We start from the raw sequence: 124,333 nt of genomic DNA, 5'->3' as shown, positions 1-124,333 counted from the left end.
TAAACTATAATAATATAAGTAAATTTGACTTGCACAGTCACTCTAAATCAGTGGCCTTGGACAATGGGAAATTACAAATACTTGCTTTTCAGCCTATGTAGTCTTTTATTTTTTTAATTCTGGTATTGATGTTGTAAGAAATTACATGCAAAGGTGAGTTCCCACCTTTTATTATTTTAATAAAGGAGTCTTGCCATTATTAATCAATTTTAAAACACAAGTTTACACAAAACTAAGATTGGTTTTATCATCCATTTGTGGTTTTTTTCTCTTAATCTTAAAATATCCATTTTTAGAAAAGATACTGACACCAGTAGAGAATGGAGCTGGAAGAGTTACTGACCCCAAACAGTGCGCAGGAGTTGAATTAATATTAGCGGATACAGCTGTTAACCCCTGAGTACTTCAGCAATTTGTCATCTCAACTATTTTTTACGTTTTCTCTATGGTGCCAATGTCACTCTCCACTGGAACAAAATGTTTCAACAATGTCGAGAAACAATGAAATCAGAAAAGTACAGAAAGGTGTTAAAGAATAATAGTTTGTGTGAATTCTGAGGATTTTTTTTGTTAAACTGACACTGCTGGAGAATGCTTCATGTAAAGTTTAAAATGGAGCCGAAGTGATACGTTGGGTAACTATGGAAGGCCATTCATGATCACATGAAACTTCAGGTGCCCTGTCACTACAGTGTTAACAGGTAAGACAATGGCTGCGATTTCGCCGACCGATGTGTGTCCGGGGAGGTCGGTGTCGCGTTCCCAGCCCACTGCCTGCTCCAGCCCACACTCTCCAAGTGATTTTACATTAATAGTGCTTGTTAAGCCCGCCCAGTGAGGTTCCCGCCAATTAAAAGAAAGCGGGTCTGATGATGTCATTTGACGAGGCGTCATCAGCCGGTTTCCTTAAAGGGGCCATGTCCAAATTGATTTTGACAGTTCTGTTGACAGTGTTCTACAGCAATGAAGATGCTGCAAACACTGACAAACACAGCACAAAGCTGCACCCAGGCTCTCCCATATGGAGGGAGTCACAGCATGCAGGGAAGTTCTCTTCCCTTCCCATGGGCGGAAGAGACCTCCCCATGGGCGGAAGAGACCTCCCCAGGAGATCAACGCAGCCTGGTTGCACATTGCACAGGAGGGCACAAGCAGGGATGTCGTCGGGATGACCAGGCTACAGTGGTGCAAACCTTTCAATGATCTCAGATCAGGAAACTTTACTGCCAAGCCACACTCAACCTCATCCTGCTATGCCACTCATCACATCCATATCACTCTGCCTTCCCTACCCTACTCCTGCACATATTTGTTTACACCTACTTACCTTGCACCTCCACCTATCCCTCTCTATCTACATTATCACTTCCCCATTTCACTAGCCACCCCTCACACTCACCTTTATCCTAGTCCAATCATACCAACTAACACACAAGGGTAGGCACTTGGGTGGTTTATCCAATGTTCATGTGAAGTTTCTGGTAATGTGCTGTCAAACATTGAAACCTTTATTTTCAGCACTTTGCGTTCTTGGACAGATTTGTGTGCACCTTTGGAAGTGGCTTAGTGAGTTGTGAATGGTGAGACATAAGGGCACCCCCTGCAATGATGATGAGTGTGAAATTAATGGCTTGGGCATTGTAGGGATGCCTATGGTGTTAGTGTGGGATGGTGCCAACCTGGCGCATCATGTGGCAACCAGGGTGTACAGCGTGAAGTGAAGTAAATCTGGTCATGGTGAGGCCATCCCTGGCGTCCCGGGCAGTAATGTGGTTGGGTGCTGATGCCTTGTGTCCTGTGCAGCATCAGGTGATTGCGGAGAAGGCTGGTATTGTTGTTGTTGCTGCTGGTGATGCTGGTGTTGGGGCTGATCTTGGTGGGATTCTGAGGACCAAGGTGAGATATTTTCAAGGGCAACGATGCTGATGGAATAGATGATAGGTGAGGTTGAGATGACAGAAGCGATCTGTCAGTGGTGAGAGAGGTTATTCCAATGAGGTGACACTGGATAGAGAGTTGGCTCCAAACACTTGCAAGCTGCAGAAAGCTCAATATGTCTTTTAAATGCAGGAACCAACAGTTTCTGAGCTTTGAAAGTGAACAGCTGTAACATGGGATCTTTTGTACAACTTTGGCAGCCGTCAGGTCATGAGATAATTCAATGCTGAATACACTCACGACATGCTGAACTGACGTGTTCCCCAAGCAGCGATTGACCTGTAGGGAAGCACGTAAAATTGAAATGTAGGCATAAAATAACACTTAATGGATGTTAACAATTCATTTAATGATGTCAGTTGCCTCCCCCGTTGCTTGGTGTTGGGTCTGCTCAGCGCTGACAGACCCGACACCTGGGAGACTCGCGTGGAGGCGGGTTGACAGCAGGTTTCCTACCCGCTGTCAATCTTTTTTATTTTGACAGCGGGCCCGCCCTTTGAGCGCCGGCAAAATTCAGCCCAATATTATTAAACCTCTAAGTTCCATTTGAAATTTGGAAATTGTTAGCATAATCTGTCATATGACATCTGATTCATGTAAATTTCTTGTATTGAATATTAAGTCAAGTGAATATTTTAGTCTTTCCAATAAAGTTATTTTTATATGATTTTGAAATTGCTTCTTTGTCGCAATGTTGTGTTGAAAGATGGCAACTCAGCTGAAATAATTATTTATGGCTGACAGAAGGTGACTGATGTTATAAGGGTTTTCTTAAAAAAATGACATTTCCAAAGATTATAATCCGTATGTGTTTTAATAAAATTCCCCTTTGGAGCACTCTGTCTAGTTTACACATTTCATGCTCCTGTTACCCCCACCCCATTTGTACATTAAAAAAAAATCTCTCTCATTTCCTTGTTTGTGTTTATTGGTGAGCTTTCAGCACTGCGGGATAAAGCCAATAATCTGATTTGGGAGAGAAACTGAAAAACAGCCGTGACATTAAACAGACCTACTTTTCCCAAATTATACTGGAACTTATTTCCTTTTGGAATTCCCAGTTAACACGAATTCACTTATTGTGATGCCAAATCTGTGTGTATCCACAGGCATCACTTTACAACACAAGCCATGGCTGTACATAATTTCCTGTTCATGTCAATGATCTGAGTCAGAGAAAATTAAATTAATATACATACATATATAGTACTAACCTTGAAATTTAAATTTTAAGTGTTCTTTTGGAACCAAATCTCCCAAAACTACAGCAGTCATTATCATCATCATCATCATGAGTAGATTTATGACTGGCTGAAAATTGGGTGACATTGCTGGCGTCATAGTTATTTGTCCCCAAGCGATATGCTTTCTTTTCTGAGATATGTTTTTCTTTTTCTACCCTTATTCCTGCAGCCAAGCAGGCAGGCGGCCTAGCGTCACACCACTGTCGGCCTTGCTGTTAGCCAGCTGCCAGGCTGTGAGTAACTGGCCCAGTGAAGACTCTCCATTCACTCCATCCCTTAATAGCTTTTAAATATGTGTAGTGTAAAATTACACACTGCAGTTATGTGTTTTTGACTTGAGGTCAAACTTTTATGGCCGATGTAAAGGGAGCAGAAATCTGAATGCCTTGAAAATATTGAAAACTCAATAAACTTATTTTTTAAGAACGGATTGACAAATTTCCCTCAAAAAATGATCTTTTTGTAATATAGGTAAATTAAGAGGATCAGAACTAAATCCTCATTCTTTTATTCTTATTCTCTGGAAACAACTGGAACTTTAACTTGCAGTTTTTAAAAATTTATCTGAGTCTTTACATTTTGATTATGATCAACATAATTTCCGTGTGTAAAAACCGCATGTACATCTGTTTAACACACAGTAAGCTAATGCACCCATTTACTGGATATAAATCTGTGTGCAGGAATACATAGGCCCAACTTATTGGCCCAGAAATTCGGGTCGGGGGCTTCCCCCGGGTGCAAGCCCCCGACCTGCACTTACCTTGCGCGCCGGCCGTTGAGCTGTAGGGCCCCGTGGAATTCCGATCCGGGGCCTGGTCCAGCTGCCGGCGCGCAGTGCTTGCGTGTCCCAGGGGCGCAGTTAGTGTGATGCGTCCCCTGGGATCACGTGGGCCATGGACAGCCAATCGGAGGAGGGAAAAGCCCATTCATAAGTCTTATAAATACTACGGCCCCAAAATAGCAGTAATCCTTCAAAGAAATTTTTAAAAAATCACACTTTTTAAATAAACTATAAATTACATTAAATAACTATTTTAAACAATAATTTAAATTTTTGAAAAAATAATTTTATATTCTAATGGGGCTAAAAATAATCTTACCTTGCTTTAAAGTATTTAACAATAATAAACCTGTGGAAAAAATGTTTTAATTTTAATTAATTGACCACTTACTTTGTAAAAAGCAGGCCTTACGCCTGCTTTTTTACATTTCTAAATCCTGCAGGTTTACGATCCCGGGAAAACCAGCAAAAAAAAAACGAAGTTCAATGCGCACGCGCAGCCTCCCCTGCGCACGCGTTCGACCTCTGAACCTCTTCGTTCAGAGGATCGGAAGTGCCGGTTTCCCGCGCATGCGCAGTGCATGCAGAAAACCAGCACTTCCATTCGGCCTACGGGTGAGTACCCCGTGCGTACTCACCAGTGGAGACCTGAATTTCTGGGCCATTATTACAAACCCCGATTTCTAGCCAAGTTTACTTAAACCTTATTCAGTTAGGAGCAAATTGTGTGTGATTAGGTCACTCTACTCCCTTGGCACTTGTCATCAAGTATTGTGACATGAATCTTGTCATTCATGTGGAAATGACTTATGAAATAATACTGGGTGGCCTGCTGGTGGCGCTGTCAAGGGAGAGTATAAATACTCGGGCATGGGCCCAGCTTGCTCAGGACATTCTTTAACAGGAACTAGTGAAGGACACAACTAGATCTCCATGTTGAAAAACAGTTGAATAAAACTTTGTTTAACGCTTAGACCAAGTGCCTATTAGTTTTCTTACGTCATATTGTATATATTTTTTGTTCATTCACAGGATGTGGGCATCGATGGCAAGTCCAGCATTTATTGCCCATCCCTAATTACCCTTGAGAAGGTTGTGGTGAGCCGCCTTCTTGAACCGCTGCAGTCCTTGAGAAGGTACTCCCACAGTGCTGATAGGTAGGGAGTTCCAGGACCCAGCGACGATGAAGGAACAGCGATATATTTCCAAGTCAGGATGGTGTGAGACTTGGAGGGGAACTTGGAGTTGGTGGTGCTCCCATGCACCTGCTGCCCTTGTCCTTCTAGGTGGTAGAGGTCTCGGGTTTGAGGGGTGCTGTCGAAGAAGCCTTGGTAAGTTTCTGCAGTGCATCTTGTAGATGTTACACACTGCAGACACGGTGCGCTAATGGTGGAGGGAATGAATGTTTAAGGTGGTGGGTGGGATGCCAATCAAGCAGGCTGCTTTGTCCTGGATGGTGTCGAGCTTCTTGACTGTTGGAGTTGCACTCATCCAGGCAAGTGGAAAGTATTCCATCGCACTCCTGACTTTTGCTTTGTAGATGGTGGAACGGCTTTGGGAAGTCAGTAGATGAGTCACTTGCTGCAGAATACCGAGCCTCAGACCTGCTCTTATAGCCACAGTATTTATGTGGCAGGTGGAGTTAAGTTTCTGGTCAATGGTGACCCCCAGGATGTTGATGGTGGGGGATTCGGCGATGGTAATGCCGTTGAATGTCAAGGGGTGGTAGTTAGACACTCGCTTGTTGGAGATGCCTGGCACTTGTGTGGCGTGAATGTTACTTGCCACTTATCAGCCCAAGCCTGAATGTTGTCCAGGTCTTGCTACATGTGGGCATGGACTGCGTCATTATCTGAGGAGTTGCAAATGGAACTGAACACTATGCAGTCATCAGCGAACATCCTCATTTCTGACCTTATGATGGAGGGAAGGTCATTGATGAAGCAACTGAAGATGGTTGGGCCTAGGACACTGCTCTGAGGATCTCCTGCAGCGATGTCCTGGGGCTGAGAAGATTGACCTCCAACAACCACAACCATCTTCCTTTGTGCTAAATATGACTCTAGCCAGTGGAGAGCGTTCCCCCTGATTCCCATTGACTTCAATTTTACTAGGGTTCCTAGATGCCACACTTGGTCAAATGCTGCCTTGATGTCGCGGGCAGTCACTCTCCCCTCACCTCTGGAATTTATCTCTTTTGTCCATGTTTAGACCAAAGCTGTAATGATGTCTGGAGCTAAGTGTTACTGTACTTACAGAAAGCAGTATGTCCTCCTATCTGAAGCTTCCTTGCCCCACCCAAACTGCCACGGTGTGGCTCTTTTCATCAAATCAAACTGGTCTTTTCCCCTAACAGCCCCACTCAACTGCTGACCATCCAACTGACATACACAGATCTTTGAAGCTGGCAGGACAAGTTGAGAAGGCTGTTAAAAAGGCACATGGCTTCCTTTGGCTTTATAAATAGAGGCATAAGGCAGGATTTTCATTGGGCCGTGGAGGCAGGATTGGAGGCGTGTGGGGGGTTAAAATCCCGAAATCGGGAGGGGGGGGGGGGAGAACGAACCCATCCCGCCCCCATGCCAGTTTCAAAGGAGGCGGGTACCCGCCCCGCACTGGGACCCGCCTCCCCGAGGCGGGAAGGGGATTAGTGCCAATTAACTGCCTGTTAACAGGTAGTTAACAGGCAGTTTTTAACCTAATCCCTATTTTTATTGCTGAAGTGTGGGATTTCCGACCGCTCCAAACCACACCAAGTTAGCGAGGCGGACCATCGGGTTGGAGGGTTCGAGATGTCTGATGTTCAGGTGAGTGATGGGTGCATGAATGCAGAGGTAAGTGTGTTTGGTGTGTGTAAAGTGTTTAAAGAAGTTTTACTTACCTTTACAGCCTTCCTTCCTTCAGGTCTCGGGAGTCCCTCATCTCACCGGCACAGAAAGCAGAATGGCCGCGAGCTGTCAAAAGTTGCAGCATTCAGCTTTCTGTTCTGGAGAGATCTCTAAATCAGCCCGAGAGGAAGGAATTAACTTGGAGTACAGATTGTCAGTGTTTGACAGCTTCAAACAGCTGTCAAATGCTGATATTTCATCTGTCAAAAGCTTTTGACAAATGAAATGTCAATCTGTGACGTCACCTGTTGCCAGGTGGCCCTTAATTGGCCTGCTGAGCCCGCTGGGCGGGCTCAACAAGGTCAATCAAGTGAAAATCGCGTGGGTTGGCCACAACTCGATGGAGGCGGGACTACAACCCCGAAAGTTGTAGTCCCGCCTCCTCAATAAAAATCCAGCCCATAGAGTACTAAAGCAAGGAAGTTATGGTAAACCTTTAGCAAACACTGGTTAGGCCCTCGCTTGAGTATTGTGGCCAATTCTGGGCACCACACTTTAGGAAGGCTGTCAAGGCCTTCAAGAGGGTGTGGAGGAGATTTACTAGAATGGTACCAGCGATGACGAACTTCAGTTACGTGGAAAGGCTAGAGAGACTGGGGTTGTTCTCCATAGAGCAGAGAAGGTTAAGAGGAAATTTGATAGATGTGTTCAAAATCATGAAGGGTTTTGATAAGAGTAAATAAGGAGAAACTGTTTCCACTGGTAAAAGGGTTGGTAAACAGAGGATGAAGATTTAAGGTAATTGGCAAAAGGCGACATGAGGAAACATTTTTTTACATACGAGTTATGATCAGGAATGCATTGCCTGAAAGGGTGGTGGAAGCAAATTCAATAATAACTTTCAAAAGGAATTAAATAAATACTTGAAGGGGAAAGAATTGCAGGGCTATGGGGAAAGAGCAAGGGAGTGGGACTATTTCGATAGCCCTTCCTGGCCCCCATGCTTGATGTCATTGTAAATCGTTCCCTCACTTCAGGGACTGTTCCCCCTCCTTTTCAAAACTACCGTCATCACCCACCTCCTCAAAAGCCCGCTCTCGACCTCTCTGTCCTTACAAAGGACGGCCCAATCCCCAACCTCCCTTTCCTCTCCAAAGTCCTTGAACTTGATGGCACCTCCCATATCCATCCCACCTTTCGCACAACTCGATTTTAGAATCACTGTAATTATTGCCCGTATTTTCTGATCGGAGGCTTCCTGCATGCGGAGGCCTCCGATCTGGAAAAAATCTACGGACTTACTTGAGGGCTCCTGAGGTCCGGACACTTCCGTTCCTGGGCCTCTTGAACTTGAAATGCGCAGGGCCCACGTATCCCAGGGGTGCAGGCAGTTCACAAGCGTCCCTGGGATCACGTGGGCCTTGGGGAGCCAATAGGAGAAGGGAATCTCCCTTCATACACTTGACAGATAGACCTGTCAAATATATGAATGGAGATCACCCCAAAAACACTAAAACATTAAATACATTAAAAAAAAATCACATTTTTTAAATGAGTTTAAATTACAATAAATTAAATATTTTAAACAAAAATTTAATTTTTTGAAAAAAGTAATTAAAGCTTTTTACGGGGCTAAAAATAAAGTTAACTTTTTTAAAGTTTTTAAATGATAAATGAGTGAAATTAAAAAAAAAAAAAACTTTTTTCAACTCTTATGCTGGTAAAAGCAGGCCTTACACCTGCTTTTACCAGGCGTAATATTTCTAAGGGTTTTCTGCTTGGCATGCCTGAAACCAGCATTCCTGATGTCCCTACGGGTGTGTACACAGCGCGTTCACACCCGTAGGGATCGGAATATACGGCCCAATGTTTCTGCTCCTGCCACAGCACTGAAATGGCCATAATCAAAGTCACAAATGACAACCTTGTGACAGTTGTGACTTTGCAGTCTTTGACACGGTCAACCACACCATCCTCATTCAAAGCCTCTCCTCTGTTGTCCAGCTCAGTGGGACAGCCCTTGCTTAGTTCCCCTCTTACCTATCCAATCGTAGGTACAGCATCTGCAGAAATGGTTTCTCTTTCCACCCTCACATGAGTCACCCAAGGATCTATCCTTGGTCCCTTCCTCTTGCTGATCTACATGTTGTCCTTGGCAACATCATCTGAAAATTGGGACAGGTTCCACATGAACACTGACGACACCACCTCTCCCGACCTGTACACTGCCTCTGTGTTGTCAGACTGCTTGTCAGTTGTCCAGTTCTGGATGAGCCTAAATTTCCTCCTGTTAAACATCGGGAAAATTGAAACCATTGTCTTCAAACCCAGCCACAAACTCTGTACCCTCTCCACTGATTCCATCAGGGAGGCTGTGGCCACTGTCTTGGGTTTAACTATAACGTTCACAGCCCTGGCTTCCTATTTCACCCCAGTTTCCAACCCCATATCCTCTCCATCACAAAGACAGCCTACTTCCACCTCCATAACATCGCCTGTCTCCTCCACTGCCCAAACCCTCACCCATGCCTTTGTCTAGTCGCCTATTCCAATGTTTAGCTGACCTACCTCTCCACCATCCATAATCTTCAGCTCATCCAAAACTCTTGTTCGTATCCTATCCCACACCAAGTCCCACTTGCCCATCACCCCTGTGCTTGTTAACCTACATTAGCTCTAGAATTCCCTCCCTAAGCCTTTCCACCTCTCATCCTTTAAGACCCTCCTTTGAATAGGCTTTAAGTCACCCCTCCTAATATCTCATTCTTTAGTTCAGTGTCAATTTTTGTCTGATTAGGCTTCTGCGAAGCGCCTCAGGATGTGCTTCTACGCTAAAGATGCTATATAAATGCACGTTGTTGCTGTTAATCCTCTTTGGCATTTTGTACCATTATATCTGCAAATATATTTAAGCTGGGAACTGATATTCAGGTGTAAAATCTGCTGGAGGCGGGATGGGGGAATGAAGGTTTATTTAACATAATATTTTCACCTCTACCAATTTTAACAAAAAGTAGATGTGAGTAAACAGTGGTGCTACTCATCTGTTACCCGCTGCTTTGAGGACTTCTCCAAAAATACATTGAGGAACATTTGTGGCAACTGGGCATAAAGTCCATTTTATAATTCTTAAAGGTCACAGGCAAATGGAAAAGTAAGATGGTCAGCCTCCTGACTGGAAGGTTCTTGGCCAGTGACTACACTTCAAAAGTACTTAATTGGTTATAAATTGCTTTGGGACATCCTGAGGTTGTGAAAGATTCGGAGGGTTTACACCACCCGTTATCGTCAGAAAATGGCTCTTTCACCAGCTGGTGGCGGGTCCCGCGGCATCCTCCATTTTTGTTGTCCCGGTAGCATTGCCGGTAAGTGTTAGCGCCGTGCAAAGAAAAACGGTGGATCGGTGACACCACGGCCAACTTCGACCCGAACACAGAGTTCAGCGCTGGGACACAACCGCGCCAGGGAAACCCAGCGTGCAAAGAGACTGACAGAGGCGCTGCCAGCACCTCTTAAAGGGACACACACATCTTTCAGGTGAAATAGTGGCTTTCTGCAATAGATGTTACTTTTTTTTTAAAGTGTAATGGGAGTGCTGCTGGAAGCTTGCAAGGCCTCAAATGGTAAAGGAAGGCCTTTGAGAAAGCAGAAACTGCTGCAAATACTTAACCGGCCAGGCAACATCTGTGGAGAGAGAAATAGAGTTAACGTCTCTGATCGAGATGCTGCCTGACCTGCTGAGTATTTCCAGCATTTTACGCTGTCATTTCAGAGTTACAGCATCCGCTCGCAGAGGGAAGAGGAAGACACACAAGAGGAGGAAGCAGACGGAAGGATGCATCCCAGACAGTCCCTTTGTGGTTGGGATATCCAGGATCAAATCATCTGCCTGCAGTCCCAGTGACCACAACCCCAATTCCCCTTTCAACATTAGTCCCACACCTTACCTTCCCTCTGCTACTGACCATCACAGTGTCCTCTTGGCCACGATGCTGAAATAAAAGCCACCACAAAGCAAACTTTCTATTCCAACTTTATACATCTATCCATCCAATATGACATCAAGAAATCAACTCATCATCCTTATGCATTCTCTTAGTGACTGTCTTGTGTGTGCCTTTGCCTATCCTACTGATGTGATGCAGTGCTTCCCCAGTGGCTGCAGCATAGCTGGTGGAAGGCTGCCGACTTTCAGTGGTGGACACAGCAAATGGCCTTGCTGGTTGACCTTGAGGAACTGGTGGCTGGGAGTGCCAAATCAATTGACGTCGTCTTCTTATTCACTCTCCTCTCCCTCTTCTTGGTTAACCACTGGCTGGGCAGGCTGCATTTCTTGGGTGTGTGAAATGAGGAAGGCACAAGGGTGGAGTTGTGGTGAGGGGAGGGCAGGAAAGCAAGAGGTGCGTGCGAGAAGGAGGATAACATGAGGATACCAGCATCTTGTATCCTTTCAGCCCCGCCACTGGCCAAGGGTCCAGCCGTGCCCCTGCACTGTCTCTTCCAAGGGGGTGAGGTGAGGCTAGGAATGGGAGATGTGCCTCGTGATTGGTACAGATTGTTGGTAGGTGAGTGATTGGTGGAGGGGGCGGGTGAGAGGGAATCGTGCATTGAGAAGTGTGTGAGGCTAGTGATGCAGTTGGTAGGAGATGGCTTTTGAAGATGCATGAAGATCCAGTGGTCTGAGAGCCAGGTGGTGGGGGACGACACTGCTGGCAGTGATGGCCTCAGTGATGTGGTCCCACATCATTCTTTCTGGAGGGTCTCTCTTGCAGTGTTGATCCCCTGCACAAAGCTGGAGTGCTACATGCAAGACCCTGGGTGCCCCTTCCCTGGCTTGCTGAGGCACTTTTCCCATTTTTTGAGGTTTGGAAGAGATTTCACCTTTAAGTGCTGAAAAATCCCATTTGGGGCTTCTTTTTAATGGTAAATTTTTTATTGAAAGGCAGCAAGGGTTGAAAGCTGCATTTTTTCACTGCATTGTCATTTTTATTAGTTCTGAATGCAATGCCCCTTTATTTCATAGCCCCTTTAATTGCCCACAATGCCTTGCGAACTCCACAGCCTCGCTCCCACATGCTGTAAGAAGCTGCAAAGCCGACTGTGGACGGGAACTTCAGGTCGGAGGCCTCCATTAATGCCACCAGGAGGTAAGTTAGCGCTGCATTACACATCGCCAACCCCCATCGCGAATTTTTCGACGGTCGCACTGTGGTCATTTTCAGCGGCCGTTAACTCGAGTTGCAGGTGACACACATTTCTCCCCCTATATAAATACAAGTCTTTCTGAATCTGAAACAAATCTCCACTCCTGACAGTCTGGAGAGAAAAAGTTACAGGATTCCTGCCTGAACCCTTCCTTGGGATAAATCTGGTGTAAAGTTACAGGGATTGTGTTAAATAAACTGGGAGGCATAACGGTCACTCCAGGATCACCTTCGTGCTTTCCCACAAGTAGTAATGTTTTTAATGTATTGCAAGACATTGAAAATCAACCCCATTTTATATTAGGCCAAACATCTGTCAGTGCTATGTATTTCTAAGTGAGTATTTTTATTAGTCTTAAATCCCCGATACATGGCTCAGATTTCCCCATGGGTCTCCTCTATAAGAGATTGGCGTCTCTTACTATTTTGCATTTGAACAAACTGCTGCAATTTAATATAAAACAGTTTGTATCTCAATAAAATCAATTGTGCAACTGACTAAAACTTTTTAAGCGGTTGTTTAACTTTGTATTGGTGAACAGAACATAATTTGCCTGTTCTCGGCTACGGCCAGTTGCTCCTTTTGGTCACTCAGCCATTTTCCCGACTGCTGCTCGCTGTCCCGCTTTGTGGCTTGTTGTTTGACAGTAGTGTTATCGGCCCTGCTTCTCGGACTAGTCAGCAGTGTTCCTTCCCCGCTTCCCACCCCACCTCCGGGTGTTGGCCTGGTTAGCTGCTTCTTAGGCCAATCGGCAGTGTTGCTGCCCCACTTGTGAAACCTGTATCCCTCAGTAAAATCCACAAAATGTAGCCACGTTTTTTTTAAAATGGGTCCAATGGAAGGCAATTCTGTGTTAGCTTTATGGTGAGCATCAATGTGTGAATGGAAGTAATGCAACTCGAGCTTCAGACAGATCTCAATTGTGTGCAGTGCAGTGACTCACATTAAAGTCCTATGCTACCTTATTCCATTCTTGCTCATCAGTCACTGGCTGAAGATGTGACTTTTAAAAGTAGCTGAAACGTTTATTTTTTTAATGGTTTGCCAAATATCCTCAGATGGTTAGTAAATTATCCCGAGGGTTTCGCTGTAACTTTATGTAAGGATTCAGGCTGATATGTGGAGGCAGTTGTCTGAAGTTTTTTTGTCTCTGGAGTGGTTTGCAGCCAGCAATATTACTCAACTGTTGTGTCGTCAGTGAGAAGTCTCTGTTGGCTCAAGAGTCCGAGCACACCAATGTGTCTGAGTAGAGCAGGCAATAGCAGAAACTTGAAATGAGTTGAGCAACAACTTTTACCTCATACAGCAATAGGCAGCACTTTAAAAGATTTTCTTTGGCTTTAGCTGGTGCTGAGAGAGGGAAAAACTCATCAGCTCTTTTTTAAAAATAAAAAGACACTTGAAAGTACCTTGGAATCATGCAATCCAGCTGCTTGCTGTTAAACTACCTTTCAAAAGTTTTGCATTGCCAGCTGATCTTAGGGGAAGAAAAGGCAAAAATAATTGTCAACTTTATAGCGAAGACATTTCACAAAATTCAAGAAGTGTATCAAAGATTGACAGATGCAAGTACCCAGTTGCACCTTGTTAAAAAAATGTCTGGCATAACTGTCGGGCATTTATCACCTAGAATCATAGAATGGTTACAGCACAGACGGAGGCCATTCGGCCCGTCGAGCCCGTGCCGGCTCTCTGCAAGAGCACTTCAGCTAGTCCCACTCCCTGCCCTTTCCCTGTAGCCCTGCAATTTTTTTTTCCTTCAGGTACTTATCCAATTCCCTTTTGAAAGCCACGATTGAGTCTGCCTCCACCATCCTTTCAGTCAGTGCATTCCAGATCCTAACCACTCGCTGCGTAAAAAAGTTTTTCCTCATGTCAACTTTGGTTCTTTTGACAATCACCTTGAATCTGTGTCCACTGGTTCTTGACCCTTCCGCCGACGGGAAGAGTCGAGAACCAGTGGACACAGATTTAAGGTGAGCTTACATTAGTCATTGAGTAGTGCAGATGAATGTAATTGCTGGATTGGAACATTGAAGAGAGTGCTTTGGGCTGGGATTTGGAAGCTACTATGTGATTATGTGTTGGAAATGCAAGCACATTGAAGCCCCTGCACTGACCAACCTTCAGATTAGAAACAGTGGCGCGAAGTGAGTTGATCTGAAGGAGCACCTAGTAAAGAAAAATAGGCAAAATGCATACTTCATGAATGGTGATAAAATAGCTAAGGCTGAAGGTAGACTCAGTGCTCAACATAGGAGCAGGAGCAGGCCATTCAACCCCTCGAGCCTATTCCGGCGTTTAATTAGATCATGGCTGATCTGTACCTCAACTCCATTTATCCGCAATAATATTTTTATTATTGAAGAATCTCGGGGGAATTTTGCCAGCCCTGAGGAGGCGGGACTGCTGGGAAAATGGCAGAAACTGGGACCGGGTACCGACCCTGCTCCCAACCTGCCTCTGTGCCATTATAGGTGGGTCCCCAAGTCACGCAGGGACCCGTCTCCTTGAGGGGGAAGGGGGTTAGAGCCAATTAACTGCCTGTTAACAGGTAATTTTGAGGCTTTTCCCCATTTTACATCTGCAATTGCGGGCTTCCCGACAGCTGCGAACCTCGCCAGGGTCAGCGAGGCGAGCAGTGGGTCTGCGGGGGTGAGAGGGGTCGAAATGTCAGCCTTAGAGGTGAGTGATGGGTGCAAGTGTGGACAGGTAAGTCTGAGAGGTGAGTGTAAAGTGTTGGAAAAAGTTAACTTACCTTTGCTTCTTTCTGCAGGCTTCAACCGTTGAGGATCCAGAGGTGCCTCATCTCAACGGCAGAGATGACAGAATGGCTGCCGGAAATGTTAGATGCAGCTGCCATCTGCTTTCTGCTGAGGGGAGAGGTCTTGGTGAGCCTTTTTGCAAGGGCTCACCTTAGAACAGAGATTGTCGGTGTTTGACAGCTTCTCAAAGCTGTCAAACGCTGACAATTCATCTGTCAAATTTTCGACAGCTGAAGTGTCATACGCTGACGTCATCTGTCACCGGCTTTCCCTTAATTGGCCGGCCCGCCCGGCGGGCTTAACGAGGCCAATCAAGGGAAAATAGCGTGGGTTTGTCAGACGTCGCTGGGGGCAGGACTAGAACCCAGAAGGCAGCAGTCCCGCCCCCAACTCATCTCAGCTGGCAAAATCCAGCCCTCAGAGTCTGTCTGCCTACCCCTGTCTTTAATATTACTGCTAATACAGCTCTCAGATTCCACCATTGTGTATTGGAAGCCCAATTCAGCAAGCTTTCACTTTCAAGTTGCTTAGAATTTTTTCTTTCTCTTGTAGTGCTTTGATCTTCTGAGAAAGTTGGGATTGCCATTTGTAGGTTGTTAGAGTTTTTTTCACTCGATTGCACTGTGGACATTGACTGATCGTTTGTAGGTTTGGATTTCAGTGTAACCCCGGCACACACTGCAAAAGTACTTAAGAACTGTGGGAATCCCAGCCCATAGCGATTTTGTTTAACCTTTTTGTAAGAAATGTGGATTTTCCCAGTACAAGATTGCAACCTTCATAAGGTATTCTTGCTTTAAACTTGCATGATCTTATTAGGTATATGACTATGTGGGATGGCTCCCTCTGTGTGACCCTGAGATTTAAGAACCATATATAACTTATATATACATTTTAAGTTCCCGATCAAGTGCTTCTGAAGTAGGGCAGGTTTATTTTTTAACTGCGCTATACTGCTTTTAGAAATCTAAAATGTAAATTTTCTGGCAATCTGGCAAACAGTTTTTTTAAAGTGTTTATGAAATTTAACTTTTATTCCCTTCACCTTTACTCTTTCTACCTTTATCTTTCCCTTCTTCTTCCCTCACCTTTCTTCCTCCCCTTCTCCCTCAATCTCTCTATCTCTCTCCCCCTCCTCCCCATGCCTTCCCCCTCTCCCCTCCCACTCTTCTCCCTCTCCATCTTCTTTTCTCTGCCCCCCTCCACCTCCATATCCCCCTCATGTTTTCCTCCTCCCCTCGTTATTCTGGCCAGGCCACTGGTTGCAGCAGTGTGGCTGCTTCCTGTGGGCTCCAGCTCCACTCTGCAGTCTTAATAAGAACATAAGAAATAGGAGCAGGAGTAGGCCATTTGGCCCTTCGAGCCTGCTCCGCCATTCAATAAGATCATGGCTGATCTTCTACCTCATCTCCACTTTCCTGCACTATCCCCATATCCCTTGATTCCCTTAATATTCAAAAATATATCAATCTCTGTCTTGAATATACTCAACGACTGAGCCTCCACAGCCCTCTGGGGTAGAGAATTCCAAAGATTCACCACCCTCTGAGTGAAGAAATTTCTCCTCATCTCAGTCCTAAATGGCCAACCCCTTATTCTGAGACTGTGGCAAATGATCTTCACCGCAGACTTCCACTCTTCGCTGCCCTCTTACTGTGCTCTACCTTTGTGGCCTGTAAGCTGCTCTTCCTTCCCCTTCCTCCTTGGCCTATAACCATGTTCTACCTCTCCCTTCCCTCTGCCCTCTGAAATTTTGCTTCAATTGTACAGAGCCTTGGTCAGGCCCCCACTGCAGCACTGCGTTCAGTTTTGGGCCCCGCACTTCAGGAAGGATCTATTAGCCCTGGAGTGGGTACAGTGCAGATTCACCAGAATGGGCTTAATGGGTTAAATTATGAGCTCCTTGCGCAGGGGATTACTCGTAAGGGCCTTTTGGCAGTAAAGGAATTCAAACCTGTTAAAAGCTGATCATTTAACCATTGGACCACACATAGCCCAAAAATCTTACCACATACACCAGTACTATATTTAAAAGTCGCTCTGCCCCACAGTCACAACCTCGGTCAGGTTTTTTTTTGCAATGCCTTATATTTATATATTTTTTAAGCAAAAGAGTACAAGGCCCCTCAGAGCAAGAGAGAACCCATTATTTAATGATCCTCATCTACACTTTGATAATGGTTCCTTGTGTTTGTGAGTCACTTTGAGTTCCAGCATTGTCACCATAGGCTCAGTCCACTCATCTCGTGAAACAAACATTGTCTGGCAGTAAGTTTTTTAAATTTGGACTTTATCCATCAAATCTGGTCTTTCTCCCTAAATTCAATAGCGCCTCAAATGCATCTGGATGATTGCCAAGTAATACTACTAGCTTGGGAGATTTTTACCATGCTATTTTTTTTTAAGTTCTAAAAGCAAACAACTTGCGTGTTGACTGAACTGGGCTTTTTCAGATGACGGTCCTGAAAGGAAGTCAATATCAGGTGTGGGTACGGGCCCCAAACCAGAATTTGAGCTCCTAATCTCGCCTGACAGTCCGGTGCAGTACTGAGGAAGTGCTGTATTGTCAGAGGTGCCATCTTTCAGATAAGATAAACATGTTCTGGTGGTTCAGGTGGATGTTAAAGATCCCATGGCACTATGCAAGGAAGAACAGGATGCTCTCCCTGTGTCCTGGTCATCATCAATCAGTACCTTCAAAAGAAAAGATAACTGGTCATATGTCTCATGGCTGTTTGTGGGACAGAATAATAAAAAATAAGACTTGTATTTTTATTGCTGTTTGCCTACTTAATTTTTTTTAATTGTGTGAAGTATTTTGAGATGGTTTGACTTGATAAAGTAGAATAAAAAATGCATATATTTTATACAGACTTAAAGAGAAATGGTCTGAGCAACTGGTCAACCAATTTTCGGGTTATGCTTAGAAAATAATTTAGTACTCAGAGCTGAACTACCTTCTCTGAATTTCTGTCACGAACCGCACCCTGTCTCTGGGCTACACTGTGTCTGGGCCACACTATCAAGGTCCAGCAACTCCAGTTTTGACATTGGTCGGGAGCTTGGATTTTGGGTACTTCTAATGGACGTCTTGTTTTAGGTAATGGATGTGCTCTACATTTAGCATTTCCAGGCCTTCGCACATATTAGTACACGTGGTAGTGGCAGCAAATACACATCCCACCTTCCGGGCTGGTCCTCTGACCTCTTGCCATGCTCACTCACCAACTAAGCTCCTGTAGAGGTAGGGGTACAGCTGCCATATTGCTCCAGTAGACCCTGTCCTCATGGAATGGCCGGATACATGCCTTCTTCTGCACTTCTCACAAGCAATTTGTGTACCTTTAGCCACTTGATGGAATTCCCAATGCCCTAACCTGCATGTAACCACCCCCCCCCCCCCACCCCGTCCCTCTGGTTTCTTTTTTAAAAAAGGGTTGTCTTCCTTTTCTTTTTCTTGAGATTATTACCCTCTTTTTTCATTGTCTCCCTTCTCCTTGAAGTCCCTTCCACCTTTCTAATTTCCCTCTCTTATCTTCATCCTCTCCTTCCTGCATGTGTGCTTTTATATTTTATGTTTACTTGTTCCCTCGCTTCTTGCACCATTTCCAATTGCTTCCACTTCCTAAAGTTGTAGCTCATGGAATTGAGGGGAAATGATTAACCTGGTTCGGAGATTGGCTGAGCGGCAGGAGACGGAGAGTAGGGATAATGGGTAGGTACACTAATTGGCAAGATGTGACTAGTGGCATCCCACAGGGATTGTGTTGGGGCCTCAACTTTTCACTATTTATTAATGACTTAGATGATGGGATAGAGAGCCACATAGCCAAGTTTGCCGATGACACAAAGATAGGTGGCATTGTAAACAGTAGATGGCAGCATAAAATTAAAAAGAGATATTAATAGATTAAGTGAATAGGCAAAACTGTGGCAAATGGATTTCAATGTAGGCAAATGTGAGGTCGTCCACTTTGGACCTAAAAAGGACAGAACAGAGTACTTTCTAAATGGTGAAAAGCTAAAAACAATGAAGGGGAAAAATTCAGTTGTTTGCACCTCCCGTTAGCACCTTAAGAGGGCGCTAATGAGGCACAAAGCAACTAGCACCCGGGTGCGGCGATGTTTGCGCCACTCGTGAAATTAACTAGACCTTTTGCGGCGGCGCTAAACACTACCGCCGTGATCTCCTGTGCTGGCAGATTGTGACGTCAGTTGAGTGCGCAACACCCCGGTAGCGCCCCGGACCGGATATTGAGTGGCGCCCCCTGCATTACCGCCTGCTGCTAGCAACGACCAGTTGAGGGGAGCGTTTTGCAGTCAGAAAGGGACTGGGGGAGCGCTATTTAAAGGTGACCGCTTCCTGCCTTTTTTTGTTGGTGACATTTTTGCACCACGCATTCTGAGAGAGAGAGAGAGAGAGAGAGAGACTTCTGGAGAGATTCAACGCTGTGTGAAGGAGTTTTGGTTACTGAGCAGCACTTTGCAGGTTCATTTTGATTTGCCCTTCCTTGTTTCGCCAGCACTCTGAGGTAGCGCTTCACTCCTTGGCCTTTGCGCCTTAAGACAGGTGTGAAGCGCCTGATTTAGCGCTCCAATCACCTCCAGGGGCGATAAAAGCCAAGTTTGCCATCGGAGGCGATAATTAGCGCTAGGCGCTAAACTTCGCGCACGGCCGATAATGGCGCCCCAAAAGGGGCGATACTGAATTTTTCCCCCTGAATGTCCAAAGAGACTTAAGGGTCCATGTACATAGATCATTAAACTGTCATGGACAGGTACAAAAAAGAATCAAAAAGACTAATGGAATGCTGGCCTTTATATTTAGAAGATTAGAATACAAAGGGTTAGAAGTCATGCTACAGCTATACAAAGTCCTGATTAGACCACACCTGGAGCACTGTGTTCAGTTCTGGGCACCACACTTAGGAAGAATATATTGGCCTTGGAGGGAGTGCAGCGTAGATTTACTAGAATGATACCCGGACTCCAAGGATTAAATTACAAGACAAAATTAAACAAACTAGGGGTTTATTCCCTGGAATTTAGAAATTAAGGGGTGATTTGATAAAAGTTTTCAAGATATTAAGGGGTAATTAATATATTATTAAGATATTAATGGCTGAAGGGTCGATCACGAGCGGGCACAGATTTAAGGTGATTGGCAAAAGAACCAGAGGCGACATGAGGAAAAACTTTTTTGCGCACTGAGTGGTTAGGATTTGGAATGCATTGCCTGATAGGGTGGTGGATACAGTTTCGATAATAGCCTTAAAAAGGGAATTGGATAAATACTTGAAGGAGAAAAAATTGCAGGGAAAATATGGGGAAAGAGCGGGGTAGTGGGACTAACTGGATTGCTCTTCGAAAGAGCCGGCACAGACTCGATGGGCTGAAAGGCCTCCTTTTGTGGTGTATGATTCTGTGATTCTATAACTGATAGGGCAGATAGAGAGAAACTATTTCTGCTGGTTGGGGAATTTAGGACTAGGGGACATAGCCTAAAAATTAGAACCAGCCCTTTCAGGAGTGAAGTTAGGAAACACTTCTACACGCAAAGGGTGGGAGAATTTTGAACTCTCTTCCGCAAATGGCAGTTGATGCTGGTACAATTGTTCATTTTAAATCTGAAATTGATAGATTTCTGTTATGCAAAGTTATTAAAAGATGTGTGGCAAAGGCGGGTATATGGAATTAGGTCACAGATCAGCCATGATCTCACTGAATGGCGGAACAGGCTCGAGGGGCTGAATGGCCCACTGTTCCTATGCTCCCCCTGAACATGGTCTTATTCTTCATGGCCTCTTCCCACTCTCCCCATACACTGCTCTGTGTCCCAGCTGCCTCTTTTAGGCCACTTTCCTGACTTGTGCGGATAGTGGAGTGGTAGGCCACGGGGCATGATGGCAATGAACAGATACTGAATCTTGAATGATGCGATACGTCTTTCTAAGTGCACTATTAGCAGAAAATCATAAGAGAGGGTACGTATGTCCAGTGATGGAAGATCTGGTAGCTATGGTCCCGTGGACCAATCAGATCTCACAAACTGAACAGAGAATGTTTTTTCATATACTAATTGATTTCCCCTAGTGTTACACAATGGACATCGTGACCAACTAAAGACTTCAATGAAACGATAGCAAAATACTGCGGATGCTGGAAATCCGAAATAACAACAGAAAATGCTGGAAAAACTCAGCAGGCCAGGGCAGCATTTGTGGAGAGAGAAACAGAGTTAACGTTTCAGGTCGATGACCTTTCGTCAGAACTGGAAAAAAGCAGGAAATGGAAAGCAGGTTTAGGGTCTGGGAAAAGGGGGAGGGGATGAAAGAACAAAAGGGAAGGTCAGTGATAAGATAGAAAGCAGGAGAGATTAAGAGACATTGAGAGACATTAAGAGATATTCAAGGCGAGAGGAGGTGGTAATGGGACAGGTTAAGAAACAAAGGATGGTTTGAGATGGGGTGTGAATTGCGCTGGCAGAATGAAGGACAGCTGCCATGTGGGAGGGAAGAAAAAAAAATTGACTTCAATGAAGCAGGGTTAGAGGGCAGGGGATTATTGGACCACTCCACACAGACATAATTCGATCCCCATTTTAAAGTCACGCATTACATTCTGTCTTCCACAGGCGGGCAGATGTAATTGGCAATTTCCATTATAAATGTGGAAATGAGAATTTGTAATGGAAACCGTTGCCAGATAATGGGTTGGATTTTTGCTGTAGAAATGACGGTGAGACTAACATCGCTCACCATTAATTACGTGGAATCGGACAGCAACTTCCGGCGACTGCACATGCGCAGTGGAAATCTGGAAGTTGCTGTCCAAGATGCGACGTTCCTCCATAAGCATCCCACCATCTGACTCACCATTCAAATACATTGAATGCCGTGAAGTTGCTTCATAGATACGGACTAAACTCACCAGAAAAAGTTAGGGCTTGTCCATTTCAGTATAGTACCTTTTTAACGGCGTGGTAAGTCTTAACTACTGCCAAACAATCTCTCTGGCACTCAAAATTAACATTTACAAGTGCGGAGTCTCATTCCTTCAGATTTTAATTATTGTTGATTTTTTTTTTAATTGCTATGCTCACTCACCAGCTAAGCTTCTGTAAGGGTAGGGATACAGCTGCCAAGTTTTTTTTTTAAACTTTTTCTTTCTGCCTCTTTTATCTCTCTCTTAATCCAAGCTTTTTTTCCCTCTCTTACTTAGCTTTCTGTACCTGATTTGACATTGAATTAAATATCCGAACTGGCACTTCCTGGTTCAGATTGTGTTGCTCATTAATGATTCTTCAATCTGATTGGTTAAGGGGATACACAACTTGCCCTGTTCACACAGGTTCCAGATGCTCTGTAGAGGGCGCTGCGCTGTTTGGTTGATGGGAACTTCCAGTTTCTATGGCAAAAGCCCATAGAATGTCTATGGGCAAGTCTAACGAACGGCTAGCCGCTCAGCAAAATCCAGCCCAATATGTGTGGTTGTAAGATTTGTTATGTATTATAGATAGATATTAATAATCTAGTTCTGCAGAATGAACACATTTAAGTGTTGCTTTTTTTTTCCAAGAACAAAAGTGTGCATTTAATATTTATATATCTTTTAAATGTTCTGAGTTGATTTGCTAAATTCCTGAGTTAAACAACTTGTGTGCATTGACATTAGTAAGACAGAAGTTTGCCAGCTGCATTTAAGCTTAATCTCTGTAATAAGTAATAAAACTAACCTGATCAGTATGTTTTAGTAGTGTCATTTAAACAGATGGTGCAAAAATGTGTCCCCTTTTGGTGTCATTTCCATTTAATTGGTGGACCTTACGTGTCATTTTAAGGTTTTTTTTATTGTTCTGTTCAAAATGTGAATAAACCCTCACCATTGACTTTTGAGTGACAATTGTAATAAATACATCTGTATTTTAAAGAGACAGCACATGTGCAACATGTTTTTTTAGGTTTGGTCTACTGGAGACATCAATGTGAAACTGTTCTGGTAAGGGGTTAGCAAGGGAGTAGTCTGTAGTTATGCACTGATCATTTAGCACCGCATTTTCTGCAAGTGTTTCCCATATTTGTGTCCATACAAGACCAGTTAATTTGATTTATGGTTTAGAAACAATTTAGCTTGGCAAAGACCACTTGGTGCTCACTGAGTTTTGCAGAATCAGCAGTTTGTTGTATAAAAGTTTTTAGTTACAACATTGAGTAATGCATGGGCCAGATTTACAACTTGTGCAAACTGCGGAGCAATAAAGGACCTTGTTGTTTGACAATTGCAATCATTTAATACATAGTATTATTCCTTCATGAATCTGAAACAAGACCTTACAATGCAGACAAGAAGTAATTTTCTGTTTGGCATTGATAGTGTCCATTATATATAAGTCAATAAGATAATAGATATTAGTGGGGAAAAGCATATTTTCAATAATGCAAGTAAGAAGGTAATGCAACATTCTGTGAATGGTTCCATGTGCCCACATTTTGGTTATTGCACAAGTGATAACGTTTTGTGTATTTGTCTTCTTAGGACATACTGATTTAGATTTTAAATTCCAGAGACAAAGAAACGCATCAGCAACTCAAGGCAACGGAATAAGAATTTTGAGCTTTGGAACATGTTATTTATGGTTCACCAGTACAGCTGCAAACATGGCCTAGTGTGGTACCTGGAAATGTAACAAAAGTTCTTGTTTAGTTACTTTGTAACAAATGTGCCCTCTATCTACATGAGTAGATTCCTTGTCACCTCCCGTTTGTTATTATGACAGATGTTCCTATGTAATGTGGAAGGACAGGCTCTTGGTGCATTTCTGGTGAAGAGTTCAATGCTGGACTTGGGTTTCTGTAGCCAAAAGAATTCTTCTCATCAGCAGCATATCCTCGATTTTCCATGATGTAGCCTGTAACCGCGCAGGGTGATCTTTGGAAGGTATGCTTAGCAAAGAACTGACCATAGCTTAAAGATCCGAGCTGGGTTTGTCCTGATGTCCCCATACCCAATGGTTCCTGCTGTTCGTGTACCCTCCCTTCATTCAGTTTTGTAGTGTCTCTAACATTAGTCATGTTGTCCAGGTTGGGTTTGTGGTGGTTGCCATGTTCGTACTGGAGCTGTTTCATACAAATCCTCCTAGTTTGTTCATATGGTGTTTGAGTTGGTAAAAGTTGTTGGCTTATCCTCGCCATTGGCTTGGCTGCGTCGCAGTCTGACTTAGCTAACAAAGAATTATTCAAAGAGGTTGAAAAACATTTTTCATCATTGCATAATTTCTCCTGAGAATTATGTTTGAACAGTACCTTACACTCTTCCTTGATAGCATGCTGCGTGGGCTGTAATATTTCTAATTTGTTTTGCTTTACAGGGTTAATGTAAGGTTCTTCCTTATATTTATTGTTTGGTCTTGATGATGTACAACTTGGGAAGGTGGCAGATGTTGCTGCTTCACAATGCCTGCTGTTAGGCAATACACCTAAATGAAAGAGAAGGTATTAAGAAAGTGTTAGGCACGATGTGATGGGAGTGCAATCACTGCTGAATGAGTTCTAAATTGGCGACTGGTGTTTCTGATTAGCCTAGTTTGTTTACTCAACGTCTAATTATTTTCAGCATCCCATTAAGGTGCTAGCAAATCAATGTATTCAAGAATCCTATTAAGTATTCCGGTCAGTTTAGAAAAATGTCACCAGTAGCTGATTTACTATTAAAACAGAAACTGTACCATATGTCATCTCTAGCATTTTGGAACTTTGGGAATACCAAAGGAAGCTACTATGTCCATTCACTCTTAATGGAGGTATGTGTCTTGGATCACTGTATACACCAGCATGTGAATTCAATCAGCATATGTTGGATAATGGATGGTTTACAATGAGTTACAAGCCAATAATTAAATTGAGATGTTCTGATGATGTCCTGAATAATGAAACCACACTTTGAGCAGTTTAGTAATCTGTGTAAAACCCCCAAGATTGAAAGACAGCTTTGATCTCATTTATGTTTAATTATATGCCATAAAATTAAGTTACTGTTTTGTGGTGGATGACAAATTATCAGTTAATAAAGATGATCAATTTGAAGGCATACTGCATAATATTAAAAGTACTGTTGTCATTTTTTCCTGCCTCGCAGAGCTGTAGGGATTTTTATTATGTTTTTGGGAATGTATTTTATGCACTATATTTTTCAGGAAAAAATTGATTTGTTTCTGGAAAGTGTCATTAGTTGCTAGCCTGGTTACATTAGTTAAATTAGTACGGTTCACTGATACTTGACACTCCATTTAATAGTATGACCTGGTTCTGTCCAGCAAGGTCAAGTATAGAGGTTAGTTCTTGTAACTTTTCTTCCACATTTGAATAAGAGTGGCCCAAATAGCCACTCGTCGTCCTATAACCCCTGTAGTTGCCACTTAACTTTGTGTACAGTTACGTAATTGGATGTGGCAGTAGGCACTTCAATTCAGATGCAAATCAAGGCATGAACTTTTTAAAAAGTCCTATATTAAATTAAGGCTGACACTCCAGTGCAGTACCGAGGGAGTGCTGCACTGTTGGGAGGTGCCGTCTTTCGGATGAGACGTTAAACCGAGGCCCTGTCTGCTCTCTCAGGCGGACGTAAAAGATCCCATGACGCTATTTCAAAGAAGAGCAGGGGAGTTATCCCTGGTGTCCGGGCCAATATTTATCCCTCAATCAACATCACAAAAACAGATTATCTGGTCATTATCACATTGCTGTTTGTGGGACCTTGCTGTGTGCAAATTGGCTGCCGCATTTCCCAGATTACAACAGTGACTCCACTTCAAAAGTACTTCATTGGCTGTAAAGCACTTTGGGATGTCCTGAGTCATGAAAGGCGCTATATAAATGCAAGTCTTTCTTAAGAACACAATTGGAACAGTAAAACTCATTTTAAGCTAACACTTCATCAAATATTGTCCATGTTGATGAGAGACTGAAATTTTAATTAGGTACATGTTCTTACATAGATCGACAGGAACATTTTGGCTGTGAACCTTTGTTGACCTAAGTGAAAGTGGTGGTTGTCTGCTGTCGTTTTCTCATTGCTACAGCCATTCTTTTTTTTCAGTTAAAAAAATTTGCGTGTGAGCAATTTTACTGTCTTGCCTTCAAATTTCACCACTTCTGTAAAAGTTGTTGATTTACTATGCAGTGTCTTAACTCAGCTACTTCATGGCACGCAACCCAAGGACACATACATCCATGAGGACAAGAGAGCATCACTCCAGCCACTTCACCGCAGGTACATGACCATTTTAAAACTCCGACAATTAATCATACACACTGGTTAGGGGCTGGAGTGTGGGCCTCTATTACAATATGAGCCTAAAATGAAATCGGTGTAAACTGAGCTGCTGGCTCGTCGCATAGTCCATTGGGCTCCCGAGGAAAGATACCAAGAAAGTTTATACATCTAAAAGTTATTTTGTCGTTTTTCCTTAATTTTCCGATTTTAATTCATCTCATAATGTACAATTTGGCTTTAAGGTAGGTAGCACCAATAATGGCCCATAATTTGCGGTCAGCGGTGAAGCAAAGGCACTCGGATGCTGGCCCTGAAATAAACTGCCCAAAGAGATCTCGCAATCTCTGTGGTGAGAAGTTTGCCTTTATTAATGTTCAATTGATTTCAGCACTCTTTAATGGGGATTGCTAGTGTGATGCTGTTGTGACGTCAACAAGCTGTCTAAGTAGCCAATCACATTGCAGAATTCCCAGAGACAGGGAGCGAGAAGCTGCTTTTATCCAGACTTTTTAAAAGTGTTATTGAGAATAAAATAAAGATTGGGACTCTCACATGGGGATAAGGTAGAAGCTGAAATATCATGCACAAACTTTTTTTTTAAAGTTTGAAAAATTGTAATTTTTATCATATTGGAGAAATTTAACACTCCACAGATATAAAACTTTTCAGGGCCAGAACGTTTGTTTACCAGTCAATACGCTGTTAAAACTTCAGTTACACCTATTCCAACTAGGCTTAACATTTAATGGGGTATTTAACAGCAATATTACCATGGAAAAGCCCAAATTTTCATCAGTTTCACTGATTTCCCTGATTACACTGATTGCTGGCTATTGGGGGGGGGGGGGGGGCGCGTCCACAGCTTAGCCAGTGTCGGAGCAGTGAATGACTGACTGCAACTTCAGGATTTCCATGTTTAGATGCGCTAAATCCTGAAGTTGCAGTCAGTTTCAGAGGGGTAATGACAGCGAACGCTGTTTGTTCGCCATTGTTACCCACCGCAAGTTCTGGGCCAATAATCTTTAGGAACCGTATCAAAAAAAAATTCAACCAAGCAAATAACCGATGGTGAATAGATTATGTTTTTCTGGATGAGATGTTATACAGAGGCCCTGGTCACCTGTGAAAAATCCCATGACACTATTCAAAGAGGAGATGGGAATTCTCCTGGTGTCCTGACCAATATCTCTCTCTCAACCGGCACCACCAAAATTGGATTAACTGGTCATGTATTTCATTTGCTGTGTGTGGGATCTCTGTGCATGAATTGCTGCTGCATTTGCCGATGTAACAGTGACTGCACTTTAAAGAAATTAATTGGCTGTGAAGCACTTTGCCAGTCAAAATGAAAACCTGTGTAAAAATATATATTTTTAAGTAGTTCACAGTCGAACAGCATAACTTACACTGATAATTCTGTGCAGAACAATACTGGGATTCACCGATATGGTGATCATGCAGGCTCTTCGAGGGCGACCGACTTTGAGCTGACGATGAACTCGTCAAGTGCCAGCAGCTGTCGCTGGTTGCCTGAAACGCACCCACGTAGAATCTTGCTGTTTCACAAGGTGACCCTTGACTCTGAGCTATCCTGGTAGGCGTCATGTGTTTTTTGCTGGCAAGCACTTGGGGGTCCAGTGGGAAGTGTCCATACGTGTAGGGGAAAGGGAGCCCATGTGACGAGGCATAAAGAAGTTCATTGTTCTCCTGGTGGGAAGTGTTTTCCTGGGGTGATACAACGTTCAGCGAGGGGCTTCCTCCCCAGCTACTGGCGTGGTCACAATCACCTTTCTCAGTATGGAATGAATTATATTGCTGGAAATGTGGAAGAGGGGAAAGGAAAGTCACTTGTAATAAAGGAACTGCATATCAAAAAAGGACTTTAATCTCATAGAAACATAGAAGATAGGAGCAGGAGTAGGCCATTCGGCCCCTCGAGCCTGTTCCGCCATTTAATGAGATCATGGCTGATCATCCAAATTCAGTACCCTGTCCCTGCTTTCTCCCCATATCACTTGATCCCTTTAGCCTTAAGAAATATATCTAACTCCTTCTTGAATATATTTAATGAATTGACCTCAACTGCCTTCTGTGGTAGAGAATTCCACAGGTTCACCACTCCCTGGGTGAAGAAATTCCCCCTCATCTCAGTCCTAAATGGCTTACCCCTTATCCTTAGACTGTGACCCCTGGTTCTGGACTCCCCCGTCATCGGGAACATCCTTCCTGCATCTAGTCTGTCTAGTCCTGTTAGAATTTTATAAGTTTCTCATTGCACAACCTTCCCTCAAACTATATTAATAAAATGATTTTTTAAATATTTTTGCATGTATTTATACCATCCACATTCCTGTTGTATGAAATTGATTAGATTAGATTTGATTTTCTGGAGATTTAAAAAAAAATTATCTCAGGATATTAACCGATTCTGGAATTTTCCAACACCAACAGGAGTTGATTTCCTTCTTTCACTATTCCTGGTGAAATCATAGACCCGAGTACAAACATCTTTATAATTTTGCAGCAAATACCAAAAAGAAGCCAGCTTTCTCCTTGTGTGTACAAGAAACCAACAAATCATTAACAAAAATCAGCTGTAGGACCCAATCTAGGGAAGACTTTAGAACTAGCTTCAGAATTCTAATTATTTGTGAATAGATACTTTATTTTTGCAGATTTTTGAACGACTCAAATACAGTCTTCATAATTTTCCAATAAATTTCCTTACCCTACCTGCAAAATGCCAATGAATCAACCCTCAGCATCGTATCAATTAAGCTGATCTTTATTACATTAAAAGTGGTTGGCAAATTTGTTGTTATATCACTTAATGTTAACCGCATTGCTAATGGGAAAACTTCAACATTTCATTCGAAGGATGTACAGTATTTGGCACAGTCCAACTCTCAAAACATACCAGCAGTGTTGTGTTGGACAGCTAGTTTGTGTCCTAAAATTTATACAAAATGTAGACTTTCTAGAGAATTCCTAATGTTCATTTAATTTGTTTTTTTTGTGTTTTAAATTGATGCCAGCCTTGGCTCAGTCATAGTACTGTTGTCCCTGAGTAAGAAGGTTATAGGTTCAAGCCCCATTCCACAGACTTGAGCAGATAATCTAGGCTGACACTTCAGTGCAGTACTGAAGGATTGCTACACTGTCAGAGGAGGAGGCATTAAACCGAGGTCTCATCTGCCGTGGTCCTATGGCATCATTCAAAGTAGAGCAGAGCAGTTGTCCCAGTGTCCTGGCACCATTTATCCCCTAACCAACGCCATTAAAACAGATTATCTGGTTATTTTTCTCATTGCTGTTTGTGGGACTTTGCTGGGTGCAAATTGGCTACTGTGCTTGTTTACATTACGGCAGTGACTGCATTTAAAAAAGTATTTAATTGGCTGTGAAGCGCTTTGACATGTCCCGAGGACATGGAAGGCCCATATAAATGCAAGTTTATTCTTTCTTTATTCATTTGTGTTGAATGATTGGGGAAGGAGAGGGTTCTTGTTTCCAGCTGCTCTCCAGTGGTGCCTAATTGGGATGACAGGCATGTGAGGGTGTCGGGTGGGAGCAAGTTTGGGATCAGCAGTGGTGCCCTCCAAGGTTAAATTGCCTGCCAGCACGCGCTGTTTGATTTTGCATATAGTGAGTGACCACTTGTGTGAGGTGGTGAGGCCTGTGGAGCTGTGCTCCATCAAGGGTCAGCATCTAACTTGTAAGCTTATTGGGTTTACATTTTCCAATGCTTGGAATAGTAGAGAACAAAACATTGGGGATATTCAAAAGACAGATGGATGCTGTAATGCACGAGTTGGGATTAAGCTTCAATGAGCTGAATAGCCGTTTCTCATTCCTGACTGCCCTAATGTTCTTAATGTTCAGATTTACATATTGGCCCAAAGTTCACGAGGCACGCGGTTATTGGTGCGTAACAGAACCCCAGCAATTTGTGGCGAGGAAGAGATAAGCCACGAGGAAGAGATATGCTCACCGTGAGGTGCCCCGCTCCTGCAAATTCTGGGCCATTATTATGCCATTGAAAAGGGGCTAAATGGCCATGCTACAGAAAACAGTGTTAAACTTTTACGGTTTTCTCCCATTATAGAATCCAGCTGTGTTATGAAGATCCCTAGTGTTTTTTATAGCTACTATCCTGCCTGGTAGATTATTCTAAAACATTTAAATTGAAACCCTATAAGATTACAAGTTAGGTTATTTCAAGACTGTCATGTTATTTGGTTATGTGTATTCAAGTTACTCAGCTTGATTTCATCCAACATAGCTTCCCCTGACGTTACATGGCTCCGTGTGGTACTGAGCCTTAGAATAATACAGCATAGAAGGAGGCCATTGTGCCTGTGCTTTGGTAGAGCTCTCCAATGACCCTCACTTCCTTGCTCTCTCCTCATAGCCCTGTAAATGCTTTTCCTTCAAGTATTTATCCAATTCCCTTTTGAAAGTTACTACTGAATCCGCTTTCCACCTTTGAGACAGTGCCTTCCAAATCACAACAACTCGCTGTGTAAAAACATTTTTCAGGATGGTCCCACCAGGTTTGATTCTTGGTTTTCACTGAATGATCTCAGCTGCAGTGAGGGAAGGTGGGCTACAAGTGGTCTCCTGGACTAGGGAGGGGAAACATTACCCAGGGTTCATGTTCCTCGTTACTATCCAATGAACCACACTGCAAAATGCCCTGTGTGCACCTTGGCTGAGTAGAAATTCAGACTCGGATGTAATCTTCCCATGGTTAAAGAGCCTGCCAACTCACACAAGTGGATAATGGGCACTTGGATGAGGCACAGTAAAACACTTTCTGAGCACAAGCTAGTGTCTTTAGATGAGAAGTGTATAAAAGGGAAGAATTGCTTCTAAAAGAAGCAATAAACATTAGAAATTATAAAGTAATCAGTTTTGGAAGTGTTACTGAAGAAAAACTGGGCCTACTTCTTAAAGCTCAGTTCTCAAGCCATTAAGTGTTTAAAGTTACATTAAGTGGCAGTCCAGTCTATGTCTGTAAATTAGAAACAGCCTTGTATCAAGGGATGAATATACAGTGCTTCTCTTATTTGAATCGCTGAAATTATTACTGTGTTGAAAAGCAATGAGAATTGAAAAATAAACAAGCAGTCAAAAGCCTGCAGATGCCATTTCCATCTCCAACTTCATGTAAATGTTTGGAAATGTTTGAATATGTAATAAAGAATTCAGTATTTTCTGGTATGGATGCCTTATGTTACTGTAAAGTAGCATTGTGCATGGTACTGCAGTAGCCCTGTGTTTGGTGCTCCAATGTGGTAGAATGTCGGTTTGGGCTTATTATTCTCTACAGCCTCAGTTCTTGCCCTCGGCTATGCTGTCAGGGAGAAGTAGAAAACGCAAGCCAAGTGCTTCCCCATAGGGAGTAAGTAAAAGTCAGATGAGTCATCAGGATGACTTTTGTACACTTCCTATTGCCTTAATCAGGAGGGGGCTTTGCCAGGGAGGCCTACAAGCAGCTCATCTGTTTTTTTTCATCCCTTCCTTCGATTTGCACCACACAGCATTCCAGTGAGACATGCTACTAGGAACTGTGCCAGAGTAACTCACGGTGACCCTTCCTGTAAGAAAGCATCTGCCCTCTGCTCTGTACTTCTCCTTGACAACAGGGCTGCGAACCTCAATTCTAGTACTGTATGCACAGTGAGCTCGATTCTTCAATGTTCTGTGGTATCTGGACAAGCGAGTTGGGGGTGTGGGGCGAAGGGCATTATTCCATAATATGTACCTGTGGATAAGGAGATGTTTTTAGCTTAGACTTCAACTTGGAAATTTTGGGTTTCAGTTGTTTTTGGCTTTCATGTGAGGTAGACAGCAGCATCTTGTAGGGAAATGAGGACTTGGTGGCTGTAGTCTGGTCCAGTGATAATTGCAATTCCTTGTATTCAATGTCCCTGCAACATAAGATTCAACAACACTGTAACGTGTGGTAATAATTTTTACAAAGTGTTAAACTCCACGTTATTTTAAATGGGTTAAAAACTGCATTAACCGAACACTGACAGGAGTTTAACGCAAATTCATGAACCATTCTTCTGAAAATAGCACACGGAGGAAATTAAATCCACAAGTGTTCAAACAGTAGTATCTCCAGTAATTAACTGATGCCGGCTTTATATCCGCTTAATATTCCGATCTGTCTCGTTGTCAGGCACCAGTTGATAGCCTTGTCCTGGTCATTTCCTTTTGACCAGGGGCTGCCTGTCATACATCTGGAATGTGCCTGGAGCATGCTGCTGATTTCATTGTATCGTCAGCGCTCACAAAGCCCGGATTCTCATATTTAAAAAAAAAATTAAACTGAAAATTTATTGCACTTTGACGTGCAGCAGGGACTGACTGCTGAGATGACCTGTTATTTATTTTTTTCTGCTGTATATTCTCGCTGGACTGTGCAATCATACAGTAAATAAAGCTTGAAGGGCTGTATATTCTTATTTTGTCCAAAGAGGGGCTTTTTTATACTCATTACTTGTGACCTGCTAACATGATGGAGATGCATTGTTTGGAAGCATGCAATTTTCATTAGCAGGAGTGGGAAATAACAGTTAGTCACGATGCATCTGTAATAATAATCTTTTAATACTCCTTGAGCACCTGGTAAGCCACTTAACCAGTATAACGAATAAAAAGCTGAGTAATCCAGCTGTGGATTGCGCTATATTTGTGTGAAATGATTGAATGGCTGAGGCTTTGCTTGTCAACTGTGCTATGATGAAATGACAGAACTTTATTCCTTGCAAGATAAGAAATTAAATATGCTAGAAGAGCAAAGAGATCTGAGAATACAAATACCAAAATCACAAACAAAGGACTGGGGTTCATTTCTAGAAGAATAGCATAGAATACAAAATGGGGAGATAATGTTAAATTGATATAGAACCTTGGTTAGACCACACTGTGTGCAGGTCTGGTCTCCATGCTACAAAAGGATATTGAAACACTGGAGAAAGGGCAGAAAAGATTTACAAGGGTGTTACCAGAATTGAGAGGATGCAAATCTCGGGACATATTGAGTAGGTTTGTGGCTCTTTTCTCTGGAAGTCTTTCAAATTATGTGGAGAAACTGTTTCAACTTGTAGATGACACTAGAACAAGGGGGCATTTGTTACTGACATAAATTAAAGAACTTTAGGAGGAATTTCTTTACAGTGATGAGAAACGCGGAGGTGCTGCCACACGGAGAGGTTGAAGCAGATAGCATTGATGCATTTAAGGGGAAGCTTGATGCATTAGTTAAGTCCGAAACTAGGGTCTTAAATCTGAACAAGGCAAAGTACAAAGGTATGAGGGGCGAGTTGGCTAAGGTAGATTGGGAAACTAGATTAAAAGATATGATGGTAGATAAGCAATGGTAAACATGTAAAGACATAATTCATAATTTGCAACAAATTTACATTCCCTTAAGGAATAAAAACCCCACGGGAAAAATGGTCCCACTGTGTCTAACAAGAGAAGTTAAAGACAGTATTTGATTAAAGGAAGAGGCTGATAACGTTGCTAAAAAGAGTAGTAAGCCTGAGGATTTTAAAATTCTGCAAAGGATGTCCAAGAAATTTATAGAGAGAAAATAGAATGAGAGTAAATTAGTGAGAGACATAAAAACAGATTGTAAAAGCTTCTACAGGTATGTAAAAAGGAAGAGATCAGTAAAAGTAAACATGGGTCCCTAGAGGCAGAGATAGGAGAAATTATAATGGGGAATAAGGAAATGGCAGAGATCTTAAACTAATACTTTGCATCTGTCTTCATGGTAGAAGACACAAAAAACATTCCAGAAATAGTGGGGAACCAAGGGTCTAGTGAGAGTGAGGAACTTAAAGAAATTAGTATTAGTGAAGAAATAGTACGGGAGAACTTAATTGGACTAAAAGCCGACAAATCCCCTGGACCTGATGGCCTACATCCTGGGGTTTTAAGAGAGGTGGCTACAGAGATAGTGGATGCATTGGTTTTGATCTTCCAGAATTCTCTAGATTCTAGAACTTGTCCCCGCGGATTGGAAGGTAGCAATCGTAGCCCTGCTATTCAAGAAAGGAGGGAGAGAGAAAACCGGGAACTATACACCAGTTAGCCTGACATCAGTCATCGGGAAAATGCTAGAATCTATTATTGGGGTGCAGTAACAGGGCGCCTAGAAAGTTATAATATGATTGGAGAGAGTCAACGTGGATTTATGAAAGGGAAACTGTGTTTGACAAATCTAATAAGAGTTTTTTGAGGTTGTAACGAGCAGGGTAGTTAAGGGGAAACCAGTGGATGAGGTGTATTTGAATTTTCAAAAAGCATTCGATAAGGTGCCACACGAGAGGTTATTACATAAAATTAGGCTTCATGGGATTGGGGGTAATATATTAGCATGGATTGAGGATTGGTTAATGGACAGAAAACAGAGAGTAGGAATAAACGGATCATTTTCGGGTTGGCAGGCTGTAACTAGTGGGGTACCGCAAGGATCAGTACTTGGGCCTCGGCTATTTACAAGCTACAGTAAACTCTTTCTTATCCGGCACCTATGGGACCAGGATGGTGCCGGTTGATGAAAAATTCTGGATATCAGAGAGGTCTACCTACCAAGGCAATTTTTAACACAAACAAAAATAAAAACCACTGACTAACTCGGCCACCGCGGGAGACTTGGACTCAGCAAAACGAGTGCTGGATGGATTCGACAAGATTACCGGTTATCTATTTTGCCAGTTATTAAAGTATTCCGGATGATTAAGTGCCGTTTAAACAGAGTTTACTGTATATCAAAGACTTAAACAAGTGTAATGTATCCAAGTTTGCTGACGATACAAAGCTAGGTGGGAAAGTAAGTTGTGAGGAGGATGCAAAGAGGCTGCAAAGGGATATAGACAGGTTAAGTGAGTGGGCAAGAACATGGCAGATGGAATATAATATGGAGAAATATGAAGTTATCCACTTTGGTAGGAAAAATAGAAAAGCAGAATATTTTTTAAATTGTGAGAGATTGAGAAATGTTGGTGTTCAGAGGGACCTGGGTGTCCTTGTACACAAATCACTGAAAGTTAACATGCAGGTACAGCAAGCAATTAGGAAAGCAAATAGTATGTTGGACTTTATTACAAAAGGATTGGAGTATAAGAGTAAAAAAGTCTTACTGCATTTATATAGGGCCTTGGTGAGACCACACCTGGAGTATTGTGGACAGTTTTGGCCTCCTTACCCAAGGAAGGATAAACTTACCTTAGAGGGTGTGCAACAAAGGTTCACTAGACAGATTCCTGGGATGGGAGATTGTTCTATGAGGAGAGATTGAGGAGACTAGGCCTATATTCCCTAGAGTTTAAAAGAATGAGAGGTGATCTCATTGAAACGTATAAAATTCTTAAGGGGCTTGACGGGGTAGATGCTGGGAGGATGTTTCCCCTGGCTGGGGAGTCTAGAACTAGGGGTCACTGTCTCAGAATAGGGTCGGCATTTAGGACTGAGATGAGGAGAAATTTCTTCACTCAAAGTGTGGTGAATTTTTGGAATTCTCTAACCCAGAGAGGTGTGGATGCTCAGTCATTGAGTATATTCAAGACAGAGATCGATAGATTTTTGGATACTAAGGGAATCAAAGGATATGGGGATAGTGTGGGAAGGTGGAGTTGAGATAGAAGATCAGCCATAACCTTATTGAATAGTGGAGCAGACTCGAAGAGCCGAATGACCAACTCTTGCTCCTATTTCTTATGTTCTTATACATGAGGGAGAAGGGAATAGAGGGCTATGAGTGGCTGAATGCCAACTCTCCGACACCTCCTTCTACTTCCCCCAGACCACGACCCCACCACCGAACATCAAGCCGTCGTTTCCCAGACAGTTACTGACCTCATTTCCTCTGGAGATCTTACGGCCTCCAACCCAATAGTCCCTCTACCTCCTTCCCAAGTTCTACAAACAGCACTGCCCTGGTAGACCCATCATTTGAGCTTGTTCTTGCCCCACGGAACTTATTTCTTCCTATCTCGACTTTATTTTTTCTCCCATTGTTCAGTCTCTTCCGACGCTCTCCACCTCTTTACCAGTTTCCTGGCCCTAACCGTCTCCTTTTTACCATGGACGTTCAGTCCCTCTACACCTCCATCCCCCATCAGAATGGCCTGTGGGCCCTCTGCTTTCTTGAACGGAGGCCCAACCAGTCCCCATCAGGCCAGTCAGTTTATCCTCGGAAGTGAGGAAGCTTTTAGAAACAATAATCAGGGACAAAATTAACAGTCACTTGGACAAGTGTGGATTAATTAAGGAAAGCCATCGTGGATTTGTTAAAGGCAAATCATGTTTAATCAACGTGATCGAGTTTGTTGATGAGGGCAATGCGGTTGATGTGTTGTACATTGATTTCCAAAAGGCGTTTGACAAAGTGCCACAAAATAGGCTTGCCAGCAAAGTTGAAGCCCATGGAATAAAAGGGACAGTGACAGCATTGATACGAAATTCGCTAAGTGACAGGAAACAGAGAGTAGTAGTAAACGGTTGTTTTTCGGACTGGAGAAAGGTATACAGTGGTGTTCCCTAGGGGTTGGTTCTAAGACCACTGCTTTTCTTGATATATATTAATGACATGGATGTGGGTGTACAGGGCAGAATTTCAAAATTTGCAGATGACATAAAACTTGGAAATATAGTGAACAGTGAGGAGGATAGTGATAGATTTCAAGAGGACATAGACAGGCTGGTGGAATGGGCGGACACGTGGCAGATGAAAATTAACGCAGAAAATTGCGAAGTGATACATTTTGGTAGAAAGAATGAAGAGGGGAAATATAAACGAAAGGGTACAATCTTAAAGGGGGTGCGTAAACAGAGAGACCTAGGGGTATATGTGCACAAATCATTGAAGGTGGCAGGGCAGGTTGAGATAGCAGTTAAAAAAGCTTATGGGATCCTGGGCTTCATAAATAGAGGTATAAAGTACAAAAGTGTGGAAATTATGATGAACCTGTATAAAACACTGGTTCGGCCTCAACTGGAGTATTGTGTGCAATTCTGGGCACTGCACTTTAGGAAGGATGTGAAGGCCTTGGAGAGGGTGCAGAAAAGATTTACAAGAATGGTTCCAGGGATGAGGGACTTCAGTTATGTGGATAGACTGGAGAAGCTGGGGTTGTTCTCCTTCGAGCAGGGAAGATTGAGAGGAGATTTGATAGAGGTATTCAAAATCATGAGGGGTCTGGACAGAGTAGATAGAGAGAAACTGTTCCCATTGGCAGAAGGGTCGAGAACAGATTTAGGGTGATTGACAGAAGAACCAAAGGCGACATGAGGAAAAACTTTTTTACTCAGTGAGTGGTTAGGATCTGCAATGCAATGCTTTAAAGTGTGGTGGAGGCAGACTCAATCATGGCTTTCAAAAAAAGAGTTGGATAAGTACCTGAAGGAAAGAAATTTGCAAGGCTACGGGGAAAGGGCGGGGGAGTGGGACTAGCTGAGGTGCTCTTGCAGAGAGCCGGCATGGGCCGAATGGCCTTCTTCCGTGCTGTAACCATTCTATGATTCATCCATCACCACCATCCCTTGCCTGGCTGAAGTTGTTCTTACATTGAACAACTTCTCTTTTGACTCCTTTCACTTCCTCCAAATAAAAGGTGTCACTATGGAAACCCATATGGGCCCTAGCTATGCCTGCCTTTTCATGGGATATATGGAACATTTTTTGTTCCAGTCCTACTCAGGTTCCCCCCCCCCCCCCAACCTCTTATTCTGGTACATTGATGACTGTATTGGTGCCGTTTCCTGTTCTCACCCTGAACTGGAAAATTTCATCAACTTGGTTTCCAATTGCCACCCTTCCCTCACCTTCCCATGGCCCATTTCAGACTCTTCCTTTCCCTTCCTCGACTCCTCTATCTCCATTTCTGGGGATAGGTTGTCAACCAATATCTACTATAAGCCCACTGACTCCCACAGCTACCTTGATTACACTTCCTCCCACCCGGCTTCCTGTAAGGACTCTATTCTATTCTCACAGTTTCTCTGTCTCCGTCACATCTGCTCTGACAATGCCACCTTCAATACTAGTGCTTCACATATGTCTTCCTTTTTCCTCAACCGAGGATTCCCCTCTACCGTGGTTGGCAGAGCACTCGACCGTGTCCGTTCCATTTCTCGCACTTCTGCCCTCACCCCTTCCCTTCCTCCCAGAACCATGATAGGGTTCCCCTTGTCCTCACCTTCCACCCCACCAGCCTGCACATTCAATGGATCATCCTCCGCCATTTCCACCACCAAACATATCTTCCCTACCCCTCCTTTCAGCATTCCAAAGGGACTATTCCCTCCATGACACCCTAGTCCACTCCTCAATTACCCCCAACAACTGCTCCCCTTCTCACAGCATCTTCCCATGCAAGCGCAGGAGATGCAACGCCAGCCCTTTCACCTCCTCCCTTCCCAGGGCCCCAAAGTGAAACAGTTATTTACTTTGTACTTCTTTTGAAAGGATTTTTACTTGTCCTAGCCCTTTTGGGGCTATCTCGGATCAGGCGTATTTCTCAGATGTTCACCTTCAACTAAAGGTTGAGGTAGCTGAATCCTAAAGACGTTTAACTGAGTCTAAAGGTCCAGGCTATCTCTCCCTAAAAGAAAGGAACAACCCGAGAATGTTACCATCCTCCAGATAGCACTTTTAATAAGTTTAGCCAGACAGTAAAGTCCCGGATATTATGAGGGTCCGGAGATTTCCTTCAGAAATTGTAACTCTTCACCAAAGAGTGTACAAAGATTGGGTTCGCGAGTTATTGATACAGAAGACTTATATGAGACAATTCTAAAAATATATAGAGATTTATTTAAAAAAATGCAATTTACAGTTGGTGAATCAGTCAATCGCAACGTTAACAGTTTTAAAAAGAGAAAAAATACAATCTTATTCTTAACAGAGAATCTTACTTATAAATCTTAACTTCGCTACAGTGTTACCATTCTTAAACTTGTCTATTACAGGATATCCATCAATTATCAAGGTAGCAGTTACCTTCAATCCCCAAGTTACAAAAGAGTGAAGAACGACAGAGCCGCCCCTGTAGTCGAGAATCACTTTGCCCGATTAAAGCTAGTCTGATTATCTAATTCGAGACTCCAATATTTATACCCCTTTTTCAGTTGTTTTTCATAAGGTTTCTGTTAATCCAAGTTAATTATCACTGATCATCTTTCAGCTGACCTACTGAAATTCTTACTGCCACATCATCAATAGCTATTGGGAGTTTACCATATGTGGGCAAAAGGCAGATGTACCCTACATCATGTCTTTCTCAAGAGGTTTTAGTCAAGATCATTCATCCAGGGCTGACCATTGTCTTATTTTAATAAGGTTACCCATTTGGGGCCACCCATTCTTCTGTTTCAATAAGGTTACTTATTCAGGGTCAACAACTTGTCCTATTTCAATAGCCAGAATTCTTTCATAGCTATTTCATAGTTAGGTTTCTAAATTTCCAAACCCAGTTTGTCATGTTCCAAAGAATTTATAAGGTAGAGTTCCTTATAAGGTACTCTACAGGGTTAACCACTGTCTTATCTCAACAAGGCCAGAATTCTTTCCAGCTTGCCATGCTTTCCTTTAAAAAAAAAGGTATATAGTGTATTTTTCTAAAAAGGCTACAGTGTATTTATCTTATATTACCTGAAGTGCCCGGCGGTGTCGAGGCTTTTTCGAGGGCATGTTGTTGTTGGAATAGAGAGAGAACGACTGGGGGGAAGAGAGAGAGAGACTGGGGGGAAGAGAGGGTGGGGGGGAAGGGAGGGCGGGGGGAAGGGATGGCGGGGGGGAAGGGATGGCGGGGGGGAAGGGCGGGCGGGGGGGAAGGGAGGGCGGAAGGGAGGGGTGGGGGGGGAGGGGAAGGGGGGAGGGGGAGGGAGGAAGGGAGGCTGAGAGACGGCCACGGCCACGACCGGTTGCCGGGGTAACCCTGCCGCGCCGCCCCGCCCCGCACTCCCGAGAGCCCCGCTTTCCGAGCCCGCCCCGCACTCCCGAGAGCCCCGCTCTCCGAGCCCCGGCCGAGAGCCCCGCTCTCCAAGCCCCAGCCGCCCCGCCCCGCACTCCCGAGAGCCCCGCTCACCAAGGCCGAGATCCGCACTCTCGAGAGCCCCGCCCGAGCCGAGCGCGGAACAGAGAGAGACGCCGTGTCTCACCTGCTCCTGCTGCGCGCGCACCCTGACCCTCGTGGCTGACGCCGTTGCCCCGGGTAACGTGACACGGGGGGGGGGGGGTGAGGAGCTTAGCAGAAGCCCAATTACCTAGCTCGGGCCTGGCTGGGCAAGAAAGGCCCAGGCTTTCAGGCCTAAGAAAAAAACGGGGAAAGGTAGGAAAAAGAATGTTCAGGTTAGAGAAAATATTTACAAATGAGTGATTTATTTTAAAACAATTTAATAAATTCAATTTTATTTTGCTGGAAATGTATATTTGAAAAGAAAGACGCAGAAAGCAGGAAAAAGAATGGAAGCAAGATGGCGGCTACTCACCTCGGTTCAGAACGATATGGCCCGCCCACACACGCACCGATTGGTCGACCGTCAGGTCACCAAAGCGTAGGATTGGTCAATCGTCCTGTCACTCGACCGTAGGAGGGCCCGGCCGCACGCGGCAGCAAGCCGCCGTACGATTGGTCGACCTCGAGGTCACTCTGTCGCTAATGAGTGGATAATGAGATGCTAATGAGCGGAAAGTTAAGGTTTTTCGGATACCGCGGGCGCGATTTTAGCCCGGCCGAAACGTAAATACGCTTAAAACCGTTTTGGAAAGGTAAGCTTTCTTTCGACGTAACGCACGCGTAGGTACGCCCTGTAACTTTTGAGCGCATAGCCGCCCAGACGCGCACCTGCAGACAGACAGAAGGACAGACAGAAGGACCGATTTATATGTATAGATAGTATATTTTTCTAAAAAGGTTATATAGAATTCCTTCACACTTTCAATTTAGTATACTGTATTCGCTGCTCATGATGTGGTCTCCTCTACACTGGGGAGTCCAAACGCAGACTGGGTGATCACTTTACGGAACACCTCCGTTCAGTCCGCAAGCGTGACCCTGAGCTTCTGTCTCCTTGCCTTTTAATTCTCCTCCCCAATCCCACTCTGACCTCGGCCTCCTACACTATTCCAATGAAGCTCAATGGAAACACGAGGAACAGCACCTCAGCCTAGAAATTCAGTATAGCCACGTTTGGGGTGCTACAGCATGGCGTTCACTAACTTTTGCGCCCGGCGCAACTTAGCGCCACCTTCGCCGATATTCAGTTGCATCGCCCCAAGAGGTTGCTGCTGCGCTAAAGCAGGCGATGCACGACTATCATTAGGCGCTAAGCCGGCGATCCGGGGCGCAAACACCGAAGGCGGGCGCAGCGCAGGTGCGGCGAGTTGCTCATTGAGGGCAGACAGTCAGGCGCCGGTCAGCACTTAAAGGGGGAGGGTGGAATTGCTTGGCTGCCACACCCTGCACACTGCAGCCCTAAGGCAAGGCCTGAACACTGCTTCTGGAACAGCTCCACGCCCAGGAGAATGGAGAAGGCCAGGGAGAGAGTGCAGCGCTTCGGCGAGGGTGACCTGAGGTTGCTGGTTGGCGCAGTGGACCGCAGGCGCCATATCCTCTTCCCTGAGGGTGGCAGGAGGCCGCTGCCCGCCGAATATCGGAAAGCATGGAGGGATGTGGCAAACCGGGTCACGTCCAACAGCGTGGTTGGCAGGACACCAACCCAGTGCCGGAAAAAATTCAATGAACTCACTCGGGTTGTCAGGGGAGTACCCTTTCCAGTATCCTCCTCATCCCTGCATGTGCACCTCACTTTATGGCCAAACAGGTCTGAAAGCCCTAATGGCCAGCCCTCATCCAGCAGCTATGGGACTGTCATGAAAAGCACTTGCGCAATCAGGACTTTAGACACTGTCAGGGCTATTCGACCATGGGAGGCAATGCAGGCAAGATCAGGGCTTGACACTGTCAGGGCTAATCGAACATGGGAGGCAGTGTGGGCAAGATCAGGGCTTGACACTGTCAGGGCTAATCGAACATGGGAGGCAGTGCGGGCAAGATCAGGGCTTGACACTGTCAGGGCTAATCGAACATGGGAGGCAGTGCGGGCAAGATCAGGGCTTGACACTGTCAGGGCTAATCGAACATGGGAGGCAGTGCGGGCAAGATCAGGGCTTGACACTGTCAGGGCTAATCGAACATGGGAGGCAGTGCGGGCAAGATCAGGGCTTGACACTGTCAGGGCTAATCGAACATGGGAGGCAGTGCGGGCAAGATCAGGGCTTGACACTGTACTTTGAGGCGGTCCTTTCTCTTGCAGGCCAAGCTGGCACATAACAGAAGACAGCAGTGACAGACCGGGGGAGGCTGTCCTGACCTGAAACAGCTGAGCGACCTCGAGCAGCGAGTGGAGCGGATCATGGCAGGCCGGCTGAGTGGCCCCGTCGCCACTGGAGATGCTGACCCTGTTCTGGGCACCAATGGTAAGGTCATCACCTTTTTGACCTCTCCCTTTCCACTTGCGCCTCACACCAGCATCCTTTGCCACTATCGAACCAATGCAGTGCACAGCAGCACTCATGCCTCCCTCGCTGCCGCCCTGTCCTCACTCTAAAGCAACTCTTGTGCCTCCCTGCTTTCAGATGGTGACTCGCCAGGTGAGGAGGCAGCCCCTCAAGCTGGCACTGTGTCCGAGTCAGACATAGAGGAGGAGGAAGAGGAAGCCAGCACATCAGGGACACCCTCAGCTGAGGCAGCCCATGGCCATGATGGTGACACGTCTTCCCTGGAGGGGAGCAGGGGGGAAGGGTTGGAGGATAGTGAAGCTCCGGGGACCAGCAGGCTGCAGCAACGCGGGAGGGGTGGGGAAGCTCGGCGGCCTTCTCCCCAGAGGGTGAGTGCGGCCTCCAGTCCTGCAACGGTGAGCGCAGAGGAGGTGTGGCTCCTAGCGGAAATGGGCGCCCAGGCTGGCTGCAGTGGCAAGGATGCCTGACTCCATAGAGTCACTGGCAAGGAGTGTGCAGGAATTCGGGGCAGCACAGGCCAGGAGTCTGCAGGACATCGCGGCAGCACAGGCTAGGAGTCAGCAGGACTTCGCTGCTTCACAGGTGGCTTCTAGCCAAGTGCTCAGTCGTGCCGTGCATTCACTGGCTGCTGTCATGCAGACACAGACCAGGGCCACACGGGCACTAACTGCTGCCACACTCGCTGGATCGGCCAGGCATCGCCGGGGCACTCGCTGTGCCACAGCAGCCCAGCAGTCTGTGCCTCAGCAGATTGCTGCGCATGCTGCAGTGCTGGCCCGTGCGCGTGCCAATGTATCAGCCGACCAGGGAGTGCCTGTGATCTGTCAGGTTGGCAGCATTCCTGCAGCCAACACTGTTACTCCTCCATTGCAGCTGCCACCAGCTGTTGGACAGACTGCTGCCGCCCAAGCAGAGTTGGAGCAGTCAGCAGCCGGCCCCTCCAGGCCCAGAGCTGGTCCAGGCCGACCCCCAAGGGCATCTGCCGTCTCACCATCTGACCCTCAGCAGCCTTCCCCCAGCCTTGCTGCAGCCACTGGGGTCCCATTGAGGAGGAGCTGCAGGGCGGGTAAGTGCCAGTCACGGAAGCGAAACGGATCACCCTCGCAGGGGAAAAAGTAGAAGGTGTGGCCAAATGTTTTGTTTTACTTATAAAAGCCGAGACTGGTGTATTTGTTTCATCTTTAACGGCCGAGACTGGTGTATTTGTTTCATATTTAAAGGCCGAGATTGGTGTATTTGTTTTACTTGTAAAGGCCGAGACTGGTGTATTTGTGTTTTTGGGGGGGGGGGGGTTTCTCTCCATTAGTTTGTCATGTGGGAAGGGCACAGAGGCATCATAGTAAAAAATTTCTTAAATCGCACTGTCCATGCTTTCTTTTGGAAGTCCTGGTTGCCCTGCTCGGCTCAGGGCTTGTGGAGCGGCTACATTCATCTTCTGCCATTGGCACAAGCCATTCTCTGAGAGGGGGCCTAGAACCGACTTGCAATAAGCCGCCGACGGGCGGCCCTTGCACTTTCTGCCTCCCTCCTGTGCTGGTCCTCCTCCTCCTCCTCCTCCTCCTCCTCTGGTGGTCCTCCAATGTCTGCTGGCAGTGGCTGAGTCCTGCGGATAGCCAGGTTGTGCAGCATGCAGCACACGACAACGAAATGGGAGACTCGCTCAGGCGAGTACTGTAGGGCTCCCCCAGAACGATCCAGTCAGCGGAACCATTGCTTCAGCACGCCGATTGTTTGCTCAATGATGTTCCTGGTTGCTTGATGGCTGTCATTGTATCGCTCTTCAGCAGGGGTGCTGGGCGCACGGAGCGGGGTCATCAGCCAGGTGCACAAAGGATAGCCTTTGTCCCCGAGAAGCCATCCTCGTGGGTGAGGCTGGGCCTCGAACATGTCTGCCACAGAAGTCTGGCGCAGGATGAAGGCATCGTGGCTGCTGCCTGGAAAGCAGGCATTGACAGCTAGGATGAGCTGCCTGTGGTCACACACCAACTGCACGTTGAGCGAATGGTAGCCCTTCTGGTTGCGGTAATCCTCGGCATTCTCTAGAGGTGCCCGCAAAGCCACATGCGTGCAGTCAATGGCGCCCTGCGCCATGGGGAAGCCCACTAATGCTGCAAAGCCCATTGCACGCTGTTGCTGCTTGTCAACGGTCATGGGGAAGGAGATGAACTGATGTCTCCTTCTGAAAAGGGCACTGGTCACCTGGCGGATGCAACAATGTACCGCAAACTGGGAGATGTTGGAAATGTCCCCAGTAGCGGATTGGAAGGAGCCGGTGGCATAGAAGTTGAGAGCCACCGTCACCTTCACTGCCACCAACAGAGACGTCCTGCTCCTCATCTGTGGCTGCAGATCTCCGCGAAGCAGGTGGCAGATCTCAGTGACCACCGCCCTTCTGAATCGCAGCCTCCGAACACACTGCTCCTCAGACATGTTCAGATATGAGAACTGCTGGCGGTATACCCTGGGTGGGTAAGGCCTTCTTTGCCGACGCCTGTTGCCCCTTCTCCGTCTGGCCATGACTGGCACTCTCTCACGGCGTCTCTGAGCCCTTTGAATGCAATGGAGAAGCCCAACGTTTCCACCCATTGCAGCCCCCATTATATGTTTCCAATCAATGCTATGACTCTGAAGTTAAAGACAAGTGCAAAGCTGTGGCCTGAAGCCACAAGTACCTGTGCGAGTGTTGAGCCAAACCAGAAAGCTCTCTACCTTTGTCTCTCTCCAAAGATCCGTCTCTCACAAAGAAGGAGTGGTGCAAAATGGCTGCCATTTATACTGCAGGAGGAGTGCCCTTTAATTAGCGCGCCCCGCAGCGACTGGGAACCGTTCCCCTCTACCAGTCGCTAGGGGCGCCAGGCGCACAATAGGCCGGCGCCCTGAATTTCCGGTTTGGGGCGCACAAAGGGCGTTGCACCATGAAATGACGTCAGGATCTGCGCGCGCAGCTGAGCGCGCGCAAAGGTTTTGCACCGCCGCTAAATCTTAACTGAAGTTCGCGAGAGGCGCAGATCGCGCTGCGCCCGGGCGCTAGCCGCTTAGCACCCCACTTCTCCTCCTCCTAAGGCGCTAGCGGCTGGCGCAAACAACTGAATTTCTAGGCCCTCATCTTTTGATTAGGCACTTTACAACCTTCCAGACTCAACATTGAGTTCAACAATTTCAGATCATAACCACTGCTCCCATTTCTTCGGACAGCAGGTGCTGGTAATGATTCTGCTGTTGCCATTTACACCTCCTCTAGACCCATATTTTGTTTCTTTACTTGTCCCATTACCACCTGCTTCTGCCTTGCACCATCATCCCTTTTCTCATTTAATCAGTGCTACCTTCCAGCCTATCACAGACCTACACTTTTGTTCTTTCCTACCCTCCCCCTTTCCGTAACTCTGTACTTGCTTAAAACCTGTTACTGCTCTAGCATTTTCCAGTTCTAATGATAGATCACTGACCTGAAACGCTAACTCTGTTTCTCTCTCCACAGATGCTGCCTGACCTGCTGAGTATTTCCAGCATTTTCTGTTTTTCTTTCAGATTTCCAGCATCTGCTGGATTTTGTCTTTTTATTAGAGGGATCTGGGGGCAGGGTGGGAAGAGGTAATTAGAGTGGGAGGAGGCATTTGTGGATTAGGAACACCGGCATTGACCAGTTGTGCCAAATGGCCTGTTTCTGTGCTGTAGATTCTATGTAACATTATGTATGTACTGACAATGTAGAATCAAAGTGAATAAGTGTGCTTATGTACTCATACATCCTTTAAAGAGCAAGAAGTAACTATCAATCTACACTGCTTTTATATCCTTCCTATAATGGAGTGCCCCAAAATAGCACACAATATTCTACTGTGGTCTAAGATTTCATACAAGTATGCTTTAATATCACATTTTTCTCTCTTAAGTCAATGACTCCAGTTCCCCAGTTTTGTTTCTTATACTCTGTGCATTAATCTACATACATTAATTACATAGGTAAAGGAACATGTGTGAAAGCCTTAAAGCCAGATTGAAAGAAAGAGATGATACACAGCAAGAGAGAAAATTAGACAAACACTGAAAGTGAAAAAAACATTCAGAGGCAAATAAGCAAATAGACAGTACAAGTGTCAGGACCATCCGGAGACAGATAAAACAAAGTGGAAGATAAACAGGAAGGCACAGGGAGCAGTACAAAAAGAATTAGAGAGTAGAAAAGAATGAGACTGTTGCTAGAAGAGATGGGAAATTTCATTTTTTTCCCCCTCCAGGAACAATTACACCAGAAATCAAATTGTAATATAATATTAAAGCACATGTTACATGGCACAATGCCAGGAGGTTGAGAGTTCAAGTCCTACTCCAGAGACTTGAGCACATAATCTAGGCTGGGGAAATGTGAAATTATCCACTTTGGTGGGAAGAATAGAAAAGCAGTATATTTTTTAAAGGCGAGAGACTAGTAAATGTTGGTACGCAGAGGGATTTGGGGGTCCTTGTACATGAATCACAGAAAGTTAACATGCAGGTACAGCAAGCAGTTAGGAAGGCATTTATTGCGAGGGGGTTAGAGTACAAGAATAAGGAAGTCTTGCTGCAATTATATAGAGCTTTGGTGAGACCACACCTGGAGTACTGTGTACAGTTTTGGCCTCCTTACTTAAGGAAGGATATACTCCCCTTAGGGGGGTGCAACAAAGGTTCACTAGATTGATTCCTGGGATGAGAGGGTTGTCCTATGAAGAGAAGTTGGCTGGAGTGTCTAGAACTAGAGGTCATAGTCTCAGGATAAGGGGATGGCCATTTAGGACTGAGATAAGAAGAAATTTCTTCACCAAGAGGGTTGTGAATCTTTGGAATTCTGTACCCCAAAGGGCTGTGGATGCTCAGTTGTTGAGTATATTCAAGACTGAGATCGATAGATTTTTGGACATTAAGGGAATCAAGGATATGGGAATAGGGCGAGAAAGTGGAGATGAGGTAGAAAATCAGCCATGATCTTATTGAATGGCGGAGCGGGGTGAGAGGTGTATGGCCTACTCCTGCTCCTATTTCTTATGTTCTCAATGACACTCTACTGAAGTACTGAGGGAGTGCTGCATTGTCAGAAGTGCCATCTTTTGGATGAGACATTAAACTGAGGCCCCATCTGCCCTCTCAGAGGGGGATGTAAAAGATCCCACGGCAGTATTCGAAGAAGAGCAGGAGAGTTATCGCTGGTGTCCTGGACAATATTTATTGCTCAAACAGCCCCACCAAAACAGATTATTTGGTCATCATCACATTGGTGTTTGTGGGACCTTGCTGTGCACAAATTGGCTGCCACGTTTCCTACAACAGTAACTACGCACTAAAAAGTACTTCATTGCCTGTAAAGCGCTTTGGCACATCCTGATGATGTGAGAGGCACTATATAAATGCAAGTTCCTTCTTTCTTATAAAAGTTTTGATAACATTTATCACACCAGACATCCTACTTCAAAATGTCAAATGTACAAGAAGAAAGTTGCTAATTTCATGCTGATTGGCTTGCAACCGGAAATTGGTCCCAGCAATCTGCCAATTGCCCTCACCAACAGCAATTAAACTCCAATTGATCTGAGGCTTGTGCCTATTTGCAACAATTAGACTCAATGTATTAAAGGGACAGGCCATGTTAACATAGATACACCTCAGCAGCAGAGGGGGAATTTTAACCTAAAAAACGTGTCGGTTTGAAACGGGGGTAGTTAAATTGTTAAAATTGTGAATCCCGACCTGAACCCGTCCACTTCCCATTTTAACAGAGGCGGGACGGGGGAGCGGGCAACCAATCCGCTGCCAGGAGGTGGGCCATCTATTTAAATATTATAATAAGGCTGGAAGCCTCTTTAACCTCCATTTTGTGTTTAACTGTAGCTGGTTGGGTTTGCATACCTTGTCACCACCCCCTCCCCAGGCCTCTGATCCTCCCGACCCCCAATCCTCACTCTCCCCCCACACCCCTCCTCCCCTCGTGCTGATCCCGGCTGGCCCGCGATGGTCTGGAGCCCCACCCCTCTCCTCCTCAAGCCTGCCCTGTGGGCAGCCCCGCTGCGCCGGTCCCGGTCCGCGATCGTGATCTTTTCAGACCTCCCCCAGCTGCTCCTCCGGCTGGCCAGTGATCTTTTTGAACCCCCCAACCTGCTCTTCCAGCCGGCCCCCTCGTGATCACTCCTCTGTGCGGCTCAGTGTCGCAGGCCTACCCGTCCGCAGCCAGCCAGCCTATCAATCTGGCTGGCTGCAGGTGGCAAACAGAGGCTTCCTGTTCAAATCTGGCCCTGCCGTTAAAGTCGGCAGGGCCTGCGGGAAAACCCATTCTCCTGGGTTTCCCGACTGCCTCGGAGACTCCTGTCCCCAACCCGCCTTCCCCATTAAGATTCAGCCCAGACTAAAACGTTGTGCATAATGCTCCTGTTGTTATAAAACTGCAGATCCTCTGACTTGCCAGGAGAACAGCACAGGAGACCCACTGGTATTTCTGGCGCAGACACGATGGGCCGAATGGCCTCCTTCTGTGCTGTAAATTTCTATGATTCTTATATCAATGAATACTTTTCAGTCCTGGATAAACTTTACCTTGTGTGTGCTTCTGTCTGTTAGAAGTATCTCATTTATATTTCTGCCAGCCAGCTAACATACAACAATATTGCTATTTTTGATTGACATTTTAATTGTTTTTTCTGTGCACCCATAAAAGTTGAATGCTAGAAATGTATTCACCCTTGCACCTAGTGACAGCAGCATAAACTCGCTGATGGTTTATGAATTTGGTCAGTCTTTGTGTTGTAAACACACTGGGGGTTATTTTGGCGAAAGGGTGAAAACAGGCACTAAATGGGTGCTGTTTGAAAGTCTGGTTTTAGGACACAATTTTGGGCCTAATTGCTGATTACCATAATTTGAACTTGCCGGAGGCTGAACCAGACACCTGCAGGTTTAGCACTCAAACGCTGATTAGACACAATTCTCGTGGAGCGGTTTATGTAGGCTCCACTCACCCACTTCCGCTGAAGGTGTGGAGTGGGCTGGCTGACACGTTTCAGGATAGTTCCGAGTGAGAAGGCGCACAAGTTCTCGGACGCAGCACTGGAGGTCCTGGTGGAGGAGGTCCAGAGGTGGAGGGATGTCCTGCACCCACAGGGGGGAAGGAGTCCACCTCTCCCTCCTCCCCCTCCTGTCCCCCTCTCCTGAAGCAGCTGGTGCTGCTCTGCCTGGCCTCATCTCCTCCCATTCCTCCTGCAGATCAAGGGGGATCCCTAGCAAGATGCCGATGACCAAGCACTCCCTTTCTCCTGGTGGCTCCTTTAAGGTGGGGTAGAGCAGCACTCACTCTTTTAGGTGAAGTCCTCAGAGAATTTCGAGAATAAATGTTGATAAGAGTATTGGTGAAGTCTTGACAAAGTGACCCAGAAAGTCTCCCGAAGTGTTTCAAAAGTCCTCTTCAAACCTCCAGCAGCAAGCGAACAGTAAAATATCTTTTAAGTAGTGCTCAAAATCCTCTGCAATGACTTGCTTACTCCCAACGAGCTGGTCGCTGTTAGGAGAGGGCGTTAGGTCAAGGGCTAGCCACCAAAATGCCGTGCAGCCTCCTTAATGAGCGCTAACAGGTAATGTAAGTGGCAGCCGTTACTAGTGCAAACTTCAACTCCTTTACCAAGATGGTGTCTTGCGCTAAATGCAGGTTAAGACCCCATCTCGACCACCTCGAAGGTTCTTTGGCGCCTAAAGTATCCGGGGAAAATCACCTCCCCACCCCTCTCCTGTATGCACCAGGAAGATGATAAGGATGAGCACATGGATGCCAGACAGTCAAAGCTATATCACTGGAGCAATCACCTGGATGTGACTAAGGGTGACATGTTCACTAGAAAAGGAGTTGTGCCACATGTTTCAGAATGGCCTGCAGCCACACTCACAGGACAGGAATGGCATTGAATGGCTGTGAAGTTTACTACACCCTTGAATTATTTTTGCCTGGGGCTCTTTGCCAGCTAGCAGTGGGGACACCAAGCCAGTCTGCAGTCCAAAATGTCATCCAGCAAGGGCCTAATGCGCTGTTTGCAAGAGCAAACAATTCCATGGGCAGGAGCCCTAATGTTCCTCCAAATGCCACAATTTCCCAAAGTGCAGGGTGTGAGTGATTGTACACGCATGTGCACCTGCACACAGCAACACTCTCAATCAACATGCAGCTTCTCTGCACAAGGCAATGCAGGTGAATGTTTGCTTTTCTGACAGCACATTCATTTGAGGTATTCATTTTAAGACAGTCCACCATGTCCCCATTATTTGCTCCTTGGTGTAATTTTGGCTCAGTGGGTAGCACTCTTGCCTCTGAGTCCGAAAGTTGTGGGTTCAAGTCCCTCTCCAGGAATTGAGCGTATAATCTAGGCTGACACTCCAGTGCAGTACTGAGGGAGTGCTGCATTCATTTGGATGAGATATTAAACCAACTGCCTGCTCATTGGCCATGAAAGACCCCGTGGCATCTTTTGAAGAGCAGGGAGTTCTCCTGGACAACATTCCTCTCTCAACCAACACCACTAGAAACAGATTAACTGGCCATTCACCTCATTGTTGTTTGTGGGACCTCGCTGTGCTCAAAGTGACTGCCACGTTTGCCTATACAACAACATTGACTGCACCTTAAAAGTAATCCATTGGTTGCAAAGTGATTTGGGATATCTCGAGAGCATCCTGCATTTGATTAGGTGCTGTATAAATGCAAGTCTCATGTTCCTTCTTTGTTTCTTACTTTCCGAATCAGAAGGTGTAAGGCTGGATTCTTGGGGAGCAGGGATACCCGGTGTAGCTGTGGATCATGAAGCCTCTGCAGTAGCCTCGGACACTAGCGGAGTACAGGCATAATGAGCTTCATACCTCCACGAGACCCATCACTAAGCACACAAGAGACAGGGTGAAGCAGTGATTCCATTGCCTTGACAGATCGGAGGCACTCTGCACTACAGTCCCGTTAAGAGGTCACAAATCGTTGTGGTGTGCTGCACTCTCCGTAACTTTGCTCTGCAACAAGGAATCCACATCCAGCTGTCCAAATAAGAGGCTCAGAATATTGAGACATCACTGTGAGGGCTCGGCTGCAGATGTCGCTGGAGTTGTCACATGCTTCAAGGTACACTGCAGAGTTTCTTCGCAATGTATCAGAACATTACATGTGCGGGTTGTAGAATATCTCACACTAGCTGATAAGGCGTACTCCACTATAGCTCTTAACAATCTTGTTCAGAAAGCATCCATCTTCTAAAAGCTGGGCCCGAAATCAGGTCCCATGCCCTCATTAATTGTGGATGGTTGCAATAGTACCTTCTGGCCAGCTGCTTTCTGCTCCTCCCATGCCACTGCCACCTGTTGCTGCTACTTGTGCTCTGTGTTTCACCCTGTATATTCTCCTAAAATTCAATTTCTAAAGTCCCTGGGCTGGATATACCTAAACTGCTATTTGCAAGGTGCACTTGAATGATGCAATGCACTGTGAGGTCAACAGTTACACCTGGTCATTGACCCTCACCTCAGCTTCTTCTGCCATACCTACAGAAACAAAAGAAGTAAATGCCCTTATTACATCTTGATGGCACGTAGCCTTCATGTACAGTGAACACATGACGCAATAGAGTGGAGACTAAAGGAAGGATATGTGTAATACTAACTCTGAGGGGTGAGGCCCCCTACTTCCCCATCTCTTGATTCCTCTTCAAACAACCATCTCTGTATTTGGAGAGCCTGCTTCTCAAAAGCAGGGAGAGGATGCATCTTATGATAGCAAAATGCTGCAGATGCTGGAAATCCGAAATAACAACAGAAAATGTTGGAAAAACTCAGCAGGCCAGGCAACATCCGTGGAGAAAGAAATAGAGTCAACGTTTCAGGTAGAAACCCTTCATCAGGACTGAAAAAGCACAGGAAATGAAACAGATTAAAAGGCCAGTTTGGGGGCTGGGAAATGGGGGTGAAAGAACAAAAGAGAAGTGAAGAGACATTAAGAGGTATTCAAAACCAGACGAGATGGTGATAGGACTAGTGGAGACAAAGACAGCTCTAGATGAGGTGTGAAATGCGCTGGCAGAGTGAGAGGATGCATCTTGGTCGGTCCGCTTCCTCTTCTTGTCCTTTTCTTCTTGGAATGCTCTCTTCTACAGAAGCAGAGGCACGCGTTGAGCAGTTGACGTTGTTGGCATCGCATACACTAAAACCTCTATATCACAGCGCTATCCGTAAGTATTGGGAAGACAAAATGGTGCATCATGCAAGTGTTGTATCTGAAGAGAGTGGTTCCACTGTTGAGGTTTTTATTGAAGGAAGACGTGCCGGCCAAAGGAGGTGGCACGCAGTGAAAAGTGCAGCCTAATAGGCAACCATGAAAAACTAGTCAAATATTGTAACAACAGGTTGGTCGGAGGGAACAGTTCATGGCAGTAATAGTTACTGCACTGAATATCTAAGAGATCACACTGTGGGCCCTTACCCTGCCACTCCCGGTGAAGTCATTGACCTTTGTCTGGAATTGCAACCAGCTCCTCTGCACAGTGCTACTCTCATTCATAGAAAGAAAGAACTTACATTTATATAGCGCCTTTATTCACCTCAGAACATCACAAAGCGCTTTACAGCTAATGAAGTACTTTTGAAGAGTAGTCACTGTTGTAATGCTGTAATTCATGTGAGCAACTACCTCTGGTCAGGGCCTTTGCCCCACCTTGGAGTTGATCCAATGACTGTTGATTGGGGATGGGGGGGGGGGCAACAGGGCTCTGCTGTGCTACACTTGCTCCAGCAGGATTTCTGTGGCCTCCTCCTTCAAATGTGCGCCCTGCAGCTGCCACGGCTGCTCAGTGACATTTTCCATGTTTGCTGAAAATAAATCACCATTCCATTTTCATTCCCTGTGTTTCCAGAATTTTATTGGTTTTTCTGGGGATTATTAATTCCGCTGATTTTACCATTTAAAAAAAGTACTATAACTGAGTGATACCTCCATTTCCCACACTTAATGTACGGGTAACCTGACTGAGATTGCTCAGGTAATGCTGGCTCAGTTTTGAACCACCCAAATTTACTTCACTTGGGAACCACTACCAATCAGTGCAAGTTGAGCGAAGGTCCTAGATATGAAAGGACAGTGTTCTAATCTACTATAATGTTCAATTCAATCACCTCTTCACCAACTCACAAAGAAATACCACTATGAGAGAAACTGGTAGTTTGTAGCATAAACCAAATAGATACTCAACCTGGTGTGAGTTACCATGGAGTTCAACTTACTAAACTGTGTATCTCAGTTGCTGTTTTGCATTGAACAGTCTGTTAAGTAGACACAAGGTGATTTGATTAATTTGTTGGCCAGAGTTTCCAACCCTCCCGCCGTTGATTTCCACCACTGCCCACCCTACATCTGGCAATTTTGGGGGAGAACTGGGGCGGAGGAAAATGTCCAAATTTTGATGCTCATCCGATTCCCCACTGCAAGTGCCGGATGTGTTCAATACATCTACCCATATCCAGGCTGGCACACTGAAATGATTCAAATGATGGAGATACGTCATCTGATCTATTTTCCGTCATTAGACCCATAACAACACTGGATGCAAGGGAAGCCTACTCATTCCTGGAATCCGGCCTTGCTGTGACCGTGGAGAGGGATTTCAACTTTCAATTACAGAAACCTTTGCGCCAGGTCTTTAAAAAGAAGTTCCATTTTACCGGTAGCTCAGAGGTCTCTGAGGCTTGTGGCAGTAAATCTCTGCCCCGACTACTGCCAGACTCCTAGGCAGAGGTCGGGGAGCCTTCCCAAAATACTTAACTGAGCTTGAGGCTGGAAAATTGGCACGGGTTGGGGGTGTGTCCTTGTGGTGCGCGGAAATCCTGCCATGCCGAAGATACACCCAATTCCACTAAAGCGAAGACCCAGTCCGTTATCATAGAATCTTGCAGCGCAGAAGGAGGCCATTCGGCCCATCGTGCCTATGCCGGCTATTTGAAAGAGCTATCCAATTAGTCCCACTCCCCCGCCCTTTCTACATAGCCCTGCAAATTTTTCCTTTATGTATAGAATAGTATTTATCCAATTCCTTTTTGAAAGTTACTATTCAATCTGCTTCCATCGTCCTTTCAGGCAGTGCATTCAGATCATAACTCGCTGAGTAAAACAATTTCTCCCAATCTCTGCTCTGTTTTTTTTGCCAATTATCTTAAATCTGTGTCCTCTGGTTACTGACCCTCCCGACAGTAGATACAGTTTCTCCTTATTTGTTCTATCCAAATCCCTCTTAATTTTGAGCACGCCTATTAAATTTTCCCTTAACCTTCTATGCTCCAAGGAGAACAACCCCAGCTTCTCCAGTCTCCATTATCTTCATTGTACTTTTTACTTCTTGTGGCTTTTCAACCTTGTAAGGATGACACCGATGGTTTACAGTGGAAATCACTCAACTCCACTTGATTCCATTCATTTATTAACTGATGTTTTAACATATAAAGTGTACTGAGTGGCGTTGTATTTTTCCTTTTCCAAAAATAAAAGCAAAATAGTAGCCTTGGATGACACACTGTCAGTATCTATTGAGAAGTGGGATTGAGAATTAGAGATATTTAACAACACTGCTTGATGCTTCTTTCAGGGGCAGTAAACCAACGTTTTCTAAAGTAGGGGATCAACTGATAGGTTTAGGGGGAGTTCAACAGATAGGTATCGGGGATAATCATACGGGGTATCATGGATGGAGCGAGCTTGACTGGCCTTTTCTAGTTCTGGATTTTCTTACATTCTTGCGTATTACTGTAAGTTAGTTCTTTCAAACGTTATTGCAAAGTTTGTGTCGATGAACACACTGTATACATTTACTTACGTGAGGACATAATTGACGCTCACAATGCAGTGGGGTCTGGATGAACGACTATTGTGTACAATGGTGGCATAGCTCTGAACCCACACCCAGCCTCCATGCTTCGACAGCAGCCTGTAGTACTTCGTCGTGACTTGTCCTTTGACCAGCACTTCCAGAATAATTCCAAAAAAAAATTACTTGGTACTTTTTTACAGCATCATTTCAAATGGATATTAAAACATGTTGCAATCTTTCCTCATACTGTACTACAGTTTGAAAAATGTAACTCGGGAACTTGGAACCGCACTATAAGCTAGAAACTACTGTTAGCAGTATTAGCAGATACGTGCTTAATGTGTTCAAAAGAACATTCTTCTGCCGCTATTTTAAGAGGTGTTAACCTTTTTAAAATAAAGGAGTCTCCCATTGTTTAAAAATGCTCCTCCTTCTTCTAGAACTATTCACTGTGTTTATTTCAATACTCATCACATGGGCCCGGAATTTGTGGTTGGGATGATGGTGAACTGGCAGCGTTAGCCGTCATTCCGCCTTTGAAACTGACCGCAAATTAGGGATTTGGCACATGCGCAGGTGCATGTGGAAATCCCGAAGTTGCAGTCTGTCAATGACAGCCCCAAAACAGGCTGTGCTGTGCCCACTGCCCCCCCCCCCCCAATCAGTGTAATCAGCCAAATCATTGAAACTGATGAAAACTTCGGTTCTTCCGCTGTTATATTCCCCATTAAAAGTTAGACCCAAAGGACTTAGGTGTAACTGGGGTTTGACAGCGTATTAACTGCTAAACAAATGTTAAGGGCCTGGAAAACTAATTTTAATTTTGTGCAGTGTGTAATTTGTCCATTTTAATAAAAAATTACATTAAGAAACTTTTCAAAAAAATGTTTTTTCAATTTTTTTGAAAAGTTTGTCAATCTTTATTTCAGTTTTGCCTTTTCCCCATGTGAGAGCCCCAATCTTCCTTTTGCACTCTCTAATGGTTTTAAAAAGTTAGAATTTTAAGAGCTTACTCACTTCCTTGTTCGCTGTCTGTGAGAATTCTGCCTTTTGATTGGCTGCTTCGACAGCCTGTTGCCGTCACAGCAGTTTGCACAAGGGGCTCCCCACTACGGTCTGTTGATTTGAGTTGAAGGTCGGAAAACCCAACGTTCTTGTGTGAAGCGTACTAGGGGCCAGCAGTGAATGCCTTAGCATCGCCGCTGACAGCAAATAGTTTTCTACTCTAATGCAATCTTTTACAAGATCACAAAATTGTGGAATTCCTTAACTCAATCAGGTTTTGCTTTCTCCTACAATCTTCAGGCTTTTAAAATGCAAGTTTGCCGTTACCTAATCACTATTTCCTGATTTTCCGCATTGATTTCCACCTAGCCGTTCGGCGCTATGAGGCTTGACCCGTCCCATTGGTTTCTCAACAGAAGGTGATGGAATTGGGAGTTAAGTTTGCCTGTTTTGCAACTGTCAATCAAACCACACTCTTGAAAATACTTTGTTAATTACATTATTTTCATAATATGTACGGTGTGTCATGAATCTTATCATGACTCATGAAGTAACACTGGGCAGCCAGCTGGTGGCGCCGTCCAAGGAGTATAAATACTCGGGCGTGGGCCCAGCTTGCTCAGGATGTTTCTGTAACCAGGAACTAGTGATGTAACTAGAATCTCATGGTTGTGAAACAGTTGATTAAAGCCTTGTTTTATACTCAAACCAAGTGCTCAGTAGTCTTTTTACATCACGGTGATTATTTTATGATTATTTTATTCAGACTTCATTCCTTTATGGTAACAAACACTGATCTGTCCAACTTTAGCCACATGGCTAACTGCCTTGTTATGGATGGACGATAAAGTTGAAAAATTAACAGCTGTGCCATGATTACTGCAAACTCACCGAGTGATAGTCCACAGTTAATCACTTGAAAATATCCCATTTGTTATAAATCTAGAACTAGATTAAAATCAGCTAGGGAATTTTAACTGATAAGTGGTTTACAATAATTGAATTGTGCAAAGTGTTCCGGAATGAGTATCACTTCAGGTGAGCAGCTTGTTACTCACAGAGGTGGTGTGCGTATCTTAAATGGAAAACATCACATCCATGGACGTGATGGTACAAAGTCTTCTCGATTAGGTCCTGAGGTTCGTATCCAGTTAACTCTGCAACCCTGGATGGTAAAAAAATAACAAACAATTGTGAGCTATTTTCAATGATATTAGAACTGATCTAGTTCAGATAGAACACAGCATACGTGATCCTGGGCTTTATATACAGGGAAATAAAGTAAAAGGCAAAAAGGTATTGCTAAACAAATGCAAATCATTGGTTTGGCAGTAGTTAGAATGTTGTGTCCAGCTTTGGGTGCCTTACATGCCGAAGGATGTCAAAGCCATGTAGAGGGTATAGAGAGATTGACATAAAGAGGACCAGGGATATGAGGTGTTGGTCACAGTGAGAGACTACAGAAACTGGGGATCTTTTCATCAGAGCAGAGCAGGTTAAGAGAAGATCTGCTAGAGAGGCTCAAAATTCTACAGGTTTTGATAAAGGAAATAGAGAAAAACTATTTCCACTAGTCAGTGAGTGGGTAACTAGAGAGTGTAAATTTAAAATCATCATTAAAAGAATGAAAGGGAGAGGTTAGGATCATTTTTCTCACATGGAGGGTTGTTTAGGATCTGGAATACTCTACCAGGAACTGTGGTGGATGCAATATCCGTAATATCTTATACAAGGGAAGTGGATAAAAAATTGAAAGAGCAGAGAATGGGATTAAGTGGACAGCTCTGCTAGAACGTTGGTACAGGCCTTGTCTCCGGTGTTGCAGAGTAGGTACGTTGCAAGGGAATCCCATGGACTCCTGTAAATACCATCATCAACAAACATAGCAAGCACTTTAACATGATTGGAGGTGATTACTGCAGCAACAGGAATAGGTCACTATGCCCAAACAAGTCTGTCATTTTTCAGAGATCAACCCCGCCAACCCATCCTCTCAACATATCCCCCAATTCTTTCTTTCTATCGAAGTTCATCCAATTGATCCAGCTACAACGAAGACCTTGAATACCATATTTAGTCCAAAAGTAGAGTTTTGTATAATTGACAAAGTTCTCTGAAGCGCGAATCTGTTGTGGACTACTATTAAAAAGGTGCTCATCGTGAGGTCTAGCTGTGGTCTGGCACAACTCAGGCTAGCAGTATCAGGCAGGTTTGGGCTTTATGCTCTTTGAGGGCCTAAAGCCCTTCTATTCTACCTTTTCCCTCCTCATATCAGTCTCCTCATGCGGAGGGCTCTCTGGCCTCTGATGATGCAATTCTTCAATTCGGAGCCAAATCGCAATGGCCTGGTGATGAATCAGCCTCCAGTTTTCCCCTCCTACATGCGATTTGCTAAGCAAAAGGAATGCAGTTGAGATTGTGGACTCAGTGAAGTGGAAGTATCATGCATCGGTGCTCCGACACCATAACACCTATACCCTGGGAGTTCTAAGCTATAGAGAACTCAATCTTTGTAACCATCACTTGCTTTTAAAACATTTTGCCAATTTGAAGTTCTTACCTTGAGTCCAGGAATATGAGTTTGAGATCCAGACTGGCTCTGAACATGAACATGTTACTGTGAAGTTTGATTTCAGTGATAGCGCTGGGTGGTAATGAATGTCCCACTGCCACCAGTCCCACAATCTGGTAACAGCCATCATAGAGAGCTACGTCAAACACATACTGGCGGATTTTCAAATAGCCACTGCAGTGGATAACCTACAGAGAAGGAAGATTTGAGTTGATTTATGCACGGTGAGAATATTATCTAGACGTACAGAAGAATCTAATCAAGTGAAACTGATCTGTTTCACTCACAAATGCTAAAAGTAGGAACTTTATTAAATAATACTAAGCTGCGCACTTATTTTCACACTAACTTGTCCCACAATCTATTTAATAACAAGGAACTGCCAAAGAAGGGCAGGCCAGGTGCTATAGAGCATTGCCGTGCCAACATGCTGCAGTATGGAAGGAACACAATGTACATTCACAGCTGTGATTGCCGGCCATGTCTTTGGGAGGCGATTCCTGTTCACCATTTGGGTATATATACATTGATCTGTAGCAGGGAGATGGGCTGATACCAAAAAGAGATATCTAACCCGTGGTCTCCATGCTGTTATTAGTGGAAACCGTTGACTCCCTTAACAGTGATCAGCATAGAAATTAACAAAAAATTTAAATAATTATTAAAAAAAAGTGAATATCAGCAAAAAGAATCTAATGCATCAAATAATTTTCTGTTTTAATTATTGATTCAGATCTTTAAAAAAAATTAGCTTGATACACCTCTGATTTGGAATGTGATCGAAGGTTGTTTGGATAAGTACAGACAGATCATTGAATGTTGTCTGTTGAATGATGGTTCCTGAGCTATTGGGATCACGGGAATGTCATGCCAAGGACAGCAGCCTGTCAAGAATCGATAATGTAGAGTGTAATGTTAAATAGATGTTCTGGAGTTTTGCTTTTTGAGGACAGAAGAAAGTTTGCAGAAGTTTTTTTTCTCAGAAGGTGGGTTGCATTGGCTCCCCGATAAAGAACTTGCATTTATTTAGTGTCTTAATTCATCTCCCAAAAACGTCTCAAAGCACTTCACATGGAATGAATTGCATTGTGTAGTTACTATTGCTATGTGCATAAAATAGCTTGTAGATGGTCTATGGAAGGAATAGGCTTGATATCTCAATGGCCTTCTCCCATTCCATGCATTCCTGTGTTATGCTCAACTAACTCTGTTATAGTACAGTTTCGTTTGTGCAGTGATTTTTGCAGCAAACCCAAAATTTAGCCAAATGATCTTTTTACTTAGAATTTTCTGGCTTCTGAGCTAACTTAACCCATTCTCTGATTTGCACCTGCCTAACTCCATGTAACCTCTCCCCCGGCTCACTCCTCTCCACCTTCCTGTTTCATCTCCTCCCACCTCTTGGGCAGCATTTCCACAAGATTTTTTTTCTCAATTACATTTATTTACTCCTTCCTGTGTTTATCCATTTTGCCTCATGTTTTTAAAAAAAAATTGATAGCTCTTCTTTGTTATCTCTCAGTTTTCTCTTTCCGTTGTTCGCTCACTATACTCTGATGAGTCTGTGAGGTTAGTATGTTGCTGAGGAAAGACTGCTGGAATAACTTCTGAATCACCTCCCCTGTAAATCAGACTTCCTGACTAACTTATTTTTCAAGATTCCACTCTCCAGCTATGTATGGAATGCAGACATTGGAAAATCCACTTCCAGAAAAACCCCAAAAGAAGTTTGTAAAAGAGAATAATCCTATAAAATACAAAAACCCCATTGTAATAGGAAGTCTAAGCATATAGTGTATGGTGTGGTATAAAAACAATTCAAGTTGGCAGAAGATCTCCTTTTAGCCATCATTACTCAAATCTATTTGTTTGAACTGCCATATAATCCAACTTATAAAGGAAAACTATCCAAGCTCCCTATTGGCTCTGTTGGTTACTGCACTGCCCAATGCGGAAGTGAGCCAGGCAGATGAGCAAAGGGACCAGCTTTGATCCCTGACCTTTGCTGAGTTAACCAATCTCAGCTAGAGTGTTGGTAGGCATGCTACAACCAGCATCAGTGGCCCTTGGCTAGGGAGGGAACAAGTTAGCCAGAATACCAATTATTGATTAGTATTCAGTGACTCTCGTTGGAAAGTGCATGTGTATGGTCAGAAACATAAAGTTGCCACAGGCAGAATGGAGCTTTGCAATACTGGGCAGAGTGCAAGTCATAGCCAGGTGCAGCCCACAGTATAACTTGGTCTTGCAGCTGTGCTTTGCATGCTGCAGTTACTGATCTCATCTGCAGCTGAAATCTGCATGACACATACATACTGGATAGCACACAGTGATTTCCAAGCCAATAAGAGACAAGGGAAGTAATTTTAACTTTGGGTGATGATGTAAAATGGGCAATATCAGGTCCGTTGTCCGTTATAAACCCCACCCCCCATTTTCCTTTCTATTGAAGTCCACCTCAAAGGATGGAGATGAAATTATAAACCACAAAAGCAAAACTCAAGTACAACTCTCACTTGTTATTGAAAATCCATAGTTTGTTATTCCATATAATATATAGAAATGTTATGATTTTTATTTTTTTACTTGCAGGAATGTCATAGCAGTGGCAATCGGCAGATTCCTGTGATTGAGCCATGTGATTTAATAAGCTGTGAACTTTGGATTAGTTTTATTGACTGTTACAAATACCACTTATCTTCTTTATTAAACATATTTATGAAAAATGCTTCATAATCATTTCCAATGTGAGTATGAAATGGATATTCTGTTGTGCCCTGTAGCACATTCCAGCTGTATTGATACGGTCAATAATGGTAGAACTGCTCCTCTTAGTTTATTTGCACGAAGGTTGATCTATCGTTCTTGCAGACAGTGGCGCAAGCTCCAATTGTTTTTTTTGTAGTGGTCACTGTGTCACCATTTGCCATTAACTTCCATTGATACAGATAAAATCAGTGTCAGGAAGGATAATGGGGTAGATTTTCCCGAAGCTGTCGGGAAGAAGGCGGGACTTCAGCTTTCAGGTTTTTGACCCGCCTACATCGACGTCCGGCCAATCCGCGCGATTTTCCCTTGGCCAATTAAGGGCCACCTGGCAACAGGTGACGTCACAGACTGCAATTTCATCTGTCAAGATTTCGTGACAGATGAAATATCAGCGTTTCACAGCTGTTTGAAGCTGCCAAACACTGACAGTCTGAATTCTAACACGAGTCCTTCTGTACAGACTCAGTTAGAACTCTCAGCAGCACTCAAAGCTGAAGGCTGTCACTTTTCACAGATCGCAGCCGTTCAGCTTTAAGTTCCGGCTGAGTGATGCGTTCCCAACGGCTACAAGAAGGAAGGCTGTGAAGGTAAGTACAGGTAAGTAAAAGTTCTTTACACACTTTAGACACACCAAACCTTTGCACTCATGCACCCATCACTCACCTGAGCACCGACATCCCGACCCCTCCAACTCCTTCAACCCAACGGCCCGCCTGCTCAACCTGGCGTGGTTTGGAGCCGTTGGGAATCCCACACGAAACCCCTCAAAATAGGGATTAGGCTAAAAACTGCCTGTTAACTACCTGTTCACAGGCAGTTAATTGGCACTAATCCCTTCCCGCCTGGTTTCAGCGGGTCCCAGTGCGGGGCAGGTACCCGCCGCCCCTGAAAGTTGCGTGGGGCGGGGTTTTGGGTGGGATGGTGTCGGGACCCCCAAATTCGTGATTTCCCCCCCCCCCCACACACCTGAAACCCCGCCCGACAGCTCGGGGAAAATCGGGGCCAATGTGCATAAAAAAGATTGTATATGGTCTATGAAAGGAATTGGGTTGATGGCTGAATGGCCTTCTCCCATTCCATGCATTCCTGTGTTATGCTCATCTGTATTCACACTAACTCGGTGTTGTAATACAGCTTCATTTGTGCAGTGATTTTTGCGGCAAACCCAAAATTTAGCCAAAAGGCAAAGCAGAGTTTTTCAACATCAGTGTCAAGACTGCTGACTGAGGGAAGACTGGGGACATCAAACACATGTAGGGTCAATTTGTTTCCATGCGTGAAGCTGACCTGATAATTCATGAGTGACAAAGCCATAAATGATTTATAGTTGGTTAGGGGAGAAATATTTTTCCTTTTCTTCTGAAGAATAAAACTCTTGCTGGCATATAGCCCCGCAGGTGCCAGCAGTCCTACTTTACCAATGTGGCAATTCTTCACGTGTTACCCAGACAGTGACTGCCAGCAGGTTATTTGACTGGAGGGCCCTCACAGCCAAGCACAATCCTGTCCACACACACACTTACGTTCCAGCAGGAGAGTAACAAGGAACAGGAACCATGCCTGATCTTTTGTAACCCAGATAGCACTCAGGCTCACTGTAGTCAGCTAACAACATACAGAGCAGAGAATTAAACCTGGGCCTTTCTGGCCTGTATTGACTCCAGACCAAACCAAGTGGTGCATTCACCCACTGAGCCATCAGGGTAGAAAATGGAGATATTTATCAGATTACATCACTGACCATGATATTTAAAATACTTAGAATTCAACTGAACAATAAATTAATTTTAATGAATATTGTTGATTTTGTATTGTGGCCATGCCTTCAACTGCCTAGGCCCTAAGCTCTGGAATTCCCTCCCTAAAACTCTTCACATCTTTACCTCTCTTTACCTTTAAGATGCTCCTTAAAACCTACCTCTGCCCCAATATCTCCTCATGTGGCTCGGTGTCAAATTTTGTTTGATAACGCTCCTATGAAAGTGCCTTGGGATGTTTTACTACATTAAAGGTGTTCTATAACTGCAAGTTGTGTTAGTAGCTTGAAAACATTAAGTAAAGCTAATGTGGTGTTACTTTATTTCTTGAAATAAGATTTTTTCCCCCCACTGGTGTTTCAGCACAAGAGTGCAATAAAGTCATCTCAATCATCCGACCAGTGGGAGATCTCCCAAAGGAAGAATCATGTAATTATAGATTAGTCTGAGAGGTTTTGATGCCAGTATTTTTATATATTTGTTTGTGTGTTCTTCTTTCAATGACTATTTTCATTTTCTTACCTTGTAACCACCACAAGTCAAACCTGCATTTCTTTTGGCCAGAACACATTTCATGCGTAGAAAGAAGGAGCGCTCAATTTCATATTCTGAAAAGGAACATCAAACAATATTATTATACCAGGACTTTGGTAACCTAAGAAATCATGGTATGTTATTGTACAAGATGTAAGACTATTGTAACCCAGTAAAAAAAAATCATAGTGTGTTTTAATATAATATTTATTATTATTTGTTCTTGGGATGTGGGCGATGCTGGCATGGCCAGATTTATTGCCCATCCTTAGTTGTCCTGAGAAGTGGTGGTGGGCCTTCTTCTTGAAATATGTATAAGAAAAATGTCATTGTACAAGATATACAGACCTGTGTTGCTCAGGGATTACATTCCAGTATATAACAATTTTAGGAGTAACACTTGGGCACATTTTTTGATATTGTAAAACACACTCTGATTTACTGGGTTCTAACTGACCTGTATATATCTATAAATAGATTATATATATTTAAAATTAAAATGTTAGAACGCGATCGATCAGTATGTAGCTGGGGGGTTTAGGAATCCATGCTGGCGGGTAATAGGATGGGCACATGTCGTGGTGAAGGGTGGGAATGCGGTGGGTGCTGGGCATTGTAGGTGGTGAAGGGTGGGAATGCGGTAGGTGCTGGGCATTGTACGTGGTGAAGGCTGGGAATGCGGTGGGTGCTGGGCATTGTACGTGGGGAAGGGTGGGAATGCGGTGGGTGCTGGGCATTGTACGTGGTGGGTGGGAAGAGGACTGATGCGTATGGACAACTTGTCATTTTATTGTGAGGCCATTACAGTGAACGGTAGAAGTGGGTAAAGTGGGGGAGATCGTACCCAGAGCTGAGCATTTTCAGAGACCTGACAAGGTGCATCTTGGTGGAAGAGGGGAGAAAGTTGTTGGAAGTAAGTTTTATGCGTGCGTTGTTTTTTGAATAATTTAATTTTTTATATATTTTATATATTTTAATGTGTTAGATTTTATTTGTAGGAATTTAAGGAAGGGGTGGGTTAGACCAATATGATCACTGACATGATTTGGAAACAATTTTGTGAGTGTTGTGCTCAAATCAAAAATCAATCAAATCAAATCAACTTTTATTGTCATTGTTAGTGCACAAGTGCAGTACAACGAAATATAGGCTTGCGGCTCCCAAGAGTGTACATTTGGATTAAGACATTTAAACATTCAACATACATTTGGCTTGTAGTATATTAACATAAATATGACCATAATAAAGTGCATTGGCAGATGTGCAGGCTTTAGAGTTTATTTGTGGAGTTCAGTAGGATGACAGCCCTGGGAAAGAAGCTGTTCCTAAATCTGGTCATACGGGTGCGAATGCATCTGTAGCGTCTCCCAGATGGTAGGAGGGCGAACAGACTGTGGCTGGGGTGGGTAGGGTCTTTGATGATCGACCGTGACCTCCGTAGACAGCGTTTCTGGTATATGTGCTCTATGGTCGGTAGCCGGGTCAAAGACTGTGAAGTAGCTGTTAAAGTATTTTAATTGGAGCTTTCTGAACACTTTCCCAATCCCATTTTACGATAACAAAGCACAAAACACACATGCAAAATTGTTGCAATTTTGTACTGATAAAATGGGTTACTTATGTCCAAGTCAGTCGATCTAATAATGATCCAGATAGCTGGTGAAATTATATTTCAAACCTTTCTGTTGTTTTGGGGTATTTTCTAACTTTCTTGCTCTAGACAATTTCAGCTGCCGTATCTTAGATCACCCTCTTGATCCAAATTGCCACACTTTTGACAGTGTCTATCCTTGCCTTGAGATATAGATAATGATTACAGGAACAAGCCTGAGAAACAAATAGGAAACCCTGTCTGGTAATTGCTTTCAGCTACTTATCCTGTTCCTCCATAAGCTCTTTCTTCGGTCTTTGAGAGTGGTACAGCATCACATTTTAAGTTAAAATACCAAACAACTAAAAATGTAGAAGCAAATAAATTGACATTCATATAATATAGTTATATATTTATAATGGGCATCCGTCCACCTCGCTCCTTGAGTACTAATAATATGGTTAAATTATGAAGACAGGTTGCATAAACTTGGCTTGTTTTCCTTTGAGTTTAGAAGGCTGGGGGGTTTAAAATTATAAAAGGATTTAATAGGGTAAATATAAAATAAACATTTTTTTCTGGTGGGGGAATCCAGTACAAGGGGCATAATCTTAAAATGAGAGATAGGCCAGATAATGTAAATCTGGGACTCTCATAAAAGACTGTGGCCTAGAAATTGAGTGGGGTTAGCGCCCATTTTGAGGCGCTAGAGGGCCCAGCGCCGCAAGTACAGCCGATTGAGAAATTCACTTGGGCGCTGCCATCGGCGTTAGCCGGTTGCACTGCGCCGGCACCGATGACGTCATCGGTGTGCGCAGCGTCCCGGTTGCCGTGGCAACGCGCCTGAACGCCGAAATTGAGTTGCGGCCGCCTCGCCCGTGGCAGCCGCAACCAACGATTTTTCAAAAGTTCGCTACAGGTCTTAGCGCCGGCGCATTAAGGCCGCGCGGCAGCCGGCCGCTTTCCCGGCGGCCGCCTGCCCGCACCTCCCTCCCCAGACTCCTCCAACACCCCCCCGCGGCACAAATGCGTGTGGGCCGCGAGCCCGGCACTTCTCTGAGGTGCCGGGCTCATTTTTCTCCACAGATCAATGGCCAGCGGTCGGGTGCAGGCAGCTCCTCCTTAACGGAAGGAGGAGGCCTGCACTTCCCCAGCCTGCCGCACCGCATCGGGTGCCGCAGCGGCGGATTAGCGCCGCAATGCGGCAGTCAGCGCCCATTGCGAGGCGCTGACACCCTCCAGTAGCGCCGGCAGCCGTCTGGGCGCGGCGCTACTGAATTTTTGGCGCGCGCAGGGGGACTTAGCGCCGGCGCTAAATTTCCGGCGCTAAAGCCCTGGTGCGGCGCCAACTCAATTTCTAGGCCTGTGGCTGCTGGGTGAATTGAAATGTTGGAGACTGAGATCAATAGATTTTTGTTAGATAAAGGGTATCAAGGGATATTGAGCAAAGGCAGGTAAATGGAGTTAAGGTACAGATCGGCCATGATCTAATAGAATGACAGAACAGGTTTGAGGGGCTGAATGGCCTAATCTAATTCCTATGTTCCTAAAAGGATTCCAACTCTATGAACTGATCTAACCCTTGATAAATAACGTTTAAATAAACAGTGTTTCTTTACTTTGAATTTCTTGTGACTGTGGGAGTCTAATTTATCTAAGCTGTTTCCTGGAAAATCAAAATGTTTTTTCTTTTCTCTCTTTCAAGAATTTCAAACTAATTGGTTCCTTTCCTGAGATTTTCAAACTAACTCCCAATTCAGACCAAATAGGTCCTCTTATATACCGGAAAAAGGTGATTGGGACTTGGGATTTTGAATATCCCACCAAACAAAGAACATTTGCACAAACACTTTTCAATCCCAATAATAACCATTTTATTCATCGGTTTTCAGATTGTGTCTGTCCCCCAGGTAACAGTGTTGGATTTTAGTTACCTGGAGTTGGTGTGACTGAACTATTAGCACAAAGTGTTTACCTCAGCAAAGAATCTTGCAACAAAATCACTGTTATAAAATGCCATCGGGTGGCTATCTGCATAAACACAATACGATGTTCTATACCAGCTTCAAAACTGATCACAGTTTATTGTTCCCTTGTGTTGAGCTACACATTTCATGCCTCAGTGATCATAAATATGGCAAGAAAATCAAAAGTCCCAATTTATAGGCACTGAATCCAAACTATGCCCCTGACTGTTGCTTTCACTGAAATATAACCAAGATAATGTTCTGGCAGCAGCACTGGCTCCAATGTAGCATAAGCAGATGAAATGTCCGACAAGCCAATGTATAAATGTGCACACAATGCAGCATGTATGTGTCTGGGCATGTGTAGTAGACTTCTGAGGAGTTTTTTTTTATAAAGAGGAAATTAGTACACCCTGTTCAACCTGGCTGGCACTACTGAGCTGCATTGAATAATGACAGCCTCAGTAGTCAGGGCTTCTGCCAGATACAACAGCAGTTCGAGAGCTTGGAATTGCACAGAGCTAAGAGGTTGTTGTTATTTTGTGCATAACTGAACCGTTTTTTTCCCCTCTTCTCTCCCGATTTGTGCTGGGGCTGCAGTTTCATCAATACCGGCAGCTCTCCAGCATCTCGGCCAGGAGATTATTTTTCATGCGAAAATGCCAGCAGGTCATTAAACCAGGGAGGCCACCTCAGTCGAGCTTCATCCTGTTCTTGCCTGAAGTCCAGGCAATTGCAGTTCCAGCAGGAATTCGTGGAATGGGAACCCTGGCGGATTTTTTTTCATCTGCCCAGCCCAGGAGAATTGTCGCCAAATATAAAAGTTTCCAACTGCTGCCCACTCCACACAGGCTGGCAATCAGCCCCCGAAAGCCTTCAATTTTGTGTGTCAGTTGGTAGCACACTCGCCTCTGAGTCAGAAGGTTGTGGGTTCAAATCCCACTCCAGGGATGAGAGTACAAAAATCTAGGCTGACACTCCAGTGCGGTGCTGAGGGAGTGTTGCACTGTCGGAGGTGCCGTCTTTCAGATGAGACGTTAAACCGAGGCCCCGTCTGCCCTCTCAGGCGGACATAAAAGATCCTATGACACTATTTCAAAGAAGAGCAGGGGAGTTATCCCTGGTGTCCTGGCCAATATTTATCCCTCAATCAACATAACAAAAACAGATTATCTGGTCATTATCACATGGCTGTTTGTGGGAGCTTGCTGTGTGCAAATTGGCTGCCACGTTTCCTACATTACAACAGTCACTACACTTCAAAATGTACTTAATTGGCTGTAAAGCACTTTGGGACGTCCACTGGTTGTGAAAGGCGCTACGTATATAAATGCAAGTCTTTCTTTCTTTCTAATTACTACAGTGGACAGTGCTGTCACTCACTAGGCCAAAGCAGAGCTGAACTTTTTTTAATGAAGCTCTTTCTTATGTACAAATGTAGAAGATATAAATGTTAGCTATCAGCATACATATTAATAATTGTGTCATAATCTTAACTTGTCGTTTCTCTTTTTAGGTACTGATGAACCTGCTGTGTTTTCCCAGCACTTTCTGTTTGTACCTTGGAGCAGATTTTCAACTCGCCGCCTAGGCGTAAGACTGGCATTGTGGGTCTACCACCGGTTATAGAAACCGTCTGATTTTCATTTCCGGTGGCAAGTTGAAAATCTACCCCATTGATTTTCGCTCTAATTTCTTTTTCCGTGTGCGGTCCCTTTACCTGGCTGCACGGCCCATTCAAATTCCCGTGCATGTGTGGTTTCTTCCATTTAAAAGCCAGTGAGCTGCCTGCGAGGGATCACCAGACCGCCGCGCAGCTTAGTGAGAAAGTTGCTCTGGATACATCAGATAATACCCGCTAGATACCAATTTTTCACAGCATTATTTTCCAGTTGAAGGAGATCCACACCCCTTTTTAATGCAAACATAATTTATTTTAATGTTCTGCAATTATTACTAGTATGCTCTGAAGTAATTTAACTAGTAATATTGCACTTTTCCACCATTGGGAAGGTGTCATTGCTCTTATTCATGCAAAGTATTCTGGGAAAAATAACAACAGCATCATTGGTGATAGTTTGTTCCAAAAATGTCTGGTTGATAACTAAATAGTTGCTATTATTATTATATACTTTTGTGAGCCAGAATTCTTGTAAAAGTAGATCACAGTGATATCATTGTTCCCCAAGTACAATGTAGTTGACTCTTAACTGCCCTCTGAAATGGCCCAGCAAGTCACTCAGTTGTATAAGGTGGCTCAAGGACAATTATGGATGGGCAATAAATGCTGGCCTTGCCAGTGATGCCCACATCCCATGAATGAATAAATAAATAATAAAACACTACACAAAGGAGTAGCAATGGCAACTTGGCAGTGGAAAATAAATGCTGTGTTACAAAGTTGGATTTCTCTTCAACACATAAGGAGGATGATTTACTTTGTATGTCCAGTGAGCTTGTCCTTTATAATTGGGCTTACAATTTTATTGCACAAAGTTCATGCTTTGGATTTTTTTGTCAAAAGTTAGTTATATAAATAGGATTTTTCTTAAGTTTGCAAGACGATAAATGCCTACATAATATAAGCAAAGCATTAATAAGACAAACTTATGCTGTACATGATTTGAGGAAAACAGGATTGATGCCCTTAAGGGGAAGCTAGATAAGTATACGAGGAAGAAAGGAGTAGAAGGCTATGCAGATAGGGTTAGACGAAGTAGGCTTGTGTGGAGCATAAACACCAGCATGGACCAGTTGGGCCAAATGGCCCATTTCTATGCTGTACATTCTATATGATTTCATACAATGTGTCCCTGACCCAAATAACTTATGGTCTGGTTACTTGGCTCATTCATATAAAAATGGTGTCCATCTATATTCTGTATTACATAAATTGTGCCAAGTTGCAGATGCACTATGAAAATCTTTTTCCAGTGCTCCTCTCATGCATAGGCACCAACTTGCAGGGAGCAATACAACTCAATCCTTTTGCTTTACTGGGGACAGGAGACATCTGTTTTTGTGTGAACTGTGCCTGTTGCTCAGTTGGTAGCATTCTCGCCACTGAGCCAGAAGGTTGTGGGTTCAAGTCCCACTCCAGAGACTTGAGTACATAAATCTAGGCCGACACTTCAGTGCAGTGCTGAGGGGGTGCTGCACTGTCGGCGGTGCCGTCCTTCAGCTGAGACCTTAAATCGAGGCTCCGTCTGTTCTCCCAGGTGGACCTTAAAGATCCCATGGCACTATTTCGAAGAAGAGCAGGGGAGTTATCCCCGGTGTCCAATATTTATCCTTCAATCGACATCACTAAAAACTGTTTATTTGGTCATTATCATATGCTGTTTGTGGGACCTTGCTGTGCACAAATTGGCTGCTGTGTTTCCTACATTATAACAGTGACTAGACTGCAAAAATACTTCACTGTCTGTAAAGCGCTTTGGGATGTCCTGAAAGTAGCTATATAAATGCAAGTCTTTCTTTAAGTTTATCTGAGAGTCCCTACTCCTGAATAGCCCCGGTTCCAATCCAACCTTGGATTGGTCTCTTGCACATCAGTCGTCACCCTCCTTTTTAAAAAAAAGTTATCCAACTTACCACTAGTTGCAGCTTATATGGGTTTGTTGCTTAGTATTGTGCCAAAACCGCCACAAAGCTACTATTTTAATGTTTCAATACAACAGTAAGACAAGGTATGTTTAATCTCTTTGGTCATCTTGTTTTCCCTCTGCTAAAATACTGCTTAGTTTTAAAGCCACATCTACATTAAACAGCAAATTTCACGAGGGCTTGTTTAACTCAACTGTTTTTATGGTGAGCGATGGGGCAGCAGTAAAAACTTTAAATTAGGCCCACATTAATGTACCAAAATTAAAATACTGGAATGAGAAGGAACAGATGTTTATTGTTTGTGCCCCCTTTAAAGGGGACACTTGTTAATTTGATTGGTTCCAATTGGCACCAAAAAAAGGGAGAAGGAACAGGTGCTGGAGATTGACTCTATTCACTGACCAAATGTGTTAACTGTTTTTGGCATTTTTCCTGTTTAGAATCCAATTGGCGTCTTGTTACTCAAGTGCCCAGGTCAACTTGACCCAATTCTCCTTTTCTCTCTCTCCCTCTCACCCATTTCCACAAGTATCCTTCCCTTCGTCTGAAGGAACTAAGTGAGAGAAAAAAATAAAAGTCACTGCTGGGTTAGAATCAGGAACAACAAGACCTGTGCTGGCTGCTGAGTAGGAATCTGACTAGTACCTCACCTAACCACTACTGCAAATGTAAGGAACACCATGACCTGAATTGTAATGTGTGAAATGACTAAGTAACTTTGGCTTGAACTGTGCTGCTGTTCCAATCCAGAGGATTAAAAAAATCAGGGTTTATATTTATGTGCAATGATCATGCATTTTTTTTGATCAGACCAACTTGCCTGAATGCACATCTGAGGTGTTCTCTGTGCGCTATGAATACGCAGTACTCATCAGTCTTGCTCCTACAATGTTTTTCACAAGCTGACACTTATTACCACACACACACCTTCACCAGGTGCTGTGTGATGTACTATTAAACCATAGAGATTAAAAGGCCCCAGATTTCACTACTGGTCTGTACTGAGTTAGTTGATGGCAGCACTGGACCATTAGACTAGGGAATGAGAAAAAAAAATCAACTAGGATTCCAATGCTGAGCAGATCATAAAAAAAACAGGGCAAACACAAGAGTATATAAGAAAGCTAAAGAAAGGGAGATTAGAAAAGATGAGAAGGAATAAGAGAGAAAGTTTGTAGAACCACATACTGCAATAAAAAGGTATTTTATAGGCACATCAGCAGTAAGAATATGGACAAAGTAAGGTAGGGCCACTAATAGATGAAGGAGACAAGCTTGGAGAATGAGGGAATGACATGCATGATAAGTAAGTACTTTCCTCAGTTTTCACAGAGGAAGTGGATATTGGGATTGTAGAACTGTTAGTAGAGATTATTATTCAAGGAGAAATCGTACTCTTGGAGTACCATTTAAGGTAGACAAATCATTAGGACTTGATATTCAAGGATCCTGAGGGAATCTAGGGAAGGAAAATTATTCCAGAAGACTAGAGAGTGACAAATCTGACAACCCTCTTCAAAAAAGGACACCGGAATAAGCCAGGAAATTATAAGCCAGTTGGTCTTGCTTCAGTCATTGGTTAACTAACAGGACAGCAACATGAGCTAATCCAGGCCAGTTAGTACAGATTTATAAAAGGCCAGTCGTGCTTGGCCAACCTTATAGAATTCTTCAAGGAAAAAACGGAGCGGATAGATAAGGATTTTTATGTAGATTTTCTTGGATTGGAAATGTGTGGTGAGCACAATTCTGCAGGTGTCTGTGTTGAGGATGCTCTTATATTTACTATATGTAGAAATTAGATGGACATGGGAATATGCTGATGACATCAAATTGAAGTGCATGGCAAATTGTGACGAGGCTTGTGAAAGATTTCTCACCCGATAAGCTAAGATGCCATTCATATATTTTACTTGTACCAGAAAAAAAAAGTTCACCCATGTCAAATCTATTTGCAAAGTTGTTTATACTTTTGAAAGAATGTGCACTGAAAGTAGTTTGATTCAGTGTTATGTCTGATGTCAGACAGAGGTCAAAGCTGTTCTAATTAATAGCCAGTCGGGCTACTTAGTCCTCCTATTTAGTGACTTGCACAAAAGTGTAATTTTCTGAATCTAATTTAAAATTTTAAATCGCTGAGTTATGTGAGCAATTCTTATGATTATTGGAGGATGGATGAATGTAAGTAGCAATTATTTTTCAAGTTCCAAGTTTAGTTGTGGCGGCATTAATTAATGTTACTTTATAAATTGCTGCTAGATAAAGAAAATGTAATCTGGAGTGGCCCGGTTGTCTTTTTTTGCCTACCTCACACAGGGAGCAGCATATCCATTAACTCCAGGCCCCAATGAACAAGAGGACGAAAAATTAGAAGTGTCTTTTAATACTGGGGTTAAAAGTGTAATGCAGAAACCAGACTGCTACTTTCTCTGGGCTGCTCTTGTATGTCTGCTCACAGCCAGTTGGTTAGACTGGCATTGGCAGAGATCTGAGAACCAGTTGATTGCCAGCTCACTTGGCCAGAGACTGATGCGTGACATGGACAGAGGGCTGGAAAATTTGAAAAAGGGAAAAGTATATATTTTTTTGAACTATGAAAAGAGAAAATGCTGGGCAGCTGAATCAGCATCTAAAAGAGAAAAGGCAGGTTAAGGTAATAGGTGGAATGCTTCATTCGGGTTCTATCGGCAGTTGTTCTCTTTCAATCTCTCTTTTTTGCTTTTACATGAAGAAATATTTGTTTAAACTGCGAGTCCTGATGATGTAATGGAGCTACAGTGGTTGGCAGTGGATGGGAGAAGGATTGTCACTAGTAGACACCAATATTACAACAGGCAGCTTCAGCAGTTTGTATTGCAAGCTGCGTAACTCTCTCAATGTAGGAGCCTATAACATGTCTAAATTAGTTCCCTTAAATGATGTCATCAGTGCCTTTGCAAAAATATTCAGAAACAGACAAATATAGGATTAAGATGAGACTGTCGATTCCTAAAATATATTGGTTCAAAAATAAGTTTTTTATTCGTTCATGGGATGTGGGCGTCGCTGGCAAGGCCAGCATTTATTGCCCATCCCTAGTTGCCCTTGAGAAAGTGGTGGTGAGCTGCCTTCTTGAACTGCTGCAGTCCATGTGGTGAAGGTACTCCCACAATGCTGTTAGGTAGGGAGTTCCAGGATTTTGACCCAGTGACGATGAAGGAACGGCGATATACTTCCAAGTCAGGATGGTGTGTGACTTGGAGGGGAACTTGCAGGTGGGGGTGTTCCCATGCGCCTGCTGCCCTTGTCCTTCTAGGTGGAAGAGGTCACTGGTTTGGGAGGTGCTGCCAAAGAAGCCTTGGCGTGTTGCTGCAGTGCATCTTGTAGATGGTACACACTGCAGCCACGGGACGCTGATGGTGGCGGGAGTGGATGTTTAAGGTGGTGGATAGGGTGCCAATCAAGCGGGCTGCTTTGTCTTGGATGGTGTCGAGCTTCTTGAGTGTTGTTGGAGCTGCACTCATCCAGGCAAATGGAGAATATTCCATCACACTCCTGACTTGTGCCTTGTAGATGGTGGAAAGGCTTTGGGGAGTCAGGAAGTGAGACACTTGCTGCAGAATACCCAGCCTCTGACCTGCTCTTGTTGCCAAAGTATTTATGTGGCTGGTCCAGTTAAGTTTCTGGTCAATGTTGACCCCCAGGATATTGATGGTGGGGGATTCGGTGATGGTAATGCTGCTGAATGTCAAGGGGCAGTGGTTAGACACTCGCTTTTTGGAGATAGTCATTGCCTGGCACTTGTGTGGCGCGAATGTTACCTGCCGCTTATCAGCCCAAGCCTAAAGGTCTTGCTGCATGCGGGCATGGACTGCTTAATTATCTGAGGAGTTGCGAATGGAATTGAACAGTGTTCAGTTATCAGCGAACATCCCCACTTCTGACCTTATGAAGGAGGGAAGGTCATTGATGAAGCAACTGAAGATGGTTGAGCCTAGGACACTGCCCTGAGGAACTCCTGCAGCGATGTCCTGGGGCTGTGACGATTGACTTCCAACCACCACAACCATCTTCCTTTGTGCTAGGTATGACTCCAGCCATTGGAGATTTTTCCCCCTGATTCCCATTGACTTCAGTTTTACTAGGACTCCTTGATGCCACACTCGGTCAAATGCTGCCTTGATGTCAAGGCACCTCACCTCACCTCTGGAATTCAGCTCTTTTGTCCATGTTTGGGCCAAGGCTGTAATGAGATCTGGAGCTGAGTGGTCCTGGCGGAACGCAAACTGGGCATCAGTGAGCAGGCTATTGGTGAGTAAGTGCTGCTTGATGAAAGGTGTCATCGACAGTGCTATCACTTTGCTGATTGAGAGTAGACTGATGGAGCTGTAATTGGCTGGATTGGATTTGTCCTGTTTTTTGTGGACAGGACATACCTGGGCAGTTTTCCACATTGTAGGATAGATACCAGTGTTGTAGCTGTACTGTAACAGCTTGGCTAGAGGCGCGGCTAGTTCTGGAGCACAAGTCTTCAGCATGACAGCCGAGATATTGTTGGGGCCCATAGCCTTTGCTGTATCTAGTACGCTCAGCCGTTTCTTACTATCATGTGGAGTGAATCGAATTGGCTGAAGACTGGCTTCTGTGGTGGTGGGGAGGACCTCGGGAGGAGGCCGATAGGGATCATCCACTCGGCACTCCTGGCTGAAGATGGTTGCAAACACTTCAGCCTTGTCTTTTACACTCGCATGCTGGGCTCCACCATCATTGACGATGGGGATATTCATGGAGCCGCCTCCTCCCGTTAGTTGTTTAATGGTCCACCACCATTCATGACTGGATGTGGTAGGACTGCAGAGCTTTGATCTGATCCGTTGATTGTGGGATCGCTTAGCCATGTCTATAGCATGCTGCTTCCACTTTTTAGCATGCATGTAGTCCTGTGTTGCAGCTTCCCCAGGCTGGCACTGCATTTTTAGGTGCTCCTGGCGTGCTCTTCTATACTCATTGAACCAGGATTGGTCCCCTGGCTTGATGGTAATGGTAGAGTGAGGGATATGCCGGGCCATGAGGTTACAGATTGTGGTGGAATACAACTGTGTTGCTGCTGCTGATGCCCCACAGCGCCTCATGGATGCCCAGTTTTGAGCTGCTAAATCTGTTCTTAATCTATCCTATTTAGCATGCTGATAGTGCCACACAACACAACAGAGGGTGTTCTCAGTGTGAAGACGGGACTTCGTCTCCACAATGACTGTGCGGTGGTCACTGCTACCAATGTTATCATGGACAGATGCATCTGTGACAGGTAGATTGGTGAGGATGAGATCAAGTAGGTTTTTCCCTCGTGTTGGTTCTCTCACCACCTGTCGCAGGCCCAGACTGGCAGTTTTGTCCTTCAGGACTCGGCCAGCTCGATCAGTAGTGGTGCTACTAAGCCACTCTTGGTGATGGACATTGAAGTCCCCCACCCAGAGTACATTCTATGCCCTTGCTACTCTGTGCTTCTTCTAAGTGGTGTTCAACATGGAAGAAGTGCTTCTTCCAATGCATTCCTCTGGCTATCATTTCAAGCGAAACACTATGGCCCCGATTTTCGGGCAGCTGTCGGGCGGCTTTTCATGCGGCCGTGGTCCGAAAATCGCGGAAAAGGCGGGTCGGGACCCCCCCGCCTGATTCCCCGCCCCGTCCGACTTTCGGACTGCCGTTTTCACGCGCCCCGCTTCAGTCCCGCCCGCCGCTGGCGGAACTGCTCGTCGGAGCACTAACAAGCAATTATCTGCTTGTTGAAGTGGATTTTCCCATGCCGTTGCGACTTTGGGGCTTTCCCCACCTGAAACCCACCTGCGGAGAACCCCGCTGCTGAGAGCTGGCGTGAAAACAGCTGGCTTGCTTGCTTGCAGCAGCAGGTCGCTGAGGGCTGAAGAGATTTAAAGAGGCAGCATTTGCAGGCTGCAGGACCTTGTTGATCAAGGCTTGGGGGAACTATTTGAAGCCTTAGGAGCAGCTGCAGAAAGTTGGAGCCTCACACACTTCTTCAGTGTGAGCTCCTGGGAAGCCCCTCTCACCACCCTAACTCAGGACCTCCTCAACCGAGGCATCTGCTAGAAGCATGGGGGACCTTTGGCACCTTCCCTTCCTGGCATTAGAGGATCTCCAACAGCAGAGGTGGCAGCAGCAGAACCAGGAACAGCAGGATGATTACCAGGAGCACCAGGCTGCTGCTCACTCACCTGAAGCTGCACAGGCCAGAAGGGGCCAGCGCTTGGAAGTGGCTTGAGAGCACCTTGCTGCGCTTTAGGGGGCCAGTGGGACCCGTTTCTGCACTGGCAGTCCTACTCAGAAGGACTTCCATGAAGATCTGGTTTCTCTGTTCAACAGATGGCCAACGCTCCTCAAGAGATGTCATTCTCTTATGAGCACTCACCATGTTTTCCCTACCCTGGCGACTTATCTCCTCCATGGAGGTTGCCAACCTTTCCATGGTGCTGTGTTCATGCACCAATGACTCCACAAAGGCTCTGCTCATGGTCGCTATGGACTCCTCCATTCGCTCCACACTCGCAGCAACCCTGGAGACAAAACCTGCCAGAGACGCCTGCATCTGTGCATGGAGATCCATCACCTCTTCTCTTGCGGATGGACCCAGAGGCAGAGGGTCGAGATGCAGCGCAGCTGAGCTGAGCTGGCAGAGCCCTGCGCCCTCCGACGAGGACTCTCCACTGCTGTCCCTGGCTCCAGAATCTGCTGAGGCTTATTTGTCAGCTGTGAAACACCAGGTGACAACACTACTCTATGTCCCAAAGGTCCCCCCGAGGTGTGAGTGTCTGCGCTGGTGCTGGGTGCGCTTACTTCCACTGACGCTGCACCCTCAGAGGTTGGAGCTTCCTCTGAGGAGTCTGGCTGCACAGCCTCTTCCTCCTCCACAGTGAGGACGGGGGCTCTGGATGGTACTGTGGGGGAGTAAAGGAAGGAGTTAGAGATGTAATGCCAAGGTTCCTCTGGTGACTCCCAGCGAGTTGGCATCTGCTGACACCTGCATCCATGCAGCATTGGTCTCTGTGGGAGGCCTCTTCTTCCCTGACCTAGGGAAGAGGACCTCCCTGTGGGCCCTAACCCCATCCAATAATGCCTGCAGTGAAGCCTCGTCGAATTTGAAGGCAGCTCGGGGTCTGGCACTGGCCACAGCTGCTGCAGGCTCCTTATGCCATCCTGTATGGTTCATTTGGAAGCTTTCAGAGGATGCAGTGCTTGCCATGGACCATGAAAGCACCACGAATGATGACATCATACTGTGGGGATTTCTGACTCGATTTAGACAATTAGCAAGGCTTCCCACATGCTGGGAATTAATTGGCCAATTGAGGGAAAATTGCGTGGGGCTGGCTGACACTTTTTTATGTGTGTCAGAAACCCCACATTCGGGTAAATCCGACCATTTCCCACACAAGCCGAAAATCGGGGCCTATGTGTTTGCGATTTTCATTCCTATTTTCTTTCTCTCTGCCAACTACTGACCGAGCTGGCCGAGCCCTGAAGAACATAACTGCCAGTCTGGGCCTGCGACAGGTGGTGAGGAAACCAACACGGGGGGAAAAACCTACTTGACCTCATACTCGCCAGTCTACCTGTCGCAGATGCATCTGTCCATGATAGCACTGGTAGCAGTGACCACCGCACAGTCATTCATCAGCTGAGGGAGGGCGGTAGGTGGTAATCGGCAGGAGGTTTCCTTGCCCATGCTTGACCTGAAGCCATGCGACTTCATGGGGTCCAGTGTCAATGTTGAGGACTCCCAGGGCCACTCCTTCCTGACTGTATACCACTGTGCCGCCACCCCTGGTGAACATGAATTAAAAGCTGGTGGTTGAGATACTTGCTTCATTCCTCTGGCTATCATTTCAAGTGAACACTATGTGGTTGCGATTTTCTGTTTTTTTTCTCTCTGCCAAATCAGCCCTCAGGTTTGCACTTCTTCAGAACATGGGAACCGGAGTAGGCCATTCAGCCCCTCGAGCCTGCTCCACCATTTAAATAGACCATGGCTCATCTGCACCTGAACTTCATTTACCCGCATTAGTTCCATATCCCTTGGTACCCTTGCCCAACAAAAATCTATCGATCTCGGTCTTGAAAGCTCCATTTGTCCCAGCACCCACAGCCTTTTTGGGGGTGAGCATTCCAGATTTTCTACTAGACTTTGTGTGGAAAAAGTGCTTCCTGATTTCCCTCTTCTATGGCCTAGCTCTAATTATTCAGAAGAGCAGGATGCTCATTAATGTGAGGCATCTCAGTGCTAGAGGATGAAATGTTCTCCCACTCTTGAGGCTCACTATCAGCATCAGGCACTCCCAGGTCAGGTCAAGTGCAGGTTGATGCAGAAAGCTTCCTGGTTGGCATAATGTTTCTCGGTTTCTTGGCTGTGCCTCCTTTGGTTCATGAGCACATTAAAAAACCAAATCACCAAGAAATAAAAAGTTTGCAGGCTCGTACATCATTCGCAGCACAGTAAAATGACCGATTTTGGTGCCAACTGGTGCTAAGTCATGGGCAGTGGACTCTCATCCCATAAAACTGGGTCAAGACTATTCAAATCGTTTCACCTTGCAGCTGTCGAGAGAGAGTAGACTGTGTACCGTCAGTCTGGGCAGGATTTGAACCTCGGCCCCAGACTAGAGTTGAAAGAATGTTCTACCGCTCTGAAGTGCGGTACATGAATATGCTGGCCAAGTTCTGCCTTGCCATATCATTCATTTTTAACAGTGAAAATTTTCTCAGCTTACAAATGCCTGAAATACTGTAGCACACAATCTGCGTATATCTGTGAGAGGAAAGATTTGCATTTATATAGCATCTTATTATGTCTCTCAAATGTCCCAAAACCCTTCATGTACAATTAATTACTTTGAAGTGAAGTGGCTGTTGTTATGTCTGCAAACACAGCTACCATTTGGCACACAGCAAATTCCTACAAACAACAATGACCAGTTGATCCGTGGTTGAGGGAAAAATCTTGACCAGACCACAAAGAGAACACGCTGCTCTGCTTTGAATAGTACCACAAGATCTTTAACATCTGTCTGAATCAACCTTTGTTTACCATTGCAACCACAAGGCAGCAAGTCTAATAAGGCAGCACTTCCTCAGTATTACACTGGAGTGTCTGCCTAGATCATATACTCAAGTCTTGAAGTAGGCTTGAAGTCACAACTTTCTGACTCAGAGGCAAGAGTGCTACTGATTGAACCAAGGTGATTTACTTTGACAAGTAAGACCCCTGAAGGAAACTTGATTAACATTTTCCATATTGCTGTAAAAAGCGGGCCTACGGAGTTTCACGATGATGGATCAAAGTTCAGCAAGTAACAGGTCCTGGTAAAAGTTTGAATATGGTAGTAAAAGAGGAACACGGAGCTTTTGCTAATCTCTGGCTGTAGCTTCTTTGATTTCTCTCTTTTTAGCAGCATTTACAAAAAGTCTTGGCTAAATTGGCCAGAATTATGTGAGCAGCTGAAAACTGTATGTTGAACACTAACCTGTTTAGGTTACTGATTATAATTAAATGCAGTTTATAGTGTGTCAATCACCTTGCAGTAGATGAGGATGGAGAGGCTGGTGAGCTGCGAGGACCGCTGTCATCTCGTCGTGATCGGAGGGATGAATATACTCATAAATGCTGTTCCCAGTTAGCTCCACCTGGTAACGAAAACACGTCAGACCTTATAAAACGTGTATATCAAGACATTGCATGTGATGTCGACCAGCCTACCTGCTTTGTTTATAAAATAAAAATGGAAGCCGGGCGGATCGGCAGTTAAAATCGCCCAGGTCACTTGCCCGCCCTGGGGCCGGCCTGATTTTAACCTGCTCGGTTGAGCAGGTGGCAAGGCCACCCACCCAAAGCTGACGGGGTCCTTTTGAACATATCGGGACCGGCTGCCATTTTTACTAGGCAGCCTCGGTGGGGAAGTAGCAGCGAGTTTCTCGCAGGCCATCCCAGCAGGGGTGGATCAGGGGCAGAAGAGGCCGAAAAAAGGTCAGTTAAATTTTTTCTTCACTTTCCATGTGGGGCCAGGAGGAGCAGGATTGCTTCTTCAGGCCCCACAAGGAAAGCTTAGTCCTCCCCTGTCGCAATCTTTTTTTCACTTGTCCCTAGCCCAGCGGCACCGAAGCCGATTGTAGTACACCAGCTGCTGCAGTAGCTGAAATCGGCTAATTCAGCAAGTCTGGGATTGGGACCGATGATCGTTCAGTCAGTTCCACCAAGCATATTTACTAACTGGGGAAATTAACTTGGACCCTTTGATGAAGATTGGATGTATCTTGTGTTTTAAAATAACAAACCGTTTTACATCTAGGCAGGATCAGTGCAATACTGGGCACAATTGCAGTCCCTCTTCTGAAGATATGAGAAGATGGTCAGGAGCTGACTAGATTGAAGGTTGGAATATCAAATAGAGGGTATTTCAAAATAAGGAATTTTAAATGAATAGATAAAGGTCACTAGATCCAACAGCCTAGCCTTTTTTTTGTTAGATCATTTCAACCAGTGGACACACAGAACTGCTGACTTCACAATCAGTTTGGACCTGCCGAAGACCGCAAAGCAGTTACAGAGCAATGCATAAGAAAGAACAGAATGAGATAAGGCCATTCAGTCCATCAAACCCTCACCTTGCATAGATGTTTCGACAATTTATAGAAACAGCATGTTATATTCAGTTCAGCTAAGTCTGTCACATATATTTTAAATTGCTGAGATAACTAGTTTGTTTACAAATATAAATAATGGCAAAGGAGGTGATCTAATTAATGGTCAAAATACACAATCATGATTGTAAGATTGAACAGCATCCCTGTTATACACATTTACCAGTCAGTTTATCGTGTTCATTACCACATTTTAAAACTGATATTGCAATCAATAGTATAAGTAAATTATAATTAAAAACTGCTCATGATTTTTCTCCCATTGTCTAATAGTGGGAGGTTGCCATTTGGGTCAATGCAATCACCTAGTTTTCTCATACCTGACAAAATAAGGAAGAGGTTTGCCGCTACCAGCGAATGAGTCTGTTGGGAACACAGCCTTACAACATTACCCCCTGAAAGTCTTGCATATAACATGCCTCACACTATGGATACATTTAATGTGCCATTCTTTTACAATAGGCTCAAAATATCCCAGGAACTAATCAAAAAACAATTTACATTATCCACTTAGTGTATATCATAAAGACTGCATATTTCCACCTCTGCAACATCGCACATCTCCGCACCTGGCTTAGCTCATCTGCTGCCAAAACTCTCATCCATGCATTTGCCACCTCCAGCGATGACTATTCCAATGCTGTCCTGGCTAGCCTACCATCCTCCATAAACTTCAGCTCATCCAAAACTCTGCTTCCCGTGTCCTATGCTGCACCAAATCCCATTTATTCATTACCCCTGAGCTCGCTGACTACATTGGCTCCCAATCCCCCAGCATCTCAAATTTAAAGTTCTCATCCTTGTGTTGAAATCCTTTCATGGTCTTGCCCTTCCCTGCCTGTGTAACCTTCACCAACCTGACAACCCTCTGAGAACTCTGTTCTCACATTGGTGGCCCTGCCTACAGCAGTCTAGGCCCTAAGCTCAGGAATTGCCTCCCTAAGTCTCTCCTCTCCTCCTCCTTCAAAACCCTCTTTAAAACCCACGTCTTTGACCAAGCTTTTAGTGATCTCTCCTAATATCATCTTCGGCTCGGTGTCAGTCTTTGTCTGATTACACTCCTATGAAAAGCCTTGGGACGTTTTTCTACATGAAAGGTGCTATATAAGTGTCCGCTGTTACACTATAATGTTGGTGAATTTTGTGTTCATCAAGGTGTAGCAATGGGAAATGGAATTGTACTCAACAATGTGCCTCAATCACAACCTCAAAGGAACATCCCTACTGCAGCAGTACAATATTTCTATTTCCCAATAGAGTCATTATTTGCTCCTTCTGAGTGAGATTTCTAAAGCAGTAAATGCTTTGTGCTCTGGACATGCATCATTATAAGAAAAGTCTCCGAATGTGCTCACTAACTTATGCTTGAAATGGAGGAACAACATACAGGTATCTTAATTCTCAAAGCCTATTATAACGCCTAGAATTGTCTCTGCCAGCTAACTGATAAAGTTTGCTTTCAAATAACAATACGTTAGTGTTTGACAGGTTACTATAGTGCAAAAAGTGGCAGCAGAAAGGTGGACCCCTGGGTTTAGATTCTGACCATTGCTCAAATGTGTTGCATTAGGGCACCTTGGACATTTCCTATTAAAATTGACCATTTAAAACAGATGAACCTGGATTGTGATTGAAAATATTCTTGAGAGTTTCAATCATGAGCAATTTTGTAATTTTAAGAAGTTCAAATGTATTCCTAAAAATAAGTCATAACTCAACATCCTCTTCCAAATGTATAAAGTGTTAAATATTTTGAAGTGGCTTCATTTTTTTCAAAGGTGTTTTTAAATGGCAGCTGAAACGAGCTGCATTCCTTAATTTTATGTTTTAGAAATGTAACTATGATTGAGGGTGCTATCTTTTACATCACGTATATTATTTGTGTGGGAATGTGCATGGTGCATCCAGTTCTGGTTGCTGAACACTTCGTTTTCTCTGGCAGTTGAGTAAAAACATACCATCCTAGGCCTGGGGCTGAGCGTGTGTGTGTATTGACAGTTACTGTTTGCAAACTCCAATTGGACCCGGCACCAATCTTTCTGTCGTGGGGAGGGCGCATGCCCAGCAGACACAGTGATGGTGACAGGGTCATTGTAGTGATCTGAATGATGCATTATTTGTTTTCTATTTAGATAATTAGGGAATTGATGCACCACTCTAGCCAGTCCTGCCTTCTTCCTCCACCAAGGGCCATATTGGAAGTGATGGACACAGCAGTGAGCTTATCCCACCAGTCACTGCACCATGCATTGCCTGTGAAATAGGGTGACCACAGGTGATAGAGACATGAAGATAGAATCCATTCTGCTCAGCCATATTCAAAAAACAGCCCCAGCATATAGCACTGCCCTATGTGCAATTATTTTCATTTATTTTAAAAATTAGCTTAAACATGTTCCTCTGAACATGTCTCCTAGCTCCAAATACTTTATCCTAGACACTTTTCTTCCTTGTTGTGTTCTCGCTGGGTTTAAATTAAGACTCCTCTCACTACTCCTAGTCCAATTCATTCTTTCTTAGGACCCCAAAACTGTCACCCTGCTCACCCACCTCAGTCTTTCTTTCCTACAATATATATGCTTTAAAACACAAGCCTGCTCTCTTCTGATCAGCCCGCTTTGATGTTTTTTTCTCATCACTGCTATTTTTAATTCAAACTTGGTGGTGCGCTGCACAATGTGCTCAAGCTGTTCGCCTAAATTTCTTAATAAAAATATATTAGGAACAGGAATGGGCCATTCAGCCTCTCGAGCCTGCTCCGCCACTTAATTAGATCATGACTGATCTGTACCTCAACTCCATTGACCTGCCCTTGCTCCATAATCCCTAGATACAGTACCCTTACCTAACAAAGGTCTATCTATCTCCGTCTTGGATGCTCCAATTGTCCTAGCATCCACAGCATTTTGGGGGAAGAGTTCCAGAAGCCTACTACCCTTTGTGTGAAAAGTGCTTCCTGATTTTTTTTCTCCTGGAGGGCTGAGCTCTAATTTGAGGATTTGTTCTTGATTCTGACACCAGAGGAAATAGTTTCTCAGTATCTACCCTATCAAATCCTTTTCCAGTTTTAACACTTGGGTCAGATCACTCCTCAATCTTCTATACTGAAGGGACTACAAGCCAAGTATATGCAACCTGTCCTGATAATTTAACCCCCTAAACCCCAGTATTATTCTGGCAAATCTGCTCTCTATCCCCTCCAAGGCCAGTATATCCTTCTGAGGTGCAGTACCCAAAACTGAATGCAATACTCCAGATGGGGTCTGAACAAGGCTCTACACAATTTTCTTTCCTCCCCTCCTCCCTTTGCTTAAAAATCTGTTATTTCTCCAACTTTTTCCAGTTCTGACGAAGGGTCATCGACCTGAAACGTTTCTCTCTCCACCTTGCTGCCTGACCTGCTGAGTGTTCCCAGCATTGTCTGTTCTTGTTCTGCATAACTTTTTTGGGCTGATGACTGGTGCTAGACAGGACAATATTAGCAGTTATTAACGATTTAATTGGAAATAAGGAAGTTGAGAAAAATGACTTTTGCCATAATTTAAATATGCATTGGAACAAGCCACCAAAATATAAATGATAAAACAGGCACATTACATTGCACCAGAGGGAAAGGTTATTTGAATGAGTGAAAAAAACTGCAAGTGCGACCGTCTGGCTAGAGACGGTAAGATTTCTTCCAGACAGAGGGGCTGAGAAAGGGTTGGGAACGGAACTAAAACCCGCAGATCACATTAGCATGTGAAAAGTAAAGGGACACTTTGATCCTTCATTTCAAAATCTGAGGGTCAAAATAAAGATTGGACAGGTCGCGGCTTAGCACCTAGTGTACAAATTGTTTTGTGCAGTGGGTCAACCGATCAGATTAGGAACCAATTTTTTTTTAAACAGCACACACAAAAAAATGAAGCGATGAGAACTGCTGAGAAAAAAATAAGCTAACAAAAATACTTCGCAAACTACAGTGTACGATTGTAAGATTTCACCCCATTCGATTCATCCCATAACATTCCCATTGTAAAATAGCACGGCCCGGTTTTAGATTGTAAACGGCAGGAGAGATTGGGCAGTACATCTGGTGGAAAGCTGCGCATACTTCAGCTAAATCTGCACTAATGCAGCACCAACGAGTCGGAGAGATTTTGGGGAACCCGAAGGTTCACAGAAAATGTGTTTGCAGACATTGTCCTTCGGCACTTTTTTTCAGATCCCAGTTTTACAACTCAATTAGTCAATTCATGTCGCTGTCTAGCCCGCTCTCAAATCGCGGTGAACAGTTCTGGAGCACACGCTTCAGTATGTTTAATATTTGTTTGGTGCCATATTCATGTTCTTTTCATCAAAAGTTAGCGCTTGAACGAGGGAGCGGGTTTAAAGTTTGAGGTGGGGACCGTCATTAAACTGCAAACGTTAATCGGTGTTTCTCTTCCAAATATTAACTGACCATTCGCAGAATAGTGGCGTTCCTGATTATCCCTCTCTCTCTTTCCGTCCTTCTATTTCAACAGCAGCTTTTATTTATATAGCGCCTTTAACATAGTAAAAAGTCCCAAGGGGCTTCACAGGAGTGTTATCAAACAAAATTTGACACCGAACCACATAGAGATATTGGGGCAGATGACCAAAAGCTTGGTCAGAGGTAGGTTTTAAGAAGGTCTTAAAGGAGGAAAGAGAGGTAGAGGTGTGTAGGGAAGGAATTCCAGGGTTGTTTTTCTCTTGCAACGTTCTATCTTTCCTCGTTCTGTCTCCCTTTATTTCTTTCTGTCTATTCTTTCCTCCTTCCTTTATTAACAAAAACACCCAAGGAGTGACTCCAACTCCACAACCTGACTTGTAATCATTAAATGATTGTTTTAAACAGAATTCGGGGTGGACCATCTGCATCTCCACAATGACCCTATCTTTTGCCTCTTGTCACTCACCCACTTCGCTGCGGCAGTGTTTTCCCTTTCAGAGACTGATTGTCAGGTGTGCTCTCTGAGGTGGTTTATATTCTGACTCCAACGTTTTTAGCATTTGCTGTTCATAGTGCACGTTTTATTTTTTCGTTCTACTTTCTGGTGATGACGTGACCCCACCAGATCGAGTCGCTGGAAGTCTGTGCTGTGCATTTCAAAGACGCTCCGAAAACGCGATTTCTTACCTGGGACAAACCCAAATGGACTGAAGCAGTTTCCGAGATGTACATGATTTTACCGTCGGACGCGACTACAAAAACAAAGCCGTCTAGAGTCTGAAAAAGACGCAGAAATAAAGAAGAAAGCACCCGTCAGTCTGTACATTTTACCCGGCATGACTCGAATAACACCGTTACACAACCTTCTACACTTTCCATTTAACACATTACACCGATGCTGCCCTAACGCAAAGCGTTTCGGTGCTGAAATAATGTATTACAATTTTAAAAAAAAGGAATGCACGTCGCATTAAATGATTGAGTTTTGTGGGGATATTTTGTTTTATTTATTCGTTTTTATGGGATCTGGGCGTCCAGCATTTATTGCCCATCCCTAATTGCCCTTGAGAAGGTATAATGGTAATCTTGTGCCGAATACCCCCCCCCCCCCCATAGTTATTGAAATCGCATTGTGGTCTATCTCCAAGCCTATAACCGGTATGTGTCAGTTTCGTTAAGAAGTTCCGTTACCTGGAGTAAGTGGGATCCTAATTCTCTGGCCATATTGTCCAAGGGACTGACGCGACTAGACTGTCCCCAGGCGTCTCCCAGACCTGAATGAGAAACAACACCAAGTGTATCAGCAGCTTTCAAACCATTTCAGTTGTTAACTGCAGATAACGAACGGTCATATTGATCTGACAGAAGTTACATATTTCAACAAGATGACGACTGATATCTGACGGTTCCACAGCTAATGACCAGTAAATCCTTATCCTTTTGCATAAAACAATCTTTGGCAAATGTTCACGTTTCTTTCGAATGGCTTCTATATATGTTAAAATTGTTCACTGACGCACACAGAACATAACATAACTTAAGAAATAGGAGCAGGAGTAGGCCATTCGGCCCTTTGAGCCTGCTCCGCCATTCAATGAGATCATAGCTGATCTTCTACCTCAACTCCATTCACCGGCCCTATCGCCATATCCCTTGATGCCCTTACTAGTCAGAAATCTATATTTTCATTAAAAAAAAAATTCTAAACAATTATCACTTTACATGTAAGGCTGTCACTGAATCTGCAATACTGATGTGAGATATGTCGCCTTGGTTGAGTTGCATGTCTGTATTTGTGTGTTTAATGTTTCAATGTGTCAGCCATTGCTCGGTGGGAGCACTCTCCAGCCTAAAGGTTGCGATTCAAGTCCCACTCCAGCGACTTGACCATAATAAATCTAGGCTGACACTCCAGTGTAGTATTGAGGGAGTGCTGCACTGTCGAAGGTGCCATCTTTTGGAGGACCCATCTGCCCTCTTGGTTGGACGTAAAAGATCCCATGGCACCATTTGGAAGAGCAGGGGGGTTATCCCCCCTGTCCTGGCTAATATTTATTTCTCAATCAACATCACTAAAAACAGATATCTGGTCATTATCATATTGGTGTTTGTGGGAGCTTGCTGTGCGCGAATTGGCTGACACGATTCCTACATTACAACAGTGACTATACTCCAAAAAAACTTAATTGGCTGTAAAGTGCTTTGGGACATCCTGAGGTCGTGAAAGGCGCTACATAAATGCAAGTTCTTTTTGTGTTTGTATAGGGAGTTATGTGTTGATGTGTATGCATGTAGTATTTCTATTTATGTGGGTTTTCAGTGCATATGTATGTTTGGGTATGGGTAGTGTATTAATGTGATGTATGCGTGTTTATATTTTGTAGATACATACTCTAACCTGTAGATATGCAGCATATATGGGTAGCTGTATCTAGTGTGCTAATGTGCGTTTATGTGGTGTATGTGTGAGGCTTGTGGAGTACATGGGATATCATTGTGTGTTTGTGGGTGTGATGTGGGGTATATACTGCATGCTGCATTGTAATTACACCGGAAACCAAATTCACCCCAGTTTTTGGCATAAAGTGGATCGCAGTTTTTTCGTATAGCAACAGAATGGTGCCCGGATTCACTTCCCCTCGCATCCTCCTTTTACATCTGCTCCAGTCGAACAGTCCTATCAAACTCATTGCAAGTGTGGCTCCGACCCCCAGGCTGGTCAAAATATTGGGGTGGCGGGTGGCGCTCAGAAAAAAAATCACTCCAGTTTCATCTGAGACCCCGCGCAGGTATATTATAACATGCCCGATGTGGATTAGGGTGTCGTTAAGCTGCCTGCTTCACAGCAACGCAAAAGCAAAGTTTAACTCCTGGGGCAAATCCTCATCTAACTCTGAAGCACAGCGTTCTCAAAACATACACGTGCACAGCTCTCCCTGGCCCATTAGATTACACTTGCTGTTCAAAGTAGAACTGTGGTGCTGCCAGCTGAAAATTGCACTCTGTGGCTGCCCGTCACAGCGCAAATGGCACTGGATTTGTAGATGTTCTGTTGGATTTGTAGATGTTCTGTTATAATAAGTGTTTTCGCGTATTTGTGTGTGAGGTATCCAATATAGCGAGTGCGTCTGTGAAGTGAGCCTGGTATGATTCGGTATGTAGTTGGATTTGTGCCCCATGTATACTGTATGTCTAGGCATGTGATGTATGTTTTGCATATGCGATGTACACGAATGTATTTATGGTGCACATGTGTCCTGTACATTTACACGTATGGGGTTTACACATTTGGAGTATGGGGGTGTCCTGTGCACGGGATGTGGGGTCGCTGGCAAGGCTAGCATTTATTGCCAAAGGTGGTGGTGAGCCGCCGCCTTGAACCGCTGAAGTACAACTGAATAGCTTGTTAGGCCATTTCAGAGGGCAGTTAAGATTCAACCACATTGCCGGCAGATTTCCTTCCCTAAAGGACATGGGTTTTTACGCCAATCCGGTAGTTTCATGGGCCCCGTTACTGATGCTAGCTTTTCATTTTAGATTATTTTATTAACTGAATTTAAATTCCCCATCTGCTGTGGTGGGATTTGAACTCACGCAATCATTAGTCCAGGCCTCTGGATTATTAGTCCAGGCCTCTGGATTATTAGTCCAGGCCTCTGGATCATTAGTCCAGGCCTCTGGATTAGTCCAGGCATCTGGATCATTAGTCCAGGCCTCTGGATCATTAGTCCAGGCCTCTGGATTATTAGTCCAGGCCCCTGGATTAGTCCAGGCCTCTGGATCATTAGTCCAGGCCTCTGGATCATTAGTCCAGGCCTCTGAATCATTAGTCCAGGCCTCTGGATTATTAGTCCAGTAACATATCCACTATGCTACCATGCCATACTTATATTGTTGGTGTATGCTTGTGCACCGGTGTTTCCACATACAGTCTATGGTTGTGTAAATATGGTGCATTTACACGTGTGCTATATATTTACATTTGCATACACGTGTATGTGTGGCCTGTACGTTTACATATGTAGTGTGTCCTGCACATTTACACAGGTGGTGTGTATGTGTACTGTGCATTTGCACGTGTTTTATGGCGTGCACTATATTTACGCATGTTATGTATGGGTGTATATGTTTACATGTGTGGCGTGTGCAGTAAACGTGTTTAGTGTGTACCTATGTATGTTTGCATTGTTTCCAGCTGCTGTTTTATAGCAAATTTGTAGTTTTATCAACATGATTCCCAGTTTTCTCCTCTTGAAGTGATTATTAATTCCCCAGTCACTGTGCGGGGAAGAGCGTTATTGCCTCTGTGTGTAAATGTTTTTTAAAAATGCAGTTGATAAATGAGTCCGATGGAATCATTCAGAACTAATGAGAGTATTAACCAGTCTGGGGATGTACGGATCCACCTTCACGTCTCTCATTAGAGATCGTGTGTGCCCATGCTAATAGCACCTGAAGCGTCAAGCCCAGAGATCCCAGCCAGTCGGCTGCAATATCATTCGGAACCGGGGCAAGGGACGTGAGGAACAGGGGAAATTAACCCCATAATGAATAGTTTTTACGCTTGATTTAACTCAAATGACTGTTTGATAATGTTAGTGGGTTACAGATATGCCGCGGACCGCTTTACTTCAAGTAATCCAGTGTTATAGTTGGGTATGTGTGTGTGCTATATATATGTGTGCGTGCATATGTGCCTGCCTGTCTGACTGACTGACTTATCGGGGCTAAATTACACCCCGTGCATGATGTCCCCTTAAGGATTGATGGGATTTCCCACCAAATAGTAATTAAATTTATATATATATATGTGTGTGAATTAGCTTGTACATAATGCGAGACACCGCCGTCCCTCTCTAACCCCATCTCCCTCCTTGTCTGAATTGCAACCTGTGATAGATATCTTAAATAGAATTTGTGTGATTTCTGTGACGGGTATACAAGGTTTTTTTTTGCAATACAAACTGAACACAGCGAATGCAGTTTAAAAAAAAAGTCAATCCCTCGAAAACTATAAAATGTATTCGAGTCTAAAACGGATACATCAACGACGGATTAAACAAACAGAACAAGCAAAGAATTTGCTATTTTTTTCCCGTTGGTGAAGGGAAGGCGCCTGTTGTTACAGGTTCGGGGTACATTCGTGTCTGTCAATATGTAAGATTTCTGCTAGATGAAAATGTCAGCAATATTCATATTATTGCTCGCTCCATGGGATGAGCGGCGGTGCGCCCAGCACTTATTACAAACTAGAAGAGCTGTAATTAATTTTAGGAACACTTTAGGCATAACGCCGTATGGATTATTGCTCTAATATAACCTCTGGGTCTTTCCATTACTGGCGCCTAGATTAGGTGTATTTCGTGGTCCAATAATCCGAAACACTTCTGGGGCTAATAAGATTTCAGAATCGACCTCGATGTGAATGGAGTCTTGACAATTGACGACTGCTTTGCGTGGCACTCGGAGCAATGTGGAATTTTCCACTACTGCCGGGACCGAGCTGCAGCATTATGCGCTGTGTATTGAATCCTCGGCTCCTTGTTGCATTATAACATAGCATTTCTATGTAATCAACTGCAAAGTATTTCTGTGCAAATGTGGAGCCGCCACTTGCTAACCTTGCAGGGTGAAGCTCATTATGCATCAACAACATGCAACATGTTGGCAGTTACCATCAGAATGCTAAAAAAAACTGCCGGAAAAAATGAATGAAGCCCCTATATAAAATATATATATATATAACCTTCGATTAATTTCAAAACAGCAATCCAATCTCGCGGTTCAGTGATGGTTATAAATCACTCACTGTTCGCTCTTGTATGATAGCAAAATACTGCAGATGTTGGAAATCCGAAATAACAACAGAAAATGCTGGAAAAACTCAGCAGGTCAGGCAACATCCGTGGAGAGAAATTTGAGTTTGCTCTTGTATGTTGTGCCATCTGACACCCCCCCCCCCCCACCTTGCCGTATAATCATTGCTAGTTATCCAAAAATTATTTGCGATTCACCATCCGAATCACCTCATAGGAACAGGAGTAGGCCGTTCAGCCCCTCAAGCCTGTTCCGCCATTCAATTAGATCATGCCATGATCTGTATCTTAACTCCATCTACCCGCCTTGGTCTGTAACCCTTGTTACACTTGCCTAACAAAAATCTATTGGTCTCAGTTTTGAAATTTTCAATTGACCTAGTGTCAACCGGTTTTTTGGAGAGAGTTTCAGATTTTCACTAGCCTGTGTGTGAGGAAGTGCTTTCTGACATTACCCCTGAAGGGCCTAGCTCTAATTTTAAGGTTATGCCCCCTTGTTCTGGACTCCCCCACCAGAACCAGAGGAAATAGTTTCGCTCTGTCTACTCTATCAAATGCTTTAACCATGTTAAACACCTCAATTAGATCACCCATTAATCTTCTATATTTAAGGGAATACAAGCCTAGTCTATACCAGCTGTCCTCGTAATTTAACCCATTAAGCCCCGGTATCATTCTGGTGAATCGGCGCTGCACACTCACCAAGGCCAATATCTCCTTCCTGAGTGCGGTGCCCAGAATGCAGTGTCCACATGGGGTGGTCTCCGAGCTCTGTACAGCTGGAACATCACTTCCACCCCTTTGTATTCAGCCGCCTTGAGGTAAAGGTCGACATTCCGTTAACCTTTTAAATTATTTTTTGTACCTGTCCACTAATTTTTACTGATTTCTGTATTAAGACTAGTAAACCTCTCTGCTCAGCCACAGTTCCTAACTTCTTGCCATTTAGAAACTACTTTGATCTGTTCTTGGGTCCAATGTGGATGACCTCACACTTTCTCACATTGAACTCCATCTGCTACAGTTTTTCCCCGCTCACTTAATCTACCAATGTCCCATTGCAACTTTCTGCTCCGTCACCGAACTTAGTGTCATCAACAAACTTAGATATAAGGCTCGCTCTTCCTTCATCCAAATCATTTATAAATATAGCGAAAAGCTGCGGCCCCAGTACAGATCCCCGGGGGAATGCCACTAGTCACATCCTGCCAATTTGAGTACATTTCCATTGTCCCTACTCTCTGTCTCCTACCGCCCAAGCAATCCCCTATCCGAGCCAATTGGTTACCTCCAATTACATGCGCTATACATCAAGGCGCAAAATTCAATACATCCGTTTAATACTGGCAATATACTACGGCTTCAGAGTAGAAATATAACTGAGGACCCGGCTCAGCAATTTGACTCCCTAGAGCATTCTAGCAAGAGCGTAACCACCTCCCTCCTGCGATAAGCACTGAATTCCAGTGCAGAGCCGCACGCTGACATCACGAGGCCAGAAGCCTCAGAAAGTAAGTCCCATTACCGAGAGCTGTTTGCCCCCAAAGAGTCCAGCGCCCAGAAGCGTTACTTCTATCCATTAAACTTATCATCACACTATGGCAGGTTTGCTGTGCGCATGAAGATTCATAAGGGTGTGTGCTATTCACGTCAACATCAAGGCAACATATCTAGGAGCCCAGAAATCCATCGGAGTGGAGGTGCAATATAACTCCGGCCTAGCAAATGGATGCAGGCTCAAAAACCTACACTGGTCTCAGGCCAGCCAATATAACTGCATCCACCCCTTTAAATAGTCCGTGATGCCGTTCATATAATGTATTTTAATTAGAAGCAACACAACAAATAATCAGAAATCTGGAAATTCTGTATTGGTAGCAGAGGATTACAAACAGTCCAGGGGTGAGACGTGTGCATAGTGTTTCCGTTTAACTCTGGCAGTTAATGAATCTTTGTGAAATGTTTGATTGCATTGTAATCCAGTATCCTCTCATGTACATTTAGATAACGAATTCCCTCAAAAGACTGATTTAGAACCACTCAAACACCCGCCTGTGAATCACATGACTCAGTTATTACACAGTGGTGACATTACAAAAGCTCCTCAAAGTCATCAATCAGTGTGACTTTAGCTCCACTATTAATTATCATTAACACTGCTTCCATTTGATTAGACTAAGACTGGAGTTATACTGCACTCTGTACCTATCAAAGCGGTGTGAGGTGGTCTCAGGGCTTCAGTCCAGTACTTAGTCTGCCACTTCTAATTTGATATGTATCAAAAATTTCTGTGCATCGATGTGAAAGTATCAGTATAACTGTACCCTAAAATACATCTTAATGGAGCTGGACAGCGAGATGGCAGGGATCAACTGCAGCTTAATCTTGGGGTTCCTGTGACACTTGTAAACTCCTGGAGTTTTTCTTTCTTCTTATGTTGTCCTCTGAACAGTTGGAGTAAATTATATTCTTATTACTTACTGCCAAACATCTAGAATTTGATGTAAAATTTAGTATTTCAACATAAAATGACAGTTCTTCCACGTATAAAGGCGTTGAACTCTCAAGAGGTATACAAGAATTTTCTTTTGGGAGTGGGGGAAATGTGATCCAAGAAAGTTAGAACTATTTGGGAATCTTTACATTTTAAATGTATCAAATTGCTGATTGGAAACACAGCCAATGCAACTTTTTAATCCAGGGACGCCGAATGGATATCACTAGAATGTAGAGCTCAATACTCAGTTAATATGCCTTATTTAGAAGAACAGACGTGGCTTTTCATCCAACTGAATAATTCTTTATCATTTTCTTACGTATTTTTGGTACAGATTAATTGCTGCAATAGCTCAGGCCACAGATAGGGAACCTGACATCAGTAGTAGGGAAAATGCTTGAATCTATTCTTAAGGGTGTGGTAACAAGGCACTGAGAAAATAATAGGATTGGGCAGAGTCACCATGGATTTATGAAAGGGAAATCATGTTTGACGAATTTTTTGGGTTGTAACTAGCAGAATAGATAAGGGGGAACCAGTGGATGGGGTGTATTTGGATTTTCAGAAGGCATTCAATAAGGAGCCACACAAGAGGTTATTAAACAAAATTAGGGCTCCTGGGATTGGGGGTAATATACTAGCATGGATTAACGGACAGAAAACAGAGAGTAGGAATAAACGGGACATTTTCGGGTTGGCAGCCTGTAACTAGTGGGGTACCACAAGGATCAGTGCTTGGGTCGCAGCTATTCACAATCTACATCAATGACTTGGATGAGGGGACCAAATGTAATATGTCCAAGTTTGCTGATGATACAAAGCTGGGTGGGAATGTAAGTTGTGAGGAGGATGCAAGGAGGCTTCAAGGGGATATAGACAGGCTAAGTGAGAGGGCAGAACATGGCAAGTGGAATATAATGTGGAGAAATGTGAAGTTATCCACTTTGGTAGGAAAAATAGAAAAGCAGAGTATTTTTTAAATGGTGAGAGATTGGGAAATGTTGGTGTTCAGAGGGACCTGGGGGTCCTTGTACTTGCATGTTAACTTTGTGATTCGTGTACAACAAACAATTGATATGCTGGCCTTTATTACAAGAGGATTAGAGTATAAGAGTAAAGAGTCTTACTGCAAATATATAGAGCCCTGGTGAGACCACACCTGGAGTATTGTGTACAGTTTTGGTCTCCTTAGCTAAGGAAGGATGTACTTGCCATAGAGGGAGTGCAACAAAGGTTCACCAGACTGGTTCCTGAGATGGGGCGATTGTCCTATGAGGAGAGATTGAGTAGACTAGGCTTATATTCTCTAGAGTTTAGAAGAATGACAGATGATCTCATTGAATCAAACATAGCTTGACAGGGTAGATGCAGGGAGGGTTTTTCCTCTGGCTGGGGAGTCTAGAACCAGGGGTCGCAGTCTCAGAATAAGGGGTCAGCCATTTAGGACTGAGATGAGTAATTTCTTCACTCAGAGGGTGGTGAATCTTTGGAATTCTCTACCTCGGAGGGCTGTGGAGGCTCAATGGTTGAGTATATTCAGATCAATAGATTTTTGGATATTAAGGGAATCAAGAGATATGAGGATAGTGGAGTTGAGGTAGAAGATCAGCCATGATCTTATTGAATGGCGGAGCAGGTTCGAGGGGCCGAACGGCCTACTCCTGCTCCTACTTCTTATGTTCTTATCCAGTCGTGAGATAGTAAAAGAACGTCAAAAACAAGGAAATGAAGTCTTTTGGGTGGAATTCATTTTTGTTGTTTGAAGTTAATTAAGGTTTCAATAGTAATTTAAGACAGAAACTGCACAGATTCACAAGGATCTCGGCCAAATGTAACAACGGTAATTTTAGTAATCTTTCAAAAGCATCCAGCCCAAGATCTGGAAATATATTAGTGGCTGAAGGTTTGCAATACCAAGGGGAAAGGTGTATTTTATAGGGCTGTGAAACTAGCCGACGGTTCTACTGCGGTCCTGTGACAAACGTGAGGAGGGAGACTTTAAATCCGCCCTTATTAACACGCTACAGGGTTCACAAATTCACAATCACCCCCCCCCCCCATTTCGCTTTCTGGAATAGGAGTCCCTTTGCTAACACAACAATCTTATCAGTTTCTGGTCGTAAATTGAAAACCACCAAACAATGCATCTCCGCTGTAGGAACTGGAAGCTTGCCATTGGAATGAGTTGTTTGAAACGCATGCTCAATGATTTATACACAGGCACCCGTACGAAGTAACCTATTAATCTCCATATTGCATTGTGCAGGTGTGAGTTGGTGCTCAGGCCACATCGAGTCGTGAGATATTACAAAATACTGCAGGTCTGTCTGTCTCTATTTATTGGAAATTTGGAGACGGGTCTATTTTAACCGAAGGAATTTAGATGGGTTCTCAATAAATTGTGCATTTTAAGATATGCAATTGAACAAATACACTCCGATACGATAGAACAGCGAGGATCCTGTCCCCATAACAGGACAATCTGGGGGGTGAGGGTGGGGAACCAGTCTATACGGTTTGCTGCTAATTATCTTACATAATGTCTGTTGTATGTATTCTGGTAATCAGGGAACACAAACATTACGCCTTTGTCAAGAAAACAAATATTAAAATAACGTTTAAATTAGCGTCTAAAGAATATTTGAATGGACATGGAACTAAGCTTCACGCCGTTATTGCCAAAATACACACATGGAGAGAGCGAGAGAAGGAGCGAGCCCAGTTGAACTGGAAAGAAAAAACGACAGGCAGGATGGGAAGGATTCAAACAGGAGATGTTTAGGATACAAGCTAAATAAATTCCCACAAGTAGTAAAGGGTGTGCAACAATAGATGGAGATCCTTTACGGAGTAGAGACATTAAAATTAAAAAGGCACATGACAAATCTACAACTAGTAATTCGAGAAAATCAAACCGAGTATCGAAAATATAGAGGGAAAGCAAAACAAGGTTAGAAAGGCTAAGAGAGGGTATGAAGAAGGACTGACATAACATAAAGGGAACAAGTAATGACTATTATAAAGACGTAAAAAAAGAAATAATAGAGTTGATTAGAGATCAAGAAGACAATCTTCTTATGGAACATGAAGGAATAGTTCAGATACTAAATTAATACTTTGCCTTAGTTTTTAATGAAGTGTGTGGTAATGTGAATGAAACAGTACAAGGGAAGATGGAGCAGTTAGATGAGATAACGATAGGTTAGGAAAAAGTACAAAAATTATGGAACTCAAAAGTGGAAAAAGTGTTTGTGTGTGTGTGGGGGGGGGTTGGTTGGTGTTGGTGGGTGTGTTGGTGTTGCTGGGTGTGGTTGTGTGGAGGGTGTTGGGGGTGTGGGGGGTGTTTGGGTATGGGTGTGTGGGGTGGGGGTGTTGAGGTGTGGGCGGGGGGTGTTGGGGTTTGGGGGTGTGGGGGGGTGTGGGTGTATGGGGGTGTGGGGAAGTGCTGGGGGTGGTGGGTGTTGGGGTATGGGCGTGTGGGGTGTGGGTGTTGGGGTGTGGGGCTGTGGGTGTTGGGGTATGGGGCTGTATGTGTGGGGCTGTGGGTGTTGGGGTGTATGTGTGTGGGTGTTGGTGTGTGTGGGTGTTGGGGTGTGTGTGTGGGGGGGTGTGGGGGTGTGGGTGGTGGGGTGTGTGTGTGTGGGGGTGTGGGTGTTGGGGTGTTGGGGGTGTGGGTATGGAGGTGTGGGGGAAGTGTGTGTATGGGGGGTGTGTGTGGGGGGGTGTTGGGGTGTGTGTGTGGGGCGGGTGTTGGAGTGTGTGTGTGGGTGGGGTGTGTTGGGTGTTTTGGGGTGGGTTGGTGGGTGTGTGGGGGTGTTGATGTGGGGGATTGTTGGGGTGTGTGTGTGGGGGTTGTTGATGTGGGGGGTGTTGGGGTGTGTGTGTGGGGGGGGGGTTGATGTGGGGGGTGTTGGGGTGTGTGTGTGGGGGGGGGGTGTTGATGTGGGGGGTGTTGGGGTGTGTGTGTGGGGGGGGTGTTGATGTGGGGTGGGGGTGTTGGGGTGTGTGTGTGTGGGGGGGTGTTGATGTGGGGTGGGGTTGTTGGGGTGTGTGTGTGTGTGGGGGTGTTGTTGTGGGGTGGGGGTGTTGGGGTGTGTGTGTGGGGGGGTGTTGTTGTGGGGTGGGGGTGTTGGGGTGTGTGTGTGTGGGGGGTGTTGTTGTGGGGTGGGGGTGTTGGGGTGTGTGTGTGGGGGTGTTGATGTGGGGGGTGTTGGGGTGTGTGTGTGGGGGGGTGTTGATGTGGGGTGGGGGTGTTGGGGTGTGTGTGTGTGGGGGGGTGTTGATGTGGGGTGGGGGTGTTGGGGTGTGTATGTGTGGGGGGGTGTTGATGTGGGGTGGGGGTGTTGGGGTGTGTGTGTGTGGGGGGGTGTTGATGTGGGGGGTGTTGGGGTGTGTGTGTGGGGGGGTGTTGGGGTGTGTGTGTGTGGGGGGGTGTTGATGTGGGGTGGGGGTGTTGGGGTGTGTGTGTGTGGGGGGGTGTTGATGTGGGGGGTGTTGGGGTGTGTGTGTGGGGGGGTGTTGGGGTGTGTGTGTGTGGGGGGGTGTTGATGTGGGGGGTGTTGGGGTGTGTGTGTGTGTGGGGGCGTGGGTGGGGGTGGGGTGTGTGTATGTGGGGGGGGCATTGATGGGGGGTGGGGGTGGGCTGGGTGTGTGTGTGGGGGGGGGCGTTGATGGGGGGTGGGGGTGGGGTGGGTTGATGACATACATCTCTGAATGCTGAAGGAAGTCAGAGAGGAAATAGCAGAGGCTCTGACCACAATATAAGAACATAAGAAATAGGAGCAGGAGTGATGTCATTGTGCCAGAGGAGTGTAGGGTCACCAAATATACCTCTTTATTTTTAAAGGGAGAAACGTATAAACTAGGTAACCATAGACGAGTGAGCCGAATAACAGGCAAGCACTGAAGACCATAATATGGAACAAAAGTCATACTCCCCGAGAAAACATGGGTCCATTAAGGACAGCTAGCACAGATTTTTAAAAAGGCAAGTTGTGTCTGACAAATTTGATAGAATTTTTGGAGGAAATAACAGAATGTATTGATAGAGGAAATGTAGTGTACGATGTGCAAATGAATTGTCAGAAGGCATTTGGATAAGGTGCCATATAGAAGGTTTGTTAATATTAAAATACATGATATTAAAATGAATGTGGCAGCATAGATAGGAAGTTGGTGAAAGGACAGAAAATACAGACGTGGTTAATGGGTGCTTTTTCTGACTGGAGGGATGTAACTAGTGGAGTCCCACGGGGTCAATGTTAGGACTCATGTCCTTCTCTCTCTTGGGTACAATATCAAACGTTGTCAGTGTGGTTAACTGTAACGGGGACTGTAAATGACTTCAGGAAGATGTAGACAGGCTAGTAGATCGGGCCAATCAATGTCAAATAGAATTTAATGCAGAGAAATGTAAGTTGATACATTTTGGGAGGAAGAATAAAGCTTTAGAAGGAGTAAAAGAGACTCGGGGGTTCAGATGCACAAATCTTTAGAAGTGGGAGGGCAAGTTGATGAAGCTTATAAGGGTTTTATGAATAAGGACATTAAGTATAAAGGCAGAGGTAAACTTACAAATCATTGCTCATGTCATAAAATATTGTGTCCACTTTTAGGTACCTAACGCTTGGAAGGATGTTTAAGGCAATGGAAAGTGTTCAGAAGAGATTCACTCAAACAATGCCAGGGATGAGAAACTTTAGTTATGAGGAAAGACTAAAGAATGGACACTAATCGAGGTATTCATTATAAGAGTTTTGATTAGTAAATAGGGAAAATCTATTTCCACTGGTTGATAGAGCATAAATTTAAAATCATCACTGAAAGAACGAAGAAGTTAGTTTCTTACGGGCAAGCTTGTTAGGATTGGAATGCCCCCAAAGAAACAATGGTTGAAGCAGAATCCATAATAGCTTTTAAAAGGGAAGTGAACAAACGTTTGAAAAATTTAAACGGTAAGGGAGAAGGGCAGGGGCATGGAGCGAAGTGAATCGCTCTTTCAGTTAGCCCGCACAGACGTCATGCGCTGAATGGCTTCCTCCTGTGTTGTAACATTGCATGCTTGGATCCAGTAGAACCAACGCTTTGTAGTGCTGTATTTTGAGTATGCTCATCCTTGAACAAATATTATTTGAACTCAAGCTCATTAAAAATGATACTCGACACTGCGAGCTGGAGGCTCCACGGTAGGTGCTTTGCAAGGCTTGAGTGATATTGTTACCGAGCACCTCCCTATGGATTGGCTTTGGCACAATAAGAAAATCCAGTTCCAAATGGGTTGTGCAAAATGCTGAGTCTCATTACTTAAGTCAGCAGAGAACTTAAAGTTTAAGAGGCAAGTCGATATATAAAGTGGACGCTAACAGGTGCAAGCATTTTCATTTTTGCTTTAAATGCAGTAACGCGGGCGTGCGCCTAATTCACTGTGTTAGTTCAGTTGAAATAATACTTGCTTTACTGGAAGGGCCACGTCTCATTTTTAAGCGGCCTCACCTTTTTAAGCCCGATTTTGTGTCACTGTAATATAACTTTACATTTTCTATATGATATTTTGTTTCGAAAGTACTTGATGATCAATTTCAATGCAAAATTCCCTCCAAATAAAACGCATAAACATCTTTTAATATTTGTCTTTTGTGAGATATTAAAGAGAGCGTTGGGTTTGGGTCATTTAACCAATAATCTCATTCGGGTTTTTTTTTGGAATCTGAAAAGGTCCTTTACACAAACTCTTGTCTCCCAACAACAACAGTTGGCTGTACTCGGTGTAACGGGGAATACCCCTATCGAGGTTAGAGTGTCTCTTTCGATTTAAACTGGGTTGCAGATTGAGACCTCGGGAAAGATCCATTATAACGGTAAACATATTCGACATAATTTCAGTGGAAAATCTGAGGGACACAAATAGACTTCAGGAACATTGCCCGGAGAAGGCGTCCTTTTACATTGGCTTAAACCCCATTAAAGTGTAACAGGGAGGGAGACGAGCTGAATGTCACCTGTGCTAAGATTGTAAATCTCTTGTGGTTAGGCATTTTGATCATGATTAATGGATTAACAGAAACCTGTCGAGATACTCTTTACTGAATTAAGTACTTGAATTATTATGAAAGGATTGTTACAAAAACCATCTAGAAAAAATGTTTACGGTCCTTTTACACCAGGCCTCGAATAATTATACCCCCTCCCACGGACTGCAGATACCAGTGGAGTGACTGTCTTGTGATAAGCAGGTTTCTGTCATTATCTTGACATGTTCGAATCGGTACCAAATCCCTTTGTCCTTCAGTCAGTAATGAAGTCCAATATATCCAATCTGGTCATATTCAGCATTCATTGCACCTCCTGACATTATTGCAAATAATAGCTTGGGGGCAGAGCTAAGCGCAGTACAAATAAGCTGCACCGATATTTCAAATAGGCTTTCAGACAAAATGTGTGCGTATGTAAAATACTCCGGCTGATGTATTGACGGATTGTAAAAGAATAAATGACAGTACAGAAGACTCAATCTATGTATGTACAACGAGTAGGTACATTGTCTCTCTCACTTCGCCACTTATTTCATCTTTGTGCAAACAAAAGATATTGCAGTAACTTGTGACATAACCTCGGTGTAGTTAACCGTAGCGTTAAAACGCCGCCGAGGTTGTGAGCCATTCATGAATGGACTGTTGTGTTTTCTGGCTGTACTCTCACTTCCTCTTTTTCACTTTCCAAAGGTCAAAAGGCAAGGTTGAGTTTTTTCTCTCTCTCTCTCTTTTCCAAGTTAGCTTTAATGATGGCCCTTTGCTTTGCTGTGAGATTCTCCCCCGAACGCGAGAGGCCTGTTCACCCACCCCGCCCCCCCCACCCCCCAGCAACACCTAAAACGTCAATAGGGCGCAGGGAAGGTCCAACGTTATTAATCTGTCACTTATTTTCATCGCCGTATAACCAACTCTCATCGGCTGTGACAATATAATTCCAGGAAACACCGAGAGTAAAAGATTCGACATTTCCTTATATTTTCTCTGAAAACATCCTAACGATCACATGTTACACGTGCTGTGGAAGGTGTCCATTGAATTAAGACAAACGGCGTTTTCTTGGATCAGGAGATGTGTCACTTAGCCTTTATTTTGTTTCCATTTTTTTTGCTGGGATTCAAGCGCCGCAGTTCAGAGTGGCCGATAGTTAGGGCATCTGGTTAAAACAACATAGGCAAGGGAGCAATAACTGCAGAATCCGACTCCACAGCTTCACCAAGTTCTGATGAGTGAACGGAAGTGTTTTCAGCGGGTGTACGTGTGGACACCCTCTCTGGGCTGCCTCTCCGAGTTCGTTAAACATTGACACCCTCCGATCTAATGGCTGAATGGAGCAGGGAGAGTTTTATTTATGTTGTGTTCAGGCCACAGTCTGCCTCCTCCCTGGGGTGAACAAAAAGGTGCTCCCGTGCACAATGGAATACATTTCAGGGGCACTTAAACATCAGATGGTTCAGGAACTGTGAAAGCTAAGTCTTTAGTCTGGGTTTAGACTGGTGCACTCTACAGTTTCAGTCCAATCTTAATGCACTTAAAACATCGTGCACAAGCCAACACACACACACACTCTCTGTGAGAAGTTCCATTGTTAATTCGATCACTCACTTTTCTAACAGTAACAATATACTATTTCTAGTACAAAAGCGGATGCTGGAAATCTGAAATAAAAACAGAAAGTGCTGGAAACACTCCGCACGTCAGGCAGCACCTGTGGAGAGAGAAACCATCGACCTGAAACGTTAACTCTGTTTCTCTCTCCACAGATGCTGCCTGACCTGCTGTGTATTTCCAGCATTTTCTGTTTGTATTTACTATTTCTAGTGTTGCACCCCTCACTTAGAATCTTCATTAGGAATCTTCTGCTCCCTCTTCATTGTTAAATATTAATCAGCATCTATTAAGCAATTTTCGTATAACATGGTTTTCCATCTACAATTGTAGTGCCAAATAATGAATTGGTAATGATATAACTGATGTAACTCACTCATAGCTATTCAAAACCTTGATGTCACTGCATCCCTGCACAAACATTTCCCCTTACTGCTAGTGTGACTGACGTTTTAATCTCCGTTTGCTAACTCCTTACACTAATATATATTGTTTTGTTTAATCGAAGCATATTTAAAACAGGACTCTGGTATCCAACTGTAAGCCCACATAGAGTATCAGGGTTTTACTGTGCAATGATTGGGACTCACGCCTTGTCAATAATTGCTGCCGAATTAAAGTAAAACACAGGGGATTAATAGTCTAACAGGACAGGTATGCAACATTCCAATAACGTCTTACAACGTGGCAAATACAACAGGACTCTGTACACCTCCTTCACACCCACAGAGACATCATTATAAGCACGCCGACAGTTATTTCGGATCATGAAACCATCTTGAAAGTCAAAAATGAGAATGGCAAGTGCAAAATAGGCCAGTCAACCCGGGTTATTTCTTTCAGACGCCAACAAGCCTGCTGTGCATTTCCAGCATTTTCTATCATTTCCGATTTCCAGCATCCACTGTGTTTGGCTATAGGTTTTGCAGTTCTATACCCTTTCTGTATCATAATGTTACCTAAGTACATTTGGCGTTTCTATCGCATTAAGCAAGATTAAAATAACAATTTTCATAGAAACGGCTTATTCCTGAAGAAATATTGTAATACCTCAGGTTTTGTGTTGAAATGTGAAAATATTTTTACATATTGTAGTCACCACAGGTAGATTGAGCAGGGTGCAATGCGATTACATTTGTATATGATGAAAAGGTATTATAGGAAATGTATTTTACGGTATTATTCAACGTTCACGAAACATCAATTAAAAAAAAAGTCTTTAACATGTGCGATTAGTTTGTCTGACGTTGGTTGCAATATGTAATAATCAGGAATGCACACTCCAATTCACACCAATGGACCAATCTCCGGTGTGATCTATATGAAAACGTTGTTATTCAAAGTTCACAAAAGCAAATGTCAAGTTTCTTTCTAATAAGTATTTTTTCCAGAGGTCTGTTACTTTAATTTAATATCTCTATAAGATACATTTCCCCTCACAAAGTCGGTATTGGTGGATCCTAATACATTCCCCTTTACCGAATATGCTTTCGACAAGCACGCTTCCACCATTAACCAGAAGGCTCCCTTTCTGCTGACTCCCTAAAGTCTGGAATCAAGAACTCCCAAAATCCAATGAAAAAATGTAAAATAATTCCTCTTGTTAAGAGCAATCACAGAACCTTTAATGTGGGAAGCTTTCCGAAAGCATAGTTACCTACTGCATTGATTGATGCCTTAATGAATACTGCGAGAGTGAAGTAGCCCGTAGATTCGCACACTCTCATTTGTATCAATATAAACATACCGACCCCCTCCAATTAATTCGCCTTGCAGCCATTTCACGTAATTAATTACAAAAGCATCTTAAAGCAGTTAGTAGATTTGTCAGCCTAAATTCTATACATTTATTTATTGTCTTGCATCGGTGTAGAACGTGGGTTCCTAGAGCTGATTAATCAGTGTTTCTGTGCGGTAGAAAGAATAAACAATTAAAATGATTTGATTTACTTTATGTACATGGCACTCGATTAACGTTCATTTTCATGCCATGTGCGATTAATGCTGCACTCTGGATCAAGAGGACTGACGCTCTCTGCGATCATTGTGTGTTAACGTTGCCTGATTCTATTTGAGACCTGTAACTGTAACTACAAGAAACTAATAGACGTCGGTTTACATTATCACAAAAAAATCACAGCAGTAGCAAGGAGAAGCAATCTTATTGACCTGAGTTCTGATTCCGTGATAACTGCTCTTGTAGGCGTTCCAGCTCAGCATCTTTAAACCGTGTATATTTCAGCCCCAATGAACTGCCTTTTACCATTCAATATTTAAAGATATATAGGATGGAGAAAGATTTGCATTATGATTTACCTCTATATGTGGGAATGTCTGTATTGCATGTATACCTTCCTATACATGTGTCTACTGTGTGCATATGTATATATTAATCTGTGCATCAGTGCATGCATATATGTATTTGCGCTTGTGTTTATGTTTAGATATATGTGTAATTGTATGTGTGCATTGTGCGTGCATACCAGTATATTAATACGTATCTTTATTTAAGAAAGAACTTGTATTTATATAACGGTTTTCAGGACCTCCCAAAGCGCTTCTCAGCCAATTAAGTACTTTTGAAGTGTAGTCACTGTTGTAATGTCGGGTAACGGCAGCCAATTTGGCACAGCAAGCTCCCACAAACAGCAATGAGGTAATAACCAGATAATCTATTTTTAGTGATGTTAGTTGAGGGATAAACATTCCCCTGCTCTTCTTTGACTACTGCCACGGGATCTTTCAATCCCATCTGAAATGGCAAACAGGGCCTCCGTTCAACGTTGTATCCGAAAGACAACAGCCTCGACAGTGCTGCACTCCCTCAGTACCGCACTGACGTTTCAAATCTTGGAGAGACATTTGAACCCCCCAACCCTACCTTAGAGGCGAGAGTGCTACCACTGAGCCACAGCTGATATCTCGTATGTATGTGTCAATATTAAAGATCTACAAATCTCAGAGGCTGCTTTTATAAGTTTATGTTTAAGATGGTTTGTGCCATTTAGTTCACTAAAGAAAGAAATATGTAACACCATGGATGTCTGGATACCACTTTGTTCAATGCCTCTCCACTGTAGCTATAGTTGGACTGCTTACATCTATGGGCATAAATCTCACAGCGATTTCTACACGTTAAGACAGCAGGGAGGGCAGTCTCCTGATAACATTAAGGGTGCATTTACATTGCAAATTTAGCATTGGTGCCAAGTATTTCCACTTTACACCAATGCTGAACTTGAATGTAAATCTAGTGCAGTGTCAAATCTGATTTACCAGGGCCCCTGGGCACTATTAAAACTGCCTGACCTTAATTTCAATAGTCAACATTTACGTTTTTAATTGTTGGGTGGAGCTCTGGTCAGGACCATTAAGATTCCGGCCATACAGAAACCAAGCAATGTAAACACGGTACTGGGCGACTGGAACCCAAACTGCAACCATTGTCGGAGACCAGTAGCTGCACTATAAATGCACCCTAAAACATTCTAAGTTTAGAAATCCAAACTACTGTGTGGGTACTTCACACAGGGACTGGAGTTATACTAAACTTGGTGCCAAATTTAAGCAGCGCGAGAGGTCCTCCCGGGGGACGGGTCTCACACCACTTCGTTTTAGTGCAGTCGAGAATCAAATGGGGACTTGAATCCCCAATTATACTTCTACTCCTAGGGGCGATGGGCATCTGAAACTGCTTTGCACGAACTGATCTTTGTAGGGTCAGTCAAGGAGAATGAAATCATACAACACAATCAAATATTTAATATAATATAGGACACTATTACAACAGTGACTACACTTCAAAAGTACTTAATTGGCTGTAAGCGCTTTGGGACGTCCTGAGGTCCTGAAAGGCGCTATATAAATGCAAGGCTTTTTTACTTTTCACTAAGCTGCTCTAGATTTGTTGCTAATTGTTACGGGCATCTGTAGCTACATTACCTGAGTCACACCAACACATTCAGTTTTGAGCCCTTTCCACCTGATAAGGCGTGAGACATGTACAAGTGATGATTTATCTTCCTTGTGGCAATATATGAATCTGTTTTGTGACGGATCAATAAACGCTGGGCTATGGGTGAGTGGGAGTCGCCCGCTTTCTTCTTCTTACAAACACTGCTTCACCTACAAAGCACAGCCCCCCCACTCGCGGTAAAACTGGGGCCCTGGAGGTTTCACAGTAAGGAGCGTTGGGCGTGTCCAAACGACACGTTGACTTGACACCACCTCCCTGCCACGTTTATTGCAACCGGTGCGCGTGTGTTTTGCAGGAGGGCACGGGTGTACGTGCCGCGAGTGAGCAACCGGAATGTAGCATCGAGCTGGAAATGAATGTAATCCAGCGGTCCCTGATGTAGCATCCGAGAAAATAAATCGGGAATGACTTCAGGTGCACACCACCAGAACAGCCACATTTTTGTTAAGTGTCAGCTTTGCTTTTAAGGCTGTAACGAACGAAGTGGACATTTCACCAGTCGAATTATTTTTTACATTAATCTGGTTTCAAGCTACTTTGCGATACAGACAGCCTTTCAAAATACAATCTGCTCAGATTTGTTATAAACTCGAGTTACCATTTGAACAGAAGGGGAATGAGTTGATTGAATCAGGTATTTCATTGTGTCACTGAGAAATATCAGAGACGTCACTTTTCGTGAAGTTACTATTAATATGAGGGCCCTTATTTTCAGACCCCCGGGTCTGGGTCACGGCCCGGTCTACAGTTTGATACAAATGGCTCTGGTTGAAATAGCTTTAGGTATTTTCGTAGTGTGGTGTGCAGCGGATTTTAAGAACCTGCCGTACCTCTACAGATATTATATAGTAAATATATGTGCTGATTTTCTCAAACAGTCATTGCAACAGGAGCTATTCCATAGCAAAAATGATCGCTTGAAGAATGAACACTGCGCCATAATGCAAAAGGTGGCCGGACGCTGCTCTCTAATAGAATACAACTAGATTTATAGGTGTTTTATCCTCTGAATGTAAAATCTCTCCTGCCCGCTTTAGGTTGCAAACCAGCATAAGTACCTATCTGAAAGCGATCTAACTGATGATGCATTTTTGTAACGTATGCACTTTGTGTACATTTAATTAACGAAGGTGAGTAATGAATGGGGGTGTCGATCTACGGATCAATTCAAACACCTCAAAACGGTACACTCCGATCCCAGAGAATGAAACAGTCCGACTGCTGAGAATATATTGGGAGAAGTGCCTCAACAAAGGAGTGAACAATAGCGGGCCGTTGCTCGGACCGGCTCTAGTCTCACTGATGGTCCTGGCCGCCGATTATTTAATAATGGTCCCTTTGCAATCACCACAGACTTCCGTACAAAGTCTCGGATAATTTATGAAATGCAATGTGGGGGGAAATTACAATAGCACTGCTGCAAACGACTGATATATAATTTCCCTCCTAGATAGATCATTTTCATCTTCGATCGTTTGGCTATTTTTGCCGTATGTTGTTCATACCTCGGGAGAGATGCAGCTGCTCTGTGTTGTGTTCCCAATGCATTTCGCCGCATCCACCATTACATTCTCCAGGCTATTACTTCATCATAAGAAATAAAGGACATAGAGTTCTTTTTTGCAAAAACTGGAACAACCATCAGCCCCCAAAGTTAAAGGGGTACATTACAAGCAGCATAGCAGATTGTTTAAGCCTGCATAAAGGAGTATTGTTAGAGGCTGTATACACAGCCTCCAATCCAAACAAAAGCAACCTGCTTTTTCAATCTTTTATTCAATCCTACCAGATTATCAAAACCACTTACACGCTAGTAATATTTAAATATGATATTATTTTAATAACTAAATGACAGATATCGATGTCATCGGTAGTTTACAGCTGTCATTGAAAACGCCACTCAAATCTTTTAGGAAACTGAACTGCCCCTTTCACCAGTAAATTCATACAAAATAAACGATTACTGTCAACGTCACGACTATCTGAATTATGCCTTGTTTAAATATGGGGAAATGGTGCGTGTTAAGAGCGACCAGTTGAGATGCTGCACAGGAAGATACCCGGGCAGTTGTTCAACAGACAGACTGCACCCCTCTTGGAGGCCTGGGGTAGATTTGAGAGAGCTCAGACACAACTTCATTCTACACCTTAATCCAGCAGGAAAGATGACCGGATATATAAAATGTGCGGTTTATGTAAACTCATTTTTGAATGTGTTTATAAAACACACTTTAAATATATAAATACATACAAACAAATGTATAATGGTGTCGATTCCTAATTTTAAGCAACGCATTATAGAACAGGTATGTCACCAGTTTGAGTTTTAATCCCAATTATACGATATAAATGCTGATATACATTGAAGGATCTCCAAGAACACTATCGGCTTTTAACAACTGCGCAACATTTAATATTTAACTCAAATTAAATAACTTTTTTTTCCCTAAAATTGGGATTGTCCATAATATTTTGCAAGGTGTGTTTTTAAAAACACGATAAATTGCAAAATAGGTTGAGAATAATGGTCCCCCCCACCCCCCCCCCCCCGTCACTGTTTTAGTGCGGTGGAGGTGCCCCGCTCTCGATTGTATATCTGAAATGACGGCTGGATTATTACTATTGCTTGGTTCAGTGCATCCTGCCGTATGTCGGCCTTCATTTCACACTGCAACAAGACAGGCCGCATATATCACAGAGCTGGACGTGTCAGTTTATTTAGTTATTCATCGAACATTAACCAGGATTTAATGAAAATTTTAGGGCGCAGAATTTTATTGCAGTGTCAATGTACACAATGACTTGGTAACAAATTGCCACCTGATTCTATCTGAGATTAGGCCTATCCGACCTCTGGTTCCTATGCATTGAAATATGTCAAGCTATTACATTAATAACTTGGCGATTCTAATGATATAATTCCAATTACGCGAGAGACACACGGTTGTATATAAAAACGGACCGGGTACTTTTGCATTCCCCGTCTAAATCTCAGTTTAATTGTTAGTTTTACCCTCTCTAGATGTTGTATAGAATAATGGGTGCGTGTTATATTTTATAAAAGGACAGGACGTGTCTTCCTGCTAAAATTCACAATTTATATTATTGCACAATATTGAATAATGAACGGATTTCCCTCTCTTTCTTTAAGAAAATGTTGGGGCGGAAAATTTAACATTTCCAAATAATTAGTATTTCCGAGTTAAAACGTGTTAACAGTCTCACTGAAATAATTATTGCTCCTTTCTCCTCCGGAAATAAAAGTCCTATTCCATACTGGTTTGTACAAATGATTTCCTGTTTAAGGATTGTTTCCTCAGTGTAAGTGCACCTGTATGGAGTTCGTGTGGACAAGTGCTAGTCAGAATCGCGGTGCCTAGCACCGGAGGCCGAGAGCAAGCATTTCTATCTGTTGTAGGGGTGATCGCTCTGTGCAGCAACATTGTAAATGCATTAAAAAAAAACTGTATGAATCACGTGCATAGTTTTATAAAGCTATCTAAGAAGTCGCTACACTTCGCGATCAAAGCAACTCCACCCCTCTAGTGTGTGTGTATTACACACATTCGTTTGTGTATGTTTTAAATTGTCCGCCTGATAATGCAATATTTATATTAAAGTGCTCAAGATTATTTCTGGAAACAAATGATTTTTTTGGTGAAAATTCTTTAGTTACAAATCTTAGTGGATGGAAATATGTGTCGCTTTTTCGAAAGGACACACACACACAGAACTGACTAATCAGTCATCAGGAATAATTCTGACTTCACTAGGTGGCCCATGAAATCAGTGAAAACTCAATTCAGCCCGAGATTGTGTCTTGACTGATGCGAAGGTGTCCTGGAAGCTTTATATCTTCCAGCCCGTTTATAACACGACAGCCGGCCGACGCTTCACGCAGTCGGGAAATTGCTCAAAGTCTCATTTTACCGAACGACCCCATTGGCATTTATACCCCCCAAAAAAGGGCCGACGGCGAGAAATTATTTAAGACCCGGTTAGTTAAGCACGATGATTAATAATTTATCATTGTGGCCGGCAGATTAACTTGCGAGGACGGTGCAGCGAACACTGGGATATCAAAAGGCGAGGTTAGCGCGAAATCTACACACAGAATTATTCAGGTAAAGTCACATTTTAAATATATAAAATACGGATGGGTTACAAAATCCGAATAAAATCGGGCAGAACTCTGAAGTGCGCAGAAAAGATTAAATGCGAATCTTAATTGGAAAATGATACATAATGTATAACGCTCAGGGCACAATATAACTGCAATAGAACCGCAACCCCGAGCATCTAAAGTAAAAATTAGCTCCATGTTTCACTTTTTAATACTAATTCAAGCAGATTTTCCTCGCGAATGTTTATACCCTGGAACCCAGCACTGGTTTGAAGGCAAAAATGTTCAACTTTCGCTGTAAAATTAAACTTTTAGAAGAGTTAACCTTAAAAATTAGTTCAATTTTTAATAAAAAGGGAACCTGGATTCAGCTAGAGAAGGGGCTTTAAAGAATAATAATGGCATGGAACATCAAGCAACGCCGAATACTAGCCCCCCGGATTTGGGCCAGTGCTTACCCTCAGGAAATACAGCCCTCATCTTGAGGTAGCTGGTTGTCAGTCTGATGATTGAGGCTTTGTCCAGCTGAGAGGTGATGGCCGAGGGTAGAGGCAGTAACTTCGCCAGCTCGTAAAATTCCCCATTTTCCTTTTCTCTCCTCGTCTTCGCGGCGTTTTTGGACTTTTCCTTCATCTCGCCTATTGTACCGGAGTGTTACTGACATAATAAATACACTTGATCTGTAGCCCCGAAAACATTCGATAGCTTTAAAAAAAAAAAAAGTTTTTTTGGAGGAAAAAGTTTTTTTTTCTCTCTTCCTATGCAATGGCCAGAAATAACACTTCAGGCTTTTGAAAATGTTTAGATTAATGATGGTTGTCCTCGGTGCACGTCTCCCTTGTAGTGAATATAATGAGGTGGATCGCGGTGTCTTTCAGTAGCCGCTTCTCCACGTCGAGTCTGACGGCGAACACATAGGTGCTGATTTCGGGGCAGATTGCTGGGAAATTGCTGCGTTTGCTTCGCAATCAGGTTGTGCGAGTTGTTGTGACTCCCTCCCACCCCCTCCCCCCTCCTTCCGCCTTTATCCGCGACCCCCCCCGCTCTCTTACTCAACCCCTTCTCAGCTCTGGCCGAACCCTGCTCCCCGGCAGGACTGGTGAGCGGGTCTCGGGGACTCTCCTTAATTGGGGCTCCGGGTTGTGAAGGGCGAGTCGCCGAACGCCTTGGCCACCTCCTGCGATCCCAGGCTTTTTCAAGGAAACACGGCTGCGTTCAGAGGTAAGATCCCCCACCCCACCCCACCTTTCTGCTCAGCGAGCGAATTCGGTCAGATCAGATCCCAGCCCGTGATCCCCTTTCGCTCCAGTCACCATCCCCAACACACAGGTTCCTGCTTCCTACTGCGTACCATACGGATGATGTTGGTGCTGTGTCTTTAGGGGTGGGCTGATGTTGATGTGCGATGCTGTCCTCAGTTCTCTGGCTGAATTACTCGAGTCCAGCCTCCCTTCAGTTGTGATCCGCATTGACCCCGTCACTATCTCCGAATGGTATTGCTGAGTGATCGGGATCCGGAGAGGGAAGTGATTTCACCCAGACCAGCTTGTGTTGACACTGCCTGCGGTTCACATCATGCTGCACAGCACTCGGGGTTTGTTTTAGTTTTTCTTATGTGTTTTCTTTTACCAGCTGGGAAGTTCTTGTTAAGTTTGCATGGCCCTATTTTCACTTGAGATTCGCAGAGAGCAATGCATCCATCTCCGAGATAGGCAGTGCTCTCGGTTCTCTCTGTCACACGCCCGAGTGGCGGGTCAGATCTCTCACGTCAGCTCCAGGTTACGCGGATACAATCCTGTCTTCACTTCAGGCTCTGAATATTAAGTGAACGCTTAAAATGAAATGATTTTTTTCTAATGCTATCGCCATTTCACTCCAGTGGTTCACAAGTGTGTACTTGTGAGTGAGAGAGAGAGAATTAGAAACCTCCCCCGATACAGTGGGTGACCACAAACTCAGATCCCTTACTTATACTCCCTCACACACTCAACCTCACTCACAAACACACTCAAACCTCACACACTCAACTTCACTCACACTCAAACTCACTCACTCACTCAACCTCACTCACACTCAATCTCACTCACTCACACTCAACCTCACTCACTCACACTCAACCTCACTCACACTCAAACTCATTCACACAAACACACTCAAACCTCACACACAGACAAACCTCACTCACTCACGCTCAACCTCACACACACACAAACCTCACTCACACTCAACCTCACACACAAACACACGCAAACCTCACACAAACTCACGCACTCACACTCAACCTCACTCACTCACACTCAACCTCACTCACTCACTCACCCTCACACTCAACCTCACTCACACTCAACCTCACTCACTCACACTCAACCTCACTCACTCACACTCAACCTCACTCACACAAACACACTCAAACCTCACACAAACTCGCACTCACACTCAACCTCACTCACTCACTCACTACCTCACTCACAAACACACTCAAACCTCACACACACAAACCTCATTCACTTACTCAACCTCACTCACTCACACTCAATCTCACTCACTCATACTCAACCTCACACACACACTCACCCTCACTCACATACACTCAACCTCACTCACCCTCACTCAACTTCACACACTCAACCTCACTCACACTCACCCTCACTCACACTCAACCTCACACACTCACACACAACCTCACTCACACTCAATCTCTCACTCACACTCAACCTCACTCACTCAACCTCACTCTCACACTCAACCTCACTCACTCACACTCAACCTCACTCACTCACACTCAACCTCACACACAAACACACTCAAACCTCACACACTCAACCTCACTCACTCACACTCAATCTCACTCACACACTCACCCTCACTCACACTCAACCTCACTCACTCACACTCAAGCTCACTCACTCAACCTCACTTACACACTCAACCTCACTCACTCACACTCAACCTCACTCACTCACACTCAACCTCACTGAACCTCACTCACACTCAACCTCACTCACACTCACCCTCACTCACCCTCACTCACCCTCACTCACCCTCACTCACCCTCACTCACACTCAACCTCACTCACCCACACTCAACCTCACTGAACATCACCCTCACTCACCCTCACTCACCCTCACTCACTCACACTCATCCTCACTCACCCTCACTCACACTCATCTCACTCACACTCAACCTCACTCACTCACCCTCAATCTCTCACACACACAATCTCACTCACACACAATCTCACACACACAATCTCACTCACACTCAACCTCACTCACACTCAACCTCACTCAACCTCACTCACCCTCACACTCACTCACTCACCCTCACACACTCACCCTAATGCACCCTCACTCACCCTCACTCTCACCCACTCACCCTCACTCACACTCAACTTCACTCAGTCACACTCACTCTCAACCTCACTCACTCTCTCACACTCAACCTCACTCACTCTCTCACACTCAACCTCACTCACACTCTCACACTCACTCACTCACACTCAAACTCACTCACACACACTGAACCTCACTCACACACACTCAACTTCACACTCAAACTCAACTTCACACTCACACTCAACTTCACACTCACACTCAACCTCACTCACACACTCAACCTCACTCACACTCAACCTCACTCACACTCAACCTCACTCACTCACACTCAACCTCACTCACACTCAATCTCATTCACTCACACTCAATCTCACTCACTCACACTCACCCTCACACTCACCCTCACTCACACTCACACTCACCCTCACCCTCTCACACTCACCCTCTCACACTCACCCTCTCACACTCACCCTCTCACACTCACCCTCACTCACCCTCACCCTCACTCATACTCACCCTCACTCATACTCACCCTCACTCACACTCACCCTCACTCACGCTCAGCCTCACTCACACACACTCAACCTCACTCACACACACTCAACCTCACTCACACACACTCAACTTCACTCACACTCAACCAACCTTTCTCAACCTCACTCACATTCAACCTCACTCTCTCACTCAACCTCACTCACTCACACTCAACCTCACTCACTCAACCACACTCAACCTCACTCACTCACACTCAACCTCACTCACACAGCCAACCTCACTCACTCACACTCAACCTCTCACTCAACCTCTCACTCACACTCAACCTCACTCACTCATACTCAACCTCACTCACTCACACCATCACTCACACCCTCTCACACTCACCCTCACTCACATTCACCCTCTCACACTCACCCTCTCACCCACTCACACTCACCCTCACTCACACTCATCCTCACTCACACTCATCCTCACTCACACTCACCCTCACTCACACTCACCCTCACTCACACTCAACCTCACTCACTCACTCAACCTCACTCACACTCTCAACCTCACACACACTCAACTTCACTCACACACACTCAACTTCACACACACTCAACTTCACTCACACTCAACTAACCTTTCTCAACCTCGCTCACATTCAACCTCACTCACTCACACTCAACCTCACTCACTCACACTCAACCTCACTCACACAGTCAACCTCACACACGCTCAACCTCACTTACTCAGTCTCACTCACCCAGTCGTAGCCTCCCTCAGTCAGATCTGTGATAATGACCAGATAATGACCCAGATGTTACGGGACTGATGACCATGTACACATTGCATATGCAGCCGTAAGTGACCTGCAAGTTCAGGGTTTCCGCGTGCGCTGTGCATGCGCAAAAACCCAGAACTTGCGATCTGTCCAGTTTCAGCTGGATATATCGTCCACATCCACATGAAATGGACATTCGCTGGTGCAGAGATTGCCCAGCGAATGTCCACGAAACTCTTATGCCTGGTAAAAGCAGGCATAGGGCCGCCTTTTAGCCTGCTTTTACCAAGGGTTTAAATAAATATTAAAATACATTAAAAAAATAACTTAAGCATTTAAAAACCTTTAAAATTAGTTTAGGTTATTTTTGGTCCCTTTAAAAAGTTTAAATTTATTTTTGAAAAAATTACATTTTTGTTTTATATGTTTAATTAAATTGTACTTTTATTCATTTTAAACATGTGATTTATTTTTATTTAGGTTGTGTGAAAGTGTGTTTTTTATGTCATTCCTATTGGGCTGGATTTTCCGACCCCCACAGGTGGGTACGAGGTGCATATGCGCCCGTAGGGGCCGCGCAAGTTCTGGATTGAGGCATGCGAAGCGCATGTGCTGAAACCCGGCACTTGTGATCTGTCAAGAATTCTCTTGACAGATCATCCACCTGCCCAAGAAAAGGGCCTCCGCGGGTGGAGAGTTGCGCTTTTTGCACAACTTCTGCCCACTGAATGACTGTCAAATTCTTATGCCTGGTAAAAGCAAGCATAAGGCCTGCTTTCACCAGCATAAGAGTTTAAAAAAATAGAAAAATAAAATGTGATCACTAATTTATAAATCAAAAATACGCTTAAAAAAAGGTACGTTTATTTTTAGCCCCGTAAAAACATTAAAATTTTTTCATAAAATTTAATTTTTGTTTAAATTATTTAATTAAATGGTATTTTAATTTTAAATATGTAATTTAAAAAATGTATTTAATGTTTTAGTGTGTTTTTAAATGTGATTAACGTCATGAATCTTACTATTCATGTAGAAATGACTCATGAGATAACACTGGGCGGCCAGCTGGTGGCGCCGTCCAAGGAGTATAAATACTCGGGCGTGGGCCCAGCTTGCTCAGGATGTTTCTGTAACCAGGAACTAGTGATGTAACTAGAATCTCATGGTTGTGAAACAGTTGATTAAAGCCTTGTTTTATACTCAAACCAAGTGCTTAGTAGTTTTCTTACGTCAATTCCCATTCATACTTTTGACAGTTCTGTGCGTACGGACCTGTCAAAAGTATGAATGGGGATTCCCTTCTTTCATTGGTTTCTCTGGCCGCATGCTCCCCTGGGATACCTGGGCCTCTGCGCATTTCATAGAGCAGAGGCCCAGGATTGCAAGCCTCAGGATTTATGGAACCAGCAGGTAAGTTCATAGATTTTTTTCCGATCGGAGTCATCCACCCGCAGGAAGCCTCCGATCGGAAATTCAGGGCCAAAATGTTTATGGTGATTCTGTACATAAAGGAATCCCTAGAAGCATAATGGGAATCCCCCTTTTTGATTGGTTGGGCTGGCCCACGTGATCCCAGGGATGCTTGTGAACCGATAGGGTTCTCTGCAGTCAAGAGCGGGAGTCCCGAAGGCTGTGTTGCCTGCCCGGTGCCAGGGTTAAGGACATCTCTTCTGGGCTGGAAAGAAACTTGGAGTGGGAGGGGGAGGATCCAGTTGTTGTGGTCCATGTTGGTACAAACGACGTAGATAGGACAAGGAAGAAGGTTCTGTTAAAGGAGTATGAGCAGCTAGGGGTCAAATTAAAAAACAGAACCTCAAGGGTAATAATCTCTGGGTTATTACCTGAGCCACGAGCGAATTTGGCTAGGATAAATAAAATTAAAGAGTTAAATGCGTGGCTCAAAGACTGGTGTGGAAGAAATGGGTTTTGCTTCTTGGGACACTGGCACCAGTACTGGGACAGGAGGGAGCTTCCGTTGGGACGGACTCCATTTGGCCAGTGCTGGGACTAGAGTCCTGGCGAATCATATAACTAGGGCTGTAGAGAGGGCTTTAAACTAATTAGTGGGGGGGGGAGGTTTCTAGAGAGCAAATAACAGAAATGACAATGGAGAAGGTCATAGACTTAGGTGGCAGTGGGGAAATTAAAAAACAGAATGTGTCAGGAAGGGACAGAAGGTATGGAGTAAAAGGTAAAGTAGTAAAAGGGGAAAAAACAGGAACTAAGTGTCACAAAACATATTTGGAAGTTCTTTATCTGAATGCACGTAGCATTCGTAACAAAATGAATGAGTTAATGGCACAAATAACTACATATGGGTATGATCTTGTGGACATTACAGAAACATGGCTGCAGGGTGACCATGACTGGGAATTAAACATACCAGGTTATTTAACAATCAGGAAGGACAGGCAGGAAGGGAGGGGAGGTGGGGTGGCTATGTTAATAAAGGAAGGAATCACTATAATACAGAGAAATGATATTGGGTCAAAGGAGCAGGATAGTGAAACAGTTTGGGTAGAGATAAGGAATAATAAGGGGAAAAAAACACTAGTGGGCGTAGTCTATAGGCCTCCGAACAGTTGCAACTCTGTTGGACGGTGTATTAATCAGGAAATAGTTGAGGCTTGTAATAAGGGAACAGCTATAATTATGGGGGATTTTAACTATCATATTAACTGGACAAATCAAATTGGGCAGAGCAGCCTTGAGGATGAGTTCATTGAGTGTATTAGGGATGGGTTTCTTGAGCAGTATGTAACTGAACCGACCAGGGGGCAAGCAACCTTAGATTTGGTCCTGTGTAATGAGACAGGATTAATTAAAAATGTCCTAGTAAAGGATCCCCTTGGAATGAGTGACCATAACATGGTTGAATTCCATATTCAAGTAGAGGGTGAGAAGGTTGGATCTCAAACAAGCGTGCTGAGCTTGAATAAAGGAGACTATGAAGGTATGAGAGCGGAATTGATTAGAGTGGACTGGGAAAATAGATTAAAGGGTAAGACGGTACATGATCAGTGGTGTACATTTAAGGACTTATTTTACAACTTCCAAAAAAAATATATTCCACTGAGGGAAAAAAGGGTGTAAAAAAAAAGATAGCCATCCGTGGCTAAGTAAAGTAATTAAGGATAGTATCCGACTAAAAGCAAGGGCATATAAGGTAGCCAAATCTAGTGGGAGGATAGAAGATTGGGAAGTCTTTAAAAGACAGCAAAAAATAACTAAAAGATTGATTAAGAAAGGGAAGATAGATTATGAAAGTAAATTAGCAAAAAATATAAAAACAGATAGCAAAAGTTTCTATAGTTATATAAAAAGAAAAAGGGTGGCTAAAGTAAATGTTGGTCCCTTAGAGGATGAGACTGGGAAATTAATGGTGGGAAACATGGAGATGGCAATAACGTTGAATAAATATTTTGTATCAGTCTTTACGGTAGAGGACGCTAAGAATATCCCAACACTGGACAAACAGGGGGCTCTAGGGGGAGAGGAACTAAATATGATTAAAATCACTAAGGAAGTGGTACTTGGTAAAATAATAGGACTTAAGCCGGATAAATCCCCTGGACCTGATGGCTTACATCCTAGGTTCTTGAGGGAAGTGGCGGTAGGGATTGTGGATGCATTGGTAATAATTTTCCAAAACTCCCTGGACTCAGCAAAGGTCCTGGCAGATTGGAAAACTGCTAATGTAACACCCTTATTTAAAAAGGGTAGTAGGCAGAAGGCTGGAAACTATAGACCTGTTAGCCTAACATCTGTGGTTGGTAAAATGTTAGAGTCCATTATTAAGGAGACAGTAACGGGACATTTGGATAAACATAATTTAATAGGACAAACTCAGCATGGTTTCATGAAGGGGAAGTCATGTTTGACAAATTTGCTGAGTTCTTTGAGGAAGTAACATACAGGGTGGATAAAGGAGAACCAGTGGACGAAGTGTATTTAGACTTCCAAAAGGCATTTGACAAGGTGCCATACAAAAGATTATTGCTGAAGATAAAAAATCATGGGATTGGGGGTAATATTCTGGCATGGATAGAGGATTGGCTATCTAACAGAAGGCAGAGAGTTGGGATAAATGGTTCATTCTCAGACTGGCAATCAGTAACTAGTGGTGTTCCGCGGGGGTCAGTGCTGGGTCCCCAACTCTTTACAATCTATATTAACGATTTGAAGGAAGGGACCAAGTGTAACATATCAAAGTTTGCAGATGATACAAAGATGGGAGGGAAAGTAGTGAGTGAGGAGGACATAAAAAACCTGCAAAGTGACATAGACAGGCTAAGTAAGTGGGCAGAGATTTGGCAGATGGAATACAATACTGGAAAGTGTGAGGTTATGCACTTTGGCAGGAAAAATCATAGAGCAAGTTATTATCTTAATGGCAAGAAACTGGAAAGTACTGTAGTACAAAGGGATCTGGGGGTCCTGGTGCACGAAACTCAAAAAGTTAGTATGCAGGTGCAGCAAGTGATCAAGAAGGCCAATGGAATGTTGGCTTTTATTGCTAGGGGGATAGAATATAAAAACAGGGAGGTATTGCTGCAGTTATACAAGGTATTGGTGAGACCGCACCTGGAATACTGCATACAGTTTTGGTGTCCATACTTAAGAAAAGACATACTTGCTCTCGAGTCAGTACAAAGAAGGTTCACTCGGTTAATCCCGGGGATGAGGGGGTGGTCATATGAGGAGAGGTTGAGTAGATTGGGACTCTACTCATTGGAGTTCAGAAGAATGAGAGGCGATCTTATTGAAACATATAAGATTGTGAAGGGACTTGATCGGGTGGATGCGGTGAGGATGTTCCCAATGATGGGTGAGATTAGAACTAGGGGGCATAATCTTAAAATAAGGGGCTGCTCTTTCAAAACTGAGATGAGGAGAAACTTCTTCACTCAGAGGGTGGTAGGTTTGTGGAATTTGCTGCCCCAGAAAGCTGTGGAAGCTACATCATTAAATAAATTTAAAACAGAAATAGATAGTTTCCTAGAAGTAAAGGGAATTAAAGGTTACGGAGAGCGGGCAGGAAATTGGACATGAGTCTAGGTTCGGAATGGTCATGGCCCTGTGGGTTGTGGAGCGGGCCCAGGGGCCGTGTAGCCTGGTTCTGCTCCTACTTCTTGTGTTCTAATTCTGTGTTAGATTTCAGGAGATGGTTTTATTCCTGTTCCTGGCTGGGGTGGAGATCGCCTTTACAGAAGGTAAGTACTGTAGAAAATATAGGGACAGAGTGATCTCCTGGAAGAGTTTCGATCGCCTAGATGGGTCGGAGAGGAATTTCCCAGATTTTTTCTCCCAAATTGGCCATTGGGTTTTTTTATCTGGTTTTTCGCCTCTCCCGGGAGATCACATGGGTTCGGGTGGGATGGAGAGTGATAGAAGATTTGAGGTTAGGATCAGATCAGCCATGATCTTATTGAATGGTGGAGCGGGCTCGAGGGGCTGATTGGCCTACTCCTGCTCCTATTTCTTATGTTCCTATGTTCTTATGTGCCCCGAGATACATGGGCCTTTATGCAGGCGTAGCTGTAGAGGCCCAGGATCACAAGTCTTCGAAGGTATGGAGGTATCAGGTAGGTGTGTACTTTTCTTGCGGATCGGAGGCATTCGCCCGCGGGAAGCCTCCGACCGCATTTTCTCTGTTCTTGTTATTTTACAACACTTCAGAAGCACTTCATTGGCTGTAAAGCGCTTTGGGACGTCAGGTGGTCGTGAAAATCGCTATATACAGGTAAGTGCAAGTCTTTTTTCTCCGTCACTTACTACCTCACTCTCTCAAACTCTTGACAAAGGGTTTGACCCGAAACGCTGACTCTATTTTCTCTCCACGGATGTTGCCTGGCCTGCTGAGTTTTTCCAGCATTTTCTGTTGTTATTTCTTTCAAACTCACTCACTGCTTGTGTCACTAATTTGCTGATTGGCTCATTCATTGTTTCACACCCACTCTCTCACTGCTTCGTTTACTAATTGTCTCATTCACTATCCATCTCATCCACCATCTCACTCACTCAACCACCCCCTTACTCACAGTCCCTCGCACTCTCTCATTCACTTGCTCACTCATTCACACTCCCTATCTCCCTCACTCATTTAACTCACTGTCTCACACATTGTCTCATTTGTTGACTGTCTCATTCATAATCTCATACACACTGTCTAACTCTCACTGCCCCTCACTGGTTCCCTCGCCAGCTCGCTATCCCACTCATTGTCTCACTCACTTAATTCAATAACTGATTCACTCATTTCTTCTCACTCACCCACTTAATAATAGCTACAGATTTATCAAGAGCGTGAACTACGCGACAGCTATCCAGCTGATCGTGCGCCGTGTGCCTTTCATAGAAACATAGAAGATAGGAGCAGGAGTAGGCCATTCGGCCCCTCGAGCCTGCTCCGCCATTCAATGAGATCATGGCTGATCATCCAAATTCAGTACCCTGTTCCTGCCTTCTCCCCATATCCCTTGATCCCTTTAGCCTTAAGAAATATATCCAACTCCTTCTTGAATATATTTAATGAATTGGCCTCTACTGCCTTCTTTGGCAGAGAATTCCACAGGTTCACCACTCTCTGGGTGAAGAAATTCCTCCTCATCTCTGTCCTAAATGGCTTACCCATTATCCTTAGACTGTGACCCCTGGTTCTGGACTCCCCGACGATCGGGAACATCCTTCCAGCATCTAGTCTGTCTATTCCTGTTAGAATTTTATAAGTTTCGATGAGATCCCCTCTCATTCTTCTAAACTCCAGCGAGTACAAGCCCAATCGTCCCAATCTCTCCTCATACGTCATTCCTGCCATCCCAGGTATCAGCCTGGTGAATCTTCGCTGCACTCTGTCCATGGCAAGAACATCCTTCCTCAGAAAAGGCGACCAAAACTGCACACAATACTCGAGATGTGGCCTCACCAAGGCCCTGTACAACTGCAGCAAGACATCCTTGTTCCTGTACTCAAACCCTCTCACTACGAAGACCAACATACCATTTGCCTTCTTAACCCCCTGCTGCACCTGCATGCTTACTTTCAGCGACTGGTGTACAAGGAAGCCCAGGTCTCGTTGCACTTCCCCTTCTCCCAATCTATTGCCATTTAGATAATAATCTGCCTTCCTGTTTTTGACACCAAAGTGGATAACCTCGCATTTATCCACATTATATTGCATCTGCCATGTTTCTGCCCAATCACCCAACCTGTCCAAATCATACTGGTGTTTCTCGGCATCCTCCTCACAGCACACACACCCACCCAGCTTTGAGTCATCTGCAAACTTGCAGATATTACATCTAGTTCCCTCGTCCAGATCATTAATATATATTGTGAATAGCTGGGGTCCAAGGACCGATCCCTGCGGTACCCCACTAGTCACTGCCTGCCACTCGGAAAAAGACCCGTTTATTCCAACTCTTTGCTTCCTGTCTGCCAACCAGTTCTCTATCCAAGTCAATACCTTGCCCCCAATCCCATGTGCCTTAATTTTACATGCTAATCTCTTATGCGGGACCTTATCGAAAGCCTTTTGAAAATCCAAATGCACCACATCCACTGGTTCTCCCTTATCTATTTTACCAGTTACATCCTCAAAACATTCCAGTAGATTAGTCAAGCACGATTTACCTTTTGTAAAGCCATGTTGACTTTGTCCGATCCGGTCACTTTTTTCCAAGTGCTCTGCTATTACATCCTTTATAATGGACTCTAGCATTTTCCCCACTACCGATGTCAGGCTTACCGGTCTGTAATTCCCCATTTTCTCTCTACCACCATTTTTGAACAGTGGGGTAACATTAGCTACCCGCCAATCCATGGGTACTGTTCCAGAGTCTATCAAATTTTGGAAGATGACCAGCAATGCATCTACTATTTCTAGGGCCACTTCCTTAAGTACCCTAGGATGTAGATTATCAGGCCCTGGGGATTTATCGGCCCTCAATCCCATCAATTTCCCTAACACCATTTCCCTACAAATACTGATTTCTATCGGTTCCTCCCTTTCATTAGACCCTATGTTCCCCGACATCTTTGGGAGGTTATTTGTGTCCTCCTTTGTGAAGACAGAACCGCTGAAGAGCAGAGATTGCATTTGTCTTGTCCTCCTGCACTGGAAGATTCAAGTGCAGAAAACGAGCCCCATGCCTTCACTGCCTCGTATTATACACAAACTGTTATATTTCCTGCACGATTCACCTTAAAACAACGTCAATTGTTGGATTTTTTTTCTCTCTCGGATTGACTGGCAGACAGGGTGTGTAGAATTTATCTATTGGCCATGCACTAATAGGGAAAATACTGTGT

The 124,333-nt window shown here is 44.1% G+C and overlaps 1 protein-coding gene and 2 long non-coding RNA genes across 3 annotated transcripts; 2 read left to right on the top strand and 1 right to left on the bottom strand.

Annotated features, from left to right (window-relative positions):
• Positions 1-11,854: 11,854 nt before the first annotated feature.
• LOC147107816 (uncharacterized) lies at positions 11,855-25,935 on the top strand. The gene is made up of 2 exons (XR_015080890.1): positions 11,855-11,941; positions 23,300-25,935. It is a non-coding gene; the product is annotated as an uncharacterized LOC147107816 (long non-coding RNA).
• On the bottom strand, positions 23,515-112,405 carry LOC147107814 (single-minded homolog 2-like). Its single transcript, XM_086007143.1, has 11 exons — positions 111,882-112,405; positions 87,567-87,649; positions 87,063-87,152; positions 80,797-80,905; positions 64,055-64,140; positions 58,995-59,194; positions 57,493-57,599; positions 55,436-55,583; positions 31,803-31,968; positions 27,442-27,850; positions 23,515-24,239 (listed from the first exon to the last, which is right to left on the bottom strand). Exons 1-11 carry the CDS (start codon positions 112,054-112,056, stop codon positions 23,515-23,517), a joined length of 2,298 nt encoding a protein of 765 aa, XP_085863269.1. The 5' UTR covers positions 112,057-112,405.
• LOC147107815 (uncharacterized) lies at positions 81,562-83,672 on the top strand. Its single transcript, XR_015080927.1, has 2 exons — positions 81,562-81,650; positions 81,746-83,672. It is a non-coding gene; the product is annotated as an uncharacterized LOC147107815 (long non-coding RNA).
• Positions 112,406-124,333: the final 11,928 nt, after the last annotated feature.

This window comes from Somniosus microcephalus, chromosome 14, assembly GCF_052327205.1.
Source record: "Somniosus microcephalus isolate GS21.2 chromosome 14, FLI_Smic_1.0, whole genome shotgun sequence".
In the NCBI taxonomy this organism is placed as follows: domain Eukaryota; kingdom Metazoa; phylum Chordata; class Chondrichthyes; order Squaliformes; family Somniosidae; genus Somniosus; species Somniosus microcephalus.
Note: the sequence above shows the minus strand (reverse complement) of the source record. Positions and strands in the feature narration are given on the sequence as shown.

Bases quoted from the DNA above. Each gene is read 5' to 3' on its own strand.
- LOC147107814 (XM_086007143.1), bottom strand. From the start codon at position 112,056: ATGAAGGAAAAGTCCAAAAACGCCGCGAAGACGAGGAGAGAAAAGGAA. The intron at 87,153-87,566 runs GTAACGGAACTT...CGTCTTTTTCAG, and splicing joins TAGGATCCCACTTACTCCAG to ACTCTAGACGGCTTTGTTTT. The intron at 24,240-27,441 runs GTAAGTTATGCT...TCTTTCATTTAG, and splicing joins TTCTGCACAGAATTATCAGT to GTGTATTGCCTAACAGCAGG.